The following is a 144,179-nucleotide window of genomic DNA, read 5'->3' on the forward strand; positions in this document are numbered from 1 at the left end:
AGTAAAAATTGGAAGTAGCTATTTCGGGGTCCCTTTTGGCAGAAATTGAACAGCATTCAATCTAGATTAGAGTAGGACCAGGACTGCAAAAAAAGAAAATTGGATTTGCAGTTCCATCAGATAGATGAGCTTCCAGTGAATAACATTTATACCATATGGAAGAATAGAAAGTGCATGATGGGATATGGCTTTAGGTGAGTAAAAAGATAAAAGAAGTTTGTTTCTGAAATAAATACGTTAGGAACCATTATAAACCACTGCTATTCACACAATCCCAAAACTATTGATAGTTACTGACCTCAAACCTCTACATAATTACCCGAGGATCACCTTCAGTGCTTTATAAAAGATAGTTGATTACACAAGGCTCTGATTGAGTTAGTATCGACAACAACTTGTCCCATGCTAACACTCGACCAAATACATCAAGGGATGGATTGTCATTCAGTTTTAAATACAAAAAATGCTGAGAATAACCAGGTCTGGCAGCATCAGTAGAGAGAGAGAGAGAGAGCGAGAGATAAGTGTTAACTTTTAAAGTCATGACCTTTCAAGAAGTACAACATGGGACAATGCAGGCTTAAAATTATTGGATGCGGCAATGGACGCTTTGGTGGAGGTGAAAGAAAGGATTCAGTGAATCAGCAGGGAGCCAGGAGTGTCTCTGGACAAATGTTTAGGATGCAGTGGGAGGTCAATGCCAGCAATCAAGCTAAGTACCTGGATGCAGTGCCTCAAGAAGTTCAATGACCTCATGTAAGTGGTCAAGGTCAGTGAATGGAACTAAAATTGAATCCCATTCAAAGGGTCTTCAAAGACACAGGCCAATTCCTTCTGTGCTGTACTATTCTATGATATCTAAACTGAAAATTGGAAATACTGGTGTCAAGTGGTATTGGCAGGGTTAACGTTTTGGGCATGTTGCACCTTTTTCAGAATGATTCTTTGATCTGACAACCATAGTGGATGCCCATCCCAATACCAACCCAAAAATATTACTCCATTCCCACATGCGCTTTTTTAAATGAAAACACCCATCTGAAATTGATCAGACCCACTGTCTGAGAGGATGGGAACGACAGGTTAAGAACTGTGGGAGTCACTGGCCGGTTGAAATGATGAGGCTAATGACGATCACTTAGTCAGCCATCAACCTCTCAGACCTTGCTGTCCAAGTTGCCCCACTCATCCAGAAACCCTGCTCTATGGATAATTTACCAAAGGATCCAGGAATCAAATATACAGAATGGTGTTGAGTTGGGGTATTTGCATGAAAGTTCCAGATACGAAACATGGCATATTAAAGCCCGTCCACTAAAATGCAACAGAATTCTTAATGGTATGATATGTTTTAATTATTCCCTCTCTGGCAATGAAAATTAACAACTGTAGTGTCTCATTCTCTCAGGATTTTAATGTTGGTGATTTTTAAGAGTTGAAAAATGCATAATTTTAAAACATTGTTCCTATCTCTTTTTGCAATCCCACCTTTAACTTCCTCTCTTTATTTGCTTTGCACTGATTCAAGTATTCTAATTTGCACTTCCTGATTCAGACTTTGTATCTCATGGCACGGTAGCACAGTGGTTAGCACTGCTGCTTCACAGCTCCAGGGACCTAGGTTCGATTCCCAGCTTGGGTCACTGTCTGTGTAGAGTTTGCACATGCTCCTCGTGTCTGCGTGGGTTTCCTCCGGGTGCTCCGGTTTCCTCCCACAGTCCAAAGATGTGCGGGTTAGGTTGATTGGCCATGCTAAAAAAATTGCCCCTTAGAGTCCTGAGATGTGTAGGTTAGAGGGATTAGTGGGTAAAATATGTAGGGATATGGGGATAGGGCCTGGGTGGGATTGTGGTCGGTGCAGACTCGATGGGCTAAAGGGCCTCTTTCTGCACTGTTGGGTACCTATTTATCTAAAGATTTTTTGATTTGCGATTAAGGAGAATCCCACCACCACCCCACACATTAACATCTGAACACTGGATAGCAGAGCATTTAGCAGGTGGACCCTGTATAAGTTTCACAGCGCAAATGGGAGGCTTCTCTCATGTGCATGTTTGTATCACTTGTCAAGCTCCCCCAACAGGTATGGGCCTTCAGAAAATTTCAGACTGGCTGGAGAAAAAGCAGAGATCATTACCAAGGTGATATCTATTTCTAACTTTGCCAGATCTGCAAAATACGGTGCATGCGGTGGAAAGCATGGCCCTGCACAAGCTGTGCCTGAACATGAAGGTCCATTTCACAGATCTTCCATCTCAATGTAAACAGGCCCCATCAACAAAAACTAAAATATTCTAGAGTGAAGACTACACAAGACTGAGTGACCACTTTGCAGGACACCTTCACTCAGCCCACAAGCATGACTCTAAACTTCCGGATGCTTGCTATTTCAACACACCATCTTGCTCTCATGCCCACATGTCCATCCTTGGCCTGCTACAATGTTCCAGTAAAGACCAAATCAAATTGGAGGAACACCTTGTGTTCTGATTAGACATTACAGCATTCTGGACTCAGCTTGAATAACTTTAGAATGTGAACCTTCTCCTCCATCTTGACCCTTTTGCTTTAAAATCCCAATGCAACACCCCTCCCCCACAGGGCCATTTGCCACTTGTTTTTAAGTTTTTTTCATTCACTGAATACTGACTGTTATTCTCTGTTAAACACATTCTGAAAGCTTACTTTCTTGCCACGCTCAGCACCTTCTATAGTCCTTAACTGGGCGGCACGGTAGCACAGTGGTTAGCACTGCTGCTTCACAGCTCCAGGGACCTGGGTTCGATTCCCGGCTTGGGTCACTGTCTGTGTGGAGTTTGCACATTCTCCTCGTGTCTGCGTGGGTTTCCTCCGGGTGCTCCGGTTTCCTCTCTCAGTCCAAAGATGTGCAGGTTAGGTTGATTGGCTATGCTAAAATTGCCCTTAGTGTCCTGAGATGCGTAGGTTAGAGGGATTAGTGGGTAAAATATGTAGGGATATGGGGGTAGGGCCGGGGTGGGATTGTGGTCGGTGCGGGATTGTGGTCGGTGCAGACTCGATGGGCCGAATGGCCTCTTTCTGTGCTGTAGGGTTTCTATGATTTCTATGATTTAACACTGTCATTAGCATATCTAATGCCCTAAACATCTTTGTGCAGTCTCTCCTGGCTCACACCCATCTAGTAACCTTCCACTCTGCTTCATCCCCATCAAATCCATTGCATTTCTCCCTCTCTAGTTCTGAAGATTCATACAGACTCAAAACATTAACTGCTCCTCTATCCATAGAACTTGCCAGACCTGATTTTTTTCCAGGATTTTCTGCCTTTATTTCCAATTTCCAACATGGAAAGTATGTTCATCATGCCGTGCTGAGGTTGCATCAGGCGGCAGATTCCAGTGATGGTGTCTTTCCTTTAGCGGAGAAGTCTCATTCATTATTTCTTCCTCAAGTTCAGGTGAGAGAATTACTCTGCAGACACTCTGGGCAGCTGTGACCTCCTGCTGAAAGCTCTTCTCTCCCTTTCCTCTACTTCCCTCTTTCAGAAACCTGTTCCACCTTGTGTGTCTCTGTTCACTTTCCAAATTATACAGTATTCCAAGTGGAATTACTACTAGCAAAGGATTGTCTGGGAGCAATTGATCTGTGAAAATAATGAAGGCAGCAAAGACTCCTTCAGCACGTGCAGAACCACCACCTCCAGACTTTTGCAATTTTAAACTATAGAAAATTCTAAATATTTGTGGAACTAAAGCAACAGCCATAATAAATCAACCAGCAACTAACCTGTATGTAATTGATGATTCCTTTAACTAGTTTTAGTGGCAGGGGTGGGGTCTTTCCTACTTCGGAATGCATGTTCAGTTGTACAAGGTCAAGAATAGAGGTGTTATTCGGTGTTGCGTGCTGAATCAAGCGACAATTTTCTAGCTGTGTTTACTTGTAGCAGCCATTCACTATGGTGCGTGCATAATGGCCTCACCATCAAGGCATCTGTGCGATTCAAGCCAGCATGTGCGCATCACTTTGGGCCTCTGCAGTTACTCAAAGCATTCACAAAACAAAATAGACATAAACAATTCCAATTTCTCACACGATATGTTTAGTTCTACGATTCAGACAGCCCCTGGCAACCGAAGTGCAGTATTAGAACTCCACCTACTGTGTATATCTGCAAAAAGGTTTTACTTATAAATCATATAACATTCCAAGCAGAAGTGTTGAATGCAATGGTGTTATTCACCACAAAATTTAACATGGAGCTACAGCAAGCAATTAGGAAAGCGATGGAACATTGGCCATTATTGCGAAGGGGAGTGGGAGTATAAAAGTAGGAAATCTTGCTACAGCTGTACAGAGCATTGGTGAGACCTCACATATAAGAGATAAGAAAAGGTTCAGGAGGCTGATTCCTGGGAATAAGAGCATAGTATTAAGAGGGAAAGTAGAGCCTACACACACTGGATTTTAGATGAATGAGAAACATAAGATTGAAGGGGCTTGACAGGGTAAATGCTGAGAATGCTTCGCCTTGTTGAGGAATCTAGAACGAGCAGACAAACTTTAAAAGGATCTCGTATTTGAGAGAGATGAAGAGGAATTTCTTCTGTCAGAGGGTTGTCTTTGGAATTCTTTTCCAGAGAGCGGTGGAGGTTGGGTCAATAAATATATTTATGGCAGAGTTTTTGATTTTTGATCTACAAGGAGTCAAGGGATATCAAGGATGGGGAAAATGGAAATCGGGGTGGGGGCAGGAATGTGGAGTTCAGGCCACAGATTAGTTATGATCTTACTGAAAGGCAGAGAAGGCTCGATGGACCAAATGGCCTACTCTTGCTACTATTTCTTATGATCTTCTAGTGAAAACCATATCTAGAATGTTATATGATTTAACTGCAATGATGGGGCAATGGGATGAAGGAAAATAGTTGATTTGATAAACAGCATAATTTTATACAGTAGCAAATTTGGGGTTTGCAGGTGCTACTTTTATTTGCAGTGGCTCTGAAGAAAAATATCTCCATCCTTGACGTGCTGAGAGCAACAGTTTCTGATGTGTGAATATGATTGGAGATTAGGATTTTACATGTTTAAGATCCTGGGCTAGGACCCCAAGATATCAGAAGCAGGGAGGGGATGGAAGAGGAGTCATCGATAAAGTTTGAGATTCAAGATACCCGCATTTGCTAACCATTGTGCCACCATGCCGCCTGCTTTAGTTAGGGGCTCTAATGGTATGGCTTTTACTAATTAACCCCTCATAAGGTTAGAAGACTCAACTCTGAGCTTCATCTGTTAACTTGCTTCAGAAAAGGTTTCTAAATTTGCATTTAGATTTATTATTTTTGAAATCATCATGACTAAACAATGAAAAATTTGAAAAACTGATACAGGCAAAAAGAAATGAAAATAATTGAAGGAGCAATTCAGTTTGAGACCATCTTGGACACCTGTTGTGGCATAATTTTTTTAAAATTGCCATACGAGTGTGCATTCAAAAGCAAGTATAACAAGGAAAAGATGACTGTCTGATTGAAGATTAATTCTAAAAACGGTGCAAGGTGTCTAAAACATTAACCCTGTTAATGCAATTTGAGTAAGAAGTCTCACAACACCAGGTTAAAGTCCAACAGGTTTATTTGGTAGCAAATACCATAAGCTTTCGGAGCTTGCTGCTCCTTCGTCAGATGGAGTGGTCTCTGTTCTCCAACAGTGCACAGACACAGAAATCAAGTTACAGAATATTAATTAGAATGCAAATCTCTACAGCCAGCCAGGTCTTAAAAGGTACAGATAATGTGGTTGGAGGGAACATTAAACACAGGTTAAAGAGATGTGTATTGTCTCCAGACAGAACAGCTGGTGAGATTATGCAAGACCAGGGGCAAGCTGTGGGGGTTACTGATAATGTGACATAAATCCAACATCCCGGTTTAGGCCGTCCTCATGTGTGCGGAACTTGGCTATCAGTTTCTGCTCAGCGACTCTGCGCTGTCGTGTGTCGTGAAGGCCGCCTTGGAGACCTGGCTGGCTGTAGAGATTTGCATTCTAATTAGTATTCTGTAACTTGATTTCTGTGTCTGTGCACTGTTGGAGAACAGAGACCACTCCATCTGACAAAGGAGCAGCAAGCTCCGAAAGCTTATGGTATTTGCTACCAAATAAACCTGTTGGACTTTAACCTGGTGTTGTGAGACTTCTTACTGTGCTTACCCCAGTCCAACGCCAGCATCTCCACATCATGCAATTTGACCCAAGTATTTCCAGTATTTTCTATTTTCAAATTGGATACAGAATAGAACAGCACAGAAGATACTGTGTGAAGACCCTTTGAAGAGGGTCCAATTTTAGTTCTGTGCCTTTGCTCATCATAGCCCTGTAAATTTCTCCTTTATAGTACAAATCAACACTGCTTTTGAAGGTTACCAATAAATCTGCTTCACCACCATTTCAAAGTATTTCAGATCACCACACCATGTAAAGCTCAACCTCAAAATGGCTTTTTTGCCAATTAGCTGAAATTTGTGCCATGTTCAAAATATATAGCAGCTTTCATGTGGATCTTCAGCTACGCCTTCTCACAAATCTCCAGGAGGGACAGACAGGTGAAGGCACAACTGCCAGATTTTATGATGGTTGGCCAAGACAACCTGCATTTCCTTCAACTTTATTTCCTATAGTCAATCATTTAAGTGTTGTGCCACCAAAAGTGTGAAAGCATGACAACACCTAATATTTTATATTAGATATTTTACATAATACATCTCAATTTAACATAATTACACTGTACATGTGCAGTGACCAATTCTGCACATATGCAATGTTCTCCATTCAGAGAAAGACCAAGCATACAAGTGCAATACAAATGTGGAAGAGTGATGCTCTGCTCTTAAAATCTAATTTGTAATAAGTCTTTATTATGACCTTAATATTTTAATGAAAATTACATACATCATAGTTAATTTGGCTTCAAAATGACTTAAGCTATTGTTGGCTTTGGCACAAAAGGAACTTCTAGGCATTATGAACAGCTGCTGCCTTGTTATCTCCAAGATGCATTAATGACTCCTCTAACTGCAAGTTCAAAACCAAGGGAGTTGTACAAAGGCTATTTGCATTTCTAAGGCAAGGCCAATAAGTTCACCAGTCTGTGAGGACAACAGACCCAGAGACCTCTTGAAATAATTAATCGTTGAAACATTAACCATCAAGAATCCAGACAAATAAATATACATCCTTTGCTCAAACCCAAATATAGAAGTTGGAATCATATCACATGACATTCTGTTGGTAGAATGTTAGCTTGACTTGCTGGAACTGCAAAGTACAGACTGTCTTCTTCCATCAACCAAGCACTGCCCAGGTGAATGCCCCCCCCCCCCCCCCCATCTATACTTTCTACTTGAACTTCTGTACCAGCACCTACAAGACTAATTCATCTCTGCAGACCCATCCCATCATGGAAAAAGGAATTATCCAACATCAGTCTTCATCCTGCTGTGAAAGAACACATTATTGGACTTTTTGATACTGGACTTGCGTAAAGCAATAATTCTTATTTTAACTGTGGTCTTTGCCTGCAACCCTTTCTCTATGCGTCTTTTACTGTATAAATGTGCCAGGGCTACATAATGACACCCCCTCCCATGTTTGTGTGCGCGCAAATCAACCCCATCTTGAGTTCACTCTGAGGGGGTCTTAATAGAAATTGGATCTCACTCAACCGGTGTTGGGAAAAATACACAATAATTCAAAGGGGGAATTATAAATTAACACCTTTGTTTATGGACAGCTGGTGAGAGGAAAAATCAGGGCTTTTAAAATTAAACCACCTCTTGTCTGTAATAAAGTTCTAACAAAAACCAAGCTGCAATAAGAACCCAACATGGTTTTAAAAAAAGGGAGATAAAAATATTCAAGGCAAAACAAGAGGTTGTGAAATTGATTCACAGGACTTATTGCATTTTATGCACATGGTTTTATGCTAATCTAGAAATTCAATTATACATGTCAGCTCAAAGTCAATTACTAATTTATATGGTAATCAGTTGCAGGCACCTTATTGCATTTATTTCCTGTATTGCAGATGCAGACAATGCCTAAAGAAGACATCAACACTTGTATCAATTATGGTAAGTGTAATGACTCAGGAAGCCTGGCTGGAAAGGAACACTTTTAAAAAAAAAACTTTGCAGAATGCAAAATTAAACCACAACCGTATACTCACACTAGTCCCCGCCTGGGGCTACATTTCAGCAGGCCCAATTCTGGGCCTGCCCTATGAAAGGCTCTGGTAATGAGATTGAGCTGGGCAAGCTGCTGTCTGTTACCAGGGGAACTCATACTCAATGAACCCCGCAGGGAGGTCAATCAGTGATTCCCCATTGACCTCATGGGGGTTGTCACAGTAAGTTATCTATAAAGCCCACAAAAGTTTTAGTCATCATAGAAAATGGCTAAGTTTGAAACATGATTAAATATTTATAGCTCCTATAAAATCAAATAATATATTCTAGATACCAAATTTAAACTAATTGTAATACGTGAAGCTATTTGTCTCTCATTCAGATCACCCCAGTCTTACAGGCAGTTTAGTGGCAAACAGGCATTGCACGATTTTGAATCATGACCTGTAGCAAAATATTTTTCAGAGCCATCTTTTTGTTTACTTCCAGAGCTGTTCAGCGTGCTCATGACATTGGATCAAAGAAGCTTCAGTATTCTCCCCAGCAGGTGAATTACATTGCAGATTCCCGAAAGGAACAATTAATACAACAGTTTGTACCTCTGGAACTGCATTCAAGTTGTAATAGTCGAAATTATGAAATGTGATTTACTTTGATTCATTCCATTGGAGGCAATGCTATATGGCTGTAAATCAGAGGATTAATGCATTACAAGGTTTTAATTCCTGCCACTGTGTCTATACAAATGAACCTCATTAGGAAGAGCACTAGCATTGTTATCTTGGGTCCAAACACAGTGAAGTATCATGGTTCTGTACTGTGTGTATACTGTATTGAATGTATGTACCTTAAACATTGACAAGTAGTTGCTATTACTCTATGATGTCTTAATTCTTGTGATAAAAACCTAGTTAAGATCTGAATGTTTCAACGTAAATGCAATGTTTTAATTAGATGTGAAGAATTGATGTATTGTCACAAGTAAAAAGATCTCACATTATACCATTTTTGAACAAAGATTGTAAAGCTACTTTAATAGGAAGGGATTGATTCTTTCTAATCCATTGAGTGGCAAATTTAGTTTTAATAAAATAAATTATGTATATCCCCATACCCAACACCTCTCAAAGACAAAAACTTAGCAATGACACCTGTCGAGTTCAAATGCAGTTTTGAAGCAGCAAGTCAAATTATATTATCTAAAGGATGCCAATTTGAAATCTAATGTCTGCTGGTATTATGAATTTAACTCTTAAAAGGCAAGTTTTAACTTACAAGCATATTTAAAATATTTCCTATTTAGATATTGGCTATGGAAAACTTTTAGAAACCCAAAAACATGATGCAATAAGGTAAATATTAGCACCTTTGCCATAGAACGTTACAGAAATTGTGCTGGGTATGGAAATGGACAGCTACAGTTTCACAGAGCTAGGCCCACTACAAAAACTGTGTTTTATACATTGACACATTAGCTATATTTCATGGCAAGTTGCCAATCTGATAACACTACTGCCCAAACAACATTGAACAGTGTATTCAAATCAGATAATTTCCCCGTAGCAGTCAAGTGTCCATAGTTGAATAACATCCCACCAGCAAAACAAAATAAATGAGTTAAAGTTTGTAGACTGTTGTATAGAATAACAATGATGTTGCCTTGTAATGCCTTAGAATGAAAATATGAATAAACCAAGAGCACTGCTTTCAAGTTTTACATTGTCACCTCATGACAATTCCAGACTGTTATACTCAATATTTTAGAGATTTGTTTGCACTTTAATGATTAGAACATCACTACGAAATAATGGACACAATTTGAGAAGTTGATGCATACACATTTATTTTCCTTAAGACAAATGATTTTTTTAAAAAAAAGAGGAAGTTCCCTATTCACAATAGAGCAGAAGAACATGCCAGAAACCTAAACTTGGCTCAGTAACTGCACTGTTCTAGTATTTTCTACTGGACTATGCAGTGATTTACAATCCACACTATGGCATTCCTAAACGTTTTGGAATTTCACACCTTATACAGGAGGCTAGAGACTAACCCACCATTAGAAAGACACAACTCCAAAAAAATCAAAGTGAGACTTTTATGTAACTCTTATCGTCTACCTAAGATAGCCTGCCACCAATCACCATCTTGTCATGCATTGGACACACATTCAGAATTTTGTTGCAAAATTATATTTTAAAAAAATGACAAGAAGATCAGACTTTTTCTGTAAGTTTTTATTCAGTAATTTTTTTAACTTATTTTTAAGGAGACATTTGTAACTAAAACGCAATCATTTATAAAAAGCAGTGGTATAGACAATAAATGAATGTTAAAAAACAACAGCCTTGAGGAGCCCGTCAGAGAATGTATGTTACGGTTTCTTTTTAAAAAATCTATCTTGAAATCCTTGTTCCAAAATGGAAAATGTTAAATCATCTTGGTGGTAACACAAACACTGCATCATGCCTTAGCTGTTAAAATTCAACATGAGATTCAGACAAGGAAACTGTCTTGTAACTTATTGAAAGATATAAAAAAAATGTAAAGCTTTAGAAATAAAGTGTACAAGGCTTGCAACAATGTGAAATAATGTTGGTAATATATTTGCTATGCTTTACAGTTCCACCACCTTAAAGATCTTTACTTAAATATAAGTGGGTTGAATATCAATTTGGGTTCAGTCATCATGCAGCCTGAGGTGTGTTTTTACAGAGGGAAAGTGTAGAGGGAAAAAGTGTGTAGGGAGGAGAAATAGTGCGGAGGGGACAAGAAGAGTGCATATCTACAGTATAGAGCAATGGTCATATGCTACATGTAGTTTTATTTCAGTGATGAGCATTAACTTTACATACTTGTGGTTTAAAACATTCTAAATACTGAATGTATTACATGAATTCAACGATAAATTATAGTAGAAAGAATAAAGCTCCCAAAGTTCAGTTCTGCTCTGGATTCTACAGGAGGAAAGGTTATGTTGGTTATTTTCAGATCTAAAAAAACCAGGAAATATTCACAAGGGCAAGTCATTCGACTTAATCTGCAAGTAGAATAGTGATTTGTAATCATAGGAAATCATGCACGTTGAATAATACTAAACACAAAAAAAAAGAGTTGCTGGATCAAATTTTGTACCTGACATTTGTTATCCACCTCTGAAATTATGGTATTACATAGAACAATGCTGGAGGAACAGCTCAACATCCACATCCAACAGATTATGTGCAAATTATATGTTTAGCTGCAGTTTGCCAATTTTCTTGTGCACTTTTTGGGAGCAGCCCAAAGATCTAAAACAAATTTAGCTCAACTGCAGGAAGTGATGGGATAGGAACACGGGCTGCATGATGGCACAGTGGTTAGCACTGCTGCCTCACAATGCCAGGAACCTGGCCTCGGTCAGTGTGTGTGGAATTTGCATATTCCCCATGTCTGCATGGGTTTCCTCCAGGTGCTCTGGTTTCCTCCCACAGTCCAAAGATGTGCGGGTTAGGTTGATTGGCCATGCAAAATTGACTCAAGTTGGGGGGGGGGGGGGGGAAGAGAGAAATTAGCAGGATAAATATGTGGGGTTACTAGGATAGGGTGGATTTGTTGGCGGAGCAGGCTTGCTGGGCCAAATGGCCTCCTCCTGTACTGTAGGGATTCTATGATCTTATTGCTAACGTCTTCTTCACGTATTCTCCTCTTATGCCAAGATATTTAAATAACACTCCTCTCAACTTCAATCTGTACTCAGAATACAGATTTAATCTCTCTCAATCCAGTAGAGTAGGTACACCAGCTGAAGTTTGGACCGGAGTCAGTAGGGAGAGCATCTATTTAACAGTACTGGAAAAGCAATGTGGAGTGAATATGGCGGGAACTGAAGGGATGAGTGTTCATGCTACACTGCTGCTGGGTCGGTGGCTTTGTAGAAATTGCTCCTGGAGGAAACTAGCCATGAGGAAAATCTGAGCAAGTATATGACCCAAGCATAAGAATATTAACTTGTTAGCCACAAGGAGACAAATTCTTGGTCTTGTAAGTAAATATTGGAAAGTGAATTTAATTAATGCTTAGAGCAGTTTAGAAAGTATTAATTAATAGAATTATGGCAACTACTCACCTGATATTTAGAAATAAAATATTAAAGTGAGGGATGTGGGATAGTGAATACTATTTTTGTGGGGCTATGGTTAAAAAACTTTACATCTATCATCAATACTGGCTAATTATATTCCCAGTTGTTATAAAACACTATAAATTAAGTCAAGTGGTTTCAAGTAATAACACAAAGTGCTTGAAACACTCAGACCTAGCAGGATCTGGAAGAAAGGGTTATCAAAAACATCTAGGAAAATTGCCACAATTTTTTTGGAACAAGGGCACAGAATCTTTCCAGTTTACCAGAACCATCAATATCAAAGCTTTGATCCTCTGCTCAATAGTTTATACAAAGGGTAGAATCACCAACATTGCAGCATTTCCTTAGTATGGCACGAAAGCATCAGCTGAGATTATGCACTTAAACCCTAAAATGGAGCTTGAATTAACTTCTGACTCAGGCAAGAGTACCGCTGAGTCAAACTAGTGTCTTGATCACAAATATTGAAATTATATCCATTGGGGTCACGGACTATTTTTAAAAATTATTTCATGGGATGTAGGCGTAACTGGCAAGGTCACCATTTGTTGCCCATCCCTAATTAACCTGAATCCAAGGCTTGCATTGCTGTGGATCTGGAGACAAATCTCGATCCTACCAGGTTAAGAACTGCAGACTTCCTTCCCCAAAATGGCATTACTGAACTAGATGGGTTTTTACAACAGTTGATGATAACTACATGGTCTCCATTACTGAAGATGGTTTTAAATTCCAGATTTCTTCATTATTAATTGAATTTAAATTTCACCAGTTGTGATGGTGGGATTTTTACCCCATCCCCAGAACATTGGCTTGGGCCTCTCGATTACTTGTCCAGTGACGTTATCACTATGCTACTGATTCTGCATGCACACATGAATACGATCTTAATCTGTTACCAGCATTTTTAGGAAAGATGACCAAGTTGCAGTATACTGGTGTATATCAGTTATCAAGGAGGCAGTCCTGTACCCCAATTTTTAAACTGTACTTGAGGCCAAATAACAAAATCCTGGATTCCTAAGGCGGCAAAGAGGGGTACAATACAAATGAAACAGCAAGGGTTTTAAGCCATAGGAAACATTAGTACAACATTACTGTTGAATAAAAAGAAAGTGTACACAGCCATGCAAACAGTGTTATCATATTGCAGCCAAACACAAGCCACTGATCTAGAAGTACCTAAAAAAAAAAATTCATTCTCCCCTGTATACCCTACTTCACCCATGATGCATGGTGGCAGTGGTTAGCACAACTGCTCACAGCGCCAGGGACCTGGGTTCAATTCCTGGCTTGGGTCACTGTCTGTGCAGTTTGCACGTTCTCCCCATGTCTGCATGTGTTTCCTCTAGACGCTCTGGGTTCCTCCCACAATCCAAGAGATGCGCTGTTTAGGTGCATGCTAAATTCTCCTTCAGTGTACCAGAACAGGTGCCAGAGTGTGGCGACTCAGGGATTTTCACAGTAGCTTCATGTAAGCCTACTTGTGACACTAAAACTAAAAACTTTAAACATGGACAAACCAATTCATTAAATATGTTGCATAATAAAAACTATATAGCTTTATTCCCATATTTGTCCCTTATAGGTTTTAGCTCACATGATTTTGCAAATGTAAAAAATCCAGCAGAGAAGTGTATGCATCTAGTTGAACTATTTTTCACTTCCTTTCAGCTCTGCAACATTCTTCTTTCCTGTACTTAAATTCAAAAGATCAGAAAAACAGACATTCTTGCTGGTTTTGGAATCCCGTCTGTCAATGGTAATTTTTAGATCAAATAATACTGTTTTTTCCTAGCACAGGCAGTGTGTGCATCATGCATGGTATTGCTGCCAGTAGACATGTTTATGACCAATTGATCTCTTGAACACTATGATGATTTGAAAAAAAAAGTCCTTTCTCTTATTACAAGGACAGTGTGCAGTGGACAGACATGGCCCCAAGCCATCTCCTTTCTCATTTCAAAAACCAATTCAAATTCAAACTGATTCCAATTCATGGTCCCCACAAGAAAGGCATGCTAGATCCAAGACGACAAGAACAGGCACTGCAACTGATCTCTGACTTGATCCTACGCCTGATTATGCCCAAAATGATTAGGTGGTGAAGGGTCATTATATATTAACATCTCTCATGCCTTCAAGGTGAATATTATTGGCAATGCCACAGGTAGTTCAATTAATGTGATTCTTTGGTCATATTTGTGTCATTGTTAAATATTCCATTAGGATCAATGGTGAAGTCCATTCTGCAACAATTCATAGGTGCAACCACTCTTTTCGATGGGAGGTGGTGAAAGAAAAAGAACTGAGAATAGCGCCCGATCCGCTTTATTTCAAGATTTGCACAATTGGGTCCTTACTGTAAGCAGGAATTTCCAAGGGACCTACAAAATGACATTGCCGCACAATTTTAAATTTAGATTCATCACTGTGGTGCTTTACATAAAAGTGCATTTCCAAAAAAAAAAAGGAAAAGAAATAAACAGATCACTGCACCTTACAAATGTTGCTGGGACAATATATACAAAGAATCTTTCACAGAATATCGAACAGGCAATTAATAAAGCAGTTCCAACCAACATAGAACAGTGTTGTTACAGCTGGATTTTTGATACACCATTGTAAGACTCACTTGGTAGCAAAGCCATACCCAAACATTGCCCTATAGTATAGGACAATATGACACTGAAGGGCAGCACTTATTCATGTACTTTAGATTTGCTAAATATTCATTAAATACACAACCTGGCCAAATATTACCAATAGCAAATAAAAGTTAAACTAGCTGCATTGGGTCAAATGCAATTAATTCAGACGTTCCACAGGATATATTTCAACTGGAAAAAAATCAACACCTTTTCTGACGACTTTGGATATAGCACTAGCTAAGAACAAGTACCAGTGTAATCTTACTTTATAGCCCAAAGGCATTTTAATTTGTTTCTAAAAGGGCAGACTTTCACTGGAGGTGTTTGGCTGTCATTTCTTCTGGCACTGGTTGAGGATCTCCTCCTCCAAAAGTAGAGAAAACACTTTACAAACTCAACTTCCTTTCATGTACAATATTCACGTAAATCGTATGCAAAAAAGTTCACTTTATTTTTTTTTGAAATATAGTCTGTTTAGGTAAACAAGCCACATTGCAATGCAATAGAACACGACCAAATTAATGATTAATTCCAGTTGGTTTTCCTGGACTATATGCAGTGAAGCAAATTTTAAAAACATTTTCTGGACAGATGTTACACAAAACACAAAATGGGGAACCTTCATTAGAAAACAGTAATATTTAAATACAATGTTATCATTTCTAAGATCTGCAGTAAATATAAACACAGAAGGGACAAATGGAAAGGATCAATTTCCTACTATATATCTTATAGCTCTTCCAATAATAAACTTGAGATTTCAAGTACTGATAAGTACTTTGGAACGTCAACAGTCACTGACAGAATGCTTCTTCTAAAGTGCTGTTCCAGGAATGGCAGTTGGGAAGCTGGTAAGTATGAACATATCTTAAACACTCAACTACATGAGTTACTCAGCCATCAACCTACCTACAGAAAACATGGTCAGAAGGCCAAGTGCACAGCCTAGATCTTAAGCAGGCTAACTTTAAAGCATGCAGACTGGCCACAAGTCATTCCAAAGCGAAAGCAGTTAATTTACTAGATACCTTAATCTCCATTTCAACGGTCAATATCCTACGTGTAAAACACAGCTAGCTATCTCTTTGGTACGAGTATAAGGTAAGATTTCATCAGGTCTCTGGTGTTGTGTGTTGATACTTGTAGATTTTACAGTTCCTTGGCAAAAGACATTAAATTTTGAACTACTCATTTATACTCGCACTCATCATATATGTCATGAACAGTACAACTGGTGAATGTAGACTAAATTAGTGTTCATTAGCAGCTAACAATCTGCAGCTATTAATGACTATGCATATTTCTCTGTAATCCAAACCCCTGCATAATCCCTTTTCCTGTATATATTTTTTTCAACTAAATATGTAAAATCTGCCTAAAGATTGGAGTAGCCTATACAGATATATTTGTACCTGTAAGACAATGAACCAGGTGCTGCACAAGGTTAAGGAAAGAACAAATATGAATTTGGTTGCTATGAATTAAGCCAAGGGTGTCTGAGGCATTCTGCTGCAGTGGCTCGCTTCTCTGGTATCAGTTCCAGCATTGGTAACAGGAACTCTGTAAACGTAGCAGCTTCCTCCTGTGGCCATTCATACTTTTCCACCAGCACTTCATAGAGTCCCCAAGGTTTCAGTTTTGTGATGTGCCTCAGCTCACCTAAAAAGAGATAAAACATCTTGGTGAGTGAGCATCTTAAACATTCAAGGATGATGAACTGAATTACAAAAGAATAACCGAGTTCTTGTCATTTTCTTCACTGCCAAACTTCTCCCTCCATTAGTGTACACAGCTTAGAGGGCATATGGACTCTGAACCCTTGAGCTCTTCAAGACTGTCAATATAACAATGACAAAAACAGAAGTGTGTTCCGAGATGACAATGGTTGTGCCAGGTTTCCCTCCCGTCAACGGAGATGGAACATTTTAGTTTCATCTACGAAAGTTACTGTAAATTAGTCACGGTGAGAGTGTCACATCTTAACTAATACATCCACTTTGGTCCCCTCATTTGCGGGCCCCAATTGTTCCTTAAATTCTCACTTGTTGATAAACGTCATTGCAGTGTAAACGTAAGCCTACTTGTGACAATAATAAATAAAAACTTTAAAAATAGTTGGTACTGATTTTGGTCCTGAACTTTTGTACTTTGAATCCATGTTCCTTAGTCCTAGTTTTGCAACTTAATTTGAAGAAACGATCTAGATTTACCAACCCATTCTTAACTTGTTCATCACCGATTGAATGCATCCTTGCGAGACTGAAAGTTCATGCTTCACCATTCAGTCCTCATTATTCAGACCCTCAATATTAGGGATCAGCCATAGTGTTATTCTTTGCACTGGCCCAGTACTTGAATATAATCCTTGTATCTTGGCAATCAGCAGGGACTCTTCATGGCATAGCCCAACTAGAGCACTGTGCAGTTAAGATTACAACGTTATCTGACTGGTATGCTATTTTGCAATTTTCTACTGACTTTGTTGAATGCTGCTCTGCGTTTTCTGAACCTATTAGAAGCCAAGACTACTAAAATTCCTAGCTATATAAACAGGCACAGCACTTTTATTCTTATCTATAATAAAGACAGTGCCCACATATAGAAAATCTAAATATATTGCAGCTAAGGACTTTTCATTAAATACCACATGCAGCAGAATGGATAAAGAGCTGGCTGCAAAACAGAACAGTAAATTATGGGCAGGTATTCAGACGGCAAAAGTTGGAAAGCGGTGGGAAGCAATTTTAGAAGATTCAAAAAAAACACTGGCCTGTTTCACAAGGTTTTGAATGTCTGATTTACTGATTGTAAAATGTAAAATATATTTTTGGAATCGTTTATGGTAGCTTAGCTCGCTGTACGATATATGCAACAATCCATAGCAATAGGAGGCAATTTAGGCTACATGAACGTTGGTGGCATAAGAGAAGTAGAAAAGATCTACAATGTGTAACCTTCTCGTTTCATTTAGAACAGATCCACAGAAAGAGCAGTGCTGCTTCAAATGGAAAGAAAATCAAAATCAAGTTTGGATAGACAACTCATTCTTCAAAATTTTCACTTCAAGTTAATATGTCACTTCAAGCCACAATTAAAAAACTTGCAAGGTTAGACCACTATAATCTGAAATTTACCATTCAAGTTAGATACCAAGTAACACTCCAAGTGCAACTATAGGGAAACATTTAGTTGCTTCCATTACGATTCATGAGGTCACAAATTACAAAAGTCCTAAACTACATTGTGCAACTCAGCCCTTGGTAGCTGAACAAGATCGACATAAACTCAACGGCCATCACAAAGTATGTAACAAGTACCAATATTACCAAACTGAAAAATCTATGGTTCATTAGCAGCATTGAATAAGACTGAACATACTGAAACCTTGTTAGAAGCACAGTAGCTTTAACAGTAAATTAATGACAGATTTTTAAAATCATGAACCTAAACAGGAAACAGCAGGTCTGATGGCTCTATTCTCCCTCCACTGATGCTAACACTGAGTCTGGAGGACTCTTGCAGAGCTGAAGACTGCTTTGCATTGGGCTTCATTGGAACAGGCAGCAGGATGGTGTGTTGAAATGGCAACCATGATGTGGAGATGCCAGCGTTGGACTGGGGTAAGCACAGTAAGAAGTCTCACAACACCAGGTTAAAGTCCAACAAGTTTATTTGGCAGCACTAGCTTTCGGAGTCTCAAGCTCCTTCTTCAGGTGAGTGAGGACTCGTGTTCAGAAACAGGGCATATATAGGCACAAACTCAATTTACAAGATAATGGTTGGAATGCGAGTCTTTACAGGTAATCAAGTCTTAAAGGTACAGACAATGGGAGTGGAGAGAGGGTTAAGCACAGGTTAAAGAGATGTGTATTGTCTCCAGCCAGGGCAGTTAGTAAGATTTATCTCACTGACTGTCCTGGCTGATTACCTGTAAAGACTCTCATTCCAACCATTATCTTGTAAATTGAGTTTGTGTCTTTATATGCCCGGTTTGTGAACACAAACCCTCACTCACCTGAAGGAGCAGCTTGAGGCTCCGAAAGCTAGTGCTGCCAAATAAACCTGTTGGACTTTAACCCGGTGTTGTGAGACTTCTTAAATGGCAACCAACAGGAAGGTCTGGATCATGCTAGCGAATGGACCGGAGGTATATTGCAAAGCGGTCACCCAGTCTGTGTTTAATCTCTCCAATGTAGAGTAGACCATATTGGGAGCAGCGATGCAATAAACCAGATTAAAGGAGGTGCATGCGAAGTGCTGCTTCAGCTCAAAACAGCATTTAGACCCTTGGATGGTGAGCAGAGGAGGTGGTAAAGGGGCAGGTCTCACACCTTCTGCGATTGCACGGGCAGGTGCTGTGGGAAGGGGTGAGGTTTGGGACGATGGAGGAGTGGACCTGGGTACCCCAGAGAGAACAGTCCCTGCGGAATGCTGGCAGGGGAAGTGAGGGGAAGATGTGTTTGGTGGTGACATCATGCTGCAGTTGGTGGAAATGGCAAGGATGCTCTTTCGAATGCAGAGACTGGGGAGGTAAAAAGTGAGGATAAGGGGCATCATAACCTGGTTGAGGGGGGGAGAAAGGCTGAGAGCAGAGGCGCGGGAGTTGGGTCGTAGTAGGTGGGAAACAGAAGATATCAGCAGCATAGTTTTGGAAAGTGACATAATTGGAACAGATGCGACAGAGGCGAAAGGCCTGAGAGAATGGGATGGAGTCCTTACAGGACGTGGGGTGTGAAGAGCTGTGGTAGACTTGGGTTGAGTCACTGAATCGCCTGCCATTGCATTTTTATAACATGCACAGAAACATCAGTCTCTCAAATTAAATAGAGTTAAAAATATGTTTAAAAATCTTACTGTTATATTCTTGGATACTTTACCTTTTTTGGTGAAAAATTCCTTGGAATATTTTCCTGTGAGAATCAGCTTCCGAGGCATTTTTCCCAGCAGTTCAATAATCAGGGCAATGTGATCTGCAAACAGAAATGTTGACAAAAACAAAGCAACAGTTTTAGCAATACAAAGCAACTACTGCATTATGTACACAATGGTGTAAATTAATTTCCAAATTTTCCAAACAAAATGAATATGTTACATCCTTAAATATGGAGTTAAGGTATAAAAAAAGGCTACCCCACATCATATTTAACTTACTAAATTTCTAAGAATGCAGAAGAAAAAAGTCAATTAATCTATCTGGTTCTACTAGAAGCAGGCAAGCTGTGCCGGATTTTTATTGTGCCATTCATCCACTCTCTCACGCAAGACCCTTTTAAATGGGCCGGAAAAGATATGAGTGTGTCGGGTTTGTACCTGAATGACCTATATTGGATAAATGTTAGCTCTATTACTAGACAAAAAAAAACTGCACGGATCTCAAACTGTATTTAGCAATTTCTGTAGTAGGGCATGACGACCTATATTAATAGGTTTGACTTTAGTATAAAGACATTCTTAATTTTACCATGGGATCAGGTGACTTTAAATTCTTAACTCAAAGAATTTCTGCCAACTCAACTGGTTCCAATATAAAAGGGAACTAAATGGGTTGTATTTATAGGTAACAATTTACATGAAATCATTGAGTAGGTAATGCAGGCAAGTGATCAGGTGAATATTAAAATTCTTGAACAGTAAAACCAAACCTTCAACACGATTACAAAGATTCAAAAGTACATTTCCAGTGTTAACGTTGTTAAACTTTCAATCGTGTGTGCGCGCAATACAAAGCACTGCAAAAAATCTGGTGCTACTTTTGCAAGTGAAGTATTCCTAGGCAAGCGTAAAATAGATTATCTGGCCATTTACTTTATTGATGCGGGACCGTGCCGGGCACAAATTGGCTGCACATTTCCTACATCACAATAGTGACTACTCGTCAAAAGTCCTTCATTGACTTCAAAGTGGTTTGGGATGTTGTATGGTCATGAAAGGTACTATTAAATGCAAGTCCTTTTTTCAAGTGAGAAGAGAAAGAGGAGGAAAGGGAACAAAATTAGGAATCACAGAAGAGAACAGAAATGTGTACTTAACAGTTGGGAAAAACAGAAACTAAATCGGGCATCTGCCGCCCACTGCTTTAAAAGAAACAAAATACTCAATAGTTAGGAATGCATCTATTTCTCAAGCAGAAATGGATCTATTTTCTGCAAACTTTTGTCAATTGACTGCCACATTCTAGCAATCTTACTGGCAAAGAGCAGTAAGACATAAAACTTCTGAGAAAGGTAGCTGATTGAGTTAGAGAACACAGCGAGCAGTTGACAAGTAGCATCAATACAAAGCGGTTACTATTGAAGTAACGGCAATTTAGAGTCATTGTTGATTTCGATGAATATTATTTCGAAAAAGGAAAGCCAAGAAATCAGAGAGGATGTCCATGCTACCAAATCAGAAGAATGTAAAACAGATTCAGATTGGTATAAAAAAAAGATATTGTTTGGAAAAATGACAGCGTTTTTCATAAATGAAGGCATACATATGAAACATTGGATCTGGAATTTTAGTAGAGTTAAGGGCCAATGATCAAATCATAGAAACCCTACAGTGGAGAAAGAGGCCATTCGGCCCATCGAGTCTACACCGACCACAATCCCACCCAGGCCCTACCCCCATATCCCTACATATTTACCCGCTAATCCCTCTAACCTACCCATCTCAAGACACTAAAGGGCAATTTTAGCACGGCCAATCAACCTAACCTGCACATCTTTGGACTGTGGGAGGAAACCGGAGCACCTGGAGGAAACCCACACAGACACGAGGAGAATGTGCAAACTCCACACAGACAGTGATCCAAGCCGGGAATCGAACTCAGGTCCCTGGAGCTGTGAAGCAGCAGTGCTAACCACTGTGCTACTGTGCCGCCCCGCTGTCCTTGCATCTTGGAGCAACAGGTTTTCCAATAGGAAAGCATATTTTTGAGTATCATCTATAAGTAATGCTTGTGCAAAAGTAGTAAGTGGCTGTTAGCAGAACTTCCCCCAAAAAATTAGAAAGGAGTTAAGTCAGAAAGACTCATCTGTGATGTACTTTTAACGTAGGTTAAATAAGGTGCACAAAAGGTTTTCAACAGTCATATGGAGGGCTTGAAAGATAAAGAAACCAAAAATTACTTTAAACAGGTCAACCATCTGAGCTGTCTGTATATGAATAATGCCTATTTCTTACATTTCACCTTGAGTGTTTCTGTGCTCATCTAAACTTTATCAAGACTTAGACAACCCTTGTTCAGTTCACAGTTGATTCAAAACAGGAATCACCATTCAGTATTTTCACAGGACGAGTAATTTAAAGACCCAGGGTAGCTGCAGATGGTGAAATTTGAATTGAATAAAAATCTAGAATTAGAAGATTAATGAAATCATTGTCAATTGTGGTAAAAGCCCACCTGGTTCACCTTAGGGAAGAAAATCTGCCGTCCTTACTGATCTGGTCTACATTTGACTGCAGATCCAAAGAAATGTAATTTTCAACTGCCTCCTAAGGTCAATTAGGGATGGGCAATGAATTCTGGCCCAGCCAAAAACACCCACCAAAGAATTTTTAAAATTGCAGCGGTGGAAATGGGAAAAGGATTTATGGTGTTTAGGACTCCCCTGTTCTTGATCAAAAGGGCCTCAGGCACACCAGTATACAAAGAACAAAGAAAAGTACAGCACAGGAACAGGCCCTTCGGCCCTCCAAGCGTGCGCCGATCATGATGCCTGCCTAAACTAAAACAGTATGCACTTATGGAGTCTGTATCCTTTCATTCACATCTGTATCCTTTCATTCTCATCCTAGTCATGTATTTGTCCAGTTGCCCCTTAAATGCCCCTGAAATCACCATGAATATCTGTGTACAGTTCTGGAAAATACAGAGGGAACACCATCTTTGAAGGATGGGATTGGGCAGCTGGACTGTGAAGTATGAGGGAGGTTTTCCTTGGAGTCTTTGAGGTGATCCTATCGAAGCATTTAAAATATGACAGTGATAGACAATTATTAAAATCTCAGCAGTTTAGCTAAGAGTGGACTAAGACAGACATTTTCCTCTGGGTGTCAGTGGCAAGTGATTACGTGACCATAATAACGAATATCAAAATTATAGTGACACCATGAAGCCACTGATTTTACTGAAACTGGTCACAGTGGGAAAAAAATTTCCCTTAAAAATATTACATATGTACAATATAGAAGACAGGAAAGAACATAAAAGTAATAAAGACTTCCTCCACATAACTTTCAATCTGTGATAAAGCTCTCATTCTGTGCAACCACTGGTACTCACATGCAAAGTGTGAGAATTATAAAGATTCACAATGCTCCAAGTGAAGAAATTTCTCATTTCAGTCCTAAACGGCCATCCCTATACCCTGAGACTAAGCCCTCTTAATTCCAGACTCCAGTTGGAAGGATCAGCTTTGCAGCATTTAAATCCTCTCAACCACACAAGAATCCTGTTTCTAAGAGGTTACACCTCATTCTTTGGAAAATGCCCATTCTGTTCAACCTCTCCACGTAGGACAACCTTCATACCAGACATTGATCTAATAATATTCATCTTAATCTTGAGTCTAAATATTAGACTCTCCAATCAGGTTAAACAACCTTGCAACATTTGACATTTTCAATCATTTCATTTCTTGTACAGTAATAATGACATAACGTCAAGGATTAACAGGAAATACACAGACCATTTTTGCTATCTATTGCCTGAGATGTGGATAAAACAAAGAAAGTATGTCACCTAGCTATTAGGTGGCAACATGCCTGTTGATCAGGTGCTAAACTGGCACCAAAGCCTGGACAGAAAGTGGACATATATTAATTAGAAACTGGAAGTAGGTCAAGCATTGTTCAGTGTCTGTTTTTGAGTCCGGTAATACATGTCTCTCAAGAGAGAATGTTCTTCAACAGATTAAGGTAGACTCTAAAATATTCAAGATTTTGTTCCATTTTCCTTTACACCACAATTCGTGAACTGACATCACAAATGTGGATAAGTTGTGATGAAATGGAGGTTTAAAAAATTTGATAGAAAGGAATTGGTTAAGTAACTGGACGGAGGGCTTTGAAATGCGGATTAGCCCAGCAGTCATGTAACCAAATATTTATCTCAGCAAAGTGGATAATAATAGGGCATAGAATTGCAGGAATTAAAGACTGATGGTTAACAGTTCAAAAGAGAACATAAAGATGCGATGTCGCACTTACATACTAAAAAGGGGCAGCTCATGTAGAAATATCAATAAGGGCTAACACAAGGTGTTCAATAAAGACAAGATCAGAGGAATAAGCAGTACATCAATGGCAGGGTTGATCCTATAAGCGGAGGAGAGCAATTGTGCACCAAAGATCGCAGCCACACAACTGGAAGTTGTGTTTTCTCCCAAACAAGCTTTTGTTCAAAAGTCCTGTTAACTCACCAATTGCTGCTATTCTAAACCAGAGTAAGTTTCCCAAAAGAGAGACAGGTCGAGCGCGATAATTATTGCTGGATTTGACTCAGTGTTAAAACATATGGGATGTTGTTTTGGGGAGGTATATCTAAGTTTAGCAAAGTAGAAGGATTTGGGAATGGGGTCAATTAAAGCAGCCATTATTGTAGGTGTGTAATTTTTTCAGGTTCTTGTGTTTTTCAGTTGAAATCTCCTCCTCTTAGGTGTTCATTTGTGTCCAATTACACTGAAGGGAAGCACCTGGGATCATTTGTTTTCTGCTATCAAATGAAAGTTGAATAATTTTGAAAGTGCACACCACATATGCGCCAGCTCCATGCATGCCCAATGTCTGGAAGCTAGCTCCCAAATGTTTTGGGCACCCTTGGGTTACAATTTTAAAAAGACCATCTCCAGTAGAACAACAGCTTACTTACAATTGGAATTTCAAGACCAAGAAGGGAAGGGAAGTCGTAATGCATACCTTCTTTCTTATGCACTTTAACTTATCAATTCCATCTCCTTCACCCTGTAACTTTTCTGTTTTGCATGTGCACACGTATATACGTGTCGCAGAATTCAGAACTTGTTTTTACCTTTTTAATAAGTCTTGTTTTTACCCAAGTGAAATTGAACAATAAACCTAATTCCATACTTGTTAACTTGAGCAATCTGGCTGGCTTATTTCATCATATAGCTTTACACTTGGTCAGGTATACACACGAGTTGAAAAAACACTGTTTGAAAGGTTCAAAACTCTTATAATCAACCTCAAAAGTGAAAACAGATATTAATTCACCCCTCTACTTGGTCATAACCTGTATAGTTAACAGCTGTAACACTACAAGAATCGAGATACAGAACTTGTTTGGACTAGAGTTGTATTACTTTACAGCAGTTATAGAATCCCTACAGTGCAGGAGGCCATTCAGCCAATCAAGTCTGCACCGACCACAATCCCACCCAGGCCCTATCCCCATAACTCCATTCATTTACCCTAACCGGTTCCTCCTGACACTAAGGGGCAATTTTAGCATAGCCAATCAACCTAACCCTCACATCTTTGGATTGTGGGAGGAAACCGGAGCACCCGGGAGGAAACCCACGCAGACACAGGGAGAATGTGCAAACTCCACACAGTCACCCGAGGCCGGAATTGAACCTGGGCCCCTGGCGCTGAGAGGCAGCAGTGCTAATCGCTGTGCCTTTGTGCTAAGTAATCAAGAGCAAAATCTTTTAAAAGTTATTTGTCACTATTAAAAATACATAATATTTATGCACAATGCATTGATCAAAAATACTGGACCTATTTCAGATTTGCAGGAATTCAAGACTTAAAATCAAAATTTGATCTTTCACACAAAATCATTTTCCATGAACTTGTATTTGTTAATAACCAAAGAATGTAAATTTTAAAAATGTACAACGGTTTAACAGAAAATATCCTGTCACATGCTATGATTCTAAAGTCATTGACTCCAATATTTCAGCTGATATGTTTTTAGTGTTGTCACATCTAGAATGTGATAGATGCAAATAATCTTTATGCAATAGATGAACGTGAGCAAAAAACAGTTCAAGGAAACAACCAACATAAAATACTATACAAAAATATATGTTGCACGTTGCATAATTGTTAATGGAAATTAAATCTAAAATGGCAATTACAAGGTAAAATTAATCTATATGCACCAAAAGCATCTCATTGATACTTGTACAAATAAATCTATCAGCGAAAAAGAGTAAATTGCATTAGCAATCTTAAAAAGGTTTAACTAAAAAAAAAACCTAAGTTTGCAGAACGGTAATTGATAGTGACAATCCCAACCACCTCCAGCACTAATATAATCTTTCTAATTATATTAAAGACTTAACTGGACTTCACTCAAGCTGCATATGCCAAAACAATACTTCATAACTAAGAAATTAGGAGGGAAAAGCATGATTAAAAATATTCATCACTGAAAGATAATCACCTTCATCTCTGGAATAGTCTTCACCAGAATGAGGCTCAAACAAATAATCTCCAGTTGCAAGCTCAAATGCCTTTGGAAAGAAGGAAAGGAATAATGTGTGTTTACCAAAGACACAATGAATATATATTAAAATAATTCTGATCAAACATATTGAAATCAGTATGTTTGATCAGGATTTTTTTTTAAATACACTTTCCGATTTGATATTTAGTCGGCACATGGTGAGCCTTTTTTTCAAGTTTCTATTTAAATAAAGCAAAGACAAGCAGGGCTGATTTCAAATAGTATAGCTGGTGTTTTTGAAATATGATTGTATATTGAATGCAACTGCAAATCCTAAAGATAACTATTAATAATTACTCACATTCTCGGGAAAATTTGACAACATTAAATACAATGTACAAAAAGGCTCTCATTAAAAATGGAAAATTTTCCACCTACTGCATCAATTGTCACAGGTGGAGCGGACAATTTGACAGACCATTTAAAGGTCCATTGTCCTCGGGCGGGAATTTCCAGTCTCAGGGCAGATGGGACCAGAAAATCCATTCTATGTTGTTTTGTCTGTACAAAATTTCCAGTATTCCATCTTACATACCATGCAAGCAGTGCTCCAGATGTCTGCAGGTGTACTGTATCCAGCACCGATTAGAACCTCCAATGACCGATATTGCCTCGTTTGGATGTCCTCTGTGAAGTGCTTATGCTAAACAAGTAGGTAAATTAACATTCACCATAAGCAATGAGATACCAGGTGTCTCAACATGTTCTTTAAATTTCTTCCCCAAAGTTTCCAAATAATGAAAAAGTTTCATGTTATCCAAGATATCTACTTCAATTATCCAAAACGCACTAGAAATAAATGTAAACGTAATTCTGAATCCCATGAATTAAATTACACACTTACAACCCAGCAAGCATTTCCAAGATCTGCAATCTTAACTTGGATACCATCGGCATTCAGTGGGTCGAGAGGATTGATGAGCAAGCTGGCAGCATCTGATTTCCCTGTGAAATAAACACAACCCAGATATTAAATTCTTGGAAACATTCGATAAAGAGAAAATAAATACATTTAAATTGGGTTGCAGTGAGACTTTTGGAAAATTAAACGGTACAAAACCGTGCACAGTGGCACCATGGTTAGCACTGCTGCCTCACTGTGGGAGGAAACCAGAACACCCAGAGGAAACCCACGTAGAAACTGGGAAAACGTGCAAACTCTGTGCAAGCTCTACATAGGCAGCAACCAAAGGCCGGAATTGAACTCAGGTCCCTGGCACTGTATGGTAGAATAACACTCAAACAACAAATGCTTAACACGTAGATAAATAGAGGGATGAGGTGGTAAGAGAGATCCTACGAAAAGCCAAGAAAAAAGCATTTAGGGGATTTTAAGTGAGCTAAATTTTCACATTTGGTAGACTGTAAGGAGTTGCTTCTGTGCAATTCCAAACACATTAAGGACATCAGAGCCACAGAAGGCGTATCAACACTATGGTTGGTAACAAGACTGAAAGCAGCTCAAAAAATTGGGTTTTTCCACACTGGAGCAGAGATAATAGAGGAGGGTGGCACAGTGGTTAGCACTGCTACCTCACAGCGCCAGGGACCTGGGTTCAATTCTGGCCTTAGGTGACTGTGTGGAGTTTGCATGTCCTCCCAGTGCCTGCGTCGGTTCCCTCTGGGTGCTCTGGTTTCCTTCCACAGTCCAAAGATGCGCAGGTTAGGTTGATTGGCCATGCTAAATTGTCCCTTAGTGTCAGGGGATTAGCACGTGGGGTTACGGGAATAGGGCCTGGGTAGGATTGTCATCTGTGCAGGCTTGATGGGCCAAATGGCCTCCTTCTGGACTGTAGGGATTCTATGATTGTCATTAATGTTTGAAAATTTTGATACATTGAACAGTGAGAGTTTTGTCCCACGTCAGGTTGATCCATACCAAAAGAATAATATCCATGTTTGTTTTGCTGTTGATATAAAATGCAGAAACACAAGTTACAGGGAAGAATGTATTTTGGAAAGCGTGGGAAGACAGAACCAGGGTTACAAGTGGAATATCGAAGGATTAAATTCATTTCTCTCTCCTGCCCACACCCCTCTCTCTACATACATTTATCACTAGGCATGAAAAGTTAGTTCTCAGTTGCCAATTGTCCATGCTGGAATATCAGGATTGAAATATCAATTAAACTAAATCAAAGACGCATCAAAAGTGAATGTCCTACTTGTGACAAATATTGCACACATTTCACGGAATTCAAAGAGAACTAACCATTGTCTCCAGAGCTGCAAACAGAATCTTCCCTGCTTCTATCCTGCTTGGTCTCATTTTCATCCAATGGGTTGCCTTCAGAGTTCAAACTGCAGGTCATAGATTCCAACATTCCAGTTATTAAAGGTCCGCAGGTTTCTGAGAAATTACTCTGGTTGTTTTGGTTCTTCTCTGTTCCATTTTGCAGAAGTCCATTTAACATGTCATAAGAACATGGAAAGGAGAAGTCTCCATCTCTATAGGGTTCCTTACGCTCACAATCATTGGTGTTTTGATTAACATCTTCCTTATTTTCTTCTTGTCCATTATTAACTTGATCGAAAAGGGGACCAACCTCTACATGTCCATTGCAGTTTATTGATTCTGTCCTTATTTTTTCAGTAGTGGCAACTTCTAAATGTTCTTGTTCTTTTTCTTGCGGTTCATTTTCATCTATAAATATAAATATAGTACTGAAATTTTAAACAATTTTCCTGGTTTACAAAACAAATACAAAAGGGGTACTACAGAAAATACTGCCCTTTATCTATAAAACAGTGATTTCCACAAATGGGTGCAAAAACCAGTGGTATATGCCATCAAAGTACTATTCAGAATTAAGAAATGAATGAGTTTCTTGTGACTAATTTTAGTTAGCAAGAAATACAAGAACAGGTGACAGTATCGAAATAACCAACTTGATATCAACTTCACCAATGCCCAGTGTTTACCTATAACCAGCTGTTAGATGCGTTCCCAACATAAATGTTAACAGGAAAACTCATCAACATGAGAAACAGATACAATCAAAGCAGAGAACTAGTCAATGTCAAGACAATAAAAAGCAATGAAATCTCTGTGCAGTGCATCAACACAGAATTCTTGAAACAATAATGGTTCATAAATTAACATTCCTAAGAAAGCAAACAGCTATTTATATGCCAATATCCAAATCTCACCGAAAACAATTTAACTGAGCAGAGAAAAATTCCTTCATTACTGCTATAGTCAACAACCTTCCATACAAGAACATTAGAATTTGTAACTGTGCGCAAAAATTCATCAGATGGAACTTCTCTGAAGCACAGACTATTACAATTACACTTGCAAAGATTAAATTTAAAACAGATGAAAATGACTTGGAAGGAAGACTCTCCAAGTGCAACAGGAATTACTGTTTGATTATTCTGCGGATGATACAAACTACCTTGTTCTTCATTGGTCATATTATCCACTGTTTTTTCCATCTGCTCTATGACGCATTGAGTCTCCTCATTTTCTGGCTCTCCATCATCACCATCCTCCAATCCTTGCTCTTTATCCATATTTCCCGCTCCTCGTTCCAACTCTTCAATTTCTTGCATTCTTTTCTCTAATAACTCTGCCTGCCGCTTCTGCTTTTTCTTGAGTTTCTTTTTTTTGTTTCTAGACATTTTTCCAACCTACACAAAAATGCAATATTTAAATTTACATGAAACATAGACCCACTTTCTAATTCTACGTTTGATTGTTATTTCAATAATAATTCTCAATCATCCTCAAGATAATCAATAGCCAAAACCCTCAAGCTTCATAATTAAATGGACTTTCCTTCAAGAACTAAGCTCTGCCGTTCTGTGGCTGCATTACTTCTTCCACTTTGGCCCACCTCCCAATTGTATTACAAGTGTTTGAGGGTGGCAAATGTAATGTGGAGAACTGAAGTTTTCCACTTCTATAGGAATAAAATACAGAATAGCAGTACTACAGAATACTACAGTGCAGAAGAGGCCCTTCAGCCCATTGAGTCTGCACTGACGCACGAAAGGCCCTGACCTTCCTACCTAATCCCACTGGTCAGCACTTGGCCCATAGCCTTGAACGTCATGGTGCGCCAAGTACTCATCCAGGGACTTTGAAAGGATGTGAGGCATTCCCCCTCCACCACCCTCCCAAGCAGCGCATTCCAGACTGTCACCACCCTCTGGGTAAAAAGGTTTTTAACTTTTAACTTGTGCCCCCTCATAACTGACCCATCAACTAAAGGGGAACAGCTGCTTCCTATCCACCCTGAACATGCCCCTCATAACCTTGAACACTTCAATCAGGTCGCCCCTCAGTCTTCTCTGCTCCAGGGAAAAACAACCCAAGCCTATCCATCCTCTCTTTGTAAACTTAAAGGCAACATCCTGGTGAATCTCCTCTGCACCCCTTCCAGTGCGCTCACGTCCTTCCTAGAATGTGGCATCCAGAATTGCACAGTACTCCAGCTGCGGCCTCACCAAAGTTCTATACAACTCCATCATGACTTCTCCACTTTTCTAATCTATTCCCTGATTGATAAAGGTGAGTGTGCCATATGCCCTTTTCACCACCCTATTTACCCGTCTTTCCGCCTTCAGAGATTGATGGACAAATACGCCAAGGTCCACTTTGTTCTTCGGAACTTCCTAGTGTCAGACCTTTCACAGTATACTTCCTTGTCAAATTACTCCTTCCAAAGTGTATCACCTCACACTTGAGGTTAAATTCCATCTGTCACTTATCCACCTATGTGACCAGCTTGTCTACCCAGGAGATTCAATCTCATTGCTAACCACCCGGCCAATTTACTATTTAAATGGTGAGACATTGAGAAATGTTGATGTGTATAAGGGCACCCAGGTCCCTTTGTACAAGTCACTGAAAGCAAGCATGCAGGTGCAGCAAATTGGAAATGGTATTTTGCGCTTCACTGCAAGAGGATTTGAGTACAGGAGCAAGGATGGCATTGGTGAGGCCACACCTAGAGTATCACATGCAGTTTTGGTTCTTACCCAAGGGGGATATACTTGCCATAGAGGAGTGCAGCAAAGATTCACAAGATTGATTCCAAGGGTAGCAGCATTGTTATATGAGGAGAGAATGGGCCTGTATTCACTGGAGTTAAAAAGAATGCGAGGGGACCTCATCCCAATATTTAAAATTCGAGCAGGGCTTGACAGACTAGATGCCGGGATGATGTTTCCTCTGGCTGGGGCTTGTCTAGAACAAGGGGTCACAGTCTCTGGATACAGGGTAGGCCATTTAGGATCGAGGGGAGAAAGTTTTCACTCAAGAAGGTAGTGAACACGTGGAATTCCCTATCACAGAAGGCTACGAAAGCCAGGTCACTGAAATTTGAGGAACAGATAAATTTCTCAACTCCAAAAGGTGTCAAGTGATAGGAGGAGATTGCCGGAGTATGACATTGAGATAGAGGATCAGCAATGATCATACTGAATGGTGGGACAGGTTCGAAGGGCTGAATGACCACCTCCTGTTCTTATTTTCTATGTTCTTAAGTAATGTCCCAAACAAATTCGTAGTACCACATATCAGCAGCTTGCATACTACACCACAGCTTTGTCAATGAGAAATATCTGTTTATCGTCAGCTATCAACTGGATTGGTAGAAACTATAATCATTTAAATGTTTAAGTACTACACTTAAAAATTGTATTTCTTAGTCTGGTGATTATAGTATTAATATTGGGTTTTTAAGTTAAAGGTAGAAAAACAGATTGCCTCTTGTTTAATGGACTGCTGAGCCGAGTGCATGTTGAACATATCTGTTGACTAATATGTCTGACCTCAATTATACTACTTTTGAGCAAATACAGGATTTAGTAATTTTACACAGATATAATTGCAATTATGGATGAACAAACTTAGCTGGAACAGTTGAATGTTTAGGCTCTGTGCCCTATTCTACGAGATACATTGCTGAAAATTGCAGGCACTTCAGCTAAAAGCTTAAAGCTATTTAATACTCAAACGTCTGACCTAGAGATAGCAAACTGTGAAATTGTAGCATAAAGGTTGAGCAGAGGAAACTGATTTTAAAGTCGAAGAATTATATTTTTTTCTAAACAAAAAAAGATACTATTATTGTAATCAATATTGAGATTTCACTCAAACTTCGAACAGGATTATTAGTAATCTACAGTCCCACGTTGAATAACTTAGCTGAGTTCCCAATGAAAACCAGCCCAAGATGCCACAGAATTCAAGAGGCCTGGGTTATTTTTAAATGTAATACTTGATTAAAATATTACAAGCTGAAATTAATAAAAATCATTGGATAGAATGTGGTTTATGTTTAAAACCTTAATGATTTGACTGAACATAAAATGATGCCCAAATCCTAACTCATTTACATCAAGGGAAATATGCACATTATGTCTAGCCAACTTTGAACAAAAATGCGAAATTATCAAAAACAATACAAAAAACACCATTGCCTTGAGTTCGGCTTCTATTATTTTGTTTCGGAGTTTCATTGGTCCTTTTTAGTACTCTAGCATCAGTTAAACGGTTTATAATCATGGTCTATAAAAGGATGAGGAGTTCTGTTTTATCAGAAATCCTTGATTTATGTGTTAGTCTAAACAATGAGAATATTAAAATGCCACAACAAAATCTAGAAATTAGAGTACTTACAGGCTTTGGCTGTGGTGCAGTACTCACTACAAGAGGGAAGAAAATACAAAAATTAGGATAAAATATGCTTTACCCAACTTCAGCAAATTGGCTGATCAAATTCCCTGAAAAGAAAACATCTCATAAACAGCATAGAGTAAACCAAGTTGATAGAGCAGAAAGTCAAAGATAGTTTTCCCTTAATATATTTTAATACCATGACCTGGTCCACAAAATAAACAGTCCTTCTAATCAATGTGGCTTTTGATGGTGCAGCGGAAATAGATTAAAACAAGTTATAGTGCTATGAGCACATGTGATAGTATTTTCCTAGCAGAGGCAAAAAAGGATAGGAAGATTTTGGACTCAAAAGGCATTCTTCACATGAAGGCTTCTTTCCCCCTTCTAGATAACAAAGTTAAATTCCTGCAGCATTCGCCTGCCAATAGTAGTGTCTACCTTTTCATATAGATAGAAAAGATGGAAAAGCAGCATCTCAAGTGGAGATACAGTTGGGACAGAGTTGGAATAACAGGTGCAATTTCATGCACACCAATTATTAGGTTGGAACAATTCAGATCACCAAGATATTCCCAATGATTGAAGGACATCATTATCATAAAAAAGAAATCTGGTTAGTCATCGGGAGAGAAAAGATTTAGGGGATGTTATGTAGAAGCATTCATAATTAAAGGGTTTGAGAATAAGCAGTAGAAGATAATTGCTGCAGGTCAGTGAGCTGAAACAGATGCATAAAATGCAAGATTAACATGAGAAGCAAAGGAAAATGCCATTTTTCTTTTGTTTTGGTTACCAAAACTAAGTTAATTGTGAAATTTAAGAGGGAATTAGATAAATATTTGAAGAAAACTATAAAATGGCATAGAAAAAAGGTCTGGGAAATGAAGTACGTACTGAAAGTTTGGATAACTGCCACAGGATGATGAATGGTCTTCTCCTAAATTTAATTCCCATCACGGCAGTTTTGATTAAAAACTTACCTGCAGAACCAGATGGTGGAGGAGCTCCAGCTTTTTGCCATTCTGTCGCCTCTGCAGCCAGACGGCGCACATAAGCCTCATTCACACACAGCAGGATGTTTTCTGGTTTTATGTCCGTATGGATAATCTTGCACTTGGAATGTAAATAATCCAGTCCTTGAAGGACCTAGTAGCAGTTTTAACAAAAAGTTTGAATGTTACACAATACCAGTACATATTTATAAGTGAACCCCGATTCTCTCTTCAGAAATTCAACACATGGAATTTTTGATGCAAGTTACATCCTTACAACTACTATTAGCATGCAAAGCAACACCTGAAACTTGAAGCTATCGTTCAGCTTTAGATGTAGGTGCATTTGTTCACCTTTTTGTAAATCTTCAAATATTAAATGAGCCTATCTTTAGGCTTACTCATTCATATTCAAGTTTATCTGATCACGTGCAAGAAACAAAAATAGCAAAATCTTCATCACACAAACAGAATGGAATTTCATACTGAAAACATCAAACTTGTGTCGTCAGATTCTCTGAAAAAAGAAACACCAGAAGTCTCAAATGCTTTAAGGCAAAGTTGCATTATTTGAAATGTGGACACTGCTATAATGCAGCAAATACAGGAGCCAATTTGCACACAGCAAATGCTCAGAAAGGGCAATGTGGTAATGACCAGATTATCTATGAGTGGTTAACATAAATATTGTAAATAAAGAAATATTGCCAAGATCACCAGTGACAATGGCATTGCCCTTCTTTGAAATAGTGCTGCAAGATATTTTTTTCCACCCAAGTGGGCAGACTGTTCAATATTGCACCCAAAGGACAGCGCCTCCAACATTTGTTCATTTATTATAACGCTTATTATAACACTCAGCCTTGATTTGTGCACACAGGTCCTAGAGTAGGGCTTGACCCCACAACCTTCTGACTCAAGTAAGGCTGCTACCAGCTGAGACACAGCTGATGCTGACTATCGCAAAGTTCTAAATTATATAACAAAACTACAAAATTCCAAAAAGGTATTGCTTCATATTTCATTTAAGTCAAGCCCATTGCAATTTTAAATTTGGTAACAAAAATAAAAAGTACTTACTTACATTAACCTTATCAACATTATATTTTTATATAATTTACATTTCATTCATCTGTGGAATTTGTAACATGCAAACCAAAGAAACATGTCCTTCAAGTAATTGGAATGCTACAGTCCAGAAGCAGCATTAATGGCAAACATTTTCAAGGAACGTGAGATAATGTAAATATTGAACTTCTGATTATAGATTATAGCACAAAATTGACAATGCTACCCAAGTTTCTGCAGTTTACACAACTATATTTTACAGCTAACTTCCAAGGGCTCTAACATACACCAAATGTACCACAATACTGTGCAAGGAAATACATTTTCGTACTGGTAATCAGAAAAATGAACACAAACTGACCAGAATTACCACAAGAGGGAGCATTATACAGCATAAAATTCAGTCAGCTGCTGTTACATTTTACTTTTTCCATTAGTTTTCTAAAGAGAACCCTGAGCTTAGATTTGCAAATCCTCCCATTTGCTTCATTTCCTTTTTCAAAAATAAACAAGCACACTTACTTGTCGAATGATGCTTTTGACACAACTGATAGGAAGTCCTTGGTAGTTTGATTTGATGATCCACTTCAATAGATGATGACCTAATACCTCAAACACCATGCAAACATCTTGAACTAGGTCAAGGATATGCACTTAGTCTTGGATCTTCAATTAGCATTAAAGCAACCAGGTTATCTAAACCAGGAAATTCATATAACAACCCTCCAGAGGAACAACTACTTAGAAGATACCATCAATTTCATTGGCATGTATTGAGCTCACACTTATTCAACCAATTCCAATCTTCCAAAACAATCCTAAGAATGTTGATCATACAAGTTATTCAGAAGGTACTTTCACCGATATCACCCAAGCATCATCAGCACTTCATAAAATCCAAAATAATGGAAAGAAACCCTCTTTGGACTGCGGGCTATTTATTGTTTAACAAAAGATGAGTTTGTGCAATATCTAACTGGTTCCTAATACATGCATTTGCAGAACCCTGCTGAAGTACTGCTCTACGGAGTAAATGTTTGGAGTAAAAGGTCTGTTTCCATGTTCTCACTTATGGCAATCAGACAGGTCTAAATATGGCTTGGAGACGTAAAAGATCCCACACTGGTACAAAAATGGCTGCTTTCCAAGACAGTGCTGGCAGCGGAAAAGTGATCTGGTTGCATTAGTTGACCTAGGAGTGCTTCACATTTGCATTTCTGAAATGAAGTGTTCCTTCCCATCTTGAGCACAATTTTTTTTTTTAAAAGTCCAGTAATTTATTTTTGAAACATGACACTAACTATGATTGCATCAGTCAGAAAAGTAAAAGCAGAGCCACACCAACAGGTAGCTTGGAAATATGGCCATTTTATTTGCTTCATAATAGTTAACTATATCTCACAATGCACCAATGATATTTGGTACTGCAATAAATCTAATTTGCGAGAGCAAGTTAATGCAAATTATTGCTCAAAGCAACAATAAGAAAAAAACTACAAGTTTTCCCTGATCACTTGAATGACAAACTAGATCTTCAGCATTCAGTCGGAAAAAAGAACCATGCTTTCAGCCAAACGGCAAATACTCAAATATAGGCCTTAGCTCCAGAATAGATGGTGGATTAACAGGAAACCAAGTAAACCAGGAATGGCCAAGTAAGAGGAAGAAAACAGTCAAGCAGGGAGGTCATTCAGCTACTCAAGTCTTTATCGTACAATATGCAGTCATGTTTATGAAATTAAGTTTTATCCTGACCATTCTTGGATCAGAATGTTCTCAGCCAATTAGAAAGGGGGCATTGTTAGATCCGGTGCTGGGAAATGAAGTGGACAAGTGTTTGTGGGAAAATTTGGGCAAAAGTGATCACTGTATCAATAAGGTTTAAATGAGTACTGGAGAACAAGGGATAAATAATATAGAACGTCTAAATTGGAAGAGGGTTAATTTCAGTGTGACGTGAAAGGATCTATCCAGGATAAAATGGAACCAGAGACTGACAAGAAAAACTGTGATGAGCCAGGAGGTGGTTTTTAAAGAAGAAATGTTTCAGGTACAGGTTAGGTACATTCCAACAAGGGAGCCAAATACAGGATTCCTTGGATGACTGGGGAAATGGAAATTGTGAAAAAAAAACCAAAGGACGGGTGTATGTCTAGGTGAGAAAATCAGGTCAGATATAACAGGTTAAGAGGGGAGGTGAAGAGGAAAATAAGACTAAGAGAAAGTATGAGAAATCAACATAAAAGGGAAACCAAAGATTTTCTGCCAACATGAACATAATAGAGATAGTAACTGGGTACCTATTGGGGACAAAGAGTGATCTATGCTTAGGAGACACAGGGCAAGGCTAGAATACTTAATGAGTTCTTTGTATTGGTGTTTAATAGAGGACGAACCAAAAATATCAATAGCTGCAGATGGTAGAGGCAATAGATAGTGCAAAAAAAAAACTGAAAGGGAAGAGGTAATAGACAGACTGGCTCTGCTTACAGTAGACAAGTCTCGGTTGCATGGTTTTGAATCTCAGACTACTAAACAAAATGAAGGTGGAGATAGTGAAAGGGCTGAGCTTAATTTTTTTTCGAGCTTCCTTATATGTGAGACAGAATGTCAGATGACAGGAGAGCTGCAAATTCTCATGCTCATTTCAAAAAAGGATAGAAGGACAGACCTAACAATTGCAGAAGAGTTAGTCTAACATTAGCGGTTGGAAGGTTTCAGCAGTATCAACAGCACTTGGAAGTTAGAGTTAATTAAGGCGAGCCAGCATGGATATGTAAAATGTAGATTGTGCTGGACTAATCCAATAGTATTTTTCAAGAAGCAACAAAGAAGCTTGATGAAGCAAATGCAGTGAAGGTTGTTTATATAGACTTTTTAAAAGTGTTTGACAAGGTACCACTGGTCAACAAAACTGAGGATTATGAAATAAGAGGGCCAGTCTGCAACTGGATAAAATATTGACTGACTTTAGGACAGAAAGCAGCGAATTGTGGTAGATGGTCATTTCCAGACTGGAAGATGGCAGACAGAGGTGTCCCCAAGGGTCAGTGCTGGGACAACAGTTTTATGCCAAATATAAATGACTTGGTATTTTGGGAGTAAAAATTCCAAAATTTGCTATTGATACCAAAATTGGAGGTGTGGCAAATACAACATGCTACCAATCAACAGGACATAGATAAGCTAGCAGAATGGACAGGTAAAATTTCAAACACTGAAGTGGGAGGGGAAACATTTTGGTAGAAAGGCTGGAGAGGTGCAATATAGATTTATTGCCACAGTTCTATAAAAACTATGCAGGAACAGAGGAACCTGGCAGTGCATGTGCATTGGTCTTTGCTGGTGGCAGGACATATTGAGAGTGGTTAGCAAAGCATATTGGATTTTGGGCTTCCTAATTGAGACAGAGGAGAGAAGTTATGCTGAACCTTTGTAAAGCTCTGGTTATGCCCCAACTAGGGTTTTGCGCCTAGCTCTGGTCACTACACTGGAGGAAAGATGTGAAGGTCCTTGAGAGGGTGCAGAGGAGATTTATCAAAATAATTAATTCCAGGATGGGTTCTAGTTACAAGGTTAGGTTGGAAGGGCTGGGGTTGTCCTCCTTGGAGGAAAGGAGATTGAACAAAGAACAAAGAATACAGCACAGGAACAGGCCCTTCGGCCCTCCAAGCCCGCGCCGCTCCCCGGTCCAGGATTGAATCCTGAATCCAGGATCCCCGCCCAATTTTCCAGCCTATCTACATACCAATATCCTATCCACCGAGCTGTCCCTCACAGCTACAATGCTTTGTTCATTACAACCTATTAACTCACCCCCACCCCCCCCATTCCAGACCATGTGATCTCCAGGGAGAGGCGAAAACCCAGAGTGAAAAACCCCAGGGCCAATATGGGGAAAAAAAATCTGGGAAATTCCTCTCCGACCCCCTGAGGCGATCGAAACGAGTCCAGGAGATCACAATGGCCCCGATCGGAAAATGCTTCCCAACCCTAGTCATTTCCACTTCCACGAACACCATATGAATTCCCTGCCCCCGAGACAGGTTCCCAACTATCCGCAGTCTCGCTCTGTACTGGCACCAGCAAGATGATCATAGAATGAAGCCTTGAAACGAGAAACAAGTAACAATTAGCCCGCGCCGCTCCCTGGTCCAAACTAGATCACTCTTTTGTATCCCTCCATTCCCACTCCGTTCATATAGCTGTCTAGATAAGTCTTAAACGTTCCCAGTGTGTCTGCCTCCACCACCTTGCCCGGCAACACATTCCAGGCCCCCACAACCCTCTGTGTGAAATATGTCCTTCTGATATCTGTGTTAAACCTCCCCCCCTTCACCTTGAACCTATGACCCCTCGTGAACGTCACCACCGACCCGGGGAAAAGCTTCCCACCGTTCACCCTATCTATGCCTTTCATAATTTTATACACCTCTATTAAGTATCCCCTCATCCTCCGTCTTTCCAAGGAGAACAACCCCAGTTTCCCCAATCTCTCCTCATAACCAAGCCCCACCATACCAGGCAACATCCTGGTTAACCTCCTCTGTACTCTCTCCAAAGCCTCCACGTCCTTCTGGTAGTGTGGCGACCAGAACTGGACGCAGTATTCCAAATGCGGCCGAACCAACGTTCTATACATCTGCAACATCAGACCCCAACTCTTATACTCTATGCCCCGTCCTATAAAGACAAGCATGCCATATGCCTTCTTCACCACCTTCTCCACCTGTGACGTCACCTTCAAAGATCTGTGGACTTGCACACCCAGGTCCCTCTGCGTCTCTACACCCTTTATGGTTCTTCCATTTATCGTGTAGCTCCTCCCTACATTATTCCCACCAAAATGCATCACTTCGCATTTATCAGGATTGAACTCCATCTGCCATTTCCTTGCCCAAATTTCCAGCCTATCTATATCCTTCTGTAGCCTCTGACAATGTTCCTCACTATCTGCAAGTCCTGCCAGTTTTGTGTCGTCCGCAAACTTACTGATCACCCCAGTTACTCCTTCTTCCAGATCATTTATATAAATCACAAACAGCAGAGGTCCCAATACAGAGCCCTGCGGTACACCACTAGTCACAGGCCTCCAGCCGGAAAAAGACCCTTCCACTACCACCCTCTGTCTTCTATGACCAAGCCAGTTCTCCACCCATCTAGCCACCTCCCCCTTTATCCCATGGGATCCAACCTTTTTCACTGGCCTACCATGAGGGACTTTGTCAAACGCTTTACTAAAGTCCATACAGACAACATCCACGGCCCTTCCTTTGTCAACCATTTTGGTCACTTCTTCAAAAAACACCACCAGGTTAGTGAGGCATGACCTCCCTCTCACAAAACCATGTTGACTATCGTGAATGAGTTTATTCCTTTCTAAATGCGCATACATCCTATCTCTAAGAATCTTCTCCAACAACTTCCCCACCACGGACGTCAAGCTCACCGGCCCATAATTACCCGGGTTATCCTTCCTACCCTTCTTAAATAACGGGACCACATTAGAACATAGAACATAGAACAGTACAGCACAGAACAGGCCCTTCGGCCCACGATGTTGTGCCGACCTTCATCTGAAACCAAGATCAAGCTATCCCACTCCCTACCATCCTGGTGTGCTCCATGTGCCTATCCAATAACCGCTTAAATGTTCCTAAAGTGTCTGACTCCACTATCACTGGAGGCAGTCCATTCCACACCCCAACCACTCTCTGCGTGAAGAACCTACCTCTGATATCCTTCCTATATCTCCCACCATGAACCCTATAGTTATGCCCCCTTGTAATAGCTCCATCCACCCGAGGAAATAGTCTTTGAACGTTCACTCGATCTATCCCCTTCATCATTTTATAAACCTCTATTAAGTCTCCCCTCAATCTCCTCCGCTCCAGAGAGAACAGCCCCAGCTCCCTCAACCTTTCCTCATAAGACCGACACTCCAAACCAGGCAGCATCCTGGTAAATCTCCTCTGCACTCTTTCCAGCGCTTCCACATCCTTCTTATAGTGAGGTGACCAGAACTGCACGCAATATTCCAAATGCGGTCTCACCAAGGTCCTGTACAGTTGCAGCATAACCCCACGGCTCTTAAACTCCAACCCCCTGTTAATAAAAGCTAACACACTATATGCCTTCTTCACAGCTCTATCCACTTGAGTGGCAACCTTTAGAGATCTGTGGATATGGACCCCAAGATCTCTCTGTTCCTCCACAGTCTTCAGAACCCTACCTTTGACCCTGTAATCCACATTTAAATTTGTCCTACCAAAATGAATCACCTCACATTTATCAGGGTTAAACTCCATTTGCCATTTTTCAGCCCAGCTTTGCATCCTATCTATGTCTCTTTGCAGCCTACAACACCCCTCCACCTCATCCACTACTCCACCAATCTTGGTGTCATCAGCAAATTTACTGATCCACCCTTCAGCCCCCTCCTCTAAGTCATTAATAAAAATCACAAAGAGCAGAGGACCAAGCACCGATCCCTGCGGCACTCCGCTAGCAACCTGCCTCCAGTCCGAAAATTTTCCATCCACCACCACCCTCTGTCTTCGATCAGACAGCCAGTTACCTATCCAATCGGCCAACTTTCCCTCTATCCCACACCTCCTTACTTTCATCATAAGCCGACCATGGGGGACCTTATCAAACGCCTTACTAAAATCCATGTATATGACATCAACCGCCCTACCTTCATCAACACACCTAGTTACCTCCTCAAAAAATTCTATCAAATTTGTGAGGCACGATTTGCCCTTCACAAATCCGTGCTGACTATCCCGGATTAATCCGCATCTTTCTAAATGGTCGTAAATCCCATCCCTAAGGACCTTTTCCATCAATTTACCAACCACCGAAGTCAGACTAACCGGTCTATAATTACCAGGGTCATTTCTATTCCCTTTCTTAAACAGAGGAACAACATTTGCCACTCTCCAGTCCTCTGGCACCATCCCCGTGGACAGCGAGGACCCAAAGATCAAAGCCAAAGGCTCTGCAATCTCATCCCTCGCCTCCCAAAGAATCCTAGGATACATTTCATCAGGCCCAGGGGACTTATCGACCTTCAGTTTATTCAAAACTGCCAATACATCCTCCCTCCGAACATCTATTTCCTCCAGCCTATTAGCCTGTAACACCTTCTCTTCCTGAAAAACATGGCCCCTCTCCTTGGTGAACACTGAAGAAAAGTATTCATTCATCACCTCGCCTACCTCTACTGATTCCATACACAAGTTCCCACCACTGTCCTTGACCGGCCCTAACCTCACCCTGGTCATTCTTTTATTCCTCACACAAGAGTAAAAAGCCTTGGGGTTTTCCTTGATCCGACCCGCCAAGGACTTCTCATGTCCCCTCCTAGCTCTCCTCAGCCCCTTTTTCAGCTCATTCCTTGCTAACTTGTAACCCTCAATCGAGCCATCTGAACCTTGTTTCCTCATCCCTACATAAGCTTCCCTCTTCCTTTTCACAAGATTGGCTATCCTCCAATCCTCTGGGACCTCACCTGTGTCCAGTGACGAGACAAAGATTTGCGTCAGAGGCCCAACGATTTCACCTCTCGTCTCCCTGAGCAGCCTTGGATAGATTCCATCAGGCCCTGGGGATTTGTCAGTCTTTATATTCTCTAACAAACCTAACACTTCCTCCTTTGTAATGGAGATTTCCTCCAACGGTTCAACACTCCCCTCCGAGACACTCCCAGTCAACACATCCCTCTCCTTTGTGAATACCGACGCAAAGTATTCATTTAGGATCTCCCCTACTTCTTTGGGCTCCAAGCATAAGTCCCCACTTTGGTCCCTGAGAGGTCCGATTTTTTCCCTAACAACCCTTTTGTTCCTAACGTATGAATAAAATGCCTTGGGATTCTCCTTAATCCTGTCTGCCAAGAACATTTCGTGACCCCTTTTTGCTCTTCTAATTCCCCGTTTGAGTATTTTCCTACTTTCATTGTACTCCTCCAGAGCTCCCTCCGTTTTTAGCTGCTTGGACCTAACATACGCCTCTCTTTTCCTTTTGACCAGTCCCTCAATTTCCCTGGTTATCCACGGTTCTCTAATCCTACCCTTCCTATCCTTTTTTACAGGCACATGCTTGTCCTGTAGCCCTAACAACCGTTCCTTAAAAGACTGCCACATACCAGATGTGGATTTACCCTCAAACAGCCTCTCCCAATCAAGAGCTGCCAATTTCTGCCTGATCCCAATAAAGTTAGCGAAGGGGAGTTTGATAGAGCTGTACAGGATTAAGACAAACTTTGGTAAAGTGGAGTGGGAAAAACTCATCCCATTGGCTGATGGTACAAGGGACAGGGGTAAAAGGACTAGGGACACAGTCTTAGAACTCTGGGCAAAAGATGCAAGGAAAAACTTTTATTTAATGCAGCGAATGGTAAAGACACAGAACCTGTTGTCCACAAGCATAGTGGATGTGGAAACAATCAATGATTTCAAAAGGAATGAATGGGCATTTGAGGCAAATAAACTGGCAGGGCAATGAGCACTGAGCCTGGCTGGACTGCTCTGTGGGGAGCCAATGTGAGCTAGATGGGCCGAATGACAACTTTCTGTGCTGTAAATGGCTTTATGACTTTATCGTGGATACACTTCACTGCTCGAATTTCCAACAATGTACCAGTCATTCAGCCGGGAATGCAAAAAAAGTTCACAAAGGATACGGGATCCATTCACTCCTGAAGTTTTGAAGTCATCCAATAACTGAACCACCTTCTCTTTATTCGGGTCATGGGGGTCACTATTGCGAACCTGAAAAATGACCAAACATTTTCTCATCAATTTACCGTTCTTACTACACAGGCATGGCTTTAACTCAATAGAGAAACTCAGGAGGTATTCTTTCAAAGAGAACAATTATGAACACAAGACACAAACCTGTACCACAACAAAATGATCACTGCTCAACCAGCTGTTTCCTATTCCAGATTACTTTTGCACATAATGCCATTTCAGTTCATAGAAACATGGGCTTATCAGTGCAGGCAGATTGTTTGTAAAGCCCAGGAGACAAAATACGTGGAACAAGCTCAAATCATAACAATTACATACTATTAGAGCTTTTTGGGCTTGCTGCATCTATAAATTAATAGCTAAATGCTTATTAAATCAATGAAAAATTCAATTGATTTTTAAGAAGTGCTTTTCAAGCAGAAGCCCTAGGTCCCCAAGGAATCTCTGTTGGATCAGATCTATGCTCTCATTTATATTTATAATGTTTTGAAATACAATTAAGGTATACTGTCATAGCTGTTTTGTTATCTATCTTATAGCTAGTTCAAGAGGAAATGTTTGAGCCAAAAGAATGTAATTCCTGTCAGATCACTGCTCATGTTCTTGATGCCAAAGCTGATATATGAACATCATTCTAACTATGCCTTAAAAAAACATTCATGCAAGTTTAATTATAGATGCTTCAATTAAAAAAATAACTACTGGAGAGAAGATAAATGTCCCCAATCTCAAAATTAACTTGATTACCTTGCAGTGTTCATAGGAGTAGACAATTTTGCCCTCAGCTGGTTGTCATTTAATTAGAGTAGAGTTGATCTGTACCTCAAGTCCTTCATTCCAATTCTTGATAGCCTTAGCTAATACAAGATTTGCAGTCTCATACTTAAAACTTATATTTGTTGCATCATTAGTAGCCTTTTGTGGGGGTGGGGCGAGAGAGATATGTTTCAGATTTCCACAACCCTTTAAGTGAAGTGTTTTCTAATTTCACTCAAGTGGTCTAGTTCGAATTTTAAGGTTATGCCCTCTTACATTTGACTCCCTCACCAAAGGAAATAATTTCTCTACCTACCCTACTAAATTATTTTATTTTTAAAGACAGATTACATCCCCCTCACCCTCCCATTGACTGCGTTGTATGACTCCCAAGGCCAAAATATCCTTTAAGGTTTAGTGCTCAAAACCAAGCACAGTACTATATACTGTCTGACCAAGACTCTGTACGACAACCATACAAGATTTACACTTTGAGAAACATATTGCATCTTGATCTATTTGTAAACCTTTGCCATTTTGGTGAAGTTCGCAAGCAAGATTCAAAAGTGAAGCATGTTTTTAAAGAAGCATTTATGATTGGAGTATCGAGCTCTCTTCACTTGTGAATGTGAACTTCCTGACTCGCATCAGGGCTCGCAACTTTTATACAGCTATATGCCCTGCAATGATATTATAATTATTTGTAGGATGTCAAAAATACAATCTAGGACTCGGTGCACACCAAAGTTCCAAGATATGTATTGCATGGAGCTCTGGTTCAGGTGGTTAACTACATTTTGGATCTCACTACAAAATGTAGAGCTCTCTTGCAATTTGAACTATTATACAAGTTCCAGTTATAGTTGCCTGCATTTGCTCCTGGACAGGTTTTTGGAAAAACCAGTCAACTCCGATAAACCTTACTTCTCCTCACCTTTTCACTACAATCAGAACAAACAGATCTCTCATTTAAAGTGATATAATCAGTAGGATAAAAAATTCATTGTATAACTAGAAATTATCACCATAACAATGCCACGGACTTGCACGTCCTGTCACAATGACTAAATCAACAGGGTCAAGGTTAGCGGATGGGTTTAAAAGCCTTTATTATTATGGTGTTGTCATTAGATACGTTCAAAATAAAAACCTATACTCACTGCTTTCAGTAGTTTGATTTCATCCAGAGCAGTTTCGGTATAATGTTCAGCACTTTTGACAACCTTCATGGCAACAAACCTTTTCCCTCTAAATCAAAAAGAGCAGTTTAATAATTCTTTCAATACAACAATGATGTAGAAGTAATCTTCCATTTTTGATCATACTAAACAATTAACAGTGTCTCTCAAGTTGAAATTTTTTTTAAAATTGAAAACATATCTTGCGCTTTTGCCTTAATTTCAAGTACAGATAATACATAGGAAACTCGAACCTCCTCTCCTACTCAATTTCAACTGAATCAAACAAAAGTATGAGTTTGGATTTGTTCAGTTATCAGTTATTTGAGTGGTGAGATGATCACGGACAAAGTACCTCTCATTTAGCTTCCACAATGGTTTATAAACCTTGTGTGTATTAGATGACTCAGTAGGACACCACCAGAGTCAACTGTAACCAAGACTACATATTAGGGCTTCAACAAAGAGTTTGCACTTTCCCCAAATCATGAGTCAGATGCATCCAGGCTGCTTTCTACAAAAACAAAATTGCAGCACTATTTGTTATAAACAAAGTGTGAAGTTAAGCCATCCATTGTAGAAATTTGCCATGAGGTTACACTGTTAAATATGGTTGGTCCAGACTCGGACAACATTCACCATGGGTTTCATGCCATTGAACTCCAAACCACAAAAAGGTCAGCAGCGCAAATTGCTTAAAACTACAAACATGGAAACCACCATAGAAAAGATAACTATAGATATAAATAACTTAGTTAAACATGACTTACTGAATATCCCAACATAGCCAAACTGTAGAAAAATGGCCCCATCCCAGCTTTCGAATCACATGGTATCGTCCATTAAAAAGGTCGCCAATCTTAACATGATGATATCCACCTGTAACATCCAAACGGAACAATGCATATTTAAATACCAGCTATTAAAAGGTTCTATACTTTGGGTCTCATTGTCACTGGTTTATACAGTGACATAATTTGTTATTGCAAAATATAAAAAGTTTAAGATGCATCTAGGGAAACACATCATAACCTGAGCAGAGTGTAATTTCACAGCACAGTGGACAATTCAGCCCTTTGATCATGCTCAATCTGTATCTTGACTCCAATTATCCACCTCTGCTTCATATCCCTTATTTAACAACGTTTGCGGAGATGCTAGGGATTGAACCCAGGGCATATGGAGCAATGCGAGGAAATCACATGAAGATACCCATTAAAATAAAACAATATTGAGATAGACATCATATCTGCTCTCCTCCCAAACTGCACAAAACCCATAAACTGGAGCCACTACACCAAGTCAAACTGAAAGTAAATACTTATTAGTGGGGTAGAGTTCCTGCCTTGGGCATAATCAACAATCCAGATGCGAATAGCACTGGTTTAGAGAGTCTTTTTGTTTAAGTTTCGCTTCACTCACTTGCAAATTGTTGAATGCAAAATCTGCCATGAACCAGTGCAACTAAACAACTTTTTAAAAACAAATACATTGGAATATTTTTCTCAAAGCAGAGTTATTAAAAAATATTAAGAGTGGTAACTCAGTGCAGTTTGATTAACACAGCTGACAATGGGTTTAACAAGTGTTACTGCATCAGTCTACCATCTAGCTGCATGTAACTATTAAAATTACTTGGAAAAAGACACTTTGCTCGTCACCTTGAAGTACATTAGTCAATTGTTTAGTAAATGAAACAAAAATTCAAAGATTTTTTAAAAATCCAAAACTGTTCAGCTTAATTGTTAACAGAACTCCTTCCTAATGGTGATTAATTTGTCCTGGGACAGGGTCAGCTTTGTGGGTAGGGCCAAATGCAAGCACACGTTCTTTAAAGCTAGTGTGAAAGATTGCATTAGTTTGCTCTTAAAATTAATATTTTGGACTGATTTCACCAGATGTTGAATGAACTAAGCCATTAACTGTGCAATAATTATTTTCCAGCTATGACTTGTATGATGGAATTCTAAAAATGCAATGATTCTTATCCCAGATGAAAGAGAAACAGCCTTGGGAAAAAACTGCAGGCAAGTCTCAAGGATCCACCCACCCCGCAAGGCTCCAAGTCAAATATAGCTCAGCTGTGATAAGTGCTTGCAAATCAGTAACTCCCAGTCAAAAGTAACACCAATGTATCATATCCTTTTATTTTGTTAGAAAAACAAGTTCACACAGGCTTAAATAGTGATGATATCATAGAATCCCTACAGTACAGAAGGTTGTCATTCGGCTCACTAAGCCCACACCAACAACCCCACCCAGGCCCCATCCCCGCAACCCCACGCATTCACCCCACCAATTGCCCTGACACCAAGGAGCAACCATGGTTGATTAGCCATGTTAAATTGACCCGAGTGTCAGGGGAAAATATGTGGGGTTATGGGAATAGGACCCTAGGTGGGATTGTGATTTGTGCAGACTCGACAGGCTGAATGGCCTCCTTCTCCACTGTAGGGATTCAATGATTCTATGAAGCATGGCCAATCCCCCCGACCTGCACACCCTCGGACTCTAAGGGGCAATTTAGCATGGCCAATCCACCTAAACTGCACATCTCTGGATTGTGGGAGTAAACCGGAGCACCTGGAGGAAACCCATGCAGACATTGGGAGAATCCACACAGTCATCCAAGGCCAGAATTGAACCTGGGTCCCTGGTGCTGTGAGGCAGCAATGCCAACCACTGTGCCACCATCCCGCCCAAATTATTATCCCATATTAGTGAAAAACTAAATTAATTGGGAAATAGTCATTGACTAACTGGATAGAGTTTAAAAATAGCTTGCACACAACAGGACATCAATGGAGAACTCCCGAACCACCAAAATGAGTCTCACAAAATTCAAATAGCTTGAGTTCTGTCTTCTGCACAGAAAGTAAAACAGCATAGTAAAATTTAAAGTTATGATGATAAACTGGTGACAGGCGGAAAGGTACACAGCTGGTACTTCTTCCTGAAATAAATGTCCCCTTTTGAAAAGGAAATTACTGGCACATTTAATGGTATCTACAAATTGAGCTGCATATTTTGGTTACCTCCAAGGTTCTTTAACATTTTTAGAATCAAATTTCTGTACTTGTTGTAAAAAATGTGTTTTCCAGATGACATCATGAATCAGGGTCTGTGTGACTGGCTAATATAACTTGTGCTCAGAAAATTCACTAGAATGGCACATGGATTTATTTCTTCAGATGGCTTTATTACAGCAGCCATCTATTTAAGAGGTGATGCTGTAAGCACAAAGCAGCTCAGTTATTTTTCCATGCTACAACATTTTGAGTCACAGACCATAAGACGTAAGAGCAGATACAGGCCATTTGGCCCGTTGAGTCTGCCCTGCCATTCAATGAGATGATGACTGATCTGATACAATCCTCAACTCCACTTTCCCCACTTATCCATATAGCCCTTGATGCCCTCACTAATTACAAATCTGTTTATCTCAGCCTTGAACATACTTAATGACCCAGCCTCTTCTGCGCTCTGTGGTAAAGAATTCCACAGATTTATTACCAGAGAAGAATTTCCTCCTCGTCTATCTTAACTGGGTGACCACTTACTGTGAGATTATGTCCTCTGGTTCTAGACTGCCCTACATGGGAAAAACAATCTGCCCTGTCAAGCCCAACCTACTCAACCTCATTTGAAAGAAAATCCCTCAAATGCCCAGGATCAACCTAGTGAATCTTCTCTGGAGTATCTCTAATGCTTTCCTTAGATAAGGGGACCAAAACTGTTCATCGTATTCCAGGTGTGGTTAAACTAGTGCCTTCTATCATTTTAGCAAAACTTATTTTTATACTCCATTCCCTTTGAAATAAAGACTAACAGTCCATTTCCTTTCCCGATTATCTGCTGAACTTGCATGCCAATTTTCAGTGATTTATGCATGAGAACCCCCAAATCCCTGTGCTGCAGTTTTCTGCATTCTTTCTCATGAAGCCCAAGCATTCAGTTCCTTTATCCTTCCTGCCAAAGTGCATAACTTCATAGTTTCCTACATTATATTGCATCTGCCAAGCATTTGCCTGCTAATTTAAGGATTATTGGAAGGTTACTACCAGTGCATCCATTATGTCTGTAGCTACTTCCTTTAATATCCTAGGATGCAACCCATCTAGTGCAGGGGACCTAGCGGCCTTTAGCCCCATTAGTTTCTCTAGTAATTCTTCCTCGTGAAAGTCATTTCACCTCCCCACCCCCCACCGTATTTTGGAATGTTATTAGTGTCTGTCACTGTGAAGACTGATGCAAAGTATTTCTTTAATTCCTCTGCCATTTCCTGGCTTCCCATTATTTCCCAGCCTCATTCCCTAAGGGGCCTATGTTCATTTTGGCCTCTCTTCCTTTTTATATATTTAAAGTAGCTCTTGATCTCCATTTTTAGATTACTTGCTAGTTTACCCTCAGTTTATCTTCTTCAATCTTTTTTGGTAATCTTTTGTAATTTTTAAAAATGTTCCCAATCCTACGACTTACCACTAATCTTTGCCACATTATGTGCTTTTTCTTTTCAGGTTATTATCCTTAACTTCCTTGGCTAACCATGTTTGATTTATCCCCTTCCTAGAATCCTTCTTCCGTGGGATACATCTTTGTTGTAAGTCGTTAACTGGTATCATAAGCGTCTGCCATTGCTGCTCAACAGTCTTTCCTGCCAACTCCTTTCCCAGTCCACTCCAGCCAACTCTGGCCTCATTCCTTTATAATTACCCTTATTCAAGTGCAGCACAGTTGCTTCTGACCCAAGTTTCTCACTCATTCTGAATGCTAAATTCTACTATGTTATGGTCACTGTTTCCGAGGGGATCTTGTACTCAGAACTCTTGCGCCAGTCCTCTTCACAGGTGGTGCTGCCAGAAGTCATAGGATCAGATGATGAAGCCCATGCAGCATTGATGCAAGATCCGGAATACCAGAAACTATACGAGTGATTAGGAAGGACCCAATGCCATTGCAACCAATAACCAGGGGAATAAAGTAATTGACAGAAGGTTGAGAAGGGAGTTGATGAGAATGTTTTTCATCCAGAGTGCGCTGGAGGTCTGGAAGTCTGGAACTTTTTCGGAAAAGATGACAGAGACAGAAATCCTCAATGCAATTTAAAAGTGCATGGACGTTCACTTGACGTGCCATAATCTACAGGGTTAAAAACCAAGAACTAGAAAGTGGGATTATGCTGGACAGCTCTTTTGCCTAGCAAAGACATGCTGGTTTGAATGGTCTCCTGTAGCCATAAATTTATGTTTTTACAAGCACCTAATTTTTAAAGGTTTCTTAGTTCTTCTGCTCCCTTTAACAATTTTCTTTTAAAATTTAGTATTCATTCTTGCACATTCTCCCATCACCACCTCAATTTCTCTCCGTGGAATTTCATCTGGCACTTCCCGCATCTAACCAATCTTACTAACCAGCCCATCATCATCCCAAAGTCACAAGGAGCCTTCAGCAAATGTTGATATTGTGCTACCAATAACAGTCCAGATTTTATATTAACAGCACCTGGAGATCACCATTGGTTACTCTAACCCAAAACATCCATTATTCACTGTATCCTTTTGTCATCTAGGCATAGCCAGCTTAAATGATTGGCAATGACCCAGCTTTCAACATTCTAGATCAGAGATAATAAGGAAAGGTTAGAAAAACCCAGACATTAGCTTTGAATAGAAATGCATATGGGATGTGTTAGAGATATACAAAATTCCCTGTGGAATAGAAATGCTCATTAGGCACACTATTCGGAATTAAATGACATGTTCAGGATTTGGGGGCATGAGGCACACACCAGTAAATCAGATATCAACAAGCACCTTTCGATACAACAAAAAACTAATACAATTATCCTCTACTAGGATAGCAGGTATAAATTGTGGAATAATTTAAGACAATAGTTGTAATGGATGGAGACAGGCATAGAGAAATTGGAGATTTTATCAGGATGAACTGTATGGCTGCCTTCACTTGTACATGGTGATCTCAAACAGTTGATGCCAATAGAGCTTGATAATCTGACATAGGGCAGCACGGTGGCACAGTAGTTAGCACTGCTACCTCACTGTGTCAGGGATCTGGGTTCAATTTCCAGCCTCAGGTCACTATCTGTGCGGAGTCTGCACATTCTTCCCATGTCTGCGCGGGTTTCCTCCGGGTGCTCCGGTTTTCTCCCACATGCCAAACATGTACGAGCAAGGTTGATTGGCTATGCTAAAAGCCCCTTAGTGTCGGGGGACTAGCGGGGTAAATACATGGGGTTATGGGGCAGGGTTTGGGTGGGTTGTTGTCGGTGTAGGTTTGATGGGCCAAATGACCTCCATCTGCATTGTAGGGATTCTATGATTTTAACTTAAGCCACTTAAGCAAATGTGCCCTTTACAAACAAATATTCAGCCCCAGTAAAGTCTAAACTTGTGTTAACTGGTCTTAATGGGCAGGCCATGTCACCCCCATGGATGAATCCTCAAAACACATCTATGGGGCACAGCTTCAATAAAAAATATAAAGGTGGTCAGTACAAAAGATACAAGGACACCCTTTTAAAAATAAAAAGAGCCTTACATACATCTGCATTGTATGTGACCTCTCTTAGGGTAAGATATTTGTCAATCAGCCCACAGGCAAGCATAAAAATTTAGTTCAATATGTTTCAATAACCATTTACATCAAACTCAACATCGAATGTGCCCAGAGAAAGGCAAAAGGTGGCAAAGCTTCAGAAATTATACCAAGCACCAACATCATCAATTGCCAGTTGTGTGATCATCAATGCTAACCCTGCTTCAAACTTTACAGTAAGACAAATAAATATTTACAGCTTGGAAATCCATGAACAAGTCTACCATGATTTTTGGTCTTCATGGGTTGTATTGGTATGGCTTGTGACTACAAGTAATCTCACCTTTACAAGAGTCAGAACAGTACTGACTGAAGTAAACTCACCTTTACAATAGTCACTTGGGTCTTCTTGTTCTTCATCATCAGACCCCAAAATTTCATCCTCTGGCTCTTGTACCTCAGACTCTGTTGTAGTCGGATGGACTCTTTGTTGAGGCTCAGGCCTGAAAACAATAGCCAAGAGTTTAATACTCCCATGGAGGAATTCCATAACTACAGCCAAAACTGTTTTAATCTACCCAAGATTTGATTTTACTCCTGTTAAATATCACCATTCAGTGGTGACTTAATTGCTACAAAAGATTTTATTTCTTAAAAATAATCACATTTTCAAAAAAAGAGTATAGAACATGTTGTCATTCAGAGGCACTTGCACATGAATCACAAAGCGAACACGTAGGTACAGAAAGTAATTAGGAAGGTAAATAGTTGGTTAGCCTCTATTGCACAGGATTGCAGCAAGAGGGAAATGTGGCTACATTGATATAGGGTTTTGGTGATATAACACCTGGAGAACTGCATAGTTTTGATTTCCTTACCCAGGGGAGGGCATATTTCCCTGCAAGGATGTGCAAAGGACATTCGATAGATTGATTCCTGGTTTGAGTGTGAAGTCCTGCAAGCAGAGATGGGGTAGAATGGGCCTATATCCTCTGCAGTTAAGGATTCAAGGTGGCCTCATTGAAATGAGTTAATGCTAAGCATCTACTTTGTTGAGGCCTCCAAAACATCGTTTCCCGTGGCTGAAAAATCTAGTCTCAGGATAAGGGGTTAAATACTTCGCACTGAGGCAAGAATGATTTCATCATTCAGTAGACTGTGAATATTTAGAATTCTCTACTTCAAAGGCTGTGGGCGCTCAGCCATTGAATATATTCAGGATCAAGATCCATGGATTCTTGGACATTAACAAAATCAAGGGATAGGTTGGTGGAGCAGGAAAGTTCAGACAGCTCTGCTGTCATTTTATGGGTTGCCAAAGTAGGCTTGAGGGGTCATTTGGCATCTTATATTCTCACGTCCACAGCTGAAGGCAGATTTCACATCTTTTCTGGCATACTTTTGTTAAATAAACCAACTAGAAATATATGCCATTACAAACTATGACCAGTAAATCTGCTTTATCAATGAGTTTTAGCTCACAATACAGTGCACTGGAAAATTATAGCAGCAATGGATTTGTTTTGATTACGCTGATGGATCTTAGCATCCTCTTTGGAAAGAGCGTGAGTGATAAGAAAGGGTTATTTCTCGTCTTGCTATTATGTGGTGAAGCATGTTTCTTAGATGCAGCTGACTGCAGTGTTTCTCTTTCTTTTAAATAAAATTTATATGCAAGCTACAGTATTACACAGTCCATGGTGGTGTAGGTACATCCACAGTGCTTTTAGGAAGGAAGATTCAGGATCTTGACCAAGCAGTGAAGAAGTGGTGATATACTTCCAAGTCAGGGTGGAGTGTTGCTTGAAAGAGAGCCCTGCAGGTCGTGGCGTTTCTAAGCACCTGCTACAATTCTAGGTGATAGAGGTCACAGGTTTGGGAAGTTTCTGTCAAAGTAGCCTTTTTGCCTTGCTGCAGATTGTACACACTGTTGCCACTGTGCGTCTCATTGGAGGGAGTGAAGTGGCGGACGGGGTGATAATCAAGCGGGCTATGTCCGAAATAGTGGGAAGCTTTGAGTGTTGGAGTCACCTCATCCAGGCAAATGGAGAACATTCCATCGCACTCCTGACTTGTGCATTGTGGAGGGACATGTTTTGGAGAGCAAGGACGTTATTCATGGCAAAATTTCCACCTTCTGTAGCCATGGTATTTATATGACTGGTCCAGTTCTGTTTTTGGTCACTGGTAACCTCCAAGATGTTGACATTGGGAGCTTCAGCGATGGCACTGAATGTCAAGAGGAGATGGTCATTGCCTAGCACGTGAGGCGTGAACATTACTTGCCACTTTTCACCCAAGCCTCAACATTGTTCAGGTCATGCTGCATTTCACTCCTTCAGTATCCAAGAATTCACGAGTTGTGTTAAAAAATCTGAAATCTGCGAACATCCCTACTCTGGCCTTGGGATGGAAGGAAGGTCATAGATTAAGCAGCAGAAGTTGGTTGGACCGAGGACACCACCCTAAGGAACTTCTGTAACAATGAAGTGGGACTAAGATAATTGCCCTTCAACAACATGTTTCTTTGTGTTAGGTATACGCTAACCAATGGAGAGTTTCCACCTACCCCCTGGAATTTCCATTAACTTAGAGTTTGCCAGGGTTCCTCAATACCATACTCTACCCTTAATATTGAGGCATTTGACAGTCACATTCATGGAATTCAGCTCTTTTCTCCATGCTTGGAACAAGGTTGTAACAAGGAGCCAAGAGGCCAATGAGGATCATTGCTAAGTGCCACTTGATCGCACTAATCAATGCCCTCTGCCATCACACTGCTAATGATCAAGAGTAGATTGAGACGACGGTAATTTTCCAGATTACGCTTTTTGTGGACAGGTCATAACCAGGCAATTTTCTACACTGCCGGGTAGGTGCCAATGTGTAGCTATATTGGAAGAGCTTGGCTAGGTGCATGACTGGATCCCGAATCTCCCTTCCAAAAAGCACTGTGGGTGTAACTACACCATGTGGACTGCAGCGGTTCAAGAAGCTCAGGAGCACAAAGTTTTCAGTGCTCTTGCCAGACCCCATAGCATTTGCAGTATCCAGTGCCTTCAGCCATTTCTTGTATTATGGGGAGGGGAATTGGTGAAGACAGGCTTCTGTGATGCTGGGACTGTCAGAGATGGAGTTGGAGCAGCAACTGCTTTTGCACTGATGCGCTAGGTTTCCCCCATCACCGAGGATAGGGTTAGTCATGGAGCCTCCTTCTCTGGTTAGTTGTTTAAATTGTCCACCACCATTCACAGCTTCTTTTCAAATTCTGTAGCTTATTAAACTGGTTACTGTGGATAAATTAGTAAATCAATATAGTCCAGGCACAATCAGTATTATGTACTTTCACAACATTCACAATTCAAGCCAGTCATTGTTGCCCAAGTTTATAGTTGTAATTTCAAGCCACAGCACTTAAATTACAGCACTCATTTCACCTCGAGTAAAGGTAACACCATCTGCTCCACATAAATACATGTCCACACGAAGACTGCTTATTTCCACCTCCCTGACATCATCCAACTCTACCCTGCTTCAGCTCAGCTGAGACTAAAGCCCTCATCTGTGCCTTTGTTTCCTGTAAATTTTGATTATTCCAACACACTTGCAACTGCACTCCCATCCTTCGTAAACTTAAGCTCATCTACAACTTTCCTGCCCATATTCCAACCCACACCAAGTCCCGTTCACCCATCATCCTTGCTCACTGAGCTACATTGGCTGATTCAGCAATGCATTAGTTTTTAAATTCTCAGCTTCATTTTCAGATCTCTCCATGTCCTTACCCCTCCCGACTAACTTCCACCTGCTCTACATCATTTTATTATTTGTTGATTGGATTTGGGCATCACTGGCCAGGCCAGCATTTATTGCTCATCCCCAATTGCCCTCAGGTGGTGGATGGATTGCTGCTTTCTTGAACCACTGCAGTCCAGATGCTGAAGGTACATGCAAAGTGCTGCCAGGAAGGAAGTTCCAGAATATTGACCCAGCAACAATGAAGGATTGGCAATATGGTTCCAAGTCAAGATTGTGTACAACTTGGAGGGGAACTTGCCAGGTGGTGGGGTTCCCATGCATCTGCTGCCCTTGTCTTTCTAGGTGGTAGAGGTCACAGGTTTGGAAGGTGCTGCTGAAACGACCTTTGAGTTGCTGTAATGCATCTTGTAGATGGTACACACTGTTGCCACTGTGTCGGCGGTGAATGGAATGCAAATCAAGCCAGCTGCTTTGACCTGGATAGTGACGAACACGTTGTGTTCTGTTAGAGCTGCACTTTTCTAGACGAGTAGAGTATTTGCACTCCGCCAATTCTGGTCTCTTGCACTCACCCAATTTTAATTGCTCCACCATTGGAGCATACCTGCAGCTGCTGAGGTCCTAAGCTCCGAAATTCCCTCCCAAAACTTCTCCACTTCTATATCCTCCTTTCAGGGTGCTCCTGTGAAGTGCTCGGAGACATTTAACCACATTTAACTCACTTTTATAAACAGGGTGTTGAACTACTTCCTTTAGAATAAGAATTTAAATCTCAGTATTCTATTCTTAAACAATCTAATGAAATGGCAATAAAACATGCTTAAATTATAACTTTCAGATTATTGAAACTCAAAAGATTCAGGGCATGCAGAGTAATTTCCCTAATTTGCACAAAAGTTAAGCCAGTTACATCAGAATAGCAAGTACGGTTATGCTTATTAACTACTTCATTAAATGTACAAGCACAAATTCCTTCTCATGTACTGTATTCTGAACAGCTGGCCAAAGGCAAAAGATCTGTTCGAAGATCTCTAAATAATCCCTTTATTCCACCATTCATAGAATGAGAAATCATGAGAAACCACCCACCCAGAAGTGCACAATTTCCAACCACTGCAAAAACTAACTGAAGTATTTAAGTTATTCCAAGTTACTGAGCACGTCCAAGCACAACACTATGCTACACTTTGCCTCATCTTCCAAAAAAGGTTCAATATATTTGGATAATTTCACAAGTATGCTTTATTCTCAAGTGAAAAATCTAATTGGGAGTGCAATGGTTAAATTAATGAAGAAACATCTGAAATCAACCAACAAGAGAAAAGCAATTTTAAAGCGATGATTCCTTTGAAGGCAATATGTACAAGTGTTCTGGGAACAGGACTTTGCTTTCTTCTTCCTAGATGCTAAAACTACTTGGGGAACATTCTTTTTTTTTATTGGTCACTTGCAAGATTTAAAAAATTGTGCACATGACAATATGTTCATTTGACAATTTAAAAGTCAATCAAAGCTTGCTGCAAAGCAAATAACTGCCTTCAAGGTAAAACAAAAGTCCATAATTAGATCAAATTAGATTTGCCACACCAAAGACCTTGGGTTATCATGAAAACATCCCTGGCCTTCAAGAATGTTGGCTCACCAACAGACCTATCAATTCTCTGATATTACTAGTTTTATTCTAAATCAAAACACTGGAGAACAGCAACATTTAGATTAAATTGTTACAACATGCCTGCAGTTAATATGATGGGATTCACTCAATTCAGAGTCTTAAGAGATGGCTGCAGACATGATGATTGTAATTTTCCAAAATTCCATAGATTCTGGAAAGGTCCCAGAGGATTTAGGAAGTTGCAAATGTAACACCTCTTCAAGGACGGAGGGAGTCAGAAAACTAAAGGCGAGTTGGTGTAACATCTGTCACTGGGAAAATACTAGAATCCATTCACTAAGTAGCAGAACATTTAGAAAATCATCATAAAACCACGTTGAAAGGGAAACTGATGAACTTAGAGTCCGGATAAGTGTGAGGTGGTGCACTTGGGTAGGACAAACCGGGCAAGAGAATACATGGTGAACGGCAGGACCCTCGGAAGCATCAGAGGGACCCTGCTGAGCATATAATGGTTCCTTAAGGTAGCAGGACAGGTGGATAAAATGGGTAAGGCGGCACATCGTAAATGTGCCTGTGTTAGCTGAGGCAGAGAGGTTAAGAGCAGGGAGATTATGCTGGAACAATACAAAACATTGTTTAGGCCACAATTAGAGTATTGTGTGCAGTTCTGGAATCCACATTATAGGAGGGACATGATGGCATTGGAAAGGAAAGGGTACAGAGGAGATTTACCAAGATGCCCGAGCTTGAGAGTTTTAGTTATGAAGAGAGTTTGGATAGACTGGGATTGTTTTCCTTGAAGCAGAAGAGACATGATGCGACGTATTATGAGGGGCAGATAGAAAGAAAATTTTTCCCTTGGTGGAAGGGTCAATGACTAGGAGGGGCATAGATTTAAGGTAAAGGACAGGAGGTTTAGAGGGGATGTGAGGAAAAACTTTTACCCAAAGGATGTTGAGAGTCTGGAACTCGCTACCTGAAAGTGTGGTGGAGACAGAGGCCTTGATAACATTTAATAAATATTTAGATGTGCAATTATGATGCCTACAAGGCTATGGGCCAAGTGCTGAAAATGGGATTAGGACAGGTAGTTTATCTTTAACTGATGCAGATGTAAATGGACCAAAGGGCCTTTTTCTGTGCTGTATTCCTCCATGACTTTCTTTGAGGATACAAGCTGATGGATAAAAGGAAACCAGATGATTTATGTATTTTGATTTCCAAAAGGTCAATAATGTTGCCACATAAAAGGTTTCTGTAACACAAGAACCCTTAAATTTGGGGGTAATAATATTAACAAATGGAAGATTGGTGAACAGCGAAGAGTCAGGATAAATAGGTAATTTTCAGGTTGATAAATTGTAGCTCTTGGGCTAAAGGGATCAAGGGATATAGAGAAAGGCAGGATCAGGATATTGAATATGATCAGCCATGATCAAAATGAATGGCGGAGCAGGCTCGAAGGGCCTACTCCTGCTTCTATTTTCTATGCTTCTACGTATCTAGTAGGATTCCACAAAGAGCAGTGCTGGGGCCTCAACTATCTATAAATTATATTAATGACTTGGATGAAGCCACAGTGCACTGTAACCAAATTTACTGACAATGCAATATAGGTGAGAAAACAAGTTGGAAAAGGGACACACAAGGGTCTGCAAAAGGATATAGATAGCTTGAGTGGATAAAAATTTGGCTGATTGTAAGCAAGAATAGAAAAGCATATTATGTAAATAGGGTGGTACAAGAGAGTAGTGCAATAGAGGATTCTGGGTATCCTCATTCACAAAACACAAGAAGCCAAGATGCAGATGCAGCAATTGTGTTATTCATTTACAGGATGTGGGTGTCACTGGCTAGGCCAGCATTTGATGCCTATCCCTGATAATTACCAAGACAAATGGAAAGCCTGGCCTTTATTGTAAAGGAATGAAGTAGTTTCGTTACAACTATACAGGGCATAGGCGAGACCACATCTAGAGTAAGAATAGAAAAGCAGCATATTATCCAAATGGAGAAAGAATGCAAAAGAGCAATCGTACATGAATCTCAAAAGGTTAGTAAGCAGGTACAGCAAGTGATTAGAAAGGCAAATGGAATGTTGTTTACTGCAAGGGGAATGGGATACAAAAGTAAGGAAGTTCTCCTGCAGTTGAGTAGGGCATTCATGACACCATATCAAGTGTACTATGTACAGTTTGGGTCGCCTTACTTAAGCACATAACTGCATTAGCAGTTTAGAGAAGATTGACTCGACTGATTCCTGGAATAAAGGGTTATTTTATGGGGAAAGATTGGATCATGCCCATTGGGAGTTTAGAAGAATTAAAGGTGATCTTACTGTAACACAAAGTTCCTGAGGGGCTGGATGCTGAGAGGATGTTCCCCCTTGTGGGAGAGACCAGAGCTATCAATCGTTGGAATTCTCTACCTTCAAGGCTGAGGCAGCTAGATTTTTGAACTGTAGAGGAACAAAGGGTTATGATGAAAAGGCTGAGGTCAAGATCAGGTCAGCTTTTGCCTTATTGAATGGTGGAGTAGGCTCAAGGGGCTATTTGGCCAACGCTTGCTTCTATTTATGTTCTTATTTCAGATAACATTCACATCATGCACCATAGTATAACTGATGTCTATACACATTTTTCACTAAGGCACGACATTAAATTAGTTTATTTGCTACTGTTATCTTGCCAGCTGACCATGAAGCAAGCCGACAGAGAAAATGGCGAACAAAAGAGAGTGACAGAACCAAATTAGAGGCAAAACATCCCTAATTCTCTTCTAAGCAGTTTTGCATGGTAGAACCAGGTCCACCAAACCTAAAGGGCAGAGCAGGCTTCAAAGAGCTAAATTGCCTATACTTGCTCTTAATTTGTATACTCATATGTAGCTCTGCATATAGTTTTGGCTTTCTTTCTTAAGAATTTGCATTTTAGGCAACTAAGATAAAGAAAGGGGTTGAAGAAATGTTGAGACTATGCTTTATTTGGAGTTTAGAAGACTGAATGGTGATCTTAATTAAAAAAGATTCTGAAGGTGCTTGACAGGAGAGATGCTAAGGGGATGTTTCCCCAATAGGGGAATCTGAAATGGAACAGTTCAACCCTTCACTATCTTGCAAAGTCACACATTAACACTTAACACACATACTCATAACCTACTGTGCTGCATATTCACTAGCTTAGAAGATCAAGAGCACAGAAAACTAATTCCCTTCAGAAATGTTCTCCAATAGCTCAGAAATCTCAATTATAGTTTGGGACAAATAGGTCTTCCTTTTTCTTTTTATTTCATCATTAACCCCCTTAATACAAAAAAAATCTTATTCCAGTGCAGACGGAGAACCGGGGCAGAGAAAACCGAAGGAGACATTAGTCCACGATGATTCCTTTGAAGAAAAATTTCATCCGTTATTTATGCAGCAGAATAGATGTGGTGAGATTTCCAATTGTGCTCTAGTCAAATTTTACAGAACACAGAATACAGAACATTACAGAAAAGCTTATAGAAATCAAGTACAAATATTTGAGTCCTAAATAGGTAAATGGAAGACATGCTTCTAACGAAGAAATGTCACCAATACCACCACTTTATATTGAAGAAATGGAAATAGTAAAGCATTATGACTAACATTGATAGACTGAAACATGATAGTCATTTCTGGAAGAATATTTTATCAAGCACGGTACGGGGCGGCACGGTAGCACAGTGGTTAGCACTGCTGCTTCACAGCTCCAGGGACCTGGGTTCGAATCACGAGTTGGGTCACTGTCTGTGTGGAGTTTGCACATTCTCCCTGTGTCTGCGTGGGTTTCCTCCGGGTCTCCGGTTTCCTCCGGGTCTCCGGTTTCCTCCCACAGTCCAAAGATGTGGGCTAGGTTGATTGGCCATTCTAAATTGCCCCTTAGTGTCCCGGGATGCATCCATTAGAGGGATTAGTGGGTAAATATGTAGGGATATGGGTGGGATTGCGGTTGGTGCAGACTCGATGGGCCAAATGGTCTCTTTCTGCACTGTAGGCTTCTATGATTCTATGATTCACAACAATTTGCAACCGTACTGAGCTTGACAATGCTGCGAGAGGAAACTAAAACATGGAATAACTAATGCTGATTCATTCTAGGATTTATGACTTACCAAACCCTAAAATTACTACTTTTGATTCCAGTCTCCCTCATCCCTCCTCTGTCCACCTACTATTAATATTCAGTTAATGTAGCATCAGAAGGAATAAAATAAACTGGATGAAATTTCTCAGCAGGCAAGCTCCCACTGAAATCACAAATCTACAAGAGAAAAACACTTTCAAGTGTAGGAAAAGAGAACCATTTTGTAAGAACTTCACAACGACATAGAGAAGTGCACAGGGACTCCAAAATAGCGGTTTGCAGACATGACCTACATTAGCTAAACCAGAAGTCACCCATGAAGGCCAAATAGAAGGATAAATTTTGTTCGTAAAAAAAATCCACACTGAATGCTACAAAATAAAGTTTAACAACTATGAAAAGACAAGGGACACAGAAGAGCTGCCTCACCTGAATATTTTCAGTATTTTCTGATTTTATATTACAAGGCAGTAGATTCTAGCAAACGTGCAATTCCCTTTCACAGAAGGCAATGCAGCCAGTCTGGGATATGTTCATTTCTTTATCGCAGTTCCAAGCAAAGTTACTTCACGTAGCCGAGGAGCTGGATCATTCCTGCCAACTAATTAGAACTTTTAAAGAATCAAATCTAGATAAGGTGTGCCAGCGTTAAATGGTAGGTGCTTTCCACCGCTCCCCCCCACCTCCACTCAGAGTGGCTTTAGATCAGCTTTAATAAATTTCTTCCCATTTACACACATGCAGCATGAATCTGCACAATCGGCACTCAAAACTTACATGAACATTTACATCACTTTTTATCTCAATTTGATGTTAAAAAAACATGCTCTTGCTTTGAAAATTCCATCATCAGATTACTACAACGTTATGCTCTGAGGCATTACTAACTCATTCCGTGGTCCAGAATATTTCATGGTTCAAATAACTGAAGATTTGATTTTGCCTAGTGTGATCTAGACATGCATTTATTTTTGAAATTTTGCAGTCTTCAGGCTTCTTTTTAAACCTCTGGCACTGAAAGTGGGTAGAGGTGATTTTTGATCCATTAATCTGTCTATAAACCATGGAACTTGAAAACTAATCGACAGAGTTTGATGAAACCTGGCACACAGATCGTGGATGGCCCAAGGAAGAGCTGATTAATTTTTGGCAAAAAGTGTGGATCCGAATCCTGGAACTTTTGTTAAAGAATTTGTTAACATTGTGAGATAGGGCAAATTGTTTCTTTTTAAATAAAAGAATGCTGTGAATTGGTTTTGAATTGGATTGGTCTCAGTTACTATGGTGGAATTTGTCACAGCTGTCAAAATGTGAGCAGAGTTTTCAGAGCAGATTATTGGAAATGGGTTGGCCTGAAGGTGGAAGCTTTGAATATAAAAAGTTTTCTTTCCAGCTTAGTTAAAGAGCATCAACCAGGCAGAGAAAACCCTCAAGGAAGAACTGTGTAATTGTAATAAATCCAAGCTGACATAGCATAGAGTTATCTGCTCTATCGAGAGCCTGCTTCACTTCTTTGATTATATTTTCACCTCCTTTCCTGAAGGTAGAGATTCATGCTAGGGTACAAAGCCAGATTCAAAACAACACCTTTTTAAAATGAAAGTTAAACACTGAATACCAATGAGCTTTTCAAAACCCTGGAAAATGAGACTGAAGAGCAGGACTAGGTCATTCAGCTCTTCAAGCCATCTCTGCCATTCAATAAGATCATGGCTGATCTAAGCGGAAAGAAAGAGGGAGTTACAGCCAAGTCCAAACTTATTTTCAGTTAGTCAATACAATTACTTTTTGTAGCAACAGCAGATGAAATCAGAAGCAGGTATACTAGCAAAATATTCCTTCTCTAACCTTAAATAATCCCATTGTTACCATCACTGGCAAACAACCAGAGTCAAATTTGAGACTTATGATCAATGTTGTACCAGACAGCTTAATTTACAGAGAATATGGAGTGCCCAGTCACACAAGTCGATGATCTGATCTAAGCACCGAATGCAGAATTAATCCTATACAGCAGATGTGGTTTGGTTAGTACACGCAAGATATTTTTGAATATTAGAAAAAGAATCAACTTGATGTCTATCGAATCTAGCAAAACAAGTTTAAAATTTCTGCCACGGACTCAATTTGAGAATTCCTTGTTCTTTTTACCCTTCAGCTCTGAACTTCAGTTTGCCTAAGAAAGTAACTAACGCGAATATGGGTTGCAGAGGTCAAGACATGGGTTTATTTTTTCTTAAAAACAATCTTTGTCTGGGCGGGGTTTTTAAAAAGGCAACAAACACCTAACCCCTTTTCATTTTAAACTCAAGCCGGCCAAACTAGTTTCTTTATAGCCAGCGCCTAAATGGTTAAGCACAAAGAGTGAGTGAATGCCACCTTTCTTCGATATTCAGAAAAATCCAGTTACAGTCAGACTTTTAATAGGAGTAATTTGCATCACTCACGTGGCCATTTATATTTTTTAAATTTCAACTTATCGGGATATTCCACTGTGGCAAATTAAGGGAAAAAGTTAATTTCTAGACTGAAATTTGTTGATGCAAACAAAATGGTATTTTAAAATATCACCTAAATTCCTGTTCACTGCTGTAATTAGTCATCCACTCAGTGTTCATGACCTCCAGCTCCAAATGATCCAAATTCCAATATGTTCAAGTAAACATTGATCCACCACATGACACCCCTCCACCAAAATGAAAATCTTCAAGGCGACTTTGTCCTAATCATGTTAAGCACACTGCTGCCACTTCAGACAAAATGTCTACATGATGCTAAGAACAGAAACTGTATGTTTTCATCCAATGTTTTGTGCAACAAATGTGGGAGCATATTAAACCAATATCCAATCATGCAAATCATAATCCACCAACAATTCAGCATCCTCTTTTGTGGTGCAGAAAAGGAAACAATATTAAAGACAGACGACTTGCATCTGGATAGAGACAATCTATACTAACGCCCGACTATCCCCACCCCCACCCGAAATAAATTGACAAGACTGCAACACAGCTAAAAATAAATGCAATACACCGAACCAACAAAATGCCAATAACCAGGGAACCAGAACAAATTGATCAATGAATGTAATAGAATCAACTGGCTAAAATAGCAACGTGCGCATATCAAGGCTGCATTCTCCCCTCCCAGGGAATAAATCCAATAAAAGCAAGCTCATGTTGCCTTTTTCAAACAAGCATACAAAGGCTTAGCAGTTTTGCTCACCTGCTTGTGTCTACTAAGGTCAGTGCTTACATGAAAACATGAACACTTCATCAAAACACTGCTTTCCCCACTGTATACCTGATCTGAATATCAATTCTCTGGTATTTGCTTTAATAAAACAGTTTTCAGATCTATTATGGTCAGCTGCTACTGTACAAACCAATACTCATGTTACTTCATATTTCCCATAAAATCACAATCTATTTTTTACAATTATTTAAAAGAAACAAATTCTGACAATTAAAAAAAGTGTTTTAATAATGTAATTTGAAAACAAGCTGTAGGGAAGCCTCAACTTAACAACATTCTTAAATGGTTAACTCACATACAATTTACAATACCTGCATGAAGCTCTGATACCCATTGACGATGGCAGCCCTGAAGTCAGATCACAGATTCTCTGTAAAGCCATCGACAAATATTTCAGCTGCCTCTGCCAGGGAGCACTGCAGGCAGTGATCAGCTTTCCAGCTGCCAGTCTTCCAAAAGCACAAGCAGCAAATACTCCACCACCTAGCTGCAGAAAGACTATACTGCATTGCAGGTGAGCACCCTCAAAGTTTAATAACCAACCATTTTACTTAAGAAATGTAAAATCCCTATAGTGCAGAAAAAAGCCATTCGGCCCATTGAGTCTGCACTGATTCTCCGACAGAGCATCTTACACAGGTGCACTCCCCCTCTACCCCATCCCTGTAACCTAAGCATTTACCGTGGTCAATCCACTAACCTACACATCTTTGGACACTATCGAGCAATTTAGCATGGCCAATCCACCTAATCTGCACATCTATGGTGTGCCTTGGGAAACCGGAGCACCCGGAGGAAACTCACATAGACACAGGGAGAATGTGCAAACTTCACAGTCACCCAAAGCCGGAATCCAATCTAGGTCCTCGTCACTGTGAAGCAGCAGTGCTAACCGCTGTGCCACCATGCCATCCCTTGTATTTAAAACGTGTATTCATTTGAAACACAAACATCATCTGAATGAAGAAATATGTCCCATCACTACATGGTCCAACAAACTCCAACAAATTAAAGATCATTAAAATAGCCAAGTGAAAATACTGAGATGGCCTATGCAGTGCATGGCACTCCTGAATTTGGGCTGATTCCATCTTCAAACTAAGATGGAAGTTTGATGCAGTACTCGATCAACACTGCCCCCTCACGGGGCAACGCACTTGCACACAAGCATTGTGAGCACTCTGCATTAACCCTAATGCTCCAGGAAAAATGTTGCAGGGAATGAGCTCAGATCGTTCCAGAGTGAGAGCCCAAGTCTGCATGGTCATTTGTTTTAAAAGCAAATTACTGCGGATGCTGGAATCTGAAACCAAAAGAGAAAATGCTGGAAAATCTCAGCAGGTCTGGCAGCATCTGTAAGGAAAGAAAAGAGCTGACGTTGAGCCCAGGTGACCCTTTGTAGCTTTGACAAAGTCATCTGGACTCGAAACGTCAGCTCTTTTCTCTTTTGGTCATTTGTTTTGACAGCCAGAGTGAGGTAGTCGGCTCTTGGCTGCACCCTTGCAAGTGCCAACCCACAGAAGGGAGTCATGAAGGCAGAGTGAACAGGCCAGGAGGAGCGGCACCTGCAGCAACAGTGAGACCTGGGGCAATTGAACTGTAAGAAAAGGGCGAGAGAAGTACACCTTGTCATCTGCACAGTCATCCTAAACTCCTCCTCAGCAAGATTAAATAATTAACCTCAAATTGATCTCAAGATTAATCTCAAACCTCCAGGCATGGGATGAGCAAGCACTGATTGTGAAAGACTGCAGCAGGACGTAGATGAGTAGGATATAGAAAGGGACAAAGATGGGGCAGATGCAGTTCAATGCAGAAAAATGTGAAGTGATAGATTTTGCAAGAATAGGTAAATAAAACATAAATTCCAAAAATGTAACATGCTAAATAAAGCAGATGAATCTTAATGTGCAAATCTAAAAATTCTTAACAAGATGGATCACAAGTACACATGGCCATAAAAATAGATAAATCCTTGTTCAAGAAGTACAGAATACAAGAGAAAGGAGGCAAAATTGGAATTTTACAGGATCATAATTCAGACTGCACTTTAAATTGCAGTGTGGTTTTGAGCGCCCACAAATAGAAAAGGATATAAAATGTAATAGAAAAGGTGCATTGTGGGTTCACCACTGAAGAACATACAGGCAGAGTGAGGAAGAGAAACCTGAGCTTTGAAGACCTGCTTCTGACCCCCAATTTTCTATGAAATTTGCCAAGTCCAGCTCGGGGGCAAATGCAAGGTTGGCATTAGTTGAACCCAACTCCTTAACTTGGCACGAGTCTGCTGCTGTTCATGGTGACCGGAACTTGGGGCCTAGTTAGTTTCTGAACGAAAAGTCAAAAATTGGTTTTATTAACTGGCTGCGTTACTTAACACTTAAATAATTTTTGTTAATTACACCTTTTTAAAATAATCAATTTGTTTTGACATTGATATTTTAAAATTTGCTCAGTATGTTTGTTTGTTTTCTTCATACCCTAACTTCATTTTTAAAAATTCATGTTCAGTATTGTGCCAAACCAGATCTCGGGCAGCTGCTGCTGAGTTTCTTGCTGAAGGGGAAGGAAGGGGGTCACAAGAATTCTGATTGCTTTTTGGAGGGCTTGCCAAAGGGGTTATCTTTGCTCCAATGGAAATGGGAAGTGTTGGAAATGTTCAGCACATCTGGCACCATCTGTGCAGAAAATAGAAAGAGGTCAGAGACCCTTCGCCAGAACTAGTGCAGATTGTGGATCTGAAGCACTGACTGTTTCTCTCTTTACAGATGCAGTCTGGCCCGAACATTTCTAGCATTCCTTGTTTATATTTTGGATTTCCAGCATTTCAGTACTTTGCTCTCCTATTCCAAGTTGGGCATTTCTTTCGAATTCAAAAAATCAGAAAATATTTATCACTCAATGCAAGCGTTGTTCCGCTGTTAAGAGTGCCAATTTGTATGAATAGAAATAGCACACTATTTGTAGGCGAATTGGTTGGTGCTAATTTACTGGTAGGTTTTGCCATTTTTAAACTTGGAATTGAAACCAGAGTCATGCACCAATAAAACACAACACTGTTTGCTCAAGATATTCTCAGTTGTATATGAGATTGTTTGCAGTGTTTGTAAGGTTCAAGTCTTTTGGATGCTGCTGCCCAGATATTGTAAGAAGTCTCACAACACCAGGTTAAAGTCCAACAGGGTCGATATGCGCGATCTTCTTGGAGATCCTCTCCACTTGGAGCCGGCAGTTTGTGGCGTCGATGGTAGTCATGATGTGGAGATGCCGGCGTTGGACTGGGGTAAGCACAGTAAGAAGTCTCACAACACCAGGTTAAAGTCCAACAGGTTGGACTTTAACCTGGTGTTGTGAGACTTCTTACTGTGCTTACCCCAGTCCAACGCCGGCATCTCCACATCATGACTGCCCAGATATTGCACAGGGCCAGGTTCAAACAGAGCTGACTATATAATATGAATGACCAAGTTGTGTGGAATTGTCTGACAAAGCCACGGTTGCTGTAAAGTATATCAAACTGAAACTTGAGCTTTCAATGGGATTTATAAATAGAGGCACGAGTGTATTAAAGCCAATAAGTTTTGTTAAACCTCTATAACCCATCCCACCAGCTTTTCAACGAATTAACTATTAATTGCAACTAAATAAAAACTTACAAGAACTTTGCGCTGTGATTAATCACTATTATTGAACAATTAAAAGTTAAAAGCCCCATCTTCCATGCATTTTTACCTGCTTAATTGCATACAAAGTACCAGATTATCAATTTGCAGCACTCTTGCCTTGGATTTGGGGTAGGAGACAGTCTACTCAGTACAGAAAGGGCTAGATTAATATCTATAACTTTCCTTTTTATACAAAGAGCTGACTGCTTTACAGAGGGAATTGGGGGAAAGCAAGTAAAACAGGAGGGGAAATATTAGAATGCAAAATGGTTTTGGCCATGTTTCTAAAAGTGAAGGAGGATAGCAAGAGGAGGGGGGTGCAAAATCCTGCTGGGGAAAGAGTTCTCTTGGTTTCAAATGTTCTCTGGTATCTTGCCATTCTTCATTTACAAGCATAGATAGTGCAAGGCTAGTACGTAGGCTATTAGGTTTCAGAGAGAATATAGATGACCCCTTTAAAAACAAAACACACAGTAACTGAATAAAAAAGGTCAGATGAAAAATCCCAGCCAATTTTTCCCTCAAAAACCCTGTAACTGCACTTCAACTGCCTTAAGCTAACCATGACAAATTGAGACTAGACAATTTTTCCACACAAGTAATTATTCTGGGCTGTTCCCATTGATAACAGGTAATTGTTCCCATTGCCTGACTGGAGAACGTTTTTGGCAGAGACCTGGAAGCAGGTAATGATTTTTTTATTTCTTGGTGAAGGAATGGCAAATTCAAACATGATTTTTTTTGTGGCTTTAGAATTGAGATGATGCGTCAACATAAAATGATGCATCCAGTTTATTTGAAAAAACTCCTGTCTCAACAGATAGGCTTGAGTCCTGAAATGAAGCCAAATATATAATCTGACCTAGTTTTTAAGGAACTGAGTTTAGAATATTAAAGACAGTTAGTTATTTTAAACAAGCAATTCCTACCCAAATATAATAGTAAATCTGCAATAACTATGACATATTTGGCTTAAGCAATATAGTTAATTGAAAATTCCTATTCATTCTAAACTGATCAAATACAGTTGAGTTTACAAAACTAGAAGAGGTACAGGGTATTTTATTTACATAATTAAAAGAGGAGATCAAAGATTCAGGTCATCGGTAATCGACATTTCAATGCTCTCATTTTAAGGAGCTTTTAATGGGCAAGTAGAGGGAAAGTATAAATCCAAATCGAAAAATTGTTTTGCTTCAGAGGGGAATTCTCGGTGCATCATTGCAATGGTTATATTCAATGCTTCCCTTCCTGCAACACAATTACTAGAACATAAACCATGTCATCACAGTAATGGAAGCACAAGGTAGAGAACAGAAATGCCACATCAATACTTACCTTCTTTGCCCAGCTCCTGCCAAAATTAACTTGCGTTGGGACATTAAATCTCAGTTCATTGTTCATGTCAAAGCTAAACTGCAAAGTCGTCCATGTCAATCAGGGACCAGAACAGAGGGCTCACAATGCTCCTGTGTGGCAACCATGCTCCTTGTCCAATGGACCACGTTCTCAAGAGTCAGAAGGCTGTATATTCAAGCTCCACCGCACAGCATGCAATTAAGCTGACATTTTAATGCAGTAGTGGGGAGTGCTGCTGCACTGTAGAGGTGCCATCATTTGAAAGCAGACATTAAACCGACGCTATGTTAGACATGCATAACAGACCTTATTGCACTTTGAAGATCAGCACTGGAATTTTCTCCAGCGTTCCTGGCTCAAGGAGGTTTCAGGAGACCGATACTGGCTGCGGTGTTTCTCTGTATACAACATTTTGACTACAAGTATTTCAGTACTTTGGGACATTTTGAAGTCATAATGGTGCTACAGAATCGCAACTCCCTTCGGCAACTACAAATCAAGAACATAGGCAATGCGAAAAACAAACCATTTTGGTCAGGACTGATCCACCATTCAACTAGATCATAGCGGATTTTCTACTGGAATTCCATTTTCCCACATTAGCCCCACATCACTTGATATCTTAAATATCTAGAAATCTATCAATCTGTCTTGACTATCTCAATGACTGAGCCGCCACAGCCCTCGAGGGTAGAGAATTCCAAATGTTCACCACGCAAACGAAGAAATTTCTCCTCATCCCAGGCTTAAATGGCCTCCTCTTATTTTAAGATCCTGTCCTCTGGTTCTAGACAGCCCCCACTGCACCTATCCTCACCACTACCCCAGCCAGGGAAAACATCTTTTTCAGCATTACCTTTTGAACCCTGTAAGTATTCTGTACCCCACTAGTCAGCCTGCCAAACTGAAAACAACCAGTTTATTCAGCCTTTTTACCAATTCTCAATCCATACCAGCATATTACCCTCAATCCCACATGCTCCGATTTCACTCACCGACCTTATCGAAAGCCTGAAAGTCAAAATACACCACTTCCACTGGTTCCCCCTTACCTATTCAGCTTGTTACATCCTCAAAGCTCCAACAGGTTTGTCAAACATGATTGCCCTTCTATAAATCCATGTTGACTGTACCCAATCATAACACAGCTCATCACTGACATGCATGTTAAATTTAATGCCAGAAGTTTGCCTCTTCACTGGTCCTGATCAGGTAAATGGTCACAGCAAATAGCAATTGAGATCTGGGACCATTTTGAATCTAGATTTTAAATTTACATTTAAGAAAATAATTATCACATTGGCATTTATTCAATTGTTTCCAGGTGAACTTTCCAAAAAAGAACTGCAGCAAACTAACTTTCCTACATTTCCCATAATGATTTGCCTTTACAATATGTAAAAAAAAAATCAGGTCTGTGGATGACATCTTGGTGATGACATCATACATCTATTACAGCAAGAAAAGCATAAGATTTCTTCCAGTATCCTAAAATAATTGCAGATAATCCCATTGTTTACAGCAGCAAGAGATCAATGCAACACCCAAACTGTGCTCTCTTCCCCCCCGCCCCGCCAATCACCTGAAAATAACAATGGCCTACCTACACAACAGCAGTTTTTAAATTTGGAAGAGGAGTGGTAGGATCAGAATTAAATAGAATAGCACAGAAAATGACTATTCAGCTCTTTGTTGGAGCTACTCACTTAATCTCTCCACTTTACGCTTCTCGTAAGCCCTGCATTTTTCATCCAAGTCCTATAATAATTCTCTTTCAAGTGTTACTAATGTGCTTTCACCCTCAAGCTCAGCATTTCAGATGTGTTCACTTAAACAAAATTTCAGGTCATCTTTGGTTCTTTCACCAATCACCTTAAATGTGTTCTCTTGCCACCAACTATTCTGCAACTGAAAATAGTTCCTTTTTATCAAAAGAATGTATGATTTTGCATTCCATTAGCAAATCTTTTCTTAAACTTATCTGTTCGAAGGAAGCCAACCTCAGCTTCTCCAGTCTGAAGCTCTTCATCTTTGATATCATTCTAATAAACCTCTGAAGCACCCTTTCCAAAACCTCGACATCTTTCTGGTGCTCAGAAGTGGAACACAATACTCTAGCTGAGGCCGAACCAGCAATTTATAAAAGGTTTAGCATAACTTCTTTGCATCTACTGAAGCCAAAGATCCAAAATGCTTTCAGCAGCTGTATCAACTTGCCCCGTCACATTTAAATATTTGTGCACAAATGCTTCCACTTTATACAAGTTTTAAAATAGAATCATTTTGTTTAAATGCCTCTCCTCATTCTTCCCACCAAAACGCAGTAAATTTTATCCACCCATCTGCCCAAATTTGTCTATGGTACCCCTTAATTGTATAACAAAATATTATATCAGCCATGGTTCGGTGGGTCGCATTCTTGCCTCTTGAGTCACAGAGTTCCAAATTCAAGTGTCAATCCAGGGCCTGAGCACAAAACTCAAGGCTGACACTCAATGGAGTCAGGTGTTGTCTTTCAGATAAGATGTTAAAACAAGGCCTCACCTGACTGCTTGGGTGGATGCAAGGGATCCCATGATACTATTTGAGACGAGGGGAGTTATCCTGTTGTTCTGGCCAATATTTGTCCCTCGATCCGTTTCACAAACGATCATCTGTTTGAGAGTTTGCTATGTGCAATTTGGCTGCCACTTTTCCTACATTACAATGGTGATAATATTTTTTAAAAGTACTTCAGTGGTTTTAAAGTGCTTTGAGGTGTCCAGTTGTCACAAAGAAAAGTGGTTAAATGCAGGTCTTGTTTTCTTTCAAGAATTTTAATTGTGTTCCAGTCACGAATTCAAGCTAACCTTCTACAAAAAGGTTGAAAAGTAAATCACAGACAGAACCGAGGATATATCCGTAATTCTTTTGTTTATAAGTCAATCTAACTAGCAGTGGGGACATTTTTTTCATTTGCTCCCAATACATGTTCTGCAGAAAATGGTTTTGTTGCAACCCTTGAAATGTACATGGGGTTGGAGCCATCACCACCAAAACCCATCTTCAAGCATATTGAAAACATGTATCAAATGTATATCCCACCTTAAATAAGGAGACTAAAACTATATACACAGTACTCTCAGGCAGTTGTGTCATGGAAACCCTGCAAAAATGGCTTCATTTCAGGGCTTCCACACTGCTTCCTCCAAGATGAAGGTGAATAAGCAGGAAACACGCAAGTGCATTAAGAAAAATTTGGCCCAACGTATTCAATTGATCTGGATTAGTGCAAGAAGGCATAACACCAACATTTACATAAAATAGCGCAGTTAACTGTGAAGACAATTATAACAAGTTCAGGATGACCTAGACAAGTTAACTTGGCTCAAAGATAGATGAAATTTGGTTATGGAGGAAGAGGAATCATACCCAAAAGTTAGTTTAAAAGCAATAAAGGATGACACCGAGAGTGTTAAATATGTGTATCAAGAGAACTAATAATGAAGTTGTAAAACAAAACACAATCTTAAGTTTTATAAATTGCAGCAAAGAATACAAAGGGCAAAATTAAAAATTCTAAATCCAAACAAATAATTGGTTAGACAATATATGGTTCTGTTACCTAATGATGGCAATGCTGTGGAGATGGTACAGAATGAATTCTTCAGATAACACTACAGATGGCAGACAATAAGAGGACAGCCTGGGTTCTGAAAAGCTGATATGATGGTAGTGTTCTAAATTAAAATTTGGAACAAGCAAATAAGGAAATGCTTCCACTGTTTGATCAAAGGGCATAAATTTAAAATCACCCACTAGAACAAAGATTAGAAGTCTCTTTTTTTTTAAAAAACATGCAGAAGATTGTTTAGATGTGCAAGAGTCCACCAAAAATAACAGCAGATGAAACTATAAAGAAGGGAAGTGACAAACAGATTAAAATTGTGAACAGGTAAACAGAAAGCAAATGGGACTAAGGAGATAACACTTTCAGGGAGGCAGCACAGGTCAGTAACAGTCTTGTAAAATGCCATAATAGTGATTTTTTTCAAACAAAGTGCAATCAACATGAGGCACAAAAAGAATAACTAGAATTTTTATGCAATAGCAAACTGTCCCAATTTTTCTAGTGATCCTGTTTTTCAGTACAGGTTTCAGTCCTGCAGCCAAAACTTACCTGATCTGTTAAATGCAACCTTGTTCCTTAAATAACTTGCACAAGCAGCCTTGGGCCAGTTTACAGATACTGCATTTAAGGAAAGCAGTCAGCCAGAAAGCCACATAAATGCAAAATTAAGAAAATAAAACATTTTTGACTGGTCCCGTTACTGTACTGAGAATGCTATTTATAAAGACATCAATGGTAAGCCACATCATTTCGAGCACACTTCCAAATGTGTGTTTTGAATTAGTTTTGATTGGTGAGTTTTAAATTCTCAGAACAAAGGTGTTTTAAAAAAAAGCACCCTGGCCTCTCATTTCAATCAGATAGTCTCAGCTTCCAACAACTCTGTCTTCAAGCCAATCTTTCTTTAACTGAGAAATTATGTAAGCAAAATGTCAAGATGAATATTTCTTGGTGGATATTTCTTCAAGGTGACCATTCCACTCAAATTTTACACAACTGTCACAAATAGAAACCGAGTTCTTTAGCTTTACTTTGTATAATGCTAAACCGGTCATGTGATGATTGTCCCTTTAAGGGCAACACAAGGCCATTTTTTAAAAAGATATGTACAGTAACAGCCTCAATGTAAAAAATTAAATCTTCAATATCTGGATGCTTTAAAAAAACCATGATACCTTGATAATAGGTAGTATCCACAGAGTTTTCACTGTGCGGATAAAGCAGGAAAAATATTTAGAAACGACAAGCTTGGAGCTTGGTCGCACTAGGTCCTAATTCCAGATGACAGCTACATCTAGCCAGAATTCCAACTATGAGCACATTCCAGCTGCTCTCCCCATCTTCCACCACACCATTTCTGCCTTCTTCAAATATCCCCAATGATAAGGGAGACTAACTAGCAAGTTAGTACAAAAGACAAGGCTGAAGCAGTTGCAGCTATCTTCAGCCACAAGTGCTGAATCCAACCAGCCAATTACCACCTCTACTTCAATCAACAAAGTTTGATGGAAGGTGTCATCAACACTGCTAGTAAGTGGCATTTATACAACAATAACCTGCCACTGAGTTTGGGTTCTGCCAGGGACACTCAGCCTTGATCCAAACATTGACAAAGGAGCTGAACTCAAGAGGAGGGGGAAAGCATTTGCCCTTAGCATTAAGGCAGCATTTGACAGTGTGGCATCAAGGAGCTCAGGCAAAATTGAAGTCAATTGGAATTAGGGTAACATCCCATTGGTTAAATACCTGGCACAAAGGAAACTGGCTATGGTAGGAAATCATCTCAGTCCAATGGCATCACTGCAGAAGCTCCTCAGGTTAGTGTCCTAGGCCCAACCATGTTTACTGAAGGAGATTATGTTCATGCACATCAAGGGTTAGACAATGTTTAGACTTGGACAGATAAATGGCAATTAACATTCACACCAGGCAAGTACTGGCCAATGACCATTTCTAACAAGAAAACATCCAACCATCTCCCCATGACATTCAACAGTATTACGGTTGCTGAATCTCCCACTATTAATATCCTGGGGGCTATCCTTGACCAGAAACTAAACTGGACCAGCCATATAAATACTGTGGTTACAAGAGCAGGTAATAGGCTGAGAATTCCAGGGCAAGTAACTCACCTCATCTCCCCAAAGCCTGTCCACCAGCTACAAGGCACAAAGCAGCAGCGTGATGGAATGCTCTCCACTTGCCTGGATGAACGCAGCTCTAATAACAAAAAGAGCAACCCTATCCAGGACAAAGCAGTCTGCTTGGTCACCAGCCCATCCATCACACAAGTGGCAGCAGTGCACACCATATGTAAAATGCATTGCAGTGACCTGCAAAGCTTCGTTCAACAGCACCTTCCAAACTCTTGATCGCTACCACCTGGAAGGATAAGGGTAGCATATGCATGGGAAGACTACCACCTACAAATCCCCCTCCAAGCCACCCACACCATTAGAACTTGGAATTATATCACCATTCCTTCACTGTCACTGGGACAAAAACCTGGAACATTCTCCCCAACAGCACTGTGGGTGTTCCCAAACCACGTGGCCTGCAGTGCTTTAAGAATGTAACTCACCACATCCTTCTCAAGGGCAATTAGGGATTGGCAGCAACTTCTGGCCTTGCCAGCGATGCCCACATCCCATGGGAACATAAAAAGTCTCAGCAACACTGTATGCAAGCCTCCCCGTCTTCCCACCCACCATGACTGAAGTTATTTTAGTTTTCAGCTGATCACATTAATTCCAAAAACAAGGGTCGGTAACAGACCGTGTTCATATGATTACTATAGCAACAGCTTCAGGTTTCTTGCATTACATGCTATTTCTACATTTAAATTCGGAAAGTTTAAGGTCAGGCACATTTCCCACCAAAGTTATTGTTTCACTGGTAATGGCTGAAATGCCTAAAATGTTTCTTCATTCTATCTGTAGCAACAAATTACTGATCCAAGTTCTATCCACATCTGAATAAGTCAAATTAAAAGCCAGTAAGCCAACATTTGAAGAGCTTTTCTAAAATTCAACAACTTATGGTAGCCTGAGAAAATTACACATTGGATAACGGTATTTAGCTAGAACATTAGTAACAGCAAAAATGTTTCACTGAGTTTAAGGAATGTTTACTAAACTCGTGTCCATCACGACTCACTCCATGCATTCACTTATCTAAAGTGACCGATACAGGCTACTTTGCATTTACACAAACTGAAGAATGGGGCATGCAAACTGACTAATGGAATAGACTACAATATTGTCAAACGTTTTTGTTTCCAAAATGCACTCATCAAATTACACTGGAACAAGCTGAGAATATTATGTACAACTAAGATGCCATTCATTTAAAAATATTCGTATAAAAATATACGAGATGTGGTTACACCCAAGGTGCAAGCAGATCGATGGGTGACCGCTAGAAGGGGCAGGCAGGCAGTCAGTGCAGGAATCCCCGTGGCTAAACAGCTGGTGTAGGAGGGAGGGTTTCAGATATCTGGACCATTGGGATCTCTTCTGGGGCAGGTGGGACCTGTGCAAAATGGACAGGTTGCATTTAAACTGGGAGGACATAAATATTCTGGCCGGGAGGTTTGCTAGTGTCACACAGGAGGATTTAAACTAGTTTGGCAGGGGGGGGGGGGGTGGGAACCAAAGCAAAGGTGAATTAACTGAAGGGAAACCAGAGAGTAGGGCCAGTAAGACTTAGAGAAAGAGCAGGCAGGGTGTGGTTGCTAATCAAAGAGAACTGAAGTGCATTTGTTTCAATGCAAGAAGTGTAACAGGTAAGGCAGATGAACTTAAGAGCTTGGATTCGTACTTGGAACTATGAGGTTGTTGCTATTACAGAGACTTCGTTAAGGGAAGGACAGGATTGGCAGCTTAACGTCCCAGGATATAGATTGTTTCAGGCGGGATAGAGGGGAATGTAAAAGGGGTGGGGGAGTTGCACTACTGGTTAAGGAGACTATCACAGCTGTACTGTGGGAGGACACCTACAGCAAGGCAATATGAGTAAAGCTCAAGAATAGGAAGTGTAGTCACAATGTTGGTGGTTTACAATAGGCTGCCCAACTGCCAGCAGGAGATAGAGGAACAGATATGTAGGCAGATTTTGGCACGGTGTAAAAGTAACAGGGCTGTTATGATGGGAGATTTTAACTTCTACTATATTGACTGGGACTCTCAGTGCTCAGGACTTGGATGGGGCAGAGTTTGTAAGGAGGATCCAGGAGGGCTTCTTGAAACAGCATGTAGATAGTCCAACTAGAGAAGGGGACCTAGTATTGGGGAATGAGCCCAGCCAGGTGGTCAACATTTCAGTAGGGGAGCAGTTCGGGAACAGTGACCACAAAGTAAGCTTTAAGGTACTAACGGATAAAGATAAGTGTAGTCCTCAAGTTAAGGTGCTAAATGCGGGAAGGCGAATTATATCAATATTAGGCAGGAACTGAAGAATGTAGATTGGGGGCAGATGTTTAAGGGCAAATCAACATCTGGCATGTGGGCGACTTTCAAGTGCAAGTTGACAAGGATTCAGGATCGGCACACTCCTATAAGGATGAAGGATAAGTATGGCAAGTTTTGGGAACCTTGGATAATGAGAGATATTATGAGCCTAATCAAAGAAAGAAAGGAAGCATTTGTCAAGGCTAATAGGCTGGGAACACATGAAGCAAGTGGAAAGAAACTTAAGCAAGGAGTAAGAAGGGCCAAAAGGGGTCATGAAAAATCATTGGCCAGCAGGGTTAAGGAAAATCCCAAGGTTTTTTATACATATATACACAGAGCAAGAGGGTAGCCAGGGAGAGTGTTGGCCCACTCAAGAACAGGGGAGGGAATCTATGCATGGAGTCAGAGGAAATGGGCAAGGTATTAAATGAGTACTTTGCATCAGTATTCACCAAAGAGAAGGACTTGGTGGATGATGAGTCTGGGGAAGGGTATGTAAATAGTTTGAGTCATGTTGAGGTCAAAAAGTTGGTGGTATTGGGGTTCTTGAGAAATATTAAGGTAGACAAGTCCCCAGGACCTGATGGGATATACCCCAGAATACTGAGAGAGGGGCAAGGGAGGAAATTGCTGGGGCCTTGAGAGAAATCTTTGAGAAATGATTGATGAGGGTGGGGCAGTGGATGTTGTCTACATGAGCTTCAGCAAGGTCTTTGACAAGGTCCCTCATGGCAGATTGGTGCAGAAGGTGAACCGAGGATCAGAGGTGAGCTGGCAAGGTGGATACAGAACTGGCTCGGTCATTAAAAAAAAGACGGTAGCAGTTGTAGGCTGCAAAGAGACATTGATAGGGTGCAGAGCTGGGCCGAAAAATGGCAGATGGAGTTTAATCCTGATAAGTGCATGGTGATTCATTTTGGGAGGACAAATTTAAATGCGGATTACAGGGTCAACGGCAGGGTCTGAGGAATGTGGATGAACAGAGAGATCTTGGGGTTCATATCCACAGATCTCTGAAGGTTGCCACTCAAGGGATAGAGCCGTGAAAAAGGCCTATAGTGTGTTAGCGTTTATTAACAGGGGGTTTGAGTTTAAGAGCCGTGGGGTTATGCTGCAACTATACAGGACCTTGGTGAGACCACATTTGGAATATTGCGTGCAGTTCTGGTCACCTCACTATAAGAAGGACATGGAAGCATTGGAAAGAGTGCAAAGGAGATTTACCAGGATGCTGCCTGGTTTGGAGGGTAGGTCTTATGAGGAAAGGTTGAGGGAGCTAGGGCTTTTCTCTTTAGAGCAGAGGAGGATGAGAGGCGACTTAATAGAGATTTATAAGATGATGAGGGGGATAGATAGAGTGGATGTTCAGAGACTATTTCCTCGGGTAGATGTAGGGGGCATAACTATAAGGTTCATGCTGGGAGATATAGGAGAGATGTCCGAGGTAGGTTCTTTATGCAGAGAGTGGTTGGGGTGTGGAATGGACTGCCTGCTGTGATAGTGGAGTTGGACACTTTTGGAACTTTCAAGCGGTTATTGGATAGGCACATGGAGCACACCAGAATGATAGGGAGTGGGATAGCTTGATCTTGGTTTCGGACAAAGCTCGGCACATCGAGGGCCGAAGGGCCTGTACTGTGCTGTTCTACGTTCAGTGGAAGGGTGCATTTCTGAATGGAGGGCTGTGACAAGTGGCATTCCTCAGGGATCAGTGCTGGGACCTTTGCTGTTTGTAATATATGTATACAAATGATTTGGAGGAAAATGCAACTGTTTTGATTAGCAAGTTTGCGGACAACACAAAGGTTGGTAGATTTGCAGATAGCGATGAGGCCAGAGGATATAGATCGGTTGGAGACTTGGGCAGAGAAATGGCACATGGAGTTTAATCTGGACAAATGTGAGGTAATGCATTTTGGAAGGTCTAATACACAGTACTGTACAGTAAATGGCAGAGCCATTAACAGAGTATTGATAGGCAGAGGAATCTGGGTGTACAGGTACTCAGGCCACTGAAAGTGGCAACGCAGGTGGAGAAGGTAGTCAAGGCGGCATACGGCATGCTTGCCTTCATCTGCGGGACATTGAGTTTAAAAATTGGCAAGTCATGTTGCAGCTTTATAGAACCTTAGTTCGGCCGCACTGGGAATATAGTGTTCAATTCTGGTTGCCACACTACCAGAAGGATGTGGAGGCTTTGGAGAGGGTACAGAAAAGATTTACCTGGATGTTGCCTGGTATGGAAGGCATTAGCTATGAGGAGAGGTTGGAGAAACTTGGTTTGTTCTCATTGGAACGATGGGGGTTGAGGGGCGACCTGATAGAAGTCTACAAGATTATGAGGGGCATGGACAGAGTGGATAGTCAGAAGCTTTTTCCCAGGGTGGGAGAGTCAATTACTAGGGGACATAGTTTAAGGTGCGAGGGGCAAGGTTTAAAGGAGATGTACGAGGCCAGTTTTTTTTTTTAAAACAGAGGGTGGTGGGTGCCTGCAATTCTCTGCCAGGGGAGGTAGCGGAGGCAGATACGATAGTGACTTTTAAGGGGCATCTTGACAAATAGATGAATAAGATGGGAATGGAGGGATATAGTCATAGAGGTTTACAGCGTGGAAACCGGCCCTTTGTCCCAACTTGTCCATGCTGCCCCTTTTTTTAAAACCCCTAAGCTCGTCCCACGTTTGGCCCATATCCCTCTATAGCCATCTTACCCATGTAACAGTCTAAATGCTTTTTAAAAGACAGAATTGTACCCGCCTCCACTACTACCTCTGGCAACTCGTTCCACTCACTCACTACCCTGTGTGTAAAAATTGCCCCTCTGGACACTTTTGTATCTCTCCCCTCACCTTAAACCTATGCCCTCTAGTTTTAGACTCCCCTAACTTTGGGAAAAGATATTGACTAGCTGATCTATGTCCCTCATTATTTTATAGACCTCCAAGATCACCCCCAAGTTTCCTACGCTCCAGGGAAAAAGAATCCCAGTCTATCCAGCCTCTCCTTATAACTCAAACCATCAAGTCCCGGTAGCATCCTTGTAAATCTTCTCTGCACTCTCTCTCGTTTAATATCCTTTCTATAATAGGGTGATCCAGAACTGTACACAGTATTCCAAGTGTGGCCTTACCAACGTCTTGTACAACTTCAACAAGACGTCCCAACTCCTGTATTCAAAGTTCTGACCAATGAAACCAAGCATGCTGAATGCCTTCTTCACCACTCTGTCCATCTGTGATTCCACTTTCAAGGAGCTATGAACCTGTACCCCAAGATCTCTTTGTTCTATAACTCTCCCCACTACCCTACCATTAACTGAGTAAGGCCTGCCCTGGTTCGATTTAGCAAAATGCATCACCTTGCATTTTTGTAAATTAAACTCCATCTGCCATTCGTCAGTGCAATTGATCAAGATCCTGCTGAAATCCTAGATAATCATCTTCTTCTCTGTACACTATGCCACCAATCTTGGTGTCATCTGCAAACTTACTAACCATGCCTACTAAACTCTCATCCAAATCATTAATATAAATGACAAATAACAGTGGACCCAGCACCGATCCGCCTGAGGCACACCACTGGTCACAGGCCTCCAGTTTGAAAAACAACTGTCTTCTGTCATCAAGCCAATTTTGTATCCATTTGGCTACCTCACCTTGGATCCATGAGATTTAACCTTATGCAACAACCTATTATGTGCTAACTTGTCAAAGGCCTTGCTAAAGTCCATGAAGACAACATCAACTGCACTGCCCTCATCTACCTTCTCGGTTACCCCTTCAAAAAACTCCATCAAATTTGAGAGACATGGTTTTCCACTCACAACACCATGCTGACTGTCCCTAATCAGTCCTTGCGTCTCCAAATGCCTGTCTCTCAAAATACCTTCTAACAACTTGTCCACTACAGATGTGAGGCTTACCGGCCTGTAGTTCCCAGGCTTTTCCCTGCAGCCCTTTTTAAACAAAGGCACAACATTTGCCACCCTCCAATCTTCAGGCACCACGCCTGTGACTATCAATGATTCAAATATCTCTGCCAGGGGACCTGCAATTTCCTCCCTGGCCTCCCACAGTGTCCTGGGACACACTTCATCAGGTCCTGGGGATTTATCTACCTTGGCGCGCTTTAAGACTTCCAGCATCTCCTTCTCAGTAATATGTACACTCCTCAAGACATCACTATTTACTTCCCCAAGTTCCCTAACATCCATGCCTTTCTCAACAGTAAATACTGATGAGGAATATTCATTTAGGATCGCACCCATCTCTTGTGGATCCGCACAGATGACTTTGTTGATCCTGAAGAGGTCCTATTCTCTCCCTAGTTATTCTTTTGCCTTTGTGTATTTGTAGAAGCTCTTTGGATTCTCCTTTGCCATATCTGCCAAAACAATCTCGTGTCCCCTTTTTGCCCTTCCAATTTCTCTCAACTCTACTCCTACACCCCCTATACTCAAGGGATCCACTTGATCCCAGCTGCCTATGTATGTCATGTGCCTCCATGGTCCCCGGAAGGGTAGGGGGTTTTAGTTAAGCTGGGCAGCATGGTTGGTGCAGGCTTGGAGGGCTGAAGGGCCTGTTCTTGTGATTAGAACAGCTAGATTCACGTTATATTTTGATGTATTGACATGGGAGATTGACTGGTATTCATTCACATTTGGAGGCAATTAATTGAAAAACATGCATTTTTTAAAAATTTACTTTTTTTATGTTCACATTTGTCAACTTGCTACTATTTGTAATTGCATCCTCCTTTCCAATAGGCTGGCCTATCACAAGTTTGGGCTAGAAAGGTAATGAAAGTCAGGCTAAAGTAGAAGACAACAGCCAAGTCATGTAGTCATGGGGGAAGGGGTGGGTGGAGAGAGAAAGAGAGAATTCATTTCATAAGTTTCAGTGTGGTCTCATGGGACTCGCTTTGATTGTCTTCAGGGTTCAAACATTCAGAAACTTAAGAGAAACCTCTTTCAAGATAAAATGGTTTTACCCTGATGTGGCTCAATGTTTCCAAGTCGGTTTTTTTTTAAACTTACGCTGATTCCATGGCTGCAATATGCCTGTATCGACAAGGTAGACCCATCCAGTGGCAGTTGTATGCCTCAAAATCCACACAGACTAATCTTACCAAAGTCGCAGGCAATTTATACAATCCACCAGGCACTAGAAATAGAATTAGTGCACCTTGAATAGTGAACCACGTAAACCACTTTCAGCTTTACCCACAAACATCAGATGAGAAAGGGTGTTTTTTTTTAAATTCTTTTACAGAGTGTGGGGTCACTGGCAAGGCCAGCATTTGTTGCACAAGAGTCAACCATTATGCTGTGAAATGCAGTCACGTATAGGTCAGACAAGGCAAGGATGACAGATTTCCTCCTCTAAAGGATATTTGTAAACCAGATGAGCTTTAGTATATTCCATGATAATTTCATAGTCATTACCAAGTCTAGCTTTCAATTCCAGCTTTATTAATTGAATTCAAATTTCCTTAGAACATTAACTTGGGCCTCTGGATTGCTAGTCCAGTCACATTACCACTATGATCTTTGCTGGGAGAAAATGATGGCAATCAGAAAAATTAGTCGCTAAAAGTTAACAGTTAATGAATAATCATACCTTGAGGTTTGTACAGCTGAAATGCTCAAAATAGCCATCCTACTTAACATGGGTTTAGGAGTACCTTTGTAATTAATGCCTTTGGACAGAGAGTGCTAGCACCATTTACCAGGCACTGTCTGGGATAAACAGGCACGGTACAGTGTTAGTGGTGGGGCTGTATCAATTAGCTGACAGACTCAAGCTCACTACTGAAATTACGTGCTGCAGTTTAAAACAGTTCACATCATACTGATGGGCTACAAGCAGTTCAATAGGTTATTAAACACAATTTACTCAGGAGAGCCTTAATACAGGCAGCACTTGTCAAATGAGGTGGCAATTTAACCAATTTTGTGTTCATGTTATGGAGCTTGCTGGCACCTCCTCAAATGGCCAATGCAGAACATGATAGCAACAGCTTGTAATCTGTCTACTGCAGTGCCCTCTCTCTCTCCTTACACCCCTCAGACCTGCAGTTAAAAAGCTGTGGGTTAAAGCCTTCCACCAATTTTGAGTATGTAAGCCAAGAGTTAAACACTTTAATGCAACATGGAGGGAGTACGACAGTGATGTAGCTGCTACCTTTCAGACGAGATGTTAAAACCAAGATTCCAATTATTTCTGGTTACCTGGCCAATGCTCATTCCTCTTATTACCAAGTTATTTCATCATTATCCCATTATTGAGTGCACAAATAAAAACTACCCATAGGTGTATCACTACAAACAGGGAGCAGAGCAGTGTGAAATGCCCAATTGAGCCAAAGGAGTCCTGGTGGGAAGAAGTGGGCGCTGCAGATGCAAAAACAATTTTTTTAAATCGTCAGTAGGACTGAAAGCATCAGGTGCCGTGCCAAATAAAATAACTGGTCTACAGAGCTGAAAATACACAGGCAGATGATATCTAAAGGGTAGAACTTTTTGCTGCAAGGGAAACCCCTGGAATAACGGGGGAGCAGAGGTTCAACACCCAATAACTGGATGGGTCGTTTTACAGCAGGAGACACCCTCAAGTCATAAAAATTCTATGGACCTCCTTCAACACAAATATTTTTACTATGCAGAATTTAACTGAAGATATATTATTTACTTAAAGTGAAACTTCTCTCAAGACATGTAGGCATCTTAAAGAATCAGAAATGTATGCCACACTTAACGCTCATCCTGACTCCATTATGGTTTAAAGATTAGTAGGGTGGGTTGATCTTCACTGGAGCCGAGGGCACTGACGAGATCGAGTTTATGTTGATGGCTGTACCTGCTCTCAGTTTTCTTCACTGCTACTAACAAACTGAGCATGCTTGCCGAGACTGGACATTGGTTACTTGGCAACAAGGCACAGGACCGATGTCTATGTTCCTCTGGGGTCAATTGGCAGTCTCAGACAGCCAATTGGCAGTCTCATATCCTGTGCATGGCTGAGTATCAACACTATACTGCTATCAGCTAGTAATCGAGGATGGAAGGTAAAATGGTACACTCTGGATACTGTATATACATGAAGTTTATGTTAAATTGTCTGTGCCAGGTGTTTAAAGACCAGACCAGAAGCTCCAAGGTATGTTCTGCAGTTAACCTGGACCCTAACGTTTACATTTGACTTTGGCGTTAGGGTGAGCATAAAGTGTTTCACTCCAGGTATGATTCTCCAGGAAGCCTCTATCAAAACAAACTTTAATAACACAGTAAGAATATAACTAAAAACTGCATAAAGAACAGAACAGCACTGCACAGGAACAGGCCCAAGTCTGTGCCAAACTAATATTTTCTAACCTCGACGTGGTCCATATCCCTCTATTCCCTGCCTATTCATTTATCTATCCAGATGCATCTTGAACGTTGTTATAGAATCTGCTTCCACCACCTCCACCAGCAGTGCGTTCCAGGCATTCACCATCCTGTGTGTGAAAAATTTGCTCCTTACATCTCTTTTAAACATTCCCCCTCTCACTTTCAACCTATGTCCCCGAGTAATTGACCCTTCGACCCTGGGAAAAAAGCTCCATCTACTCTATGCATGCATGTCATAATCTTGCAAACCTCTATCAGGTCCCTCCCCCATCCTCCGATATTCCAATGAAAACAATCCACGTTTGTTCAACCTTTCTTCATAGTCCATATCCTCCAAACCAGGCACATCCTGGTAAATCTCTTCTGCACCCTTTCCAATGCATCAACATCCTTCCGGTAGTGTGGCAACCAGAATTGTACACAATACTCCAAATGTGGCTTAATCAAAGTCTGCAACATAATTTTCCAATCCTATACTCAACGTCCCAACCGATGGAGGCCAGCATGCCATACGCCTTCTTGACCACCTGAGTTGCCACCTTCAGGGAATTGTGGATCTGCACGCCTGGATCCCTCTGTATGCTAATATTTCTAATGGCTCTTTGATTTACTGTATACTTTCTATCTGGAGTAGACCTTCCAAATCGCATCACCTCACATTTGTCCGGGTTAAATTCCATCTGCCATCTTTTGGCCCAGGTCTCCAGCAGATTTATATCCTGCTGTATCTTCCTCACTCTCCACTACTCCCTTAATTTTTCATAAATTTACCAATTAAAAACTTAAAACAATGACAAAATATAATTCTCTCTCTATTGTTCCAATTCAGCAGTATCCCCCATAAACATAAATCCCTTCCGTAGAGCCAATTAGCCCAATAACCAAAGACACTTGCATGATGCTAGATTTCCAGCCTTTTGACTTCTGGACAGAAATCCAGACAGCAATTTTCAGAGAAGGATATATCCTCAAAACAGCAAAACTTCAGAGAAGTAATCCTGGTCTCTGGCAGTACCCAATCTCAAGACTTCAGAGATAGAAAGGGATGCCTCCCTCTCTGTAGCTACCAAACAGCAACTCCACTATCATACAGCAGAATTTCCAAATAAGGAGACTCATCTCCTGGCAGATCCCAGTTTCCAACTTCAGAGGGGAAAAGAGAGGCATTCCTCTCTCTCAACTCAAGATGGCATCCAAACTGGAATTCTCTGTATAAGCCTAGCTTCACCCTGTCACTTGACCACAGCTGTCCATCATCCCAATCAAGATCCACTCTGCAAAAACCCAGAGGAACACCAAGAACAGCATTAGTTCAGAATAAAACCAACACTCTAGCAATTATGCTGCTGCAGTGATATAGGATGTTAGTTATTGACAAAATGGCATGGATAAAATGGAAGGGACTGCGAGAAAGATCTTGCACAGAAACATCTCAAAATAAATTTCTTAAACGCACAGTATCGTTACACGGGAGACAGATCTGTGTGACCACAACCATCCTATTGCTGCAATCTTTTCTGGTCCCACAAGATGTGTGCTGTTTCGACATCCCTAATTTTAGTTGCTCTTCTGTGCCCCGAGTTCTAGAATTCTCTCCCCAAACTTCTGTGTCTCAACTTCTCATTGATGTAGAAGAGAAATGGACAAAGTTTCCATTGGCATAGGAGTTGAGAAACAGAGGACACTGATTGAAGGTACTTCGCAAGAGAACTAGATTTTAAAAAAAAAAACTGTTCTGCAATGATTAAATACTGAATACACTGCCAGAATACACACTGGAGGCAGATCCAATCGTAGTTTTCAAAAGTGAATTGGACAATCATAAAGGAAAAGATTTACAGGATTACAGGGAAAAGCAGCGGCATAGGATTAGCTGAGCAGTTCTTTTGGAGAGTTGGCACAAATGTGCAATTGCCATTTCATGATTCTGAACCCCTTGAAATCGCAGAACACTAGGTGGTCAAGAACCACTGCCTGATGAAGTGAAGGTGATTGGGGGGGGGGGGGGGGGAAGAGAGAGAGAGAGAGAGAGACAGTAGGGGGTTTAATGCTATCCTGGCAGAGAATAGCATTAAACTCACGCACAGTAAAAAACCACAGCACTTTGGGCGAGAACTCAAATAGTGCTGAAACAGAGATTTTTCAATATAAACAGGAGCATAAGATCAGCTTTGAGGCCTGAAATGCTTGTGTGCATAGATTGTGGAGCTGACTGGTCATTCTGTTTCACAGACTGACTTCTAAAAATTTGACAGTGTAGGATAGGATGGGAATGCAGCAAAACTTACAACGTAGAGTTATTGTGTACAGTTTTGGTCACCTAGTTACAGGAAGGATGTAAATAAGGTTGAAAGAGTGCAGAGAAGGTTCACAAGGATGTTGCCGGGACTTGAGAAGCTGCGTTACAGAGAGAGATTGAATAGGTTGGGACTTTATTCCCTGGAGTGTAGAAGATTGAGGGGAGATTTGATAGAGGTGTATAAGATTTTGATGGGTACAGATAGAGTGAATGCAAGCAGGCTTTTTCCGCTGAGGCTAGGGGAGAAAAAGACCAGAGGGCATGGGTTAAGGGTGAAAGGAGAAAAGTTTAAAGGGAATATTAGGGGGGGCTTCTTCACACAGAGTGGTGGGAGTGTGGAATGAGCTGCCGGATAAAGTGGTAAATGCACTTTTAACATTTAAGAAAAACTTGGACGGGTTCATGGATGAGAGGGGTGTGGAGGGATATGGTCCAAGTGCAGGTCAGTGGGACTAGGCAAAAAATGGTTCAGCACAGACAAGGGCCAAAAGGCCCGTTTCTGAGCTGTAATTTTCTATGGTTCTATGGTAGACTAGACAATCACCTGTTGTGGACACGATTAAAACCAAGTGGTTAAGCGAGGATAGGAAGGCAGGGATTAGTTGAACCAGGGCTGAAAGCATAACTTACTCCACTTTCTTTAAAAAAATTTACAATGGCAATATTAAAACATCTAGTTTGTATGGACATTGCATATGAACTTCTCCAGCTATAATCCACTTTTCTGCTATTCACAATACCACTTTTGAGGATGCAAAAAGAACAGTAGGTTTATATGGTCAGTTCTATCAGTGTGGACAGAGGACTTGATAATGGGAACAATTTCATTGGAATTATTGATTTTTAAATTGAGTTATAAAATGGGGGCATCACTGACTAGGTCAGCATCTATTGTTCATCCCTAATTGCCCTTGAGAAGTTGGTGGTGAGCTTCCTTCTTGAACTGCTGCAGTCCAGGATTTTGACCCACCGACAGACAGGAACAGCAATATATTTCCAAGTCAGGATGGTGAGTGCATTGGAGGGGAAGTTGCAGGTAGTACTGTTCCCAAATGGCTGGTCCCTTGTCGTTCTGGTGGTAGAGGTCTTGGGTTTAGAATACGTTTCCCAAGGTTCCTTTGTGGGCTCCTGCAGTGCATCCTGTAGATAAGACATACAGCTGTCACTGCATGTTGGTAGTAGAGGGAGTGAATGTTTGTGAGTTGCTTTGTCCTGGATGGTTGAATGTTATTGGAGTTGTATTCATCCAGGTAGAGCGCATATTCAATCACACTCCCCAAGTTGTGCTTGTGGACAGACTTTGGGGAGTCAGGAGGCAATTATTCCTAGTCTCTGACCTGCTGCTGTAGCCACAGTATTTGTATGGCTCATCCAGTCCAGCTCAGTTTCTGGTCAATGATAACACTACCATGCTGATAGAGGGGATTCAGCAATATTAATTCCATTGAATATCAAGGGGTGATGGTTAGATTCACTGGTTAAAGGTGGTCATTGCATGGTGCAAATGTTACTTGCCATTCGTCAGCCCAAGCCTAGAAATCGTCCAGGTAATGCTGCCTTCGGACACGGACTGCTTCAATACGAGTCGTCATGAAGGGTGCCGAACATCCACACTTCTGACCTTATGATGGAGGGAAGGTCACTGATGATACAGCTGAAGATGGTTGGGCCAAGGACACTACCCTGAGGAACTCCTGCAGTGATGTCCTGGAGCAAAGATAATTGAGCTCCAACCATCTTTTTGTGTACCAGGTATGACCCCAAATAGCAGAGGGTTTCTTTTTCTCTCTACCACACCCTCATCCCCACCTGACCCAATTCTCATTGACCCGTTTTGTTAGGACTCCTCAATCCCACACTCACTAAAATGCTGCATTGATGTCAAATCACTCACCCCACCTCTAGAATTCAACACTTTTGTCCAAGTTTGATTGCAATGTGTAATGAATGGCCCTGGCAGAACCCAAACTGAGCATCAGTGAGCAGGTTATTGCTCAGCAAATGCAACTTGACAGCGCTGTTGGTGACCCCTTCCATTTGACAGATGATCGACAGTAGACTGATGGGGTGGTGATTGGCTGGGTTGGATTGTTGTTGCTTTTTGTGGACAATGTATAACTGGGCAATTTTCCACATTGTCAGGTAGATACCAGTGTTGTAGTTGTATTGGAACAGCTTGGCTAGGCACGGCAAGTTCTGGAGCACAAGTCTTCAGTACTATTGTCAGGGCCCATGGCCTTCAGTCATTTCTTGATAGCACATGGAATGAATCGAATTGGTCGAAGATTGACATCTGTGATGCTGGGGACCTCTGGTTGAGGCCAAGATTCAGCACTTCAGGCTGAAGATTGTTACAAATGCTTCAGCCTCATGTTTCTGATGTACTGGGCTTCTCCATCCGAGGATGGACATATTTGTGGAATCTCTTCCTCCTCCAGTATCTTGTTTAACTGGGAAGTAATCAGCAGGACACTTCCTTGCCCATGTTTGACCTGATGCCATGAGACTTCATGGGGCCCAGAATCAAAGTTGAGGACACCCAGGGTAACTCCCTCCCAACTATATACCATTGTGTCACCACGTCTGCTGGGGTCTGACAGTGGTACAGGAATGGTGATGGTGGTGTCTGGGATAGTTTCATGAGTGAGAGTATGTCAGGCTCAACTCATCTATGAGACAGCTCTCCCACTTTTGGCATAAGCCCCCCCCAAGACAGAGGACTTTGCGGTGTTAACAGGGATGGGTTTGCCATTGTCCTTTCCCGTGCCGAGGTCAATGCTGGTTGGTCCATTCAGTTTCATTCCCTTTCATTGACTTTGCAGCAGTTTGACAAAACTGAGTGGCTTGCTAGGCCATTTAAGAGTCAACCACATAAGTGAGAGTCGGGAGTCACATTTTTTTCCCTAAAAGGTCATTAGTGAACCAAATGGGTTTTCATGACAAACAATGGTTTCATGATCATTAGGCTTTTAATCCCAGATTTTTATTTAATTCAAATTCCAAAACCTGCTTGATGGGATTCGAACCCTGATCCCCAGTTTACCCTGGATCATTAGTTCAGTGACAATACCACTACACACCAGCTCATAATATATCCCTGTAAATTATTAGCATATTAACACAGATAGCTTCTCTTAAAATACTTGATTCCAGATTCACTTTAAAATATGTTGCTACAATGCCAAGCTCAAATCAAGAACTTCATGATTACTGTTGCTTTAAAAATACCAAGCTGAATAGAACAATTCCTATATTTTGAGTCTTTTCCTGCCTATAGGAAGGAACTACAACTTTTCCTGTTTGATTTTTAGCAAAAAGGGCAAAATCAAATTTTGAGAATGTGACAGTATTTTTGTGAACTAGCAAACTCCTTAGTACTCTTAACTTCCTGCAGCAAAGCTCCTAAATCTACAAGACATGAATAGTACCAAAACTAGTTAAATGAAGAAAATGTGCAAAAGGTGTGGAGATCCATTTTTTGATTTTCACATTTGGTAGTTAATACTGCTGTGTAATTTTATATCTTTCTGAACTTGTTTCAAATCAGAAATACAGTGCAATGAGGCAAAGTGGTATGAAAAGGCTCATAAAGGTTGCTAAACTCATTTGATTGTGTGAAAGGGAGGCAGGAAATTGATTTGTGGATAACATTGTCCATGAAGCTCATAAGAAAAAACAGCAAAAACAAAACTGCACAACAGAACGCTGACTGTAAGAAACCATGCGAGAGAAAAGAAACTTTAATAACATAGAAAACAGTAAATATGACATCTGCAAATATCAAAAAATAGAAGTTCAGTATTCTATAAACATGACCCATGGAAAACCTGTTGAGACAGCACTAATTTAAAGCTGTCTAAAATCAAGGAACAGGGAGAATTCAAAGAGAATTTCTGGTAAACAAATTCCCATCAGGTTCCACTCTCCTTGCTTTGGACCCAAATGTATTAGACCATGAGCAGCCATTTCAGTAAAAGGTAAACATTAAAGCTGCTCTACTGCATTCAGTTGGTCTTGCCTCAACAGCTTGCCAATTAAGCATCAGCCACAGCATACATTCCAGATTTGATTTTATGCCACATTGAGCACACCACTGCACTGAAGGACAAATTCAGAATTCCCAGTGAAAATAGCAGTCAGAAGGTTCACAAGACAGCATGCAGATAACTTCCATAGATTCAACAATATAAGTGATAGTACAAACTCTGAAATGCAAGGTCACGTTGATTAACATATACTGTGGCATCCAAATAGCTCTTGGTCCAATTTGAAGTTCACCTACAGCATTTTGTAAATGCTCAAGCTAAACAAAAGGATATTAACCTGGAATTGGCAGAACTGCCCCATTTGTTAAAGCCAAATTAAACAGTTCCATGAAAAGCAGAAAGGGTTGGCTTATTTGGGAGTTTCAGACACTGATGTCTTTCAGGCCTCGACATCTTGGGAACAGAAGAAAAATGTGCTTCAACTTGTATGTCAAGTTGAGTATGTCCAAAATATGCCAATCCCCTCAGGTCTGTGGCATTTTACAAGCACTGTGCTCACAATATCACAAAGGGACATGGGAAGTAGTAATGTTTTAATGTATTCAAGAGGTAGCTGGATATAGCAATTGGGGCCATAGGTTATGGGGAAAAAGCTTGGACAATCAGCCATGATCGCAATGAATGGTGGAGCACACTCAAAAGGACCAAATGGCCTCCTCCTGGTCCTATCTTTTATGTTTCTCGCACATTTCCACGTCCTTAAGGCAGCAAGTTGAAATTTACAGCCAAAGGTTTCAATGTCATATTGCACAGAGTTTGATTTTTGATCACAGTCACCTGAATATACCTTTTTTGAAGCACAATGCATGGTGGTACTGGGAAGCACTGTCTGCTCCTCAAAGAGTGAGCATAGTGTTCTCAGCAAACAGCATGCCAAACGGAAAAAAAATTCCAAGATAACACAAGAATGAGTTACAGTCTTGACATGGCAACTCCTCCCGTCAGACACAGAAATCACTCGCTGGAGTGGGAAATGGTGGAGCCTTAGCAACTCATGGCTGGTTGGCAGCCTAGAAACAGAGAAGGCAAGGAGTGAATGCCAGGCTCAGAGTCTGGGATCGCTACTGGGCCCAGAGTCCTGCCTTTACCAGTAGTTAGCAGCTAGAGGCTCGGAAAAGCCAGAAATATAGCCCCAGTCAGCGATACAATGAGAGCTTGGAGCTGCTATGGGCTAACAATTCAAGTCATGATGTGGAGATGCCGGCGTTGGACTGGGGTAAACACAGTAAGAGTTTTAACCTTTAACCTGGTGTTGTTAAAACTCTTACTAACAATTCAAGCCAGGGGAGGGGTGGGGAACAGGAACAAAGATACCATCCTGCCAAGAATCATTCAGGAATGATAACAGGAGCAAATTCAATAAAATAAGTCTGGAATTGAAGTCTAATGACCATGAAACCATTGTCAATGTTGTAAAAACCCATCTGATTCACAAATGCCCTTAAAGGAAGGAAACCAACATCTTTACCTGGTCTGGCCTATATGTGACTCTTAGACCGACAGCAATATGATTGACTCTTAACCTCTATCCGAAACGGCCAAGCAAGCTACACACTTGCATCCAACTGCTACAAATTCAACAGGAATGAAACCAGACCGACCACCCAGCATCGATTTAGGCACCAGAAACGACAAAGGCCAACCTATCCCTGTCAACCCTGCAAAGTTCTCCATCTGGAAGCTCATGAAAAATTGAGAGCTGACCCACAGGCTAGTCAGGACATAGTCATCCTTACAGAATCATAATTTGCAACGTCCCAGACACCATCACTGGGTCTATCCTGTCCCACCGACAGAACAGTCCCAGCAGAGGTGGCAGTGGCACATCAATTAGGAGGGAGTTGCTGAGGGAGTCCTCAGCATCAACTTTGGACTCCCATGAAGTCTCATGGCATTAGATCAAACATGGGCAAGGAAACCTCCTGCGGAATTCACATACCACCCCACTCAGAGCTGATTAATTAGTACTAGATGTCGAACACCATTTGAAGACACAGTAAAATCCCTCAGGGTATAATGTCCATCACAAAGAGTGGTTTAGTAGCACCACCCTAGATATAGCTGCTAGACTGGGTCTGCAGCAGGTGATGAAGGAACCAACAAAAGGGAAAACATACTTGACCTCATTCTCACCAACCTGCATGTGACCACCACATAGCCCTTGGAGGTGAAGTCCCATCTTCACATGGAAGATATCATGGCACAAATGCACATCAGCCCAAACCTGAACATTGTCCAATTCTTGCTGCATATGGGAATGGGCTATTTCAGCATTAGAGTCATCATGAATAGAGCCAAACACTGTGCTATTAACGACCATCCATTTTTTGAATTTGATGGAGGGAAGAAATCGATGAAGCAGCTGAAGATGGTTAGGCCTCAGTCACTAGCTTGAGAAACTCCTGCAGTGATGTCCTGGAATTGAGATGACTGAGTTCCAAAAGCTACAACCATCTTCCTTTGTACCAGGTATAACCCCAACTATTATAGAATCCCTATAGAGCAGAAGGAGGCCATTCGGCCCATCGAGTCTACACAGACAACAATCCCACCAGGCCCTATCCCCGTAACCTCACTAATCCCCCTAACCTACGCATCTCGGGACACTGAGGGGCAATTTAGCATGGCCAATCAACCTAACCCACACATCTTTTGGACTGTGGGAGGAAACCCACGCAGACATGGGGAGAATGTGGAAACTCCGCTCAGACAGTGACCCAAGCCAGGAATTGAACCCGGATCCCTGGAGCTGAGAGGCAGCAGTGCTAACCACTGCGCTGTGCTGCCCCAACCACTGTGCCACCCCCATGGTCAAAGACCCCGGCCACTTTACTGATGATTGAATGGAGGCCGCCAGGGCAGTCATTAGGTGGGTTGGATTTGCTCTGCTTTTTTGTGGACAGGAAATATCTGGGCAATTTGCCAGGCAGTCCTGTAGTTGCACTGGAGTAGCTTGGCTGGGGAGATGACTGGTTCTGGAGTACACAGACTGCACTACTACCGCCAGAATGTTGTCAGGGCCTATCTAGTGCCCTCAGCCATTTCTTGCTATCAAGTGGAGTGAATTGAATTGGTAGAAAACTGGCATCAGTGATGCTGGGCACCTCCATGGGAGACCGAGAAAGGTCACCTACTTGGCAATTCTGGCTGAAGATGGTTGCAAATGCTTCAGCCTTTTGCCCTGATATGCTGGACTCCTCCATTATTGAGGATGGAGATGAGCTTCCTCTTCCAATTGTTTAATTGTCGTTCACCATTCACAAGCAGATGTGACAGGACTGCAGTTTTGATCAGATCCATTGTGGGGGATTGCTTGGCTCTATTGCATGGGGCTTACTGTATTGCAACTTTTGATAGGTTGACCTCATTTTTAGGTATGCCCGGTGCTGCTCCATGTCCTCCTGTATTCTTCATTAAACTAGGGTTGTTTCCTTGGCAACTATATATCGAGAGAGGATAAGCCAGGCCATGAAATTACAGATTGTGGTTGATCACAATTCTGCTGCTGTTGAAGGCCCACTGCACCTCACGCATGCCCAGTTTTGAACTGCTAGATTTGTTCTGAATCTATCCCATTTAGCACGGCAATACAGTTATGGAGCACAGTGATGTTCAGTATGAAGGCAGGACTTCATCTCTGACATAATCATACAGTGGTCACTTCTATTTCTACTGCCATGAACAGATGCATCTGCGACAGGTAAATGGGTGAGGATTCTGGTAGGTTTGCCCTCTTGTTGGTTCCCTCTTCATCTGTCAGACAGGGTCTGCAGTAGGCAAGTCCATCAGCATTAAACCAGCTCGGTCAGGAGTGATGTTTCCAATTCATCCTTTGTGATGAACATAAAAGTCCCCCACTTTGTGCCCTTGCCACCACTGGGCTTCCTTCAAGTAATATTCAACATGGAGTACTGATTCATCGGCTGAGGGAATGTGATAGGTTATCAGTAGGCAATTCCTTACCCACGTTTAACTTGGTAACATTAAACTTAATAGGTTAAAAGTCAATGTTGAGGATTCCCAAGGTAACGCCTTTTGACTGATTGCAACTTTGCCATCAGTTCTGCTGAATTTGTCCTCCTGGTGGGACGGGGCATACTGAGAGAGAGTGATGGCTGTGTCTGGGGCACTGGCTGTGGGGTATGATACTGTGAGAATGACCATTCCAGGCTGTTGCATGGAATGATCACACAGTCTGTTGGACAGCCATCCCAGTCTTGGCATAAGATCGCAGATATTAGTATGGAGAACTTCACAGGGTTGGGTGCGCAGTTTGTCATTTTAATTGGCTGCCCACCTCCAGTCTTTGCATGGCAGTGCCACTGAGGTTCGCACCATTGGTAACATCCCACACCGGTAGGAAGACATCAAGATTCCTGCACCGATGCATTCCACACCATTTTGCAAGGCCTTCCCCCTATCTGGAGCTCAGACTGAAAGCAGAAAATCTCCAAGAATCCAATAAGTGTTAACAGTCTCAAATCTGGTTCCAAAATTACCCCACATTCAGAACTTACTTGCAGTGCTACTCAAGACACTAAAGGATGGCTAGTGTGAGATGGTGCATGGGAGTGCACTCATTGAAGTCGGGGAAGAGCACTGAAAGCTTTGCTCTCCATCTAGCTGTGCTGTAGCTGACACCCAGGTAAACATCTTTCACCTTAATATCCATTTTTTTCGGCTGATCAAGAGAACTGGTACGCAACTGCCAGAGCTATCAATCTGCTAATCACACCTAAAGATTACAATCATACATTAAAATTTTAATTAGTAGTGCTTCTAAATCAACAAAATCCTTTCCCAACCTGAACATTCAATTAAAAAATTGATCCACTCCCGTAAACTTAACTCTTGGGACTATGAGATACCCACAGCAGTATATCTGCGGTTTTAATGCCTCCTCTACAAGTACAGTACACAAAAAGGTAGCTTGCATTTTTTCCCACCACACAACTTTCATAATCAGGTCTAGTTTAAATAATCACATTTTAACAAATGTGCAACAGATACACACAAGAAATCAATATAGATTTCTGAAAGACAACTTGTTTGCAAATTCATTGTATGATGAATGCAACAATTTCTTTTTTGTTTAAAAAAAAGGACACACACACATCCTTAGTAATATCCAGCTTTCCCAAACTTTCATTCTTATCCTGAAGGCAGTGGATGACCAAGTGATCGTGTGGACCTACTTGAAGTGTTAACAAGCTACTTGATCAAAAGAGATGGGACAGAAAAACTTGATCTGGCTGCAGCTAGAATATATTTTACAGGAGGATCACTCGATATCTAGAAACTATGTTGCAAGGACCAGAACACTATTTCTCCTTCTTCCCATCCAGATTGTAATATCGAAGGAATTCAACCTTTAACTTAATTTGGACCAATGCATGGCAATTAATTCAAGGCCACTGCTGGTAGATGTCACAGCAAATTATTTGCATACACCCCCAACTAACAAATATTATACAGTTAACCTAATTTTTTTGAGGGGGGGGGTTGAGAATGTAATGACAATGCTAGTCACAATATTGTACCAGAATGCACTTGTTTTAACATGGCTGATTAAAATACTGACCCAACAGAAGGAGTTGCTCTCTTAATAAGACAGAGCAGTAGTAATGGTTACCACTGAACTCTTCAGTTACAAATGAAAATTGCCCATTCTTGCTTTAATGATGTGACAGAAAATAGATATTTCCTTTGCATTTATTGTATTATAAGAACACACTAGAAAAGAGAGGAAATTATTTATAACCATGTTTATAGGAGGCCATTTCTATGTCTGTGCCAGCTCTTTGTTAGGCCAGTCCAAAAAAAAAAATCACTGCTTCACAGCTCCAGAGACACGGATTTAATTCCAGCCTTGGGTAACTGTCTATTTGGAGTTTGCACATTCTCCCAGTGTCCGTGTGGGTTTCCTCCCACAGTCCAAAAAATTGCAGGTTAGGTGGATTGGCCATGCTAAATTTCCCCTTAGTGTCCCAAGACATGTAGGTTTTGATGGATTAGTCATGGTAAATGTGTGGGGAGCAGGGGAAAGAGGGCCTGAGTAAGATACTCTGTCAGAGCGTCGGTGCAGTCTCAATGGGCCGAATGGCCTCTTCTGCACTGTAGGAATTCAATGATTCAAATCCAATTTTCTGTCAAGAGCAAATAGTCCTTGCCTCAACCACTTGCGACACTATGTAAAGACATTTCTTAATTTCGCCTGCAAGAGGATTTCCAACACAAAAGATGAATATGCGTTTCAATTTCATAAAAAGGAAATCTCAAGATGTTTTAGTCAGATAAATAATGTTGACTGATATGTATGTTAACTTCTTGTTTGGTATTTTTGCTTTGTACCTACAGAAGTAGGTATGCCATATTTCACTGTTGACAAAGCATACAGTCTTCAGGTCTGACAGTGATGCAATGAAACAAAAATACATTCTATTTTGATTTTTGGCTTGATACATAATTTTAATCACCGAGTAAGGGAAAAAGACTGAGAGCACTGGAAATTGTATATACCTACCATTGAGCAGTAATCTAAGTCTTGCTGGTTGACCATTACTACCACCACCAAATCTGCCAGCCATAGCAGATGGATAACAGAACTATAAGTGGCTTAAGGCAAGCTCCACTAGTTGCTAAATGATCATAAATCATGCAGTTCAGTCAAATCTAATAACCAAGGCTATGAATTGACAAAATGTGGCAAGTTACCTTTCAACAATAAACTAATAAGATAGATTTAGAAGTAGCACTAGCAAATTTAAAATATAATAATCTAATAGTAGGACCAAGCAGAAACAACATTTTGTCAAGTTTTAAAGACTGAGAAAATGATCCGTTGAACTGCTTTGTGATGTCATTGAAGTTATGATCTCACATCATAGAAACAGACTGTAGCTTGGTAACCATGAAAACAAAAAGGGTAATAGCAATTTATGCATCAAAAGCTATACCCTAGAAGATTAAACCACACTAGACTTAAAACTGACATTATAAGTTGTGCAGCTAGTCTGTTGGGATGTAGAGATCTACTTCTGCTAACACTTTTTGACCCAAAGCGGTGTCCTAAACCCTATCACAGAGCCTCTCCACCCTTCCTAATCCTCTGCTGTAGAAACTGTGATCTATACCCAGATCCTCTCCAGACTTGATTTTTATAATGCTCTCCTTGCCACTCAAACTCATCTGTCCAAAGCTTTAATTGCCCAAGCCCACTTCACCCATTATTCAAATTTAAAACACTCAATCCAAGTCCACCGATCATCCCATGACATGACCCTACATCTCAAACATTGTTCCCACCTTACAGTGCCCCACACATTTTCTGACTCGAGCCTTCCTGTGGATTTCCCCCTTACCTTCATTCCACATTTGGCCATCTCAGCCCTACTCCCATCGAGAGGACTCCCCAGAAAACTTTTGTTAAAGAAAAAACAAAACACTAGGTCGTCAGACAATGGGAGCTTGGGAGACTTAACTGCAAAACCATAACCAAACAAAAGATGTTTACACCACTCAGTCTTTTCCAACTTCTAGGTTTCATATACCACAGCAGAACCTGTTCTCTTACTGGGTCATTCAGCAGTAGAAATTAAAATATTAAAAAGATTTCCCTACAGGAAAAACAAAAAGCATATATACATATAGGCACAGGAAAGTGTATACAAATTGAGCAACTTTTTTCCCCCCACTTCCAAAATGTTTTCTGTCCAGGGAATTGAATAAACTTCAGAAACAAAAAAAAGTCAAACTTCATCCTTTGGGGATGAAAAGGTGATGGGGAGGGAGGGTGTCATACTTAACACGTTTTACAGCACACTACCTACCCTACCCCACACCCCCTAACACACATCAGACCAAACACAAAATAATCCCGAGCAGAGGCAGCAAAAAAATAAAAATAACCGACCAGCACCTTCTCATCCCGCTCACTCGTGGAGCAGGGGGGGGGGGGGAATGGAAGCTGCCTAAAGGCCTGGGCCGCAGTCGGAGCCTCGGCCTTGCGTTGCCATGAAGCCCAGAACGAGCTGGGGCGGGCCCGGCTCACCAAAACAAAAAAAACCCCACCAGTACTCACTTTTTCACAATCTTCTCCTTTTTGATTCGGCTTCGCTTCTTGCGCGCTTGGAGAGCCAGAACTGGGAAGGGAAGAGAAAAAAAAATAGATATTACGAGAGTGAAGATCGCGGGTCCCGGGTACGGTTGTTGTGCCGGCCGCCGCTTGAAGGAAAAACCTCCCTCACCTTTTCGGGAGCTCATGTTGGAGCCGGTTCCTCACAGACTCGCCGCGCAAGCGCAAACCCGCTGCTTTTTCTAACGTCGCCCCACTCTGGCCGCTCGACTGTTCCGACCTCCGACCGCCAGGTGCTGCCCTTCCCTCGTGGGCGCCGCCGCCCTGGTTGATGTCGCCGGCGGCTGCTGTACCGACCTCCGACCGCCAGGTGCTGCCACTTTGTCGGCGCCGCCCTTTGATGTCGCCGCCTGCTGTTCCTACTTCCGACCGCTAGTTGGAGGCTACCCTCTCCCCTTTGCCGCCGCCCTTTTGATGTCCCCCCCCGGCTGCAGTTCCGACCTCCGACCGCCAGTTGGAGGCTTCCCCTTCCCTCGTTGCAGACGCTGCACCCCATGCCCCCCCCGCCCCCCGTCCCCGCTGATGTCACAGCGTGGTGTCATGGCTCGGGGACAGGGCACCACCAGTTTATGATTCTCTATGTAAAGTTAAAGCAGATGGGATGGTAGGTAGTGTCTTGAGATGGATAGAAAGCTGGTTAGCAGATAGGATGATGTGGAGATGCCTGCCATGGACTGGGGTAAACACAGTAAGAAGTCTAACAGCACCAGGTTAAAGTCCAACAGGTTTATTTGGTAGCAAATGCCACTAGCTTTCGGAGCGGTGCTCCTTCGTCAGGTGGAGTGGGAGATCTGCTCACAAACAGGGCATGATGTGGAGATGCCGGCGTTGGACTGGGGTGAACACGGTAACAGTTTTAACAACACAAGGTTAAAGTCCAACAGGTTTATTTGGTAGCAAATGCCATTAGCTTTCGGAGCGCTGCTCCTTCGTCAGATGGAGTGGAAATCTGCTCTCAAACAGGGCACAGAGACACAAAATCAAATTACAGAATACTGATTAGAATGCAAATCTCTACAGCCAACCAGGTCTTAAAGATACAGACAATGTGGGTGGAGGGAGCATTAAGCGCAGGTTAAAGAGATGTGTATTGTCTCCAGACAGGACAGCCAGCAAGTCCAGGAGGCAAGCTGTGGGGGTTACTGATAGTGTGACATAAACCCAACATCTCGGTTTAGGTCGTCCTCATGTGTGCAGAATTTGGCTATCAGTTTCTGCTCAGCGACTCTGTGCTGTCGTGTGTCGTGAAGGCTGCCTTGGAGAACGCTTACCAGAAGATCAGGGGCTGAATGCCCGTGACTGCTGAAGTGCTCCTCCACAGGAAGAGAACAGTCTTGCCTGGTGATTGTCGAGCGGTGTTCATTCATCCGTTGTCGTAGCGTCTGCATGGTTTCCCCAATGTACCATGCCTCGGGACATCCTTTCCTGCAGCGTATCAGGTAGACAACGTTGGCCGAGTTGCAAGTGTAGGTACCGTGTACCTGGTAGATGGTGTTCTCACGTGAGATGATGGCATCCGTGTCGATGATCCGGCACGTCTTGCAGAGGTTACTGTGGCAGGGTTGTGTGGTGTCGTGGTCACTGTTCTCCTGAAGGCTGGGTAGTTTGCTGGGGACAATGGTCTTTTGAGGTTGTGCGGTTGTTTGAAGGCAAGAAGTGGGGGTGTGGGGATGGCCTTGGCGAGATGTTCGTCTTCATCAATGACATGTTGAAGGCTCCGGAGGAGATGCCGTAACTTCTCCGCTCTGGGGAAGTACTGGACGACGAAGGGTACTCTGTCCACCGTGTCCCCTGTTTGTCTTCTGAGGAGGTCGGTGCGGTTTTTCGCTGTGGCGTGTCGGAACTGTCGATCGATGAGTCGAGCACCATATCCTGTTCTTATGAGGGCATCTTTCAGCGTCTGGAGGTGTCTGTTGCGATCCTCCTCATCCGAGCAGATCGCTGAGCAGAAACCGATAACCAAGTTCCGCACACATGAGGACGGCCTAAACCGGGATGTTGGGTTTATGTCACACTATCAGTAACCCCCACTGCTTGCCTCCTGGACTTGCTGGCTGTCCTGTCTGGAGACAATACACATCTCTTTAACCTGTGCTTAATACTCCCTCCACTCACATTGTCTGTATCTTTAAGACCTGGTTGGCTGTAGAGATTTGCATTCTAATCAGTATTCTGTAACTTGATTTTGTGTCTCTGTGCCCTGTCTGAGAGCAGATTTCCACTCCATCTGATGAAGGAGCAGCACTCCGAAAGCTAATGGTATTTGCTCCCAAATAAACCTGTTGGACTTTAACCTGGTGTTGTTAAAGCACAAACAGGGCATACAGAGACACAAACCCAATTTACAGAATAATGATTGGAATGCAGATAGGAAGCTAGGAGTTGACATAAATGATTGGCAGTCAGTGACCAGTGGGCTTCCACAAGGATTTGTGCTAGAATCCCAACTGTTCACATCATATGTTAATGATTTGGAGGAGGGAACTGAATGTAATATATCCAAATTTGCAGATGATATAAAGTTGGGTGAGAGGGTGAGATGGATACAGAGATGCTTCAGTGTGATTTGGACAGGCTGTGTGTGTGGGCATAAATGGGTCTTTTTCTGATTGGCAGTCATTGACAAGTAGGGTTCCACAGGGTTCTGTGCTAGGACCCCAACTGTTCACATTATATATTAATGATTTGGAAGAGGGAACTGAATGTAATATCGCCAGATTTGCAGATGATATAAAGTTGGGTGGGAAGGTGAGCTGTGAGGTGGATGCAGAGATGCTTCAGTGTGATTTGGACAGGCTGAGTGTGTGGGCATCTGCAGGGCAGATGCAGTATAATGTGGATAAATGTGAGGTTAGCCACCTTGGTAGCAATAATAGGAAGACAGATTATTATTTGAATGCGTGCAAATTGAGAGAGGTGGATACTCAACGAGACCTTGGAGTTCTCAGGCATCAGTCACTGAAAGTAAGCATGTAGATAAACAGGCAGTAAAGAAGGCAAATGGTGTGTTGGCCTTCATAGTGAGAGGATTTGATTGTAGGGATGTTTTGATGTATAGGACGTTGGTGAGGCCATACCTGGAGTATTCTGAGTAGTTTTGGTGTCCTTATCTGAAGGAGGATGTCCTTGCTAAAGAGCAAAGGTTTATCAGGCTGATTCCTGGGATGGCAGATCTGTCATATGAGGAGAGACTAAGTTGGTTAGGATTATATTCACTGGAGTTTAGAAGAGTGAGAGGGGATATCATAGAAACTTAGAAAATTCTGACAGGGTAGATTCAGAAAGAAAGTTCCTCATGGTGGGGGAGTTCAGAACTAGGGGTCATAGTTTGAGGATAAGGGGTAAACCTTTTAGAACCAAGGTCAGGAGACCCTGAGCTTCACTCAGAGGGTGATGAAAGTGTGGAATTCACTACCACAGAATGTAGTTGAGGCCAAAATGTTGTCTGATTTCAAGAAGAAATTAGATACAGCTCTTGGGGCTAAAGGGGCCAAAGGATATGGGAGGAAGGGGGTTCAGGATATTGAATTTGATGATAACAATCAAGATGAATGGCAGAGCAGGCTCAAAGGGCCAAATAGCCTGCTCCTGCTTCTAGTTTCTAAGTTTCTATGTCTCTTATTAAAGCTGGAAATGCTCAGCAGGTCAGGTAGCATCTTTGTGGAGAAAAAAAAAAACAGGTTTTTAAGACCCTTTCATCAGAACTGGGAAAAAGTAGGAGATGCAATAGGTGTTTAAGTTTTAAAGTTTATTTATTAGTGTCACAAGTAGACTTACATTAACATTGCAATGAAGTTACTGTAAAAATTCCCTAGTTGCCACATTCTGTTCAGGTACACTGATAAACAATTTAGCACGGTCAATGCACTTAACCAGTATGTCTTTGACTGTGGGAGGAAACTGGAGCAACCGTAGGAATCCCACGTAGACACGGGGAGAATGTGCAGACTCCACATAGACCGTGACCAAAGCCAGAATCAAACCCGGGTCCCTGGTGCTGTGAGGCAGCAGTGCTAACCACTGTGTCACCGTGCTGCCCTTCATGCCATCATGTGGTGTTGAGCAAGGGATGAGTGGGACTATGTTAGAGCAAAAGAAATAGGTCTGTGATAGGGAGGGATATAGGAGAGATTGAGTGACAGCGCCCAAGGAAATGGTGATGGGGCAAGAAAAGACGTGCCTGGGGAAGTTGTGCTACTGTCTGAAAGCAAACACAAGAGGAAAACCAAAAATATGAAAAGAAAAAGAAAGAAAATAGAGGGACAGAGTTTATCGTCTTAAATTGGTGGTCATGGTGTTCAGTCTGGAAGGCTGTGTTGTGCCAAATTGAAAGATGACGTGCTGCTTGCTTACGTTGAGTTTCATTGGAACCGTTGCCGCAGGCCAAGGACCAGAGATGTCACTGTGAGAGTAAGGTAGAAAATTAAAATGACAGGCCACTCAGAGATTGGATTATGCTTGTGAAAGATTATGCTGTTCCGCAAAATGGTCACCCATTCTGAACTTGATATCCCGGTGGGTAAGTGGAGCTGAGTCGATGAAAAGATCAGCCATGATCTTATAGAATGGCGGAACAGGCTTGAGGGACCAGCGGCCTACTCCTGCTCCTAATTCTTATGTTCAGTGTACAAGAGACCGCATTGTTAGCAACAAATACAGTAGACTTCATTGAAACATTCACACACCTTACAGGTAAGTAAGGCCACTTGCCAGCAGGGTAGTATAAAATCCAGCCCTATGTCTTCCTTCTTCAGAATGTGCCTCTTCACTGGTAGTGGAAGCGGTGGTTTGTTGGCCATATCTCTTTCTCTCAATTTGACTTTCTGTCTTCCTAAATTAACCTCACTTTCCTCTCCAAGTTTCTTGAAAGTTTTGTGACCTCCTCACACATTGCGTGCGTCCCTCCAGTTAGGTTTCTATCATAAGAACATAAGAAATCCCTCCCATAACACTGAAATAGCCTGAACAACCCAAATTCATCAATTAATCTATGTCTGTGACATGATCTATTAACTCTCCTGCACTGTTCAACACAATAATTAGGTGCAGGAGTAGGCCATTTGCTTCCCTCAAGCCTGCTCCACCATTTGATAAGACCACGGCTGGTCTTACTGTGGGCTCAACACTACTTTCCTGTCTGCCGTCCACTACCCCATAATCCTTAATTCCCTGTCTATCAAAAATCTATCTAACTCAGCCTCAGCACTACATGTCTTATGGATGATCCTTGCATCCTCTTCAATGTCATTTCAGTTGTACTCTGCCTTCAATTACTCTACTGTCATCTATCTAATCATAGCCAAAGCATCTTTAGCAATAGCTTCTTTTGTCCCTCCTGCAACATCACTGCAAAATTGTGCCAAGGATCTATTCCTCATTTACAACTTTGGTGATATAATCTACAAACGTGGAGTTAGCTTCCCCATGTGTGTTGAAACCACATGTCTCTTGAGGACATGCAGCAATATCACTTCCTCCACTTCTCTTTCCTTCATCTGCACTTCTCTTTCTTTCATCTGCCTTTGTCTCCTCCCCCCACCCCACTTCTCTCTCTCCTTCCTTTTCTGGGCTATCAGATTGCTTGCTTAACATCTAGTTTTAGGTGAGCCCTTTCTTCCTTCAGCTAAACATTGGGAAATCATGAACCATCGCATTTGGTCTTGACACAAGCTCCATACCCATGACACTTATTCCATCCTCCTCTCTGGCTACTCGTTCGATATGAAACAGACTGTTCACAACCTTGACATCGTGTTCAATCTTTTCTGGGTTTCCAATCACATCTCTCCATCACAAAAACTGTCTTCCAACTCCTTCAGATAATCACTGCCTTACCTTGACCCATTTGCTTTATATATGCCTTCATCACTTTCAAACATAACGGTGGCACAGTGGTTAGCATTGCTGCCTCACAGCGCCAGGGACCTGGATTCGATTCCTGGCTTGGGTTGCTGTCTGTGTGGAGTTTGCACGTTCTCCCTGTGTCTGCGTGCATTTCCTCCAAGTGCTCCAGTTTCCTCCCACACTCCAAAGATGTGCAGGTTAGGTGAATTGGCCGTGGTAAATTCTCCCTCGGTGTACCTGAACAAGCGCCGGAGTTTGGCGACTAGGGGATTTTCACAGTAACTTCATTGCAGTGTTAATGTAAGCTTACTTGTGACACTAATAAATAAACTTTAACTTTTATTTTAAAATGCTCTTCTGGATAACCACACAATTAAGTCAAGATAAATAAAAACTCTGCGAAATGTGTCCCATCTCACAGCTACTTGCTCACCACATTTCTTTAGCTCTAAAGAAAAGTCATACAGACTCGAACCTCTCTTTCTCTCTGAGATTTTCCAACATTTTCTGTTATTAACCATATCTTGCTGACTGGTTCCCCAATGCCTCACATGTAAAATGACTATTTTTATGTTTAAGACTTTCATGGCCTTACCTTTTCTTCTCTCTCTTATCTCTTTTCACCCAACGACATTTCCCCAACTCTTCATTCACCCCTGTGCATCTGCTGGCAATGCACCCTGCTACTTGCAGTCATGTCTTTAGCTCTTTAATCCCAACACTGTAGAATTCCCTCCCCTAATCTCTCTGCCTCTCTATGTACCGGCTCCTTAAATCTAACTCTTTGGCGGAGTTTTTCTTAATACTTCCTTCTTTATCTTAGTCTCTGCTTCTCATAACACCATTAAAAAATGCCTTGGGAGAATTTATTGTGTTATTAGCGTTACAGAAATGTGGAGGGCAATTCTCTGGCCCCGCCTGCTCAGACACAAATCCCATTATGACCAGAGGCACTCATGAGAGGGGCCAAATCATCATTTGTGCCAGGGAGAATTCATTTTGAGATTCTCCCCGCCCCTGGCCGACGACATTCACATCCAACCCACAAACGGAGACCACTGTGATGACCACACTGGGGGGCTCAGAGGTCATTGGAGCCCACGTGTCTTCAGGGACATGGCTGGGCAATGCCCTGGCACTACCTGGGTGCCATGGATAAGTGCCAGACTGCCAAGACAGAGGCGGGGCCTGAGGGGGGCCCTTGATGACCCCATAGCCAGGTCTCGCTCACATGAGGGGTGGAGCCGCTGATATTGGCGTTGAGGGATCAGGCCTGATGCCGGACATTGAGGGTGGGGTCTATCACCTTATTTTGAGATTGGGGCACCCTGATCTCGGAGGAGAAGTCCTTAAAGAGAAGGTCTTTAGGCCCTGCCCCGCTCATTCACGGTGCAAATCGCTCCCCCCCCTCAAAAAAATTAAAAAGCGATCAGTTTTGCACCAACCAACCGAACGGGAACCACGTTTCCCACCAGAGATGATCCTTAGTCATTGTTTTGGAGAATTGTGCCCATGATCTTTGCTGTTGCCATTCATGTCGGTATCTTGTCCTTGAAAAGGGAAGCAAAAAGAGACAAATTATCTTTTGTTACCCTGACAAGCAGTAATACATTGTTCTCAGAATGCAGTCCAAAAATGTTGTGATGATGTATGCATGTAGTTACATACCATATAAAGCCTTTTTTTGTTGGATTATAAGCATTTAAGAATGTGACTGGTCATCCTCATAGTGTAAGTGTAAAGAACATTGCACAATTTCATTGATAATGATGTTATGTAATTCAAGGAATGTAATTCAGTGTCAGGCGGAGATAATTGTACACATATTTAGTACAATACATTCTTAAATTGTGTGGCTAACTACATAATTGCTTGATGTGATAAGGCCATTACACTTTTTCAACTAGTTGTGCCTCAGGTTTTGGAATTGGCACTAACTTTCCCAACCAATTCCTTCAAAGTCCCTGACTTATGAACCTGTTTCATTCAGTTCCGAACAAGGTCTTCTTTCTTTGCCTGGACATGTACAGCAGCACGTTCACAACTATATCTAAGAAGCTGAAGTTGGATCTCTCTTACCTCAAGGCCAGCAATTATTGCCCATCCCTATTTGCCCCTGAGCAGGTGGTGGTGAGCTGCCTTTTTGAACTGCTGCAGTTCATGTGGTGGATGTACATCCACAATGCTGTTCCCACATCTGGCATCACTCAATGCCGTGTGATGAACAATGTATAATTTATATAGAATCATTGAATCATACAATCCCTACAGTGCAGAAGGAGGCCATTTGGTCCATCAAGTCTGTACCGACTACAATCCCACCCAGGCTCTATTTCCGTAACCCCACATATTTACCCTGCTAATCCCCCTGACATTAGGGGAAATTTAGCATGGCCAATCAATCTAACCCGTACATCTTTGGAGTGTGGGAGGAAACTGGAGCACCCGGAGGAAACCCTTGCAGACATGGGGAGAACGTGCCGACTCCACACAGTGACCCGAGGCCGGAATCGAACCCCGGTCCCTGGAGCTGTGAGGCAGCAGTGTTAACCATTGTGCCACCGTGCCACCCTTATATATTAGCACTGAGCCTCACAGCGCCGGGACCAGGGTTCGATTCCTGGCTCGGGTCACTGTCTGTGTGGAGTTTGCACTTCTCCCCATGTCTGCGTGGGTTTCCTCCCGGGTGCTCCGGTTTCCTCCCAGGCTCCAAATATGTGCAGGTTAGATGGATTGGTAATGCTAAATTGCCTCTTAGTGTCAGGGGAGACTAGCTAGGGTAAATGCATGGGGTTATGGGGATAGGGCCTGGGTGGGATTGCGGTCGGTGCAGACTCGATGGACTGAATGGCCTTCTTCTGCACTGTAGGGATTCTATGATTCTAAAAAAAATAGTCTCCATGCCTTTTTATGGCTCGAGCTGCCATGTTCTTATATGTATTTGAAGTCCAGACTTTTAATGAATGAGTGTTGGTTAATGAATGGTTGAATGAATGTGAGTGAGTGAATGGTATGTGGGGAAGTGGGTGAGTTTGGTGAGGGGTAGGTGAGTGAGTCAGGTCTGGGGTAGTCAGCTAGTCAGGAGGTAATTGAGACTGGTCATGAGGCTGGACAGGTATACTTGAGGGGTAGTCGTGTGATCAGGTGGGTATTTGGGTTTACGGGGAGGGTGGTCAGGTCGTTGGGAATGGGGTGGTTGATGGTCGGGGTGGGTGGGGCTGGGGGGGTGGTGATTGGTGGGTCAGTTGTGGAGTCACCTGGGTTTTAGGCCAGGTTTTAATCTGTCTAACATTTTCTGGGTATCGATCCAGGTAGGTATCGCGGATCTGCCCAAAGTTTCCAACTCTAGCTCAGAGTCGGAGATGTCCACACAGGGGAATTGCAGGCGAATTGCCCTTCAGAGGCTTACACTTTCTGGGCAATTCCAACAAAGGTCTGCACATCAACATTTTCACGGCGTCCTGATGCATATCTTTGGTCGGATGGCCAATCTTCGATGATCTGGAAACCAGAAGATTTGAGCCAAGTGATGTAGTGGAGTACAGCAAAGGACAAGGTATAATATGGTGTAGTAGTGACAAAGTGAAGTATAACAGGCTAAAGGTGTTGATTAATGATATTCAGAGGATTATAGCAGTTTGCCGAAGCATGGTAGCAGTACTGCAAGTGTGATCATTTCAGACAGAATAGGGTTCCGCCAGACTTGATTGTCTCTTGGAGAATATTATTAACACGTCAAGCAAGTTGAAACAGTTTTCTGGTACCTCTGACCAAATATGGTATAATACCAAACCTAAGTTGACCTGATTTGTGAAAAATGGAACATGTCTGCAAACCTATTAATGGAAATACACCTTCAACAATAGGTCTGTTACCCTGGGACAGCAAACTGTCCCAAAACAGCTAGTCAGGATACTGGGGCAAGTACATTAAAATTAGGACTGTCGTGGTCAAATGTGATCATCATAATTATATAGAATGCCTTTTAGACCCAAAGCAGAAAACCAGTGAATGAGCAAGAAGAAAAAGGATGTATCCATTATTTCACATACCCTTTTTTGAGCCTCAGAATTTTGCACACATGAAGATGATAGTGGGCCTTCTTGTGGAACTGCTGTAGCTGCTTGATACAATAGAATGGCTTTCAGAAAGTAGCTGGATATGCAACAATTGACAAGTGTGACTCCCAATCCTCGAGCTTTCATACGCCGCAAATAACTGTGAAGTGTTGCTTTCTTGCTGGCATCCATGAAGCTTGTAGCAGCTTCTGGGAGTCTGAAGCAAATCCCAATTTAAGAAGCAGCTGGGGTCCACCTTAACAAAAGCTCACATGATATTTGGTGAAAGAATAAAAAGCAGTCAGTATTTTGGCTTCATATCTCTCAGGACCTCTAGAATGTATCAGCCATCTGCTGATCAGTTGGGACACAAATCCAGGGCTCAGTGGAATGCCGATAACTGGTGCCAACCTCCCTGAAACCCATTGTCCCTGAACACATCAGCACATGCCAGAACTTTGGTCCTATTCTTACAGAGATCTATACCAGTGGAGTGTGAGAGGCTATAACACACTGCCCACATTGATACAGAGAAACAGCCAACAATTGTTCACTGTCAGGACCAATCTACCATGAAAGGCTGGAGCCACCTCAGCCCTTGATCTGATTGTCAAGCAAGAGCAGTCAACACCACGTCTCGCTATACTTGCCCTCAGTTTACATCTAGGAGAAGCACCAGATTGGAAATTCATTCCTAGAGGTAGCATTATGTTAGGAAAAATAGGTTGGCTTGTATCACTTTAGACCTCATTGTAATAAAATATGTACAACAACATTGTGCCTTGTTAGTCATCGCAGTTAGACAAGAAAGTGTGTGTTTTCATTTAGTGGTGACTTGTTCACTCAGGTAATGATTGTTGCCAGAGTTACATGGAACAAAAGGTCAACTTATTGTCATGATGAGGAGGGGTAGTTGACTAACATAGAAACTTGGAAGATAGGAGCAGGAGGAGGCCATTTGGCCTTTCGAGCCTGCTCCGCCATTCATTACGATCATGGCTGATCATCCAACTCAATAGACTAATCCTGCTTTTTCCCCACAACCTGTGATCCCATTTGCCCCAAGTGCTATATCCAGCCACCTCTTGAATACATTCAATGTTTTCGCATCAACTACTTCCTGTGGTAATGAATTCCACAGGCTCACCACTCTTTGGATGAAGAAATGTCTCCTCACCTCCGTCCTAAATGGTCTACCCTGAATCCTCAGACTGTGACCCCTGGTTCTGGACTCCCTCACCATTGAGAACATCCTCCCTGCATCTATCCTGTGTAGACCTGTTAAAATTTTATAAGTCTCCATGAGATTCCCCCCCCGCCTCATTCGTCTGAACCCCAGCAAAAACAATCCTAACCTCGTCAATCTTTCCTCCTACATCAGTCCCGCCATCCCCAGAATCAGCCTGGTAAACCTTCGCTGCACTCTCTTGAGAGCAAGAATACCCTTTCTCAGAAAAGGAGACCAAAACTGCACACAATACTCTAGGTGTGGCCTCACCAAGGCCCTGTATAATTGCAACAACACATCCCTGTTCCTGTGCCCAAAACCTCTCGCAATGAAGGCCAACATGCCATTTGCCTTCTTTACTGCCTGCTGCACCTGCATGCTTACCTTCAGTGACTGGTATATGTCACCTTTATATATATATACAGAAGTGAATGTCTCTGTTTAAAAGTGGTGTCATGTGCATTGAAGAGTCCATTGAGTGTAGGTCATCGTGATGCTCTCCTCCATTTAATGTGGACTGCAATGGAGTAATATAAAAATCCAAACCTTTTTAAGTGTCAGAATCATGAAGACATAGTGGGCTACAATCATACACAACACAGATGGAATTTAATGCACACCCCCATGCCAAGGTTTGGTGGTGCTGACATTTAATCAAACTGGAGGACACAGTGGATGGGTGCTCTGCCATCTACCTGCCTCTGCCCCAATTAAACCAAAGGTGGGACTCTGACCTTACCACTCCAACTCCAATTAAGGGTCTCATCCTGTCAACATTGGTATTCACCCAGCGGCAGTGGGGTACCCTGACAGCGTTGCTTGTGTGGTTCCAGGGGAGATCCATCATTCAAAGGCACTCAGTGCCTGATTGAGAAACCCAACATCAGAAAATGCCTCTGAGAACCACCCTCTGCCCTTGCTGCTGACTTCCACTTCTCCGCAACCAACATCCCCCTCCTGCCATCTGTGGCACAAGTCCCTTGGCAACCCTGGATCTCGGGTGGGTGCATGACCAGTAGCAGCCAATGCTTCCTTGGTGGTGATACCGAGTAATAAAGAATGGCTGGACTCTTTATGTCCTGTAACTCTTAGTGGGAGAGACTTCCATCCCCATGGTGCATGTAAATACTTTCTTTGTCACGCCTTAAGAGGCGACAAGTGCTGGCCCTATAGCTGGCAGCGAGACACCCCATCACCAACATTAAATTCTGCCCACAATCCTGGTCATTTACTGGTTTTTGTGCTCCCCTGCCAGCAGTGTTGGATGTGGAGATGCCGGCGTTGGACTAGGGTAAACACAGTAAGAAGTCTAACAACACCAGGTTAAAGTCCAACAGGTTTATTTGGTAGCAAAAGCCACGAGCTTTCGGAACAGGCTGTCCCTTCGTCAGGTGGGTGGGAGTTCTGATTACCAACAAGGCACAAAGACACAAACTCAATTTACATGAATAACGATTGGAATGTGAGCCTTTGTTATTAGCAGTGTTGGATGGCAGAGGACCCTAAAATGCAGAGGCGAACCTTCCCACTGTTTTCCTCGGCCGCCCTGACTTGCCTGAACTTTTATTGGGCCAGATTAGGCAGCTTGCCAGACTTGGCCTTTTGAATCCCTTGCTGTGGTGGGACTGCCTGTATTCTCAGCAAGGGCCAGCATTTGGATTAGCCAGCAGCTCTTTAAGCTTGGGCATACTCCTGATATTGGCGCAAAAGTCCCATTGTAAAGCATTTAACATTTCTTCCGGATTGCGCAGCAGCCATTGGGACCATGAGCAGTCTCCCACTGACATTTTAGCCAAGGGACATGGGGACCACAGCTCTCTGTAAAATTCAAATCCATATTAGAGGCCTTTTGTCAGGGAGCGAAAATGTGCCTTTGATATCTTGATGGACCTTGATGACCAGTTTAGTGGACCTCCCCCACTGCTATTTTGACCAGTTTTCATGGGAGCATTGAGTTCTGCTTTGTCACCAGGATGTTCTTCCCTGGTGAGGTCAGAAAGGGATACATTTCCAGGGATGAAACTTGATGTGATAACGTGCAGCAGATGAGGTGGTGACATATTGGATTCTGTGGTGGGGGAACATTCCGACCGTTCCCATTGTTGGGATCATCCGATCCCGCTGATGGCAAGCGGCCACTGTCCCAGGCAGCAGAGGATGCGAACAACAGGAAACTCTGTTGACAGTGGCAGGACTGGAAAATCCTGCTGCTGGCCAATGGCAGGCCACCTCCACCGCCACAAAACTGGTTAATTTTTGGATAAGTGTGAGGTTATTCACTTTAGGAAAAACAAGAAGGCAGATTACTACCTGAATGGCTGTAAATTGGGAGAGGGGAGTGTGCAGCAGGACCTGGGTGTCCTTGTGCACCAGTCACTGAAGGTAAGCATGCAGGTGCAGCAGGCGGTAAAGAAGGCAAATGGTATGTTGCCTTCATTGCGAGAGGTTTTGAGTACAGGAGCAGGGGTGTGTTGTTGCAATTATGCAGGGCCTTGGTGAGGCCACACCTAGAGTATTATGTGCAGTTTTGGTCTCCTTTTCTGAGGAAGGATGTTCTTGCTCTCGAGGGAGTGCAGCAAAGGTTTACCAGGCTGATTCCCGGGATGGCAGGACTAATGTATGAGGAGAGATTGACTAGGTTAGGATTGTTTTTGCTGGAGTTCAGATGAATGAGGGGAGATCTCATAGAGACTTATAAAATTCCAACAGGTCTACACAGGATAGATGCAGGGAGGATGTTCCCAATGGTGGGGGAGTCCAGAACCAGGGGTCAAGTCTGAGGATTCAGGGTAGACCACTTAGGACGGAGGTGAGGAGACATTTCTTCACCCAAAGAGTGATGAGCCTGTGGAATTCATTACCACATGAAATAGTTGATGCAAAAACATTGAATGCATTCAAAAGGCAGCTGGATATAGCACTTGGGGCAAATGGGATCTAAGGTTATGGGGAAAAAGCAGGATAGGCTATTGAGTTGGATGATCAGCCATGATCGTAATGAATGGTGGAGCAGACTCGAAGGGCCAAATGGCCTCCTCCTGCTCCTATGTTTAAAACATGTCATGAGAGTGGGGTGGAAAATCCCACCCTCTGTAACTGCATAGTCAGGAAGCGGAAATTCTTCCTGTTGAGATAGTTGAGGAGGTGTTCTGTGGAGACAGACAAAGAAAAGTAGATGCCATTAGTTGCACCCTGAGCCTTGGAAAAGCCTGTAACTTAATTAAACTAAATGCCTTTACTTTGCTGTGATGTCAAAGATGATGAACTCCCCTGCTATCCAGTTAAGTTTATTCACATGATGAATGTGTACCTGTACTGCAATCTGGTAGATATTACAAATATCACAATGCCTGCTTTCCTGTACCATAAAAGATGGGTTTGGTGATCACCTTGTGAACCACAGAGTGCAGGAGATGGAAGATGAATCAATTTTTTTGGTGGAACATACCGTTTTTCTAGACCTTACCTTAGAAACATCTGTATAACCTGTGCTATCGGCATATTCTATAGAGTTGGGGGTGGAGGTAATATCCGGATGACTGTGTTCTCTTTAAGTGCTGTCTGACTATCCATCTGTTGCTCTTCTGCGGCCACTATACCTACATACAAGGATATGCTCACAGAGAACATCATAACTGCTGCTGACAAGTTCTGACAGTAGATCAGGACTGGGGGCAAAACAAAAATCTGCTGGTGTGGTCTGACCCTGTCAGGAGCAGTGAGAAACAAGTCCATGAGACACAAGTCCATGTGTATCGGTAGAAAGAAAGTGCTGCAAATAGTGTTTCCCCACAGTAAAAAATGCTCATAATTCTCCCCAGACTCTTCAGGTTCAGAAATTTTTCACTTCTGCAGTTGTGTCTTATAACTCTCCAAGTTACCTTTAATACTCTGTGGATACAAAAACACTGGAAACACTGAGCAGCAGTGCCACTGGCCTCCATTATAACGTATGTAAATAAGGACATTCAAGACCTTACAGCTGGATTGTGGGAAGAAGCTAAAAGCATGAAGAATTGCAAAGGGAGTGATGTTTGTGGAAAACCTAAATGGAAATGTATGCCCAATTTAACTTCCACACAATCTTGTCCTGTTCATGCACCAAAGCTCACCTTGGAATTGCACGCTCCCAAAAGATAACAATTTCATGAGACAACATTTTGAGTTTTCTTATTGCAATTATTTAATGATGAAATAACCATTATTGAGATTCTACTTCACAGTATTGCTGCTACAGGCTCCTTATCTTGCCATCCCTTATGGAAAAATAAAGAGTCAATCAGAGTATTAGTCAAGTATTGTAAAGAAACTTCTACCAATTCAGTTTGTGAAGAAGCCACCATCAAATTTCCTAGAATATCCTCGGTTGGTGGCAGCTGTGTGTTGGCTTCCTGCGAAGAAAAGTAAACAAAACATGTAACATTCGGTCTAAAATACAATCTCTTCCACAACCCATTTGTTTTTCAGTTTTCTTCCAAAGGACAAGAACTCAAAAGCCAAGTAGTGCCCAGGTCTGGGACAGCTTGTGTATGTTCCAACAGTGAGTACCAGGGGCATATTTGAATCTGAAGGGTGGAACGTCATATCTAAATTTGACCCAATTCTTTTAATTTAAATTTATTTATTAGTGTCACAAATAGGATTACATTAACACTGCAATGAAATCAATGTGAAAATCCCCTAGTCGCCACACTCTGGTGGCTTTTCGAGTACATTGAGGGAAAAGTTAGCATGGCCAATTCACCTAACCAGCAAGTCTTTCAGACTGTAGGAGGAAACCAGAACACCCGGAGGAAACCCACACAGACATGGGGAGAATGTGCAGACTCCACACAGACAGTGACCCAAGCTGGGAATCGAACCCGGGTCCCTGGCGCTATGAGGCAGCAGTGCTAACCACTGTGCCACCACTGCATGCTCACATACTTGCCAGCAGATAAGAATGTTAATTGATTTTCTTTCCCCCTCACATGGGAAGAAATCACAATGCAATGTATTACAATCCTATCTGAGGTTTCATAATGGAACAGGTATTATGAGTTGGACCTTCCTCTAATACATGATTCAGTAATATGAAAATAACCCTCAATTTTCCTTGGACCCTCTGCTGCAACGTCGTCACCATAACTTCACTGGAAGTACAACAGAAATAAGGCTTCCAACATATTTTCGATACAATTATGACAGTACAGCAACATAGAGTCCAAGGTAATTCAGGAACATAGTTTACAAACTAGGTCTTTAAGAAACGCAAAAGGGAAATTGTCATTAATTTGGGCAAGTATAGTTTTTTTGCTAAATAAGACAGTGATGATGCAGGTGTCAAACCACCCTGACCTTAGCAATGAGTAAGAAGTCTCACAACACCAGGTTAAAGTCCAACAGGTTTATTTGGTAGCAAAAGCCACTAGCTTTCGAAGTGCTTCGAACGCTAGTGGCTTTTGCTACCAAATAAACCTGTTGGATTCTAACCTGGTGTTGTGAGACTTCTTACTGTGTTTACCCCAGTCCAAAGCCGACATCTCCACATCTCAACAATGAGGCCAGGAGAATTTGACTCTCAGATTTGATCTGCATGCACCTGAGCAGTTACCTTCCTAAAATGGAGAGAAGCTACAGCTGGCTAGTGGACAGGAACAGCATGCACAAGCCACTGGAATCTGCTGGTGGGTACTAAAGGGATCCCCAACGCAAAGGTAAGCCCCAGGGAAAGAATAATGGCACACTCAGTTAATTAGTGGTGAGGTTCTAGAGCATGGGAGGCCTTAACTTTGTTTGTAAGGTCAGTTGGTGCATCTTTAAACAAAGACCCACCAGATATCTGTAGGTGTTCTTTCTGTCTCCTCAGAAGGGCATGTTAAAATGGAAGGCTGTGGAAAGGGCGCATGACACAGCAGACAATGAGCCGTGGCGAACTTAGCTGTCTGCTGACCTGATTTCCACTAGGGTTAGAATTACACCTTACATGTTGAGTTATGTCTAAATTTCCTTGATTTAAATGTCAATGACTAAAAGTGAAATGCAATTTGATGTGGGATGGAATAAGATACTCTAGTATTCAATATCATTTAATAACAAAACAAATGTCAAAATTAGCGTTATTGTAACTTCATCTTCTGGATATTTAGAAATGCTTTATACTGGACACCATTGAAAAGCTTTATATAAAAGGTCCAATATAATGAAGCACCATATGGAATTGAATCTTTCCTGATGTCAGGTCGAATTTGAGAATTCTATTGACGTGGTGGCAATGTTCATTTTGTTCTTTTCACCCCCAGTCAAAATGAATCAACCATTGCCCGTTGGAAATCTTAATATGTCCCGTTTCAGTTTTATTTCAAACAACTAACTATTGAAGGGTGGGTGTGTGAGTAGGAAGGTGGGGGGTGGGAACACAAAGGACAAAAACGTCCTAAGCGAAGCTTATGAGGCAACACACACACACATTACAAAGTACATGCAAAATCCACAGGACAGATTTCTCACTTATTGTTCCGTCAATGCTATGAATGGATAATTTTGTTGGCGACACCCAAAGTCTCGGGGGAGGTCTTTCATCTAAGTAATGAGCTCTGGTTTCTGCTTCCTCAGATGCACAGCCACAAATGTCTTTTTGCACCGCATCCTTTGCCATTCTCCGGCGGAAAATGTCTTCCGGTTGTTGCTCATCCATGCCTAACCAACAACCCCTGTAAGCAATTCAGAAAATGTAGCAAACAATTAAGTTGTATGTTCGCAGAGGTGATTTGCCAGGACATGAAATGTTTTGCTTAATTACAGCACTTCTGATGTTGCAGAGAGTCAGCACCCACAACAACAGCCAGTAATCTATTCCGGAATCTCATTATAGTCCCTGGGGAAAAACTGTCTAATATCCAGATAATTCCCATTCTTGCATAGATTGGATTTATGTTCCTTTGTTCTCCACAATATGTTAAAGTGCAATAATCTATTAATTGTCTCCTTCGTTATTTTATCGACCTCTATCAGGTTTGTTCATTATTCCACACCCTGCATCTACTGGTGCATGAGACAGACTTGCTTATGTTGGTTTTCATAGCTGGTTTTACCTGGATCAGGTTACTATCCTATTGTCAGAGGCTATAGCTTGAGGAGCGCCACTCCGCAACAAGCATGTCTGAACAGGCATCTCCTGTTCTTACCACCTGTATTGGAAGGATTCGCAGGTTGATAGACAGATAGTCACTCGAGTCTGGAATTAAACCCAGGTCCCTGGTGCTGTGAGGCACCAGTGCTAACCATTATGCCACTCAGTTATAAACAAATATTATAAAATCCAGGCCTGTTCTCGGAATATGGAGGGTAACGAGATGGTCTAATAGAAGTTTTTCTAGATGAGAGGTTTTGGTCTGGATTGAGAAAACCATTCCCTCTGGTGAGTGGGTCAATAATCAGATTCATAGATTCAAAACCATTGGCAAAAGGGAGTGGGGAGGTAGAGTTGTTGGGATTCAGTATGCTCTACCTGGAAAAGTGGGGGTCACTAATTCCACAGGTAATTTTAAAAGGGTATTATTGGACAGGTACTTGATGAGGAATTGAAAGGTATGGACAAAAAGCAGGGATGATGAGCCAAGTGGCTCCCTCCGGCACTGAAGGCTTCTGTAATTCTATGATTCTATAATACCCTTTAGTAATGGGTGCACAATAATACCTGTTCTCTATTTTTCTTTATTTTCAAATGTGGGTTTGAATAGTAGAGAATGGTATTAGAGTGAGATACAATAAAACAAACAAAAGCAGAAAAGGTGGTAAAATTGAATTGGGGAAAATAAAAAGAGAGGGGGGGTGATTCTCCCAGCCCGTTGCACTGACCTAAAAGCTCTAGCAGTGCAATGGACCGGGAGACATCAGCGGAGGCATTTTGTGGGCTCCCTGTTGGGCACTATGGCCTCCCTGCGTCTCTAGGGCAAAGATTATTAGCGTCATCGACACGGAGTTGATTTCAATATTTAAATTCCAATTTGCATTTGATTATCGGGCTCAGGACTGAAATCTCCAGGCCCGCTAGTGTCTCCCCACCCTGCCAGGAGTGGTTCACTCCAGCGGGGTTTACTACTGCTCCACACGAATGGGGAACAGGCAGTCCGACCCTGTTGGAGGAAACAAAGGCCATGAAGGCCCACCCAGGAAGTTGGAGGTATGGGGGATGCCCCCTGGGCAGTGCCACACTGGCCCCCTGGCACTGCCCAAGGGGCAAACTGGCAATGCCCTCCAGGCATTGGGCAGTGCGAAGGGGGTGGGACCAGAGGGGACAGAGCTTGTTGGGTGGGTGGGGCCTATTGGGGGCAATCAGTGGGCCTGGGGGGTCTCGCTGCCACTCTACACAGGGATTGGTGACACGGGGAGGATGGCAATTAGGGCTTGCCGTCCGGGTGGTGGGGGGCGGTGGGGGGGCTGTCAGGCTGGCCCAGAGAGGTCTGGGAGGCCAGCGATCGGGGGGGTGGCGGGGGAGGGTGGTCAGAGGAGCAACGATGGGGCATTGCAGGACTAGCCAGCGATTGGGAGGTTGGCAGTGCAGGGCCACTGCACATGGGCCGATCTCTGCACTGACAGATTGGCACATGCGCGGTGGCCCACCAATGCTATGCTGCCAGCCCCTCCAGCAGGAATAGGCCCCACCCGCTGATTCTCAGAGTAAATCCCGTTCGGGCACTCTGCAGTGCTCAGAGTGTGGGAGATCCAACTTGAAAATCCCGCAAATAAACTAGCGGGAGTTACTCCAGTTTTCAAGCAAGGCTTGGAATAGCAGAGATGGGTATTAGAGCAAGATACAATAAGGATAGGTCCACAGTTTTTTTGGGAGAATCCGAGCCGGAATGAGGAAAAGGGTAGTAAAGTTTTTTTTAAAATTGTTTCATTATATTGCAAATACATATTTGAGTTCCGTTTGGATGATAATATGGTTCTGTCTGCTATCATTTTACTTCAGAATCATAATGTGTGTGGTTCTGTCACCTTGGTAAGAAATCCCAGACAAAAAGTTGGCATGGGGACAAAATATGACTTGTTGGAACATTTGGGGCTGATGCAGGTCTTGAAGAACAGTTTATTGTGCAACTAATGTTGTATTTACTGTAATTAAGAGTCAGCTTTGTTCGTTTGGCAGACTTGTTCTCTCCAAGTCAGAAGATTATGTGTTCAAGTTCCATTTCAGAACTGGAGCCCGTATCCTAGGTTACTACTTCAGTATAGCATAAATGGGAATGATACATTGTTGGAAATGTGGCACTGCAAAGGAAATGCTAAAGTCTTAACTATCTTTCAGCTGAGTGTTGTTTTTAAGACTAGAGAATTGTCTTGGCTAATGTTCTTTCCACTGTCAAATATGGCTTAATGGGGCTTTGTTTATTTTTGTTTCTCTGCAAATCACTTCTTCTCAAGGGCAATTAGGAATGGACAACAAATGACCTTGCCAGTTATGGTCACACCCGACTAATGAATCTAAAAAGAAATCATGTCTCAAAATATTTTACATACGATTTGTGTTATATATGCAAGTATGGCAGTGATTTGCATGTAAACAGCAAAGAGAACAATTAAGTTACATTTTGTCACTCGGTAGTACAGAACTTGAGTATTGCTGAAAAAGAGACATGCTGTCAAAGCATTCCATCATGCACTCATCAGGACAGATGCAAAATTGTCAAATTCCAAAGGGAGCAACAATTTATACAGCATGAGAAAAGGGTGTTGATTGGCTAACAATTGATCATAGAACCTCTACAGTGCAGAAGGAGGCCATTCAGTCCATGCACGACAACAATCCCACCTAGGCCCTATCCCCATTACCTCACATATTTACCCCACTAATCTCTCTACCCTATGCATCCTAGGACACTAAGGGGCAATTGAGCATGGCCAATGCACCTAACCCGAACATCTTTGGACTTAGCTCTTATTGTTCAAGGCATTGCCATGGAGGTGAACCAGGAAACCATTGTTCCTCAAGCTTCTGTTTAATCAAAAAAGGCACAATGCCTGTACATGTTCCTTCTTCTCTGCAGAGGACAGGTGGCTGTGGATGAATATATGTTGCTTCTAGCAAACATAAGTGAGCTATGTTGGGAGCCCAACTGCCCAATCAAATCAAATATTAAATTGGTTGTTAGTGTCATTCTTAGCGTACTTGGGATTATTCAGAAAGTGTTGTTCAATCACAGAATCATATCTGACGTTATACATTATGAACTGAGTTTTGAACGCACAGGCTGGTTGAGTACAATCAATTCTCTGACTATTATGAGCAGCCGAAGGGACACGTTGTTTGATACGATCCCCAGTCATTAGCTATATTTGACGAGGCTGATTTTCCAGACACAGCAGATGAAACACAGCAGAAGTATGCTCTTCCTGAATGCAGTCAAACCTGTATTCCTGGGTTCAATTTATTAACACGGCTTCAGCAGTAGATACAGGAATTCCTTTTGGAATGGGCATGCCCCCAAAAAATGAGAAATGGAAGTAGACCATTTCCTGACAGCAGTTGGAAACAAAGACTTACAGCTGCTGTCTAAAAGGAGCAGGCTGAGGGTCCACAGCCTTTCAGATTGTAGTTGCTGGACCTGAAAGTGGAAGACTTAGCGAGGAGGTTTCTGGCAGGGCCATCTCTGCATGTCTATTTTGTGCATTAGGAGGAAACTCAAGCCCATTGCCAGTGGCCTCTGCAGCATTTGAGTCTCTACAAGGCAGAGGTACAGTAAAATTATGCTGCAAGCATTTTGAATTTTCACTGCAATGTACTTAAAGATAGTGTGGGGAAAGAGGTGTCAGTTGAATTGAAAATCAGCCGACAACATTGACCTTTAATTCTGTGGTTTGTCCTTTATCTCAACATTGTAGATAGGTTCGGCTAATTCCTTCCTTTGACTTGTCTGTGGTGCAAATTTACCAGATCGATCTTTATCTTTGCCTTTATGAAAAACAGTTTTGTCTGCAGGAGCTTTTAGCAAGGTGGCACTGAATTATATGTATAAAGGATCTTCATAAAGTGTTCCAAATGCTATTTCCCCAACTTATATCTTTGAAATAATTGATACAAAAGTGTGAAAGTTAATCTAAAACCATTGCTAACCTGGTTGTGAATTACACTTATGGTACTTTTTAAAGTTCTATTAAAGTTTGAATGATAGAGTAACATGAAATGTACTTGTCTTACAACACGCTTACCTCTGAGGATCACAGGTTTGTTTTTGAAGAAGTACCTCATTCTTATGTTTCAGAAAATCTTCTGAATGATTATAAACAGTGTTAAGATGAAGATCCAGACTGTCTTTAGGTGCCTGTCAGAACAATGTACACAGCCTTCAAAACTATACAAAGTCAGTAACTTGACTGAACTGTAGAAGTGTTAATTAAAATAAGTGTTTTAATTTCAACTATATTCAAGAAGGCACTTTCTGCATGTTTACGTTATTCTACCTCATAATTAATGGAATTTAATCCCAAATGTGTTTTGGAGGTATTTGGTTGATTGTGCAAGAGGACTTGAGTATAGGAATAGGGATGTTTTACTGCAATTGTATAGGGCGTTGATGAGGCCACACCTAGAGTATTGTGTGCAGTTTTGGTGTCATCTGAGGAAGGATGTCCTTGCTGTAGAGGGAGTGCAGCGAAGGTATACCACACTGATTCCTGGAATGGCAAGTCTATCATATGAAGAGAGACTAAATTGGTTAGGATATTATTTATTGGAGTTGAGAAGTGTGAGAGGGGATCTCATAGAAACTTGTAAAATTCTAACAGGATTTAGACAGGATAGATTCATAAAGAATGTTCCCGGTGGTGGGGGAGTCCAGATAGCTTGAGGATAGGGGGTAAACCTTTTAGGACTGAGGTGAGGAAATATTTCTTCACTCAGAGGGTGGTGAATCTGTGGAATTCACTACCACAGAAAGTAATTGAGGCCAAAAAGAAATCAGATATAGCTCTTGGGGCTAAAAGGAGCAAGGGATATGGGGGGAAGGAGGGATCAGGATATTGAATTTGATGATGAGCCATGATCAGAGGAAAGATGAGGCGGGGCAGGCTCAAAGGCCCAAAAGGTCTACTCCTGCTTCTATTTTCTATGTTTCTATCTTCTTATCCGATCCCAGAGACCAATTAACCCCTGGGAGCAAAGCAGAGGGAAATTTGTTATGACTCCATCCCCTTTGCATTGCCTCAGCACTTCTTCTGCTGCTTGGAGCAGGCATGCTTGGTTGGATGGGCACAAGCGTTATCTCAATGTGGAAAGGATATGGGAGTAGTGTCGTAATCACCTCTGCCATCACTTTCCTCTATTTATGCTGGACTGATATCCATTAATGTGTATATCGACAGATGTGAGCTTCAGATCTTCCAGTCAACTTCAAACATTATCAATGCTGCAGCCATTAGACTTTTACCTCTGTACCGAGGTACAAGACCCTTTTAAGGGAGGGCAGCTTCTTAGGTACGTGAGCTGATTTAAAAGTCCTAAATCTACAAATACAGGAGAATTTCAGTTTGGTTTTGGTCAAGTGGACCGCATTTTGACCGTGCTCTGCATGACTTGTGCTCAAGTGAGGTGGGTGGTTGGATGAAAATTGTCCCTATTATTTAATAGAGAACACCATCACAGAAGGATGTTCAGTACTCTTAAGTGTTAGCAACATTGGAGAATGATTTTCTACTTGGCAGGCTTTTAGGCAGGTATTCAATGGTAATTGTCTTCAATTACTGCCCATATGTTAAAGCTACATTTTCTCGTAACAGTGATAAAGATTATGAAGGACATAGAACAGGTATTGTCATTTGCACCAAAACTACAAGCCAAAGTTTTAAGATCAACATTAGTAAATCTAATAGGAAATTCAGGAGAGTAGTTGAAATGTGGAACACTCTCACACAAGGAGTAGTTCAAGCAAATGTCATTGATGCATTTAAGAGGATGCTAGATAAACACATGATGGAGAAAGGAACATAAGGATATATTGACAGGAATAAATGAAGAAGGGGATTTGTGTGGAACATTATCACTGGCATTGACCAGTTCGATCAAATCACCTGCATGTTCTATGTAATTCAATGTAAAGTACCCCAGCTGAGAGTAAATTAGGATATCCAATCAGGTTTCAGACAAGAACAGACGAAATAAATTTCTTGACTGTTCTATACAACACCAAAACTTGGACATATTCACAGATTTGAGGGGGTAGGTGTGAGGCATGCATGTGATACCATCATGAGATGCAGCATCACACCTTGGCATTATAACTGCCAAGCTAATGATACGAGGGAGTATTTCTGCAAGGCCACAAATTTAGGGGAAACAAATGATGTCCAAGTGATTGTTGAAACCTTGAGGGATGCCTCTCTATATCCCAGCCTCAATAGCTCAGAGAGACAACCAGCATCAATTTGCCACCCAAGGAGATATAACAGTAGATCAAGTCTCCATTGCAGAAGATATGATTACGTTGAGGGCCTATACTGTAATTCAGTCTGGATATTCTCTATGTTGTAGGTTGGACAATGTTGCACACATCTTAATTGACCATAATGTCACAAAATGTAGAATTGTCGCATTGTATTGTACATTCTCAGACACCGTTTCCAGCACCTGCACACAGATTCCATGCTCTGCTGACTGAAAAAAGCTAGATTTTTGAAATTTGGGCCTACAGTTTCCTTACCTCATGGCAAACAGGTCCTAACTATCTGGCCAGAAGCATCTGTCACCCAATTTTTCATTCCAGTTCCTGTGTACAATCATGTTCTTTATTTAAATCTGGAACATTAACTTATGCCCTTTAAATTAACAGTTCAGAGTCACTTATTATCTTATACATACTGTTTTTAAGTGTAATTCATGGAGTAGATTTTGACTTTGTTCGATAGCATAAAATGGGAATCAGCGGGGCACTATACCTCTCTTTTAATTTTACATACACTGAAGTTATTAAGGATAAATATGAGCAGATATTTGAAGGAAACCAATGATTTCCTATCATCTATATAACGTTTCCCCACAAACCAAAATCAACCTTGTGTATAGCTATTCCAAGAATTCATGGTAGCGGAACTTAATTGGATCCATCCAGCCAATAAATGATTTAATTGTTCTGTTGGAGAGCAAGTTATACTGTTGTGTGAAGCCTATGTTGGAAAAGCAACGTTTCGAATATTCTGTTTAGTTTCGGTCGCCAAAACATTCAAACCATTGAGCTATTTTACTGCAGAAACACATAGCTGGTCCCTGGCATCAAAGGATTCTGCGTGGATGACCTTCAGTGGGCCTGATTTGTACTGGTCTTGTCAGCAACCTCCCAATTTCACTTTACGGATGACAGTAATTTACCCACCTCCATAGTAAATGGATGCTAGATTTACTGCAAAGATTGGTGTATTCTACCCATTTTATACCTTGGGATTATAGATGTAAATTCCTTTGTTTGCATTCGATATAGTTACTGCTGCATTGAGTCGACTCCATGGATCCTCCTGTTGAGCTAAGTGAGTTGGTTTGAGATACTGATGACCCTGTAGGAAAATGAAAATGCAAAACATCAAGGAGATCACAACCCTATCCTTTAACATGTTTACTGAGAAAAATATTTAACGTATTGGGTGAGCTGAACTCTCCTTTTCGGAACTACAATCAGATTTGAAACCAGCTCAGCTTAAAAGGATCAAATTTCTTCTGCTGAGTAACTGCAAAGTCTAAATTCCATATTTGCTTGGCAATTTAAGCCCAGTTCTCAGCCAATGACCCTTTAATTAACTGAAATTATGAAAAAAAGTGATATGAACAAAAATGATTGTATTTTCATCAATAAATCAAATGATATATTCATACAGCACTATGCACATTAGCTGCTGGAACTGCGATTCTCCCACACAGAAGCAAGCTGCATGCCCATGTTGGTAAATGCATACCAATGTCCTCCCCGAATAATTAGATACTGCAGGTAGCTCTGTGCATACTGCCTAAAGATTTAAGTTATCTCCAGGAAGATTTAAAATATTTACAAGAGGTCTAAAAGAATGCCAGAAATAATTTTAGAAAAAAAACTTGTCTAAATATCTAATAACTGTAGGAGAAAGGAGAACTGAGGGATGGAAAGAGGTTTACAGTTCTGAGGTCCTAAGAAGAGTAGGGAACAGCACAGTGAGTTGTCTACCTAAAATGTTGGCGTCCTCATGAAGGAGTCTTGCTGCTGATGCATCTTCATGCCTGTTTGTAAATGAGGAAGAGCTGGTAGGATGCAGCTTTGGAAAACTACTATAACAAGGAAGTTTGGGCAAGTACTGATCATAACAGCACTGATAAAGTACAACGCAAGAAATCTTGGAGGCCCGAAGGCAATATGTGGAATATTCTTCTGACAAGATTTCTCTCGTCTGCTGACTAGGAAATGAGGGACTGATTATAGGAGACTTCCAAATGTACAAGAGCTACTCAAATGTTTCGCAAGCCTGAGTGTTACAGAAAGGAGCTGAATGAAAAAATGGTTGGCAGAAAAGAGGAAGCTAAACTTCTTGGAAGCAACTTTAGGAATGAATGGGAGACTTCCATCAACGGGCAGATTGGCAACATACATTCTGGATGAAGAAAGATTAAAGCTGGAGTAATGAAAGAAAGGAAGACTTGTATTTATATAGCAACTTTCACAAGCTCAGGATGACCCGAAATACTTTATAACCAATTGCAGTCATTGTTGTACTTGAGAAAACGCCATTTACCCATTTACAAAGCATGTCGGCAGGTGATAGAAAGGAAATTGAATGCAGAGCAGGATCAGTACCAAAAGGATGATGAAGTTGTGAAGCAATTAATTCACTGTAAAGTGCTTTCTGATACCCAGCGATTGTGAAAAGTGCCACATCAATGCAAGTCTTTACTTTCTTATATCCAATAATTAGTTATTTTAGTTCTTCCAAGTGCTTTAATAAATTGATCCCTTTCTTAACTGTGATTGCTTCCTGTACAACAATTACTATTCCTGCAAACAGAGGGGATGTATTACATACAGGACTTGGCTGTGAGGGGCATATACTATTCCACTTTGCAGACAACATATAAATCATCCATAGGCCACTGACAGAATGTATGTTCAGTTTCTTTCAGTTTTAATGAATGTGGATCAAGGGGCAGTTCGATCATTGACATTTTTGAGGTTGCGTGCCTCTGATTAAACATTGTCTTAATTTATAGCTGCTGTAAACTATGTTTCCCAAACCTTGAGAAACCTGACAATTAAAGGAGGCAAGAAGGGCTGGATTAGGTGGATTGGCCATGCTAAATTGCCCCTTAGTGACAGGGAGATTAGCTAGGGTAAATGGGGATAGGGCCTGGGTGGGATTGTAGTCCATGCAGACTCGATGGGCCAAATGGCCTCCTTCTGTCCTGTCGGATTCTATGATTAGATAAGTGATTTTCCTTCACTTTTTGTGAATGTTTCCTTCAAGTCTATCAAGCTGACCTGAAAGCACTCTCCAATCATCTTCACAATCTACCACTATTATCAATTCCCAGGATGATCACAACTCCACCCCCCCTCCCCCACCCACCCCCTTGCAAACACCCATCATTGGTCCACAATGTCACCTGCAATCTCTGAACCCCTCTGATCTCCCCTGTGCTCATGGACTGTTGTCTGACCCCGATCTCCCCTTTAGAAACCCTTCCCTCCACATCACTGACCCTAATGTTCACCTTGAGCTTCAACCATTCCCTAATCAGCCTTAAACCCGACCCACCACCCTACCCGCCTCCAAAAATTACTAAACCTGCACACTGCCAGGACATGGTGTCATGCTGCAAGATTTCCTGGCTGGACAGTCAGCCTAGTCTTTCCATCATGACGATCTTAACCTCATGTTCTCTAGTTACCATAGTCTCAAAGCAGTCTCCACCTAACCTTCTCGTGTCTAATGAAATAAGCTATACTTTAGTTTCTCTTAATTAATGTTCTGGTCCTTGTTATCACCTTAGTGAATCTCTTCTGTATCTTCTTAATGGTCTTGGTATCCTTTCTAAGTAAGACCCACAAACCACACCTACATCCCACTAGTGGCCTAAAAATGATTTATATGGGTTTAAAATTTATTTTGCTCTTGCCTCCCTAATTTGTGAAATCTAGGTCATGCTCTCCCTTTTTACAGATGTTTTAAATCTTTTCCTTCCTAAAAGATCTGGGAATATTAACCTCTAAGTCTCTGCTTCCTTTCAAATGCTCCCATTTAGTGTATATTGTACATTCCTCCACAATGCATTATCTCATCATTTTCACAGAATCCCTCGTTTGCACTGACTCTCTGACAGAGGTCCTCCCTCTCTCATCCTGTAACCCCACACATTTATCATAGCTAATCCACCTAACCTACGCATCCCGGGACACTAAGGGGCATTTTAGCATGGCCAGTCCACCTAACCAGCACATCTTTTGGACTGTGGGAGGAAACCGGAGCACCCAAAGGGCATGCAGGCACAGGGAGAACGTGCAAACTCCACAGACAGTCATCCAAGGCTGGAATTGAACCTGGGTCCCTGGTGCCGTGAGGCTGCAGTGCTAACTATCGTACCACCCTACATTTTTTGCATTAAGTTTCCTCTGACATCTATTAGTCCAGGATATTAACTTGTCCAATTCTTCCTGACATCTCTTATCATTCTCTTCATAGTTGACTACATACAAAAACAGAAAACGCTGCAAAATCTCAGCAGGTCTGACAGCATCTATGGAGAGAGAATAGAGCCAATGTTTTGAGTCTGGATGAAAAGTCCAGCTCTGGCTTCAAACTTTGGAGCAGGACTTGAATCCAGAATCTTTTAAAGTTTATTTATTAGTGTCACAAGTAGGCTCACATTAACACCGCAATGAAGTTACTGTGAAAATCCCCCAGTCGCCACACTCTGGTGCCTGTTCGGGTACACTGAGGGAGAATTTAGCATAGCCAATTCACTTAACCAGCACGTCTTTCGGACTGTGGGAGGAAACCGGAGTACCCGGAGAAAACCCATGCGGACACGGGGAGAACGTGCAAACTCCGCACAGATAATGACCCAAGCCGGGAGTTGAACCTGGGTCCCTGGCACTGTGAGACAGCAGTGCTATCCATTGTGCCACCGTGCCACCACCCCCCCCATGATAAACCTCATGATGATCACAGGAGTGCCACCCCACTGAACCAGGACTGATAGCCTTGGGACTGCTATGGGAGCATTTACTTAAAACATTCACCCTGTGTCCAGCTTTCAAACCCAGTAACTATTGGAGGCACTTTGAAAAACAATGGTGAATAAATTGAATGGAATATTTTGGGAGGGAAGTGGGGGTGAAACTAAGCTGCGGTCTGTAATGTCACTCTGAGCGCTTTTCAGTTTCTCTCCCCTACACTGGATTAAAATGGAAAGTTCCAGCATTTATTTCCCGTATGAAATCGTGTTTTTTTTGCAACAGAAGTTAATAGACGGGCACATAATTAATAGAATGTCCTTGTGGAATCTGCAGGTAAAAACCTAGTCCTTTTGCGTTTGGATATCTTGTCGCCACCATGCGTATTTCGTGCACACATTTTATCATAGCTAATCCACCTAACCTACTCATCTGCGTCAGAGAGCTTATCAAATGCTGAACTTTATTTTAACAAAGTTAGCCAAATTGTCCAATTATACATATATATCTATATATTTATGTATATCTATAAAGGAGAAATCCGAAATAAGATGCAAGGAGCAAATGTGCAAAGTGCGAGGTCATAGAAATGATAATGTGATTGCAATACCTGCGTGGCTTTTCTCCGACCCCTGAAATTATCATCGTTATCAAATCTTGGGAATGGGAATGGGTCCCTGGTTTCCGGCATTTCTCAGCGAGCTGGCGGCTGCTGCAGAATTCTGAGGGCAAGAAATCTCCCTGAGCTTAACGCAGTTGCGTTGTGATTTGTTTATAGTGTTACAACCCGTTGCCAGGTTATCACGTATCAGAATCTCTATGGTTACCACGCCAGGGTTCTCTCTGCTGCCTTCTAGTGAATACCACGAGGACTCGCTGTCCATGTATTTATAGTTTAGGAAAATAAAGGGCTAGAAACAAGCACTGTAAAATGATGGAAACATTCAGCGTTGTATAAAGCCATTCTGTCTGTGCTGGTGCAAAGCGAATCCCACTTTCCCCTCATAGCCTTGTACCCACCTCTGCATTCAATCCTTCCATGCTCTTCTCTTAAGGGATGCAATGGTCTCTACTTCATCCACTCTCTTTGGCAAAGCAGCAAACGCTGTAAACTATGTCTAAGCAAATTGTTCACCACCCAGTTTCAGTCTCCTGTCAAAGGAGATAGCCTATCCTACATTAGTCACCTTATGTCATAAATGTTTGATTATAAATCCTTGTCATGCTGTCTGGCACAGTCAAAATAGCACCAGCATCTCAAATTTCTTCTCAGCTCTAGCTCCTTATCCTCAGATGGGATATCTTGTATACTCCCTAAATATTTGGGCGGCACAGTGGTTAGCACTGCTGCCTCACAGCTCCAGGGACCTGGGTTCAATTCCCGGCTTGGGTCACTGTCTGTGTGGAGTCTGCACGTTCTCCCTGTGTCTGTATGGGTTTCTTCCGGGTGCTCTGGTATCCTCCCACAGTCCAAAGATGTGGGGGTTAGATTGATTGGCCATGCTAAATTGTCCCTTCATTCCCTGGGGTGTGTAGATTGGAGGGATTAGCAGGGTAAATACATGGGGTCACGAGGATAGGGCCTAGATTCGATTGTTGTCGGTGCAGACTCAATGGGCCGAATGGCCTCCTTCTGCACTGTAGGGATTCTATTCTATGATTTATTTGCTAAGGTCAAGTGAGTGAGCAAAAAATTGGCTGATATATGGAATAAATCCTCAGAGGCTGGTGTTCCTTCACCAGATTCCTTTTATTTACAAACTCAATTCCACTCCTCCAAAGAGTGCTTCTGGTACAAAGTCAGAATCCAGATGTGCCAGTAGACCTGCCATGCCGCATAGTATACACAGGTCAGACTCCCTGATTGGGCAGGGAATTATTACCTCAATCAGGGATCTCATACTCCAGGAGGCCAACCTCATTGGCCTCACTGAGGTCATTACAATGTGAGTATAATGTCGAGTATAAGGTTGTTCACTTTGGCAGGAAGAATAGAAAAGCAGAATATTATTTAAATAGAGATAAACCACAGAATGCTGCAGTACATTGAGATCTGGGTGTCCTGAACATGAATCAAAAAGTGAGTAAGCAGGTACAGGAAGGCAAATTAATCAAACAAGTTAGCCTTTATTGCAAGGGGGATGGAGTATAAAAGTTGGGAAGTCTTGCTAATGTATTGGTGGGTCCACACCATGAGTACTGTATATAGTTCAGACCTCCTTACTCAAGGAGGGATATAATAGCACTGGAAGCAGTTCAGAGAAGGCTCACTCAGCTGATTCCTGGGATGATGGGTTTGTATTATGAGGAAAGATTGAGGAGGTTATTGGATTTTAGAAGAATGAGAGATGATCTTTTTGGAACCTTTAAAATTCTGAGGGGGCTTGAGGATATTTCCTCATCCAGAACTAGGAAACACAGTTTAAAAATAAGGGTTCTCCCATTTAAGATGGAGGGAGGAGAAATGTCTTCCCTCAGAATCATTAGTGCGTTAATTTCTCTTCCACTGAGAGCAATGAAGGTTGAGTCATTGAATATATCCAAGGCTGAATTAGACAGATTTTTGATTGACAAAGGAGTTAAAGATTCTGAGGAGCAACCAGGAAAAAGGCCACAATCAGATAAACTATGATCTTTTTGAATGGTGAGCATATTCGATGGACCAAACAACCACCTTCTGCTCCTATTTCTTATTATCTTGAGTGGGAGTTTACAACCTCATCACCCCGAAACCATAAAATCCCGCCTGAGATCAATGGGCCTTTCCATGGTCCGTCCCTCATCCGTTCCGATTCCCATGGTGGGCAGGACGGTAAAATTCCAGCCATTATCTTCTAATATAAGCAACAGTTCTTTATAAAGAAAGATTTGCATTTAAATAAGACATTTCATAACCTCAGTATAACATGTTGTTATGATTGTATAAGGAAGAGGTTCAGAGCTTTCGGTGGAATTTTCTCAATTTTTCACAGTGTGGCAGCAGACGGGAAAATGGTGTGTAGTTCGTTGGCCCCAACGGTGGTTTCCTCTGCTGTTTTACAAGCAACATAGAAAAAAATCCAAGGGACGGTTCCCACAACATCAGAGTTAAAAGATCGCCCTTATAAAGAGTGCCCCGATATATAACATCAAAAATAGAACGTTCCCCCCAAACTCTCCCTCCTGAACACCACCACCCCGTACACCTCCCACCCTGAACACTCACAGACCCCGAACACCACCCCTCCCACAATGGAACCCTTGTCCACCTCCACCAGAGAATTCCCTGTTCCTCCCCACAGAACATCCCCCCATGTATGCAACACCCCAACCCCATGGAATACCCCCCGGCCCTGCCCTGGAAATTTCCGCCTGGCACTGCCTGGGCACTGCTCCCTGGCACTGCACTTAAGCAGTGTCACCGGGCAGTGCCCGAGCATGACCCTCTCTATTCCTTGAGTTAAGCACTCACCTGAACTCCTCTGGCTTGCTCGGTTCACAATGTGGGAGACCTGTTGTGATTCACGTTGACATACCTTAAATGAACAATCTCACAGGGGTGGGGTGGGGGGGAGGTGAGGGGGGTGGCGGGGGTACTGAGGGAGGGGGGAACAGGATTATCAGGCATAGAGGCCTGATTATTCCATTTAAAGACATTCTGATGAGTATCCCAATGTTCAACTTCTGGTTTCCCGTAACATCGTTGGCAAGTGGATGGGGCCAATTGCTATGTGAAATCCCACCAGCGTAAATTGTGTTTTGGGATTCCCTTGGGATTTCCCGCTCCCATTGTCAATCCTGCCCCCTGAAAATGGGAGCAGAAATCCCCCCCATAGAGTCTGAACAACAGCTATTTATTGTAGAACCTAACTAACTATTTGCAGTCCAAGCAATGAGCTTTCTCCATTCAGACTGTACTCATCATGTGACTCCCTTTACATCATCATGTTGGCGGTACTGTTTCTTAACCCTTTCAGTCCTAAACATCTGAATACTACATTCAGGAGCTGAAAAATAGGCATTGAAATCAGGAGCACTTCCCACTTTACGGAGCGTATTACAGAGCATGATGAAGTTGGATAACGTTTACAGTGTAATCATGCCAGCTTCTGTTAATATGGCACATCTACTTAAAAGTCAAATTAACTAATTAACTACCCATTTCACTGCAATAATGCAGCCCAAAAGCAATAATGTGCTTTCAGAGTGAGATTTATGACAGGTGGGAGTAGTTGTGTTGGATTCTTGAATCACGGACAACAAGGACTTACATATTAATGAGGAGTGTTTTATTCACTAGCAAAGCAGCTATTTCATATATGTGCTCTGCCCCTGCTCCTGGGGATAACTCGCATGCTTTCGAAACATTACCTCTCTTTTAGTTGTGCCATCACATGACCGTTCTGCTTACAGTGGGGAATTTGGTTTTTTTAAGGGCAAGCTTGTTTGGGAGTGTTGTAACAGTGGTGGCATGGTGGCACAGTGGCACAGTAGTTAGCACTGCTGCCTCACAGCACCAGGGACCCAGATTCAATTCCGACCTGGTCACTGTCTGTGTGGAGTTTGCATGTTCTCACCATGTCTACATGGGTTTCCTCCGGGTGCTCCGGTTACCTCCCACAGTCCAAAGATGTGCGGGCTAGGTGCATTGGTCATGCTAAATTGACCCTTACTGTCAGGGGGATTTAGCAGGGTAAATGTGTGGGTTTACAGGAATAGGGCCTGGGTGGAATTGTGGTTGGTACAGACTCGATGGGCCGAATGGCCTCCTTCTGTACTGTAGGGATTCTATGACTCTACTGCAGCTGAGACCAAAGTCTCAGTTTTGCAGTTCAAACTCAGTTGCCTGCAGGGATTGCTCATCTGAGTGTCAAGGGTGACATTTTGGATATGTTTTCATGAGGAGGAATCTCCTCTCATTCAGAGGGCTCTTTAGATTGTTCACTGAACATTTTCTTGCCAGGGCGAGGGGTGAAAACTCTTAAAGATAGATGAGGATTTTGGTTGGAGCCACATCTCCAGTCAGGAGGAGAGAAGGTATAGCAGGAGGAGGAGGAGGAGAGTGAAAGGAAGAAGGGAACACATAAATGTTCAGGATGCCTGTGGTTCCCCAAGAAGAGGACAGAGCAGTGGCAGATCCCGGTGGTCAGGGAGAGCCCAACAGAGGCACAGATGTGCTTATACCACCCCAAGATTGTACAGACAGCGTTTCAGCTACCTGCAACTGCGTGAGACTCATACAGATAAAGACTCAGGCTTTCAAGGGCAACTGTGGCAATGCTATGTGAGAAACTCACAGGGGAGATCTCATCCAACTGCCTTGGGAGTCACCCCAATGATTGTCACATTAAAGGTGACAGTGGCACTTTTACTTATTTGCAACAGGTTCATTCCAAACAGCCTGTGAAGTCTGCAGTGGGATAACACAAACTGCTACAAAGTGTTCACAGATGCAATGTTCTGAAGGGTTTGAAATTACATCTTCATACAGTCAAGTGAGTAGAGTCCAAGGATATGCAGTGATTGCAGGTTTCCCCAGGAGTGCAGGGAGCCATTAGCTGCATGCCAATAGCCCATGCTATAGCCCAATAGCCCATGCTATAGCCCATAAACAGACAAGGCTTCCACCCAGTCAATGTGCAACCATAAGCAGCAGGTCATGTAGGTGTCAGCTAGGTACATGGGCAGCAAGTCATAACTCATACATCCAAAGGAACACAGGGATTCCAACCCTTTTACAAGCTTCAATTCCTTGGATGGATGGTTACTCGGAGGTGAGAGCTACCCACTGAAAAGGTGGCTAATGATCTTTGTGAGGGTATCCAGACCTGATGCAACCGACAGCGCCAGCATCAGGGCCATAATGAAGCAGACCAATGGTCTCCTGAGAACGTGATTCCTATGCCGGGAGAGATTTGGAGGTGCATTACTTTACACCCCACTCACAAGTGTCCCTGATGGTTGTGTTTTGCTGTGCACTCCATAACATCACCATCCAAAGAGATGCCCTGGAGGGTGATGACAACCAGATGGCAATCCTCTGAGGATGAGGGCAATGATGAGTTGAGGGACTACAACATTGTTCCTTCTCACGGCCCTAGCTGTGACACCTATGATGTCTTAATAATGGCAAAAGTTTCTCAAGTACGTCTTGCCACTGCTGCAGAAGGGGTTTGGTGAACTCTTAGCCCTCCTTTTCCCAGTGCTTGAAATGAGCTAGTTATATTGATCACATGCTGCATACAGGATGGCATCAAGGATGGCCTCAATGAATATGGAGGCAGCTTTTCCCTTTCTAGATCACTTCTCCCACTCCAATTGTGCAGACATCTATGCATGGAAATATGTAATAAATGTACAACTTCTCAATGCCAAAAGGTGGGAAACTATTTTTAAAATTTCTATGAAGATTACCATGGTTGGCAGAGATTAGCTAAAATGTAAATTGACTTACCAGGCCAGACAGGAAAATGCACAAACCTTCGCTATGTACAGAAGATGTGGTCGATTGATCATCTGATGGGTCACCTGACAATACCCGTGTCAGAGGGCCGGTAAAGTGCTGGCCATTACTTGTTCCAGGTCACAGCCTGCTACCTCAGAGATGGAACAGAGTCTTGTAACCCGCCCTTGCCTCTCATTCACGGCAAGCGTGCACCAATGACAGGCCCAGAAGCCTGGGTGTGGAACTCACTGTTGGCGCATAATCATACTGTTCATCACAGGATGTGTCAAAGTACTTTACAGCTAAAGAAATGGTTACCCTCTCATGCCACCTACTGTTATATTCTTCAACCAGGTGGCACTGTGGTCAGCATTGCTGCCTCACAACGCCAGGGACCTGGGTTCATTTCCAGCCTTGGGTGACTGTCTGTGTGGAATTTGCCCATTCTCCACATGTTTGCGTGGGTTTCTTCCGGGTGCTCCAGTTTCCTCCCACACTCCAAAGATGTGTGGGTTAGGTTAATAGACCATCCTAAATTGACCCTTAGGGCGGGATTTTATGGCCTTGCTTGAGCGAGTCTGGAAAATTCCACCCAAGGTCAACAAACATTTCTGTTGTCTGCCCTCACCCGCTAAAATTCCATGGCGGTGGGGCAGTAGAATTTCAGTATTAGTGTCAGGGGAATAGCAGGGTAAATACGTGGCCTTATGGGGATCGGGCCTGGGTGGGATTGTTGTCGGTACAGGCTCAATGAGCCGAATGACCTCCTAAACTGTAGGGATTCTATGATTCAGTTTGCATACAGCAAAGTTCCATGATCAACAATGCAATAATGATCAGATAATCAGTTTTTAATGATATTGATTGGTCAGGAAATGGTGATAAAACAGCTGATTTTCTTTGGAACAGTGCCATGAGATTAACATTTCTGCTAAGCTGCATGTGAACAGCCATGCAGTAGACTGGAGGGTCCAGCATGAGACATGCTCAATAATGTGTGTGCACAATTATGCTAAAATATTTAAATAACATTTATTTATTAGTGTCATAAGTAGGCTTACATTAACACTGCAATGAAGTTACTGTGAAAATCCCCTAGTCACCACACTCTGGCGCCTATTGGGGTACACTAAGCGAAAATCCAGCCTGGTCAATGCACCTAACCAGCACATCTTTCAGACTGTGGGAGGAAATTGGAGTACCCGGAGGAAACCCATGCAGGGAGAATATGCAGACTCTGCACAGAAAGTGACCCAAACTGGGAATCGAACCCAGGTCCCTGGCATTGTGAGGCAGCAATGCTAACCATTGTGCCACTGTGCCACACTGATGGACCACACACTGAAAAAGATACCCGTACGCAACAACTAAATGTTAATTGGAGCATTTCAGACAAGCCTATACTTCCAGCTGAGAGGGCAGGGAGGACCTCAGTTTAGCATCACATCCTAAAGGCACTCTGACAGTGCAGAATTTCCTGCATTCTGCATTGAAGTATCTGCCTAGGTTACATGCTCAAGTCTCTGGAATGGGACTTGTATCCGCAACTGTCTCATTCAGAAGCAAGAGTGCTAACGCATATCTGTATATATTATCAACAAAAATGTTATTCAGTGCTTTCTTTAAATTTGGTGACAAAATTTTACTTCTTTTCTATTGAAGATCAAATAAATAGGAGATGGGTCATGGGCAAAACTTAGATTAACTCACATCAGTGGATTCAATACACATGACAAAATTATGACGTGAGTATTAGTCAGCTTTGCAAGTAGAAATATTTCCTATAGCTTGTCATATTTACATTATATACTACAACAGCCATACATTCTCTCTACAACTCATAGGTTTTCACCATTTTTATGCTGCTATTTTTCTAATTTAAATAATATGAATTTATGGTTATGATGTTTCATTATAGAATCATGGAATCATAGACTACCCACAGTGTATAAGGAGGCCATTTGGCCCATTGAGCCTGCACCCACAACTATCCCACCCAGGCCCTATCCTCGTAACCCAATGTATTTATGGAAATATAATCTTTACTTTCACCAACATTCTGCATTCTGATTGGATAGAAAATACCAACAGTGACTAAATCGACAAGATTTTACCCAAAAGGTTTCCTGAATTTGTTTTTCAATTGCCACAGGTAACTGCAGTTTATAATGTCCAAACTAAAGGCAAATTAAGTAATTCAAACTGCCTGTTCCCCCACTCACCTCATAACTCAAGTTGATGTAGTCTTGATAGATGAATAATCTTCCAGGTATTGGCTAGCCATGTGTGTGTTTGTGCCCGTCAGCTTCTGAGCAATTGCATCAACTGCTCATACAGAACTTACCTGAGGCCCAAAGTGGCCATTTCCTGTTGCATGAGCTGCAAGTGCTTACTCAGATGAGGCCTGAGGATCAACCTCCATCAAGCCTCAGGCTTCTTGCTTTGACTGCTGCCTCCTCATTGCTGTGCCTGGGCTTAAAGTACTTGCTGTTTCATAATATCAGTTCTGATGCCATTATGCATTAAAATAATCCAACGCATCTTCCATTGTGGAGCTTCTTTTAAAAACTCTATTCATGCAGGGAAAGAAAAAAAACCAAGGACAGGATATGTCATTGATTCCTTTTTGTCACGGTACTTTTGGAACCTTAATATTTTAAACTTTCTATTTAAATGAATTTTCAAAGGAAAATAGTTTGATTCAAATTTTCTAAGAAATATGAGAACTATTTTATGGTATGTACATTGTGTGTCATGTAAATATAGATACTGTAACAAACAGCATATGGAATTATTTAATACATTATGCATGCAATCTAGAGAATGGAGAAAATATCTCTGGCTGAAAAATGGCAGTGATAATTCCCTCATACAAGGGAAAAGGTATTAATTAATTTCAGAGACACTTACTCGATTTGGGTGCTATTGAATAATGTTCTGGGACACCGAGACAGAAGCTTCCGAGATGTAGTGAGTAAAGATTTACATTGAGGTAATTGATTTTAAACAAGTCTGAATTCAACATGTCAAGATAGTGCCTAGGAGCTATGGAATGGTGTAGTGTAATTGGGAAGGTACTGCTAAAGGAAATGCATGAAGAACCAAAATATCCCACAAATACACTGCAGATCTTTCAGTATCTGAAACAAAAGTCATGTTAACATTTCAGTGAAACAGAGAGCCATTTACTGAATGATTTCCAACTGTAAACATAACCTATTTTTTTTCTTTTAGGTAGAGATTGACATGGTGCATTTCCAGCGTTTAGTATAAAGCTTTCAGGCCGCAATTTGAGAATCTTCCAAGGTCTGTCATGGAATCCAGAGATTCTGTGAAGTCTGATTTCTATCCATCTGATACTACTGTATCTTTGAACATAGTGTTTCACAAATTTTCTATTATATATCTTCTATATATTTATTGCTTTTTCCATGCCTGTGTGTTAAAAATGTCTACAACGATTGTACTGTTTAATTTGGGTGGTTGATTTTAGGGTTCAGACTTTTCAACATAGGGTTCGACAGTCTCCTACACAGAAATTTTTGCAGGCTTTGATGTTCAGCCTTTTAATTGATCACAACTTTATCCTTCACGCAACTGGATCAAGTCACGGAGATCTCTTAAACAGCTGTTTTATTTAAAGCTATATACACAGAAACATTTGAAAACTACCAACTTAATACATCTATCATAGAATCCCTACAGTGCAGAAGGAGGCCATTCGACCCATCGAGTCTGCACCGACTCTCTGAAAGAGCATCTTACCGAGACCTTATCCCTGTAACCCTGTGCATTTACTATGGCTAATCCCCTATCCTACACATCTTGGGACACTAAGGGGCAATTTAGCATGCCAATTCACCTAACCTGCATATCTTTGGACTGTGGGAGGAAACCGGAGCACCTGGAGGAAACCCACGCAGACATGGGGAGAACGTGCAAACTCCACACAGTCACCCAAGTCTGTAATCGAACTCAGGACCCTAGCATTGTGAGGCATCAGTGCTAACCACTATGCCACCATGCCGCCCTTGTTCCATCAAATCAGAAGGTACATTTTGAAAATCCATAGCTTAACAGAAGTGCCATTTGAATTATAGCAGAAAAGTAGTTCTCAGTGGGTTAATTTTCGTGGCTTATTTCTGTGTTGATACCTACCACCAAATATGAACCATGACCTTGTCACAGCATTAAGTTGTTGAATGTGCAAATATCCACGCGGATCTATGCAGGTGGGAATCTCTTGCCTGTTGCACCTGCTGTGATTAGTGTCAAACAAAAAAAGTAAATGAAATAAATAGACAGAGCAACCTTTCAGAAAATAGAGCTTGCAAAGCTTCCCTATTTTATGTGACTACACTATACAGGTTGATGCATCGCACGCTTGTAAATCGAAAATCAAAAGTGCTAAAATATTGGGTGCAGAGTCATTTGATAGAAGGAACCTGTAAGATAGTTATTTAAGTTGAATTAAGTGCAATTATGTAGAGGTTATAACCTTGCTTTGATAATCTTGCAGCGTATAAATCCTAATGTTTAAGTTTCTATTGTGCAAATCTCCTCCTGATAATATAGTGAACAAATACACCACTCTGTTTGATACTAACCTATAAAGAATGCAGAAACAGGCCATTTAGCCCAATTGGTCTGTGCTGCTGTTCAGCTCTGCGCAAGTCTCCTCCCACACTATTCCATTTAATCCCATCTGCATGTCCTTAAATCCCTTTCTCCCTCATATACTAATCTAGCTTCCCCTTAAATACTCTCTAATGTACCACATATAAGATGCACCCTCTTTACCTTTTGGTAAAGAGGTTTCTTCTGAAATCTTGATTGGATTTGTTAATGACTATCTTATAATTATGTCTCATAATTCTGGAATATATAATATAACCGATCATTTATAAAAGCAAAAGTGATTGATATTTGATCTATAGCTGATATTAGAGAGTCATCGGTTTTCATGTATGATGAGTTTTACGGAAACATTGAAAAGCGATCCTTGAATAGTAAATAATTTTCACCACAAAGGACTATTGAGTAGATTGGGTTGAATCGATAAAGCATCAGATTTTCTTAATTTGCCTTCTCTTTCAGTTCAGGTATTTGGCACCGTTATACTCAATGACTTTGCAATCTGACTCTCAACAATAAAATCCAGAGATTCTTCACTGAAATGCTCAGTAACAACAATGCACAAACATCTGATTCGATCTAAAATGTCAGTTCACTTGAAATGTAATAGTTTCAATCAATTTAATGGTTTATATCTAAATATTTAACCACTCAGTTTTGATTTGATAATATCGCTATGTCAAAATCATGTTTCTACTATTTCTTGGCACCCTTGTGACAGTGCACTGGATAAATGCACCACTTAGCATGGTTTTTACTAAACTCTAGAGAACCACAGAAGTATTAGGTTTGATTTGTGTTATGGTGCAGAATTACTTGATCTCACCTGAACCAGTAGATGCAGATGTTAAGTTTAGCCTCGGTACCCACAGCTTGAAAAGAGAGGATCTACTGTGGGTTCTAATCCAGACTGACATCTAATCATTGTACTCTGGAAGTTAGTGTATGTGGGATGTCAGATGAGGATAGACTTTAACTTGGTTGTGATAACCCATCTATTCAATAACTCGCTGACCCTAAATGTCCCAGTCCACACATAAATAACAGTTACTTTATTCGAGGAAGGGAGGGGTGGAAAACAAAATGTCTGAAAATATCAGGCATTGAGGTTTAAGCCATTTGATTCAGAGCTTACAGGACAATAGCAGAGTTATTTTACTGACCCTGATGTTAAGCTCTTTATATTGTGTTCTTGTGCTTTTTAATTGGATATAAATACCAGTAAGTATGGTTGCAGGCTTGTTAGGAAATGTATTAATGCATTTTGCCAGAGGATTATAACATTCGGTGACCTAAATATGAAAGCTGGCCTGTTTCAAGACTTGCATTTTAATCTAAATATCATTTACTGCACCTATTATGATTTATAATGTAACTATAGAAATATATTGTTAATGGTATATGATAACCAAAGGAAATGTACTTTCATTCAGGATTTTAGATCTATTGGAAGATAGCCTGGCATTTACTACCATGTGCATTCACTTCTGCTTTACAATATATGTTTTTACATGGTTTTTGAGCTAATAAGACAAGGAAGCTATCAGTGTTTGCCATTATTATTGAATAAATTGGATGGCAACTTTTAGTAACTGTACTTGCACAGAAAGATGGAATATACTGTCCGATTTGTCCTGCTCCTCCACGAGATACGCCCATACCTCTCCCATCGATATTATAATCCATGTGAGGGCATGAAGATACCGTAGTTCCAAATCAGTTCACCATCAACTACAGCAGAAAATGTTAGGAATTGTGCAAACAGTCCTTAGTGAAGCTTCGACAGTGTGTTAAATCACAGTTTTTGACCTCTCCGATCCTAAAATTATTTTTACAAATCTAGATTCTCATTCCATCAGAATATAATTATTGTTTGAGATTTTCAAAATGTAAACATTTTTTTTGTTGCTTTTTTCCCCCCCACTCTTTGTCCCAAATTTCTTTCCCTCTCTTAATGTAAGTGAATTTTTAACAATGCGATCAATCACAATTACTGACAAATAACCTCTCTGATCCTAAAACTAAATTACAATTATAAATTTTCATTCCTTCATATATGCTTCTCAATTTGAAGAATATATGGAACTGTACATGTTAACTTATATAATATGTAACTGTATATGATCATTTATCCAATATGTTCCCATGGTCCCACTAAGACCAGAATATAATTATTGTTGGAGAATTTAAAAATGTTAAAAAATATTTATTTTTACTTTAGATTCTGACTTTTTTCTCTTTCTTTATGCTGACTTTCTTTCCTTCTCTTTGTTTCACTTTCTGTAAAGTTTAAGTTTATTTATTAGTGTCACAAGTAGGCTTACATTAACACTGCAATGAAGTTACTGTGAAAATGCCCTAGTCACCACACTCCAGCACCTGTGCAGGTACACTGAGTGAGAATTTAACATGGCCTAACCAGCCAGAACATCTTTTGGACTGTGGGAGGAAACCAGAGCACCCGAAGGAAACCCACGCAGACATGGGGAGAATGTGCAGACAGTGACCAAAGCCAGGAATCGAACCCGGGCCCCTGGCACTGTGAGGCAGCAATGCTAACCACTGTGTCACTGCGCCGCCCATGACTTTATGATGTTTTAAATATTCCAATATATACCTCTTGGTTTAGACATTGCATGTCTCAGTGAGAATTTGTTGAAGAGTTATACTGTTACTTTCCCTGTTACATACCACAGAGCACCAGCAGAGGGTGCCAAACTGAAAAAGATATTTGGTAACTATCGGTTGCAGCACAATTGCCCAGGAAAGATTTGTGGGGAGCTATAAGCATAATGAAAATCGAGTGCCATGTCTTCACTGCAGTCTGCATAATTCAGGCCAATAAGGTATGCATGACAAAATGCTTTTCTACTCAATGGGTCTGTTTCCTCCAAAATTCCATGTGTATTTTATATTATTGTGAATTCTGTTCGACTTATTTTACCTCCAAGAGGGGTGAGTAATCAGAGTTAAAATTCCAAACTCTGAAATTTCTTTCTCAATCCTCAGGGGAGTTTCTGTGAAAACTTAATGATATCAAATTAACATTACAATCCACGGAACTGTATACTTTTTCAAATCATTTGTGGGACATGTGTGTCGCTGGCTGGCCAGTATTTATTGCCTATCCCTGGTTGCCCTTGGGGGGGGGGGGGGGGGCACGGCGGTGCAGTTGAGAGTCAACCACATTGCTGTGGTTCTGGAGGACATTAGTGAACCAGATGGGTTTTTCCAACAATCATTTCAAGGTCATCAGTAAATTCTTAATTCTAGATATTTTTTATTGAATTCAAATTCCACAATCTGCCGTGGTGGGATTAGAACCTGGGTCCCCAGAATATTATCTGAGTTTCAGAAATAATAGTCTAGTGATAATACCACTTGGACATTGCCTCCTCTGTTTATGTTAACTTATATAATGTGTGTCATCACTTATACGTTCATAGCTCCTTGAAAGTGGACAGAGTGGTGAAGAAGGCGTTCGGCATGTTTGGTTTCATTGGTCAGAACATTGAATACAGGAATTAGGACGTCTTGTTGAAGCTGTACAAGACATTGGTAAGGCCACACTTGGAATACTGTGTGCAGTTCTGGTCACCCTATTATAGAAAGGATATTATTAAACTAGAAAGAGTGCAGAAAAGATTTACTAGGATGCTACCGGGACTTGATGGTTTGAGTTATGAGGAGAGGCTGGATAGACTGGGACTTTTTTCTGTGGAGCGTAGGAGGCTGAGGGGTGATCTTATCGAGGTCTATAAAATAATGAAGGACACAGATCAGCTAGATAGTCAATATC

General features: G+C 41.5%; 2 protein-coding genes across 3 annotated transcripts; both read right to left on the reverse strand.

Annotated features, from left to right (window-relative positions):
* Positions 1-14,605: 14,605 nt before the first annotated feature.
* LOC144511866 (SRSF protein kinase 1-like) lies at positions 14,606-100,356 on the reverse strand. Its single transcript, XM_078242269.1, has 16 exons — positions 100,140-100,356; positions 99,974-100,034; positions 52,721-52,839; positions 46,552-46,660; positions 45,764-45,851; positions 43,778-43,865; positions 35,614-35,720; positions 34,012-34,177; positions 33,032-33,057; positions 29,799-30,033; positions 28,613-29,044; positions 27,245-27,345; positions 26,936-27,043; positions 26,338-26,407; positions 19,820-19,912; positions 14,606-16,601 (listed from the first exon to the last, which is right to left on the reverse strand). Exons 1-16 carry the CDS (start codon positions 100,153-100,155, stop codon positions 16,417-16,419), a joined length of 2,004 nt encoding a protein of 667 aa, XP_078098395.1. The 5' UTR covers positions 100,156-100,356; the 3' UTR covers positions 14,606-16,416.
* Positions 100,357-115,319: 14,963 nt separating this feature from the next.
* On the reverse strand, positions 115,320-130,572 carry cfap276 (cilia and flagella associated protein 276). 2 transcript variants are annotated; one of them, XM_078197934.1, is made up of 5 exons: positions 130,342-130,572; positions 125,567-125,683; positions 122,351-122,463; positions 117,647-117,849; positions 115,320-115,548 (listed from the first exon to the last, which is right to left on the reverse strand). In XM_078197934.1, the coding sequence occupies exons 1-5, from the start codon at positions 130,360-130,362 to the stop codon at positions 115,478-115,480; spliced, it is 525 nt and encodes a 174-aa protein (XP_078054060.1). In that variant the 5' UTR covers positions 130,363-130,572; the 3' UTR covers positions 115,320-115,477. The 2 variants fall into 2 exon arrangements, with proteins under 2 accessions (XP_078054060.1, XP_078054059.1); XM_078197933.1 differs by lacking the exon at positions 130,342-130,572 and adding an exon at positions 129,932-130,055.
* Between the last annotated feature and the right edge of the window lie 13,607 nt (positions 130,573-144,179).

This window comes from Mustelus asterias, chromosome 25, assembly GCF_964213995.1.
Source record: "Mustelus asterias chromosome 25, sMusAst1.hap1.1, whole genome shotgun sequence".
NCBI classification, from domain to species: Eukaryota; Metazoa; Chordata; class Chondrichthyes; order Carcharhiniformes; family Triakidae; genus Mustelus; species Mustelus asterias.

Coding starts and splice junctions, on each gene's coding strand:
- LOC144511866 (XM_078242269.1), bottom strand. Junction 19,913..26,337: donor AGACTATTCCAGAGATGAAG/GTGATTATCTTT, acceptor TTCTGTTTGCAG/ATCACATTGCCCTGATTATT. Junction 16,602..19,819: donor GGAATTTTTCACCAAAAAAG/GTAAAGTATCCA, acceptor ATCTCTTTTTAG/GTGAGCTGAGGCACATCACA.
- cfap276 (XM_078197933.1), bottom strand. CDS start 130,012: ATGCCGGAAACCAGGGACCCATTCCCATTCCCAAGATTTGATAACGAT. Junction 125,684..129,931: donor GTCGGAGAAAAGCCACGCAG/GTATTGCAATCA, acceptor ATTTTCCTACAG/GGTCATCAGTATCTCAAACC. Junction 115,549..117,646: donor TAGCATTGACGGAACAATAA/GTGAGAAATCTG, acceptor TTTTCTTCGCAG/GAAGCCAACACACAGCTGCC.